The following is a 144,179-nucleotide window of genomic DNA, read 5'->3' as shown; positions in this document are numbered from 1 at the left end:
GACCCCTCTGCTGTCCAGTGCCTGAAAGCCCCGAGGACCTCACTCTAGATCTGTGGGCTGGCAGCCCTTTCGAGTGGTCAGTTTTCAAGCCATTCTGACTATAAAATATTTTGACTCTTACACTGCTTTGAGTACATATGAGTAAACCAGCCATGCGAATTATCATTAGATAAACTTTTTAAGCTCTCTTTAACTCACTTTTAACAAGGTGCAGCTGCCACTTCATCATCAGAATGATTCATTTCCCTTGGCTATGCTTTGCTATGTTTTTAAAAATAACTGCATTCTTTTGTGACTCAGTGGCATTTTCTATCGTACAGTTTCAAACAGCTATTTTCATTTATACCCACATTCTTCCCTGCTTCTTTGATAGGACCTCCTCCATCTGCCTCTCTTGGATCTTGAATATCCACAATTAACTTAGACCCTAATTCAATTTCTCTTTTTCTTTTGACTGTTTCCTAGGAACAAAGATGATTAAGAAAGAAAACTGCTGAATATGTTTCTGGATTAAACAAGGTTCTATTCTTGAGAGCAGAGGCAGGCAGACGGGGCCAAGAACTACTTCAGGTTAGGTCTCCACATGAGGGAGAGGAGCAGGGACGGTAGAAAGCAGGTGTGAGCTAGGAGATACCTTCATATTCTTTACAAAGCTTCAAATCATTGGCTGCCAATTCATTTAGACCTTGCTCATTTAGTGAAAACTACTGTGTACCTTTTACTGTATACTCTTGGGAAGATCAAAGAGATATGTGGACCAATAATTTGTCAACTTCTTTAAACTAATACTTGAAAAATATTTGTCCAAAATTTTAAGAATTTTTCTGAAAATATTCAATTGCCATATCAGGGAAGACTTAGAAATTAGAAGCTGGGCGATAGATTAGACGCTTCTTTGTTATCCTGAGAAGTTCAGCTCCGCCAGAAGTTTGCATACTCCTCTAAGTATAATCGGTGACCTACAGGGTCTGGAACTATCTGTCATAGAAGGCAGTTTGATGAGCATCTGTTGTTACCTAGTGGTGCTGACCTCCTGGAAGTCTCAGTTCCTACCCAAAGCAGACTTTCTCTAGATAGCTCTTCTAATCATACACAGTCCTCCCCTTGAGATAAATTTTCTCTACTTCTTTTACATTCCCAAAGATGTGCTAGTAATCAAGGTTTATCAAAGAGTCCTTTCAGATAAATATACAGGGATATTGGCTGCATTTGTTTCTAACACTGGAAATTCAGCCCCAAAATTTCATTAATTCACCTTCCTTTTTCTTCTACCCATATAGTATAAATAGTTTTACCTCTTTTATTCTTAGATTCTTGTCACATTCTTGCCTGAATTCATGGAATATTAAGGAGCAGGTCTTTTTCACCCCAATAAGCATTTGCAGAACAGAGTGAAGACACAGTTCGAGTGGAGATGTTTTATTAAGTTTATTATCTACAACCAAATCTCACTGAAGTGAAGTGAGATATTTGATATTCTGGAATCATATAAATGTGGGTTATTAATTCAATATATAGGTTTTAATTCATCAACAGATATTTATTGATGTCTTCTCTATGTTAAGTTTTGTATTAGGTTTGGGATGCAATGATGAATGAAACAGTCCCTGCCCTGGGGTTTTGGGAACAAATGAGATTCTATTAATATTTTACTGTGGAACTCACAGCATCTGCCACTGTCCATCGGCTTTGTTGCTACACATTAGCCCTCCCTTATACTAAAATGTGTCTCAGTCATTGCTGGAAATTTCTCAAGAGCATCCATTAAATGTACCTTCCAGATATTTCTAAAGATTCTCTTCACTGAACTGTGGCACTAGTTCAAACAGCATTCAATTTTACCAAAAGAATAGAATTTCAGAAAATAACTATTTAAAACAGGAAGTCATGTTCGTAATGCCGTCTAAATTGGCATGCCATTAAAATGCTTATAACATGGGATTCACGGATTCCTTCTGCCTTTGACCTCATCTCTCTCCTTCCCACTTTATTCTTTCCATTAATGTTGTAGTGGGCAGGGATCTCTCATTTTGAATGGAGGGTATGCAAAGGAGTGTTGACAGAAAGCAGGAATTAATAGAACAGAAAACAGTAGCAAAATTTATCTTGGTCATGGCTAGCACTTAAGAAATCTTGATGCAATCAATATTCAGGTCATGATATCTTTCTATAGCACTCACTAGAATTTTTATTTCCCCCCACAGTTTAATTACCAGTGCAGCCATCTGGGCAATTGTGGTTTTATTTGTGACAGTAGGTCTCAGTGTTGAATGGTGGAATATCAGGAAGACACGCGCAAAACATGCAATTCTATTTCTGGCAGAGGAAAAGAGGCTTTCTCCGTTGATGAGACTCCAAGAGCCCATACAATCTGCTTTCCACTTTCCTCAGGCTACACCTTATTTTGTCAACTCCTCTTTAGAATAATTCCTATTTCATCATCTGAATTGAAGCACAAACGCTTGTGTACCCTTAACTACCCACTTGATATTGCCGAGAATCTAAGACTCAAATCTATTCCATACCTAGTCACTCAACAAACTCCTTTTTTGTACTTTTTTTCTTTGAGGAAGATTAGCCCTGAGCTAACATCTGCCACCAATCTTCCTCTTTTTGCTGAGGAAGACTGGCTCTGAGCTAACATCCATGCCCATCTTCCTCCACTTTATACGTGGGATGCCTGCCACAGCATGGCTTGCCCTGTGGTGCCGTGTTTACACCTGGGATCCTCACCAGTGAACCCCGGGCTGCCGAAGCCGAACTTTTGCACTTAACTGCTGCGCCACTAGGCTGGCCCCTCTTTGTACTTTTTAATGGAAGATGAATGGGTAGGGAGAGTGGTCACTACTTCCGAGAGAAAACAGGAATTTAAGCTAAATATAAGATTGGATGGGGAGAAGGAGCACTGAGATCCGTGTATCTCCTTAGATATTTATACCAATTTTACCAAAACCCTTCAGATTAGGGAATAATTCTGCATTGACAATAGACTATGGCCAATCAGGAGACTTATTGTAACAGGTCCTTTTTCTCCCTTACTTACTTAAAAAGTACTATTATGGTGAAAATGGACTGGTTGAATGAGCTCCAATTGCATCTAGTCTTCAAGTCATTTTATAGCTGCTTTGAATCTGGCAATTTAAAAGTACAACCTCGAGATAAATTTTGTAATCCATCTCCATGAAAGAACTAGGCATTATTAATATTAAAGGAATAATTATTCCCAATGACTCTTTATCACACAGAATTATTAAATTATACCTCTCTCGGGTATTTAAGATATGTTGTGCACATTTCAATAATTATAAATATATCCTTGCCTTTTTCTTCATTTTGAGGAAAGTCTCTCCAGATAGCACTTACTCATTTCTTATAATCAAATATTCAAATAACATATTTAAGAAACATTAAAACAACTCTAATAGGGTGGAAATATATTTTCTTTTCAATATATATGATGACAACTTTAATAGAACCAATGAAAAAATGAATAAAGTAGAAAGGATGAAAGTCCATCCTTAATGAAATTCTAGAACCTAGCATTTCCTGTAAATTTTCTGAAGAATGAATGAGAGCAGAGTTCATGTAGCAAAGACACTTGGCAGTACTTTTACTGAGACTCTAGTGACTACTGTCTGCTCCTGGCCAGTTATTTTCTCCTCTCCTTCCTCCTCCTGTTCCTCCTGCTTCCCCTCCTCCTCCTCCTCTTCTTCCTTCTCCTCCCTCCCCCTTCCTTTTCTTTTTCCTCCTCCTCTTCTCTCTCCTCCATTTATGTTATCGTGACAGTAACCCATGCTTCATCTCTATATGTCAAATACCTTTTTTATTTTTTTAGCAAAGTAAGAAAGAGGCTCTATAATTATATATATATTTATCCAAGAGACCAAGGTATTGGAACTTTTATTTTGGAGAGGGCAAGATCATTTTGCCTTAGGGCATCAAGTCAAACCCCAAGGTCCTAGAGACTTGTATGCAGAGTAATAAATTATCTGAATCCTTGAGGCAATAGACTCAGATTGAGCTCTGTCTCAGTTGAATTCAATCTCTCAAAGTTGACAGCAACCAAAATAGTCCTAGCACCAAGAAAAGCGATACAGAGTTCTCTTCAATTTGGGGGAGACATTGTGGGCTGGTATACAACTGCACAATGAGCACAGGTCAAACTGGTACCAGGAACCATCTGTTGGGTAAGAGAAATACTGGCATCAAGGGAAAATGCAGCAAATTCTGACAAGGACTTCTGTTGAAAATGTAGTTTGCATATCTCCACTTCTAATCTCACTTGGACTATATTTTACATTGCGGAATGTTGTGGCTGATGAGCTTTTTAAACGAAAAACGCTAAATTAGAAAAGCATTCCACCCTCCATTAAAAAAAAACATCAAAACCCAGGTTCCTGCCTTGGTAATTAAACCCTAGAACAGAATATTCATTATCGTAACAATTCCATCACTACCTACGTCTATGAGTCTGTGAATGTCTGTTGATACCCAGAGATTGGCTTCAGGTTCATTATTGTGGTCTTATATTAAAATAACACCTATTCAAGGAATCACCAAGCATAGCATAAATATTAGCCCCATCACTATTCGTGCATCTCTAGAGCTGTATGTGAGATGCACCCTGAGATGAATTACCCTGTGTTTCATCTTATTGAGGATTTATTTTAATAATTATTCACTGAACAAATAAAGTAAAAGAAACAATGAAACAGTTATTATTGATGTAAGCCACACATGTCACTGCAGGTTATTATTCCCTCTGCTTGAAGAATTTTACACTCTGAATGGAAAAGTATGCTGGTAGAAAAAAGCTATATGGATAGCATAAAGGCCTAATTAATTGATCCACTTATGTATTCATTTTAGAGTTCCCTTATTTTAATTTATTGACAATAGTTTTGTAATTATCCTTCTATTGTTTAATGTGCGTGTGTCTAGCTCCACAAACATGTTGTGATCTCTATAAATGAAACCTTGGTGCTGTCTCAGTGTTTGAAAATCTCCTAGAGTGTACCAAACTTGATACAAGTGTAAAACTAGCTTCTCCACTAACGTAAGGCCAAAGGCAAAGTCAAAATTAATGTAAAAAAAGAGGTTGATGTAAGGTATACAGGAATAATAGATGGTGTTCACAGAGAGTTTGAAGTAACAGAAATGAATAAAAGTTAGTAGAAAGGAGGCAATATCGTGATTCATTGGTACATCTTGCAAACAGCTCATTGCGGTGTTTTGTATAAGTTCAGAATAGCATATGCTGCTATTTCTTAGGCCTGAGTAAGAGGTACATTTCAAAGACTTGTATCCATGCTTTTTCCACATAATTTTACTAAATTCCAGTTATGCCAAGATCCATAGCATTTCTTTAAGCATAATAAATGATGCGGAGCGAATAAACTACCAGCTGTTGCTTGGCACCAAATGTTGGTTTTTTCATTTACATCTAAGTACTTGTACTGACCATCCTTTAAAAGAAAAAGACAGTATTTCAATATCGTCTACTCTGTATGGCATATATCTAATTAAAAGCAGAGCTGTTATGGGAAAGTTGAAGGTTGGGTTAAAAAATTTGGTAATTTTTCATTTCTTGTGTTGATAAATGGCTTATGAAACTTGACATACATAAGGGCTATGATTAGGCATCTTGCCTACATGGCTTGAACCTGGTAACTTGGGAATGTGTTTATGTTTACCAGACAGTATGATGAGAAAAAAAAAAAATCTCTGAGATATTAGATTATCTCAAGTCTCTTCCTAATGATGACTTTCCAAGATTATACAAAAGCTATTGAAGAGTGAGAATATTCTGTGTTGTGGTTCCTTCTAATTGTCTGAATTGTCCCCGAAGCAGGCCAGCAGTAATGAGCATTTATGTATATGAAATGCTCATTGTTGCTAATAAGGTATGTAGATTCAGTTCTAGGACACAGACAGGATGAGCTCCTCTTCAATTGTGTTCACCTTTTCACTCTTGGACTTCATAGTTGTATGGCTCTGAAACTCATTAAATGAATCCCAGTCCTAGGACCTCACCAGAAGCTAGAGAGAATGTTAAAGTCAGAGGGTAGGGAAGCTTGTTGTGAATAAGAAGAAAGAAAGAAAAACTTCTTCATTTCTGTTCATCACCACCTCTCAAATAGCTATGGAGACTGGATCTTGTCCTACTGTTGTAATAGCAACTAATTTCTAGTAGTGTATTTCTGTTTACAATTGCTATCTCTAAGGCCTGCTCTGTGCTCATTTGGTTAATCCACCAGTGTTTACTGAGAGCCACCTAGGGGCCAAGAGTGACATTAGGTGTCAGGATTACATGTAAAATAATTTTGTTTAAATGATAAGAGTTTTTGAAGTCAACAAACTGAACATCATCTATGATGCTTACTAGCAGTGTGAATTGGATAAGTAATTTGATTCTGTGCCTGTTTCCTCATCTGTAAAACAGGAAAAAAATAATAAAACCTATCTTAAGAGTATGTGGTATTAAAAAAAAGATGCATATAAAGACAGCAGAATACTTAAATATTTGAGGGTTATTAACTGTTAGAATGATTTTTTCTTTTCTCGCTCTCTTTTTTTTTTTTTTTTTTTTTTTTGCTGTGGAAGATTAGCCCTGTGCTAACATTTGTTGCCAATCTTCCTCCACTTTATATGTGGGCCGCTGCTATAGCATGGCTGAGAAGTGGTGTAGGTCCACACCCAGGATCCAAACCTGTGAACCCAGGCTACCAAAGTGGAATGCACCAAACTTAACCACTATGTCATGGGGCTAGCCCCAATAATTATTTTAAATATCAGCTGTTATAGGCTCTTTGCTAAATGCTGTAGTGACAGCAATAAATAATATTATCTTTTCCCTTGAGCATTTAATTTCCTTTAAAATCAGGGAAATAGAAAAGAAAGGGAGAGAACAAGAGAGAGGAGAGAATGGGAGAGGGAAGGGAGAGAATGGGAGAGAAAGAGGGGACAAAGGGGGGGAAATACGAAAAGAGAGGGAAAGAGGGGACAGAGATAGAGAATGAGAGAGGAGAGAAGGAGAGGGAGAGAGAAAGAGCAGAGAGGAGAGAACTCCCTGTGACGTGTGGTAGAAGTACAGAGTAGGGGTGGGGGAAGTAAATAGATCTTACATGGATATGAGAAGACATGAATGGCTTCACCAAGAAAGTGATATTTGAGCTGTGTCTTGAAGAATGGTAGAAATCTGCCAGCGATGGAAGAGAGGTGTGTGAAAATGCAGAAGGAACAGCTCAGATAAGCATAGTTTAATTGGCCAGGAGTGAGGAATTATGGTGCCTCGGCACCTATCCCTGACTCAGGGAGCCAGGAATCTGATTAGACCAGAGTGAAAGCTTTGGGGACCAGAAGGACACAGGTAAAGAGTGAACTCACTTAGGGCCGTGGCAACTGCACAGAATCCAGGATCAGTGAGGAGCCTTTTGTGAATATGGCCCTTCAACCTAAATACCTCAGTCCACCATGCAGATCCCTATCCTGGCTTAGACCCCTCCAGTTCTTCAAGATCCTCACTGCTGAGATCATTTATGGGCATCTCAGAAATCACGTAGATTGTAAGTAGAGTGAGTTCTCCAACTGCTTTCCAAATACGCAAAATTATTTCAACTATTCTAGATCCTTTGCTTTTCCATATAAATTTTAGAAATGTCTTGTTCTTATCCACCAAAATCCTGCTGGGATTTTGGTCGGGATTGCATAGGGCCTATGGATCAGATTTAAGAGAATTGATGTCTTAATAATTTTGTTTTAAAATCCATGATCACAGAATATAGATTCATTTATTTAGGTCTTATTTTCTTACAAGTGTTTTTGGCATACAAATCTTACATATACTTGCTTAGATATATACCTAAGTATTTCAGGTTTATAGTAATATCATAAATGGTATTTTAACTTTTAGCTTCCAATTGTTACTACTAGTATATAGAAATATGATAGATTTGTTTCTGTTGAGCTTGTTCCCTTCAACCTTACTAAACTGATTTAGTAATTCTAATGATATTTGTTTAGATTCTTTGGAGTTTTCTAGACCATCATATCATCTATGAGAGAGTTATATTTCTTCCTTACCAATCTATTGACATGTTACTTATTTTTCTTACATTATTGATGTGATGAGCCTTCCTGGATGCTGTTGAATAGGAACAAGTAGACATCCTTTCCTGGTTTTTGATCTGAGGGGAAAAACATTAAGTCTTCCACAGTTCAATATGATGTTGGCTGTAGATATTCCATAGATGCTCTTTATTTATCAAGTGGAGGAAGTGCCCTGCTGTTCTCATTTGCTGAAACATTTTGCCATGAACATGGGTACTAACTTTTTTCAGATGTTCTACATCTTTTAAGATGGCCACGTGGATTTTGTTTTATATTGTGTTGGTATGGTGAATTATGTTGATTACTCTTTAGATGTTAAACCAACCTTGCACTTTCAGAATGAACACTACAAGGTTGTGATATGTTTTATGGTATGTTGCTGGATTTAATTGGCCACCATTTTGTTGAGGATTTTTGCTTCTATTTTTATGAGGGACATTGGTGTGTGGTTTTCTTGTAATATCTTTTGTTTGGTATAAAGGGGAGGCTTGCTTCATAAAATGAATTATAAAACTTTCTCTCCTTTTCCATCTTCTGGAAGAATTTGTATAGGATTGGTATTTGTAAGACAGGCCATGTAGGCCTGGGCTCTTCTTTGTTGGAAAGTTTTAACATAAATATTCATATTCATTTCATTTACTCTCTCTGTATATCTCTATATCTATCTGTCCTTGTGTCTGTCTGTCTGTCTGTCTATTGGACGTAAATGTGATACTCTTAAGATTTTCAATTACTTCTAGAGGAAATTTTAGTAGTTTGTAATATTCCCTCAATATCCTATTAGCATCTGTAGGGTCTGTAGTGATATCTTCTCTTTTACTCCTGATATTGGTAATTTTTGCATTTAATTTATTTTAATCAATATATATGGGTTATATCTACATCTTGCTATTTGTCCCATGTATTCTTAATTTTCCCCCTCTTTTACTGTTTTCTGTTATATTAATTAAAGCTATATAAACTAAAATTATTTAATGTCATTTCCACAATTGGTTTTCTTAGTCATACTATACAAACATACACACACACACTAAACACACTAGTAGTGACTCTATGTTATATACAATTACACCACATGATTTTAACTCATCATAGTCTATGGTCAAAAATATTACACATCTTCATTTATAATGTAAGAAATTTACAAGAACAGAACATTTACAATTATTCTTCCCATACTTTGTGACATTACCATACATTATATTACACATACTATAAATTTCATAACACATTGTTAGTACCTTTTCTTTAGTAGTGAGCTATCTTTTATTTATTTATTTTTGCTGAGGAAGATTTGCCCTAAGCTAACATCTGTGCCAACCTTCCTCTATTTTGTATGTGGGATACCATCACAGGATGGCTCAATGAACAGTGCGTAGGTCCATGCCGGGGATCCAAACCTGCGAACCCTGGGTCGCCAAAGTGGAACACATGAACACAACCACTATGCCACCAGGTCAGCCGCCATTTTTTTTTTTCTCATGTGAGCTGCCATCATAGCATAGCCACTGACAGATGAGTGCTGTGGTTCCACACCTGGGAATGGAATTGGGGCTGCTGGAGTGTAGCACACTGAACTTTAACCAGTAGGCCATCAGGGCCTGCCCAGTAGTCAACTGTCTTTTAAACGACTTGATAATAATATGAGAAAAGTATTTTATATTTATCCATGCATTTAGTGTTTTCAATTTTCTTTATTTGCTTATATGGATCCAAGTTTTATTTGTTATTTTTTTTTTCTGTGTCAAGAACTTCACTTAACATTTTTTGTAGTGCAGACATGCTGGCAATAAGTCCTCTCAGCTTTATTTTTCTTTAAAGCGTTTTACTTTTTCTTAATTTTTGAAAGAAATTTTCACTGGATGTAGAATGCTATGTTGGTGGTTTGACAGTTTTTGTTTAGCTTTTCCATCAGCAGTATATTAAAATATTTACCTTGTCTTGCACCACTTTCAAAAAGAATTCTGCTATCATTCTTTAGTCCCCTGTACATACTACTTCCTTTTTATCTGACTGTGTGAAGATTTTCTCTTGCATGTTGATTTTTTAATAATTTGATTATCAGTCTTCTTGCATGGTTTCTTTATGTTTATTTTGCTTGTGCTTCATTTTGTTCTTTGGTTGTAAATTTATTCCAGTGATTGACAAACTCTTTCTGTAAAAGATCAAATAGTAACTATTTTAGTTTTGTGGTCACACACCATCTCTGTCACATATCCTTTTTTTTCTCAACCTTTTAAAAATGTAAAAGTGATTTCTAGCTCAAGAGCTATATAAAGCAGGATACATGCTAGATTTGGTCTGCAGTTAATAGTTTGCCAACCCCTGGCTTATAATTTGCATTGCAAAATGATTTTTGTTTCTAAAAGTATTTTTCTGGTTTTCCAGTTTCATGTATATTTTACCACATGCCATTGTCTCACTAGTTACTGATGCTTTGTTCATTTCTTTTTTTTTTCTCTGTGCTTAATTTTTGTACTTTCCATTGTTTTATATCTTGAAGTTTTGTTGTTTTTAAATCTTTCTTCTACATTCTCTATCTTTTGTTATTCCAATCCAATATATGATTAATGTACTTTTTCATCACAAAGAGTTTCATTTTGGATTTCTTTTAAATTTTTTCTTTCTTTATCATGTTCATGGTTCCCTCTGCTCTCTTGACTATATGGAACATATTTATAATAGCATTTTATATCGCTCTTGTCACTTAATTCCATTATCTTTATCATTTTTATATCCATTTCCATTGAATAATTATTCCTTATAATAATAAATTATATTTTCCTGATTCTTTGCACAACTAGTAATTTTTGATTGGATGCTGGGTATCTTAAAATTTTGCAGTGAGTACTAGGTTCTGTTGCATTCCATCAAATAAAATTGACTTTTCTTGTGATGTGTAGCTAAGCTACTTGGAATCAGTTTTGTCCTTCCAAGACTTGCTTTTAATTTTGTTAAGGTTAGTCAAGACTGCTTTTAACTTAGGGCTAATTTTTCCCCACAATTAATTCAATACTTCTCTTATGATTTTACCTAATGTCCATGTGTCCTGAGATCTTATCACTCTGGTTGGTAAATACATAGACTATTTCCAGCCCCACTTGAGAGCTGAGAATAGTTCTCTGCACTCTGTTCTTGTGGTTATTTCCTCTCACAAATGTGAATTTCAATACTCATTCAAAGGTTCGAGGAGGAACCTCAGATCTCTAGAATGTTCTTTCCAAAAAGTTCCCCTCTCTACAGTAGTCTGTCCCACAAATTCTAGCTACTTTGGACTCTCTGAACTCCAATCTCTGCCTTCTAAACTGAAAAAGACTCCCTGGCTGTTTGGATGCCTCCTTCCTGTACTTCAGGTTGGAAACTTCCAGTAGGCAGGTATCTGGGCAATCCTAAGGCTGACCTCAGGTTTTATTTTCACTCAAGAACCACAATACTACACTGTCTGTTGTTCATTTTCTGAAGACCTTTGTTTTATATATTTTGTTTGGTTTTTATACTAGTTGTTTAAGATGGAAGGCCAGAAGTGGAAATGTATTTATTACAAACGTACAGTAGATAAACAACACATTTTGGGGCCTTTCCATCATGTTCTGCAGATAGTTCTACACCCATTAGTATTTGATATTTTTCTGCCAGCTCTGGGTACTATTGTAAGATGGAAACTTTTCCAGCTTGCTTATCTGAGCTTCCTGCTTGAATTGCCCAGTCTCTTTCAGGCCACCATTGCCACTGACCTCATCTACATAAGGACTGGTGGATCATCACCTCCGACACGTATCAAGTTCAATAGGCCCCACTACCCTCTTAAATAAAAACATAAATTAACTATTAAAAATTACAGGAGACTGCATAATGGAAAGCTATTAATTATCCATGCTCTAGATTACTGTAATTGACATGGTAAAACAAAACAGTGAGAGTATTTAATGGCATTATTAATAGGAAGGACAAAATTATCCCTCAGTTTTATGTAGCCACATCAGTATAATTCTCTTTCCATTAAAAATCACTATCTTTGAAAAGAAATTTTTCTGCTTGTAAAAATAATGAAAGTCAATATAAAGTCATTAAGAAAGTCCTCTTCCTCAACAGAAACTCTGTTTTGATTGTGAAGTTTTACACTCTGTCACACCTTCTGAAGTGAAGTTCTGTGATTAAAAGCCCATGGGTAAACCAAGCTAATTATATTGTTGGTTTTAGTCCAACAATGATGTATTCTTGTGATTTATTAGTGAGTTTATTGGGTTGCTCGATAAAGAATTTATTAAAACAAACTGTTTTTCTTTAGTTATGCCAAAACGTCAAGGCTATAAAGTCAGGTACTTTAGGTTAAATATGTTAAATAAAAGAATAGGCTTCAATTACTCTATAAAGCAAAGCTAAGTCGGTTTAAAATTAGGAAAACTTTGCTTTACACATTAAGACCTTAACAAACCAGCTATTACTTGTTTAGAAATGGTGCTGTGACATGAGAGGAAACTCATGTCTAGAGTTGGAAAAAAAGGTACAAAATGTGGACAAATCATCAACACCCGAATGGCATAGACAGAAAACTCTTATTTTATAGACCTTGACTCTTAAAGGACAAACAGCTTCAGAATTATTATTATTATTAGTTATTGTTTTCCGGCGAGGAGGATTGGCCCTGAGCTAACATCTGTTCCTCTTTATGCTTGAGGAAGATTGTCACTGAGCTAACATCTATGGCAATCTTCCTCGGTCTTGTATGTGGGATGCCGTCTCAGCATGGCTTGATGAGTGGTGCATAGGTCCATGCCCAGTATTTGAACCCATGAATGCTGGGCCACTGAAGCAGAACATGCAAACTTAACCACTATGCCACTGGGCCAGCCCCAATACTTTAGTTTTTTAAGTAAATAAAGCTAACATAATAATGTGTTGGGTTTTGTTTTGTTTTTACCTAGGAGATAAGCAATGATGAAAATGATAAACTTCCATGTAGGAAATGGTGATGTCAATAAAATGGGAAGTTTAGTCACACTTCTGACATGATTTTACTTTGGCTCAAACTCTCTGGAAAGCAATTGTCAATTCACTCCCAAAACCTTTAAAGAGTTTACAACCTTTAACATGTCTTTGCTCATGGAGGAATCTGTAGTCAAATATGAGAAAAATCTATTGCATACATACATGGAGTTTTGTTTTTGTTTCAAATAATTGGAAATAATCTAAATGTTCACATGTTAGGTAATAAATTTACCACACCAAAGAATAGAATATCGTGCAGCACTCACAATGTTCTTTTCAGATATATTGGAAGACAGAGGCAATATTTATGACAGCGTTAAATAAAAAAGAAATGCATATAGAATTTTACTTCACTGCCACAATTATAAATCACACATATGCACAAAGTCACAAAGTAAATATAATATCGTGTTGTTTTCTCTAAAGTAGGATTACCAGTTATATTATTTTTCCATTGTCTTTTCTTTCCAAAGGCTGTCCTGTTATGAGGATTACTATTTTAAAGTAAAAATGTATAAAACAATTGTGTGTTTATCTAGCTATTGCTGTCAGCACGTCATCATTGGAAAGTGACCTCAGGGAGAACTGAGGCAAAGGAGGTAAAATTACTTGCTCAAACAATTTGATACCTGAAGGTGGAGAGAGGACAGAGTATATCAGATGTTTCTTTTCTCTTCTCCTCTGTTCACACAAACTGTGCTGACACCAGACTCAACCTACAGACTCTCAATAGCAACTTATGCATTTCTCAGTCCCAGCTGAAGTCTCATTAGATAGTTTGGATGCTTGTACTACTTCTTGACACTCTTTTCAAGGTCAGACTGGGACAGGTGGCCCACCAGAGATTAACTATTACAGGAACCCCAGGGGAGTTTGCATTTTACATGTTTCTCCCTTTGGAAGATTTGGCAACATTGAGGTTTATTAAGGCTCCCTAGAAAAAGATCTTATCTATAATACCATTCATCCTACCAAGTCCTCAGTATTTGCTTATTTTAAAATGTAACCCTTCATTTATGTTTTTATGAGATAACTGATTTCGGAAATTGCAAGTTTTGTGCCTTTGTAAGATGAATTTTCTTAAACGAACAATTCACTGTTTTTTGTGTTTTATTGAGCCAAGTTCAGTTCCCAGAGCTGACATTTGATGGCTTAGAAGTCATAGGCAATTAATATAAACTCTCTCAGTTTTAATTCCAACAGCTTTAAAGCAGATGAACATAGATATTTTTATCAGACGGGATGTTTTTGGTTGCAAGATACAGAAAATCCAATTCAAAATAAATTAAACTGTTAAGGAAGCCTATTAGCTTATAAATCTGAATATAGGCATTAAATGGTTTTCAGGGTTATGCCTCCATTTTTATGCATTTTTCCTGCCTTTATCATATTCCACACTTCTGCAATATCCTCAGGCCAACTTCCCTAACAATTGCAAGATGGATGCTGCAACACTGTTTCTATAAACTTCTTTATTCAACTCAGGGGAGACAGTGTCTATAACTTTCTACAGCCATTAAACAAATGCGCTAAGAGCAACCAGTCTACCCTTGGGGCATAGGAAAAGTGGGGGTCAATCCTATTGAACCAAGTGGCTGATTTATCACGGAGGAAGAGTGGAATGAGTTTTGAGGAGGAAACCTCAATATTTCTCTCTTAATCTGTTGGGGCTACTGTAACAGAATAACATGGACTGGGTGGCTATTTCCCCCCCAGCATTATTGAGATATAGTTAACATAGAACATTGTGTAAGTTTAAAGTGTATGGTGTGTTGATTGATAGACTTATATGTTGCAAAATGATTACTGCCATAGCTAACATCTCCATCATGTCATATATTTACTTCTTTTCTGTGGTCACAACGGTTAAGATCTACTCTCTTAGCAAGTTTCAAATATATAATATAGTATTATTAACTATAAACACTATCTAGTACATTAGATCCCCAGAATTTATTCATCTTATAACCAGAAGTTTGTAATCTTTGAGCAACATCTCCCCATTTCCCCACCCTCCAGCTCCTGATAACTACCATTCTAGTCTCTGTTTCTATTAGTTCAGCTCTTTTAGAAGCCACATATGAATCACAGCATGCAGTATTTATCTTTCTGTCTGATTTATTTCGCTTAGCATAATGCCCTCACTGTCCATCCATGTTGTGCGAAGTGGCAAGATGTCTTTTCTCATGGTTGAATAATATTCCATTGTATACACATACATCTTTATCCACACATCCATTGATGGGCACTTAGGTTGTTTGCATATCTTGGCTGTTTTGAATAATGCTGCAAGGAACATGGGAGTGCAGATATCTCTTCGAGATTCTATTTTCATTTCCTCTGGACAAATACTCAGAAGTGGAATTCCTGGATCGTATGGTTGTTCTATTTTTAATTCTTTAAGGAACCTCCATACTGTTTTCCATAGTGGCTGCACCAATTTACATTCCCTCCAGCAATGCAAAAGTGTTCCCTTTTCTCTACACCTTTGCCAACACTTGTTATTTCTTGTCTTTTTAATAATAGCCATTCTAACAGGTACGAGGTGGTATCTCATTGTAGGTTTGATTTGCATTTTCTAGGTAATTAATGATGTTAAGCACCTTTTCATGTACCTGTTGGCCATTTGTATGTCTTCCTTGGAAAAATGTCTACTCAAGTCTGCTTTCAAACATGTCTTTTGCAAATACTTTTTACCAGTCTGTGGTTGGTCTTCTGATTTTCTTGGCTTTGTCTTTTGCAGAGCAGAAGTTTTTAAGTTTAATGAAGTCCAGCTTATCAATTCAATTATTTCTTTCATGGATCCTGTCTTTGGTGTTGATTATAAAAAGGCATCACTATACCCAAGATGACCTACGTTTTCTCTTATGTTATCTTCTAGGAATTTTAAAGTTTTGCAATTAACATTTAAGTCTGTGATCCACTTTGAGTTATTTTTTGTGAAAAATGTAATGTCTGTGTTTGGATCATTATTATTATTGTTATGTGCATGTGGATTTTCAGTTGTTCCAGCACCATTTGTTGAAAACATTATCTTTTCTCCACTGCACTACATTTATTCCTTTGTCAAAGATCAGTTGACTATACTTATTTGGTTCTATTTCTGGGCTCTCTATTGTGTTCCATTGATCTCTTTGCCTATTCTTTCACTAGTGCTACACTGTCTTGATTGCTATAACTTTATAGTAAGACTTGAAGTCAGGTAATGTCAGTCCTACAACATTGATATTCTCTTTCAATATTGCGTTGGCCATTCAGTGTCTTTTGCCTCTCCATATAAGCTTTAAAGTCATTTTATTGATATTCACAAAAGAACTTCCTGCGATTTTCATTGGGATTGCATTGAAACTATAGATTGTGTTCGCATTTTCTACACAATCATGTCAGTTTTTCTTCTTACTTCTTTACTCTTCTTACTTTTTCTTTCCACTTACTTCTGTATACCTTTTTCTATTTCCTTTTCTTGTCTTATTACATTAGCTAGGCCTTACAGTATAATATTGAAAAAGAGTGTTGTGATGGGACATCCTTGCCTTACTCCTCATGTTAGTGGGAAAGCTTTGAGTTTCTCACCATTAAGTATCATCTTAGGTAGAAGATTTTTACAGATAGACTTTATCAAGTTGAGGAACTTCCCCTCTATTTCTATATAACTCACGGTTTTATCATGAATGAGTGTTGAATTTTGTCAAATGCTTCCCCTGCATCTATTAATATGATCATGTGATTTTTCTTTTTAGCCTGTTGATGTGGTGGGTTACATTAATTGATTTTTGAATATTTATCCAGCCTAGGATGAATCCCACTTGGTCATAGTGAATAACTATTTTTATAGATTGTCGTTTGACTTGCTAATATTTTGTTGAGGATTTTTGAACCTATGTTAATGAGAGATATTGGTCAGTAGTTTTCTTTTCTTATAATGTCTTCCCTGGTTTTGGTATTAGGGTAATTATTGGCCTCATAGAATGAGTTAGGAAGTATTCCCTGTACTTCTGTCCTCTGAAAGAGATTGCAGAGAATTATTATAATTTCTTTTGTATACATTTGGTAGCATTCACCAGTGAATCCATCTGGGCCTAGTGTCTTCTCTTTTGGAAAGTGATTAATTATTGATTCAATTTCTTTAATAGATATAGGTTTATTTGAATTGTATATTTCTTCTTCTGTGAGTTTTGGCAATTTGTGTCTTTCAAGGACTTGGTTCATGTCATCTAGGTTATCAAATTTATGGGCATAGAGTTGTTTGTGGTATTCCTTTATTATCCTTTTAATGGCCATAGGATCTGTAGTGATGTTCTTGCTTTAATTTCTGATATTAGTAGTTTACTTCCTCTCTTTTTCTTAGTTATCCTGGCTAGAAGCCTATGGATTTTATTGATATTTTCTCAGGCCAGCTTTGGGTTTCACTGATTTTTTCCACTGATTTCCTATTTTCAATTCCATTGATTCCTGCTCTCATGCTTATTATTTCTTTTCTCTTGTTTATTTTGGATTGAATTTGCTCTTCTTTTTCTAGTTTACCAAGGTGGAAACTTAGATGATAGATTTTAAATCTTTCTTTTATAATATATGCATTCAATTGCTATTAGTTCCCCTCTAAGCACTGATGTCATTGTATCCCACAAATTTTGATACGTTTTGTTTTCATTTAGTTCAAAGTATTCTTTCATTTCTCTTGAGATTCCTCTTTTTGACCCACATATTCTTTAGAAGTATATTGTGTAACCTCCACATATTTGAGTTTCTCCACTTATCTTTCAGTTATTGATTTTTAATCTAATTCCATTGTTCTCTGAGATCAAAAATTTTATGATTTCTATTCTTTTAAATTTGTTAAAGTGTGCTTTATGGCCAAGAATGTGGTCCTTCTTCGTAAATGTTCCATGTGAGCTTGAGAAGAATTTGTACTGTCATACATCACTTAACAACAGGGATATGTTCTGAGAAATGCATCATTAGGTGATTTCTTCATTCTGTGAACATCATAGAGTGCACTTACACAAACCTAGATGGTTAAGCCTATTACACACCTAGGCTATATGGTACTAACCTTATAGGACTACTGTCATATATGCAGTCTGTCGTTGACCAAAATGTTGTTATGTAGTGCTTTACTGTATTCGGCTTTTGTTGGATGAAGTAGTGTCTAGATGTCAATTAAATGCAGTTGATTGATGGTGTTTTTAGCTCTACTATGTCATTACTGATTTTCTGCCTGCTGGATCTGTCTATTTCTGATAAAGGGGAGTTGAAGTCTCCAACTATGATAGTGGTTTCATCTATATCGCTTTGCAATTCTATCACTTTGTGCCTCACATAGTTTGATGCTCTATTGTAATGTGCATACACGTTAAGGATTGTTATGTCTTCTTGGAGAATTGACTCCTTTATCATTATGTAATGCTCCTCTTTACCCATGAAAACTTTCCTTGCTTTGAGTCTGCTTTGTCTGAAATTAAAATAGCTACTCTTGTTTCTTTTGATTAGTGTTAGTTGGCATATTTTCTTCCATTCATTTACTTATAATCTACATGCCTTTTTCTATTTCTTGTAGACAACACATAGCTGGGTCTTGTTTTTAGGTCCATTCTGACAGTCTCTGTCTTTTTATTGGTTCATTCAGCCCTTGGCACTCAAAATGATTTTTGATATAGATGGATTATCATCTACCACATCCATTACTATTTTCTATTGGTTGTCCTTGTTCTTTGTGCCTGTTTCGATCTTCCATTCTTTTTTTCCCCTTTGTAGTTTTAATTGAGCATTTCATATGATTCTATTTTCTCTCCCTTCTTAGCATATCAGTTATACTTCTATTTTTTTTCAGTCTTTGCAATCTAAACTTAAAGCTAATCCAAGTCCACTTTCAAATAATATTATACCTCTTCATAAGTACTGTGAGTACCTCATTATAACAAAATAATCCTAACCCATCCCTCTCATCTCTTATATCATTGCTGTCATTTGTCTCAATTATATATAAACATACACAATTGAATGCGTTGTTGGTATTATTACTTTGAATAAACTGTTATCTGTTAGATTAACTAATAAGAAGAAAAATGAAAGTTTTTATTTTACCTGAACTTATTCCTTTTTTGATGCTCTTCTTTTTATAAATCTGCGTTTCTGGCATATTATTTTCTTTTTCTCTAACGAAGTTATTTTAACATTTCTTGCAAGGTGAGTCTGTTGGCAACAAATTCTCTCAATGTTTCTCTGAAAAATACTTTCTATTTCCTTTAATTTGTTGTTGGTAAGACTTTTAAAGCAGTTTCGATTTCATCCCTTTCATTTCTGAAGCATAATTTCACAGGGTAGTGAATTCTAGGTTGGTGTGTTTTTTCTCTCAACACTTTAAATATTTTAATCCACTTTCTTATACTGCTTAAACAATCTCCAAGGAGAATTCAGATGTAATTCTCATCTTTATCCCTATCTAGTTCAGGTTTTTTTCTTCTGGCTTCTTTCAAGATTTTATTGGGGCCAGCCTGGTGGCACAGTGGTTAAGGTCATACATTCCACTTCTCAGCAGCCTGGGGTTCACTGGTTCAGATCCCGGGTGTAGACGTGACACCGCTTGGCAAAAGCCATGCTGTGGTAGGCATCCCATGTGTAAAGTAGAAGAAGATGGGCATGGATGTTAGCTCAGGGCCAGTCTTCCTCAGCAAAAAGAGGAGGATTGGCAGTAGTTAGCTCAGGGCTAATCTTCCACATACACACAAAAAAGATTTTCTTTCTTTATCTTTGATTTCCTGTAATTTGAAAATGATATGACTAGGTGTAGTTTTTTGGCATCTATCTTGGCTGGTGTTCTCTGAGCTTCCTAGATTTGTGGTTTGATGTCTGATATTAATCTGAGGAACTTCATAGTCATTATTGTTTCTAATATTTCTTCTGTTCCTCTCTCTCTCTTCTCCTTCTGGTATTCCTATTACTCACATGTTATATCTTTTGTAGTTGTCCCAAAGTTCTGGGTATTCTATTCTGGTTTTATTCAGTCTTTGTTCTCTTTGCCTTTGGGTTTCTGAGGATTCTGTTGATAAATCCTCTAGCTCAGAGAGTCTTTCCTTGGCTGTGTCCAGGCTACCAATATGCTCATCAAAGGCATTCTTTGTTTCTATTAGTGTTTTTTTATTTCTAGCATTTCTTTTTGGTTTACTCTTAGGATTCCCATCTGTCTGCTTACATTGCCCATCTGTAGAAGGCTAGATGAGCCTGGAGTTGGGTATTTCCCTTCCCCTGGGTCAGGTAGGATCTGACAGTACCCTAGCAGGTTAGGCTTTGGATAATTTCCTCTGAAGGCAGGCCTTGTTAAGAAGAACTAAGTACTTTGGCATATTTCAAAATTGTTCCTTTTCCATTCTCCCTGCTTAAAGCATGAGGGGATTTGTCTGTGATATTTACTATGAGAACCTAGTTGAACTCCTGGAGGTGTATCTCACAAAACTGTGAGGGCCTCGTATAACTGGGTCTTCCTGGAGTTTTTAACTCTCAGATTTGTCTACACTGAGCCTCTAAGAATTGACCAAAGTTCAGGTTTTCCTACCCTAACACCGGTTCCTGAGTTTTTTTCTGCTAAGGAGTCTCTGCTGTGGGAAGCTTCACCCCTCTGTATTAGCCTGTCTGTCATTTAAGTCTTGAGGGCAGTATTTTGCCCTGTGTTCTCCCTTCTCTTACATATCCAAGAAAAGTTTTTGATGTTTTAATCTGTTTAGCTTTTTACTTGTTGTTAGGATGGAGTGGCAACTTCCAAGCTACTTATATGTGGAACCACAATACTATCATTTTTGTTGTAGCATTTGGGAGAAAAAATATTTTTAGACATTAGTTTGTTATGTACAAATACTAATATTGCTGGCTGCCTCCCAAAAGGTGTCTCCTGATCTTAAGAATCTATAGATGTTCTCCTGTTTCCCACAAATCTATAATCTCAGCAATCTGCTGTCTTCAGTGTGCCTAAGAAGGCTGGGAACCAATTGTAAAACATGAATTTTCCTAAGAAATCTGAAATTCAAAGTGAGAGAAACCATCTGCATACAATGATCTCTCTGATTACACCATATAGTCCCTAGTATAGAGTATAGAGAAAGAGTGCTTTTTTTTCCTGTGCTCTTGAAATGCTTACATTCCCTGCACTATTGCTTAAATGAAAGACAAATTTTCTATAATGAAAATTGACCCCAGAATGAGATTAAAGTTGATGAAAATCTTCCAAACAGGAAATCGATGATAAACCCTGCAGTTTAACTTTCTACTTGCATAGGATTACCAAGGAAATAAACTTGTTTTTCTCTAAGACTAATGTATTTATATTTAATAAAAAAAATCCAGATAAGAGAGTTATTAGAAAATAAGGATTTTGCATAAAGCCCTTCTATATTTGAGGAAAAACACTAACTTCAGTAGTATTACCATCTAGTCATGAAAGGGCAATAGATGAGAGGAAAAACAGGCTTAAATTTTTGGTTGTGAGCTATAAAATATCCAATTAATTTGCGTGAAAGAAATAGACCAAACTCTTACCTAAGAATAATTTTCCTTATAGCTGTGGGCTTGTGTTAGCAAGTACTCACAGAAATTATCACCTATATACAGAAGAGTTCATCTACCGCACAACCTGATATAGCCATGGAACATAGAAGACGCTCAGTATCTCATTACTGTTCTTTTGGGGAATGACTCCTCTGAACATTATAGAGGATTTATTTCTGGTTTGTCCAAATGGGGCGTGAAACCTGTCTTGGCCCAAAAGATTATTCTATACACTAGTCACTGAGCTGATTTCAGATATGGGCATATGACTCAAGTCAATCTTGAGACTTATGCTAAAATAATTGGGAACGAGTTGCTTATGTTAATCAGGTTTGAGTAGCCTACACTTTGGTAACAAACCCTGAGATCTCAGGGGCTTTGCACATTAAAGATTTATTTCTCAATTATGCAAAGTCTAATATGGATTGGGTGACCCTCGTAAATCTTATAGCTGTGCTACCTGGAACATGTGCAAGGATAATCAAGGATACCACAGCAGTAGATGAGGAGCTGAATGATCCAGAAAGAAGCTCTTAAGACTAGGCTTGGATTTACATCCGTTCTGACTACATTTCAGTGGCCAGCACTTTGTTGTAACCCTAAATTTATTACTAGCCAGGCTGAGAAATTTAAGTGTCTTGTGTGCCCATGAAGAAGACAGGGTGGTAAATACATGACACTGACCCTGACTCAGTGCCGTTATACTGGGGTTGCTAGTCTCATAAAATATGAGCCCAGAGTAGTTGGTGATCTATTTTACATACCATGAAAGAGCCTACCTATGGAGCCAACATCATAGAAGCTGAACTCAGATTGGAAGAAAATGTTGCATTTATCTAAATGTTTGAGTCTTTAGATATGCATACCTGTGAGCTAATAAATTGTTCCTATCATTTTATTGTTGATTTAAGTCAGGTTGAGTTGGAATTCTGCCTGATAGTTATGTTTAGGGATGTTATATGTCTCCATCTATGTAGAAGCCTCTGTCAGGCTTTCACTCAGTGGAGATACTTTCTTTAACATTCATTCATTCATTCATTCATTCATTCATTCATTCATTGCTGAGGAAGATTTGTCCTGAGCTCACATCCACTACCAATCTTCCTCTTTTTGTTAAGTGACCTGCCGCCATAGTACGGCCACTGTGCATAGGTCTGCACCCGGGAACCAAATGTGAGCTGCCAACGCGGGGCATGCCAAACTTAACCACCAGGCCACTGGGGCTGGCCAGAGACACTTCCTTATGAATGGATTTGAGGTGAATAGTACAAGTAAAGCATGGTAGGCCCTGCATGTGTAGCCAGAGGAAAACACATAAAACAAACAAAAATAAACACAAGTAATCTTAAGAAAGATAAAACAAAAGCCCATTAACGTTACAATTCTGCTTGGGCTTTTAAGGCCATCTAGTCCAGGGTTTCCAAATATGCAGTGCCACCAGAATTACCTGTGGTTCTTGTTAAAGGAGGGGTGCTAGGGTCCCACTCTGTATCTACACAGTCGGAAACTTTGGAACCTGGATTATTGAAATTTCCACAAAACTCTTTAGGAGATTCTGAGGCTTAGCCAGAGTTGAGAAACAGTCATCTAATCCAATCCCCTTGTCTACGTGTAGCGCAAGTTCCTCAAGGCTAGGCTTGCTTAGGTATTTGAATGGAATCACAGACCCCAAAACAACAAACGTGACTGACTCTTATCCCTGCTTCTGAAACAAGACCTCATTTTGTTGAGAATACCTTTAAAATTTTTTAGAGTCCTTAATGTATGTCTTGGGGTCCCTAATGTATGTGCTCATAAACTGGTCAGAGCAGATGCTGAGAACATTGTTTGGAGGGCTTAGTGAAGATGCCATGAGTAGAAGCAAGGAGACCAGCCAGAAGCTGATGACATTCATCTCCAGAGAGACTGTGGGCAGTGCTGTGAGGAAACTCAGGCCAGAATTAGTGCCCAAATAACTCTGATCTCTTTGTCCCCTAGCCAGGCTCTTTAGATAGTAAGTCACACCTCAACCTACCATAACTGACTACTCCCTCTCTTGATTAGCTTTATGCTAATCTTGTCTGTGAAATTATTTCTTGGTCAAAGGATTTGAGTAGACGTTTCTAGAAAGCAGATATGAAAATAACCAGTAAGGACATAGAAAAATTAGTTATTAGAGAAATGCAAAACAAAACCAACAAAACCGTTTCATGTCTACTGGGATGGCTATAATCAAAAAGATGGAAAAGAAGAGTTAGCAAAGATGTGGAGAAATTGGAACCCTCACACATTGCTGATGAGAATGTAAAATGATGGGGCTACTCTAAAAACACTTTGGAGATTCTTCAAAAAGTTAAAAAATAAAATTACTATATGACTCAAGCATTCTACTCATATTTATAAACCCAAGAGAACTGAAAATTTATTCATACAAACACTTGTAAACAAATATTCATAGCAAAGCGTTATTCACAATAGCCATGAAGTTGAAACAACGCAAAGTGCCCATCAACTGATGAATGGATAAACAAAATGTGATATGTCCATACAATGGGATATTATCCTCCCAGAAATGTTAATCAAGTTCAGATACATTGTACATTATGAATAGGCATTGTAAATATTATGCTAAGTGGAAGAAGAAAGATATTGTATGATTCAATTTATATGAAGTGTACAGAACAAGAAAATCAATAGAAGAAGAAAGTAGATTAGCGATTACTATGGAAGGTGGGAGAGAGGGAGTGAAAGATGGCCAGTAATAGTTATAGGCTTTCTTTTGAAGCTAATGAAAATATTCAGGAGTTAGTGTTGACGGTTTAACCATCTTGTGAATATTTAAAAAGTTACTAAATTGTATGCCATCAAAGAGTAATTTGTGTCATATGTGAAATATATCTCAGTAAAAATAACCATAACATAATTACATGCATACATACCTATCTTTAAAAATGAAAGCAGTCCATCTACCTGTGCTTTGGGTCTTAATTCTCTTTCATCTTCTTAAAAGACTCAAGCTGTCTCGTGTCTTATACCTCTCTCATATCTTCAAACCTTCCTTCTTTATGCAACACAACACTTAAGCATTTTAAAACCGCTTTTGTCTGTAAAATAAGCAAACAAATGTTGTCTATTCGGATCTTATGCTCATCTCCAGCTGCTGCCTTTCCTCCTTCTCTCCACTGCTAAACCTTGCAAAAGAAGTTTTTGCCTCATCATGACCAGCACCTTACCTGCCATCATTACAAAGTATGCTTGGACAGGACTTCTACCCATTCCACTCCACCAAGAAAGCTTTCTGGTCAATAAGGAGCTTCTTAACTTGAAATCTAATGCACCTCTCTAAGTTCTCATTCCATCTGACATTTCAGCAGCATTTGGCAATTCCAATCTTCCTGAAACTTCCCCTTCCTTTGCCCCGTGTCTCTCTGGATCTGTCATCTACCATACCGGCTGCTCCTCCTCTACTTTGTTTTCTAGTTCTTTGTTTTCTATGTATTTGTGAAAGATGGATTTTTTTAATGCGCTTCCTTGAGAAAATGCATATACATACATATGTTTATGGATGTACACATGTGTGTATACCCTCAAATCATCTCAAGTACAGGGAATCTCAGGATTGTATTTTCAGCTTACTTTCCTTATGAGCTCTGGGTTGCTACATTCCATTTCCTATTCAGTATATGTAATTGGATGTTAAAAAATCACCTCGGGGGCCGGCCCGGTGGCACAGAGGTTAAGTGCGTGCATTCGCCAGACCTGGGTTTGGCAGTTCGGATCCCTGGTGCACACATGGCACTGCTTGGCAGGCCCTACTGTGGTGGGCATCCCAAATGTGAAGTAGAGGAGGATAGGCACGGATGTTGGCTTGGGGCCAGTCTACCTCAGTAGAAAGAGGAGGATCGGCAGCAGATGTTAGCTCAGGGCTGATCTTCCTCAAAAAAAAATTAAAATTAAATTAAATTTAAAAAGCACCACAAATGCAACCAATCCAGAACTACAATCTTGGTCAATAGTCCCCCAAACTGATTTGTTTTCAGTGTTACAAATTTGGTCTTCTAAATCTGCATTAAGTTGAAGAAACTTAGAAGCCATCCTTGAAACCTCTGTACCCCTTCTTCCCTATATCCAGTCCATCATCAATTCCTGGTGATTCTAAGCATCTCTTGATTGTGTTGCTTAGGTAAATAACTGCAAACTTTTGAAAAGTGATTCCAAACTCCAGATGAGGATTTTTTTTTAACCCTGATTAATGCTGTGGTGGTCGTGCCCTCTAACTCTAAGCTGACTGTGTAAGTAAGAAAGCACTTTGTGATATGGGGTTTAATAAGCTCAGTTAGCTCTAACAATGTATCTGCTTTCTTCAGCAATCAAAGATAATTTCCATGATTGTAGATTCAGGTAAATTTTATGTTACTTTATTGCTTTTGCTTTATTCTCTGTTGTTTGAGTCACACTGTCAATTTAACACAAACTCAATTTGTTCTTTACCTTCCTCATGAAAATGAACTATATTGTCTGCCACTCTACTCTCAGTCTGCTACAGAAGGACCAAATGTAAAACAGGCCTGATACCACACTGTTTTAGGGCCATTCCACATTATACCGATAAATCATGCAGGCACATGTCATGTGTCAAAAATACATTTACTTGAATCAAATTTGTTTTGCATACAGGGGGTGCTGGATTCATATCCAGCTTCCACTAAATAATTTATCAAACTCTAATTTGTTTGAAATATAATTACAGAAATCCATAATAAAGTTAAACAAAATTTTCTGTACCTGGGAATCAATCTTGGATGAAGTGTACAGCTCATCACAATATCACAACACCGTTATGCTGATTTCAATTGTTAAGAGGTTGGTGGTGCATTTCAGAGTAGATATAATAAATTCAATTTAATAAAACTTTATAAATCACTGTTGATTTCAAAGTTGTTGATATTCTTCACTTCTTTCTGCTGTTCCACCCACCCCCTGCCTGTTTTCTGCTATGGGATGAGGAGAAAAGAAAACTAATCAGGTGCCGAAGACAAGTTTAGGCTTTTCCTTTGATCTTAATGGACTTGAGAGCAAATAGCATGTCTAGTGCATCAACGAAACGCTTTGGTGAACAAAAGGAAAAGACAGTACTTACTGTTTACAAAATCCTAGACTCTTCGTGTTTTGAAAGAAAAAACTTATCGTGTTTTGAAATAATGGGTATTCAGAGGGGTGGCTATGACTTTAGGGCTAGTGACCTGGTGTGTTTCCCTGTCTGTAGCCAAAAGTGTCACAGTAAGTAGAGTCGTCACTAGAACACAGTGGCTAAAGGTGCAGGCTCTAGAATTTGGCAGTTCAGCGTTGAGTCATGTTTCTGTTGTAATCTTTGTTGTGTGACCTTGGATAGTTTACTTCTCTGTTTTTCAGTTTTCTTATTCAATATAGATCTTAATGGTGCCTATGACTTAATGTTAGTGGGAGAATTAAATTCCAGAATTATGTGCCTCACCCATAGTAGGCACTCAGTTAGGAGGGACTGAGGTCAGCTCCACCAACTTAATCCCCTTGATAGAAAGAACACCAAATGAACCAATCAGCCTCTGCTTCATTCAGCCCCTTTCAAGTGAAATTAATGAGGTTTTCTTCCTTCTCTCTGACCCTAACTAATTTCCGAGACATTCTTAAGCAACTGGAATTTAATTAGCACTTCTAGTGTTCCAGTTCACAGTGTCTCTAATGACTCTTGGTCTGGCATTAGTTGTTTCTTTTGTGTGATCTGGATATAAATGTATCCATAGTTTGACAGCCTTCTCAACTTCATCTTCGTGTTCCCATGGTTCTGCCCGTAAGACTGAGCATTTCCCTCTTGGCTTCTTTGCGTTAGACCTGAGTGCCCACGCTGAGTTTCTAATCCTGTCCTACTTGGTAAGGTCCTTGACATTCTATTTACCCTGATCTTGCCATCAACTTTTCCTGCAAAGATAAGTGTTCTTCCTACCTTATCAACTATAGTCTGGCTTCTTGTGGTAAATGGAGCAATTACCCAGAGCCATGGTATTTCCATGCCATCTACATTAGAGAAAGATCTTCTTCCTGGGGTGGAGCTGGCATTTCTGGAATAAATCTCTGTGAATATCAGAACATATCTGAAACTCTTCTGTTTGCCATACCTTTGGACTTATATTGTGTAATTCTAGCTATATCTGCAAGGGTCAGCCTTTCGGCTTGGTCATTTCCTACAAGTTCAGGCAAGGCTTCTTCCCACTTGCCATGGGCCAGAATAGTAATATTCTAGCTTGCTTTCAGCTAGCCTATGTGTAGTCATTAAATAAATAAAGGATGGTGAGTTTTCCTTTGGTTCCCAAGAAGGCTGTTTATCTTTAGACTTTGTTGGAATAAGTTAGATGATGGCATCTGTAAAACTCAACTCTTGGAGACACTTTTTTATTCTCCTTTTTCTCTGTGCCAAAAAATCCCACTATCAATAAGAATTTTGAATGTCATAGAATCTTTGTCCTACATGGATTAGATTCATCTTACTGTACTTCTTGTAGTTCTGCTGTTGATGAACACTTTCTGCATTTGTATTTATGAAAAGTTCTTTATTTCATCTTCATTTTTGTCAGCTTTATTGAGATATAAATGATATAAAATAACATGCGTATTTTTAAGGTGTGCAATTGGATAAGTTTTGATGAACTTCCATAACCAGAAACCGTCACTATAAATAAAAAAATGAACATATTCATCACCCTAAAAGTTTCAATGTTCCCATTATATTGTGATTCATAATGAGAAATACATATTTGGTCTTCTTCTCTTTTTCTGGTGCATAGTTCCTAAAACCCTTGGAGGAGATCTTGTCAAAATGGCGGTGTAAGCAGACTCTGAACTCATCTCCTCCCATGAACACAACTGGGTTACAACTATTTTTGGAAAAATTACCCTGGATAGAAAACTGAAAACTGGATAAAACACAACAAGGGACGGTCCTGACTAAGGTGGAAGGGGCAGAAATTCCTGCTGGAGAGAAAAAAGCTACCTTTGGGAGCAGCAGAGTTTCTCAGCTGGCCAGGCAGGAGCCACCCTAAGGTATGAAGCCCTCCCTGGAGGAGTGAGCTCCGGAGCAGGGGCCGATACTGCTATAAGCATCCTTCAGACACAGCCCAACTGAGACAAGGGTCTTACTCTCTGGTTTTGCTGGCTATTAACTGCAGCAAGGATACCCCCAGAAAAGCTATCGGACGAACGCCAAAAAGACCCAGGTCTCAAAGGGCCCATGCACAAACTCACCCATCTCATCAACCTAAAATCACCAGAGAGAAGGCTAACAGTCCTTTGGTGAAAAGAGACTCACCTGGGGAACTCTAGGGGTGTCTTGGTGAGAGGAGGGACCTCTCCAGAGACTGAGATGTTGGTGGGGTTCATTGTTCTGACCTGGTCCAGGCGTGCTGACACAGACCCTGGCAGATCCCATTGAGGTTCTTCCCCTGACCTGTTAGCCCAGGGGCCTGCCACACCCACTAGAGAGTAGATTTAATCCAGTTCAACCTGGGCAGATAGCCCGCCCTAGGGACCGGCCCCACGCAACAGCAAGCCCTCAGGCTACTTGTCGGCCTTCATTGACTGGGTGCCTTGATCCTCTACAGGCAGGCAAGTGTGTCTGCCTCTGTGGGGCAGGGCCTGTGTGAGGACCAGGTGAACTGCGGGGGGCACTGGTGGAGAGGTGGGGGCCTCTGCAGTGGGGCATTGGGGTACACTCCAGGGGGTTAGGAAGTGTGCAAGGACCAGGACTGTGTTGACAGTGTGTGTGGTCCTGTTGGGGGTGAGGCTTATCAGCAGCAGAAGACCGGTGCTTCACAAATGGCCATAAAAAGGATCAGCCCCACCTTCCAAAGCCTGAAAAAATTGAGTGCTCCCCTGCCTAGGGCCACCCTCACTCAGCTGCACTCCTAAGACAACTGACAATAGCCTTGTAGGCCTGAGGCCTATAGCAACTGTAAGCCCCTGAGCCTAGCAACCAGCTACACTGGCTACCTACCCAATTAACAGGAAAACTGCAACAGGAGTGTGCTGTTAGACTTTGTAGCCAACAGTGCTAAGACTCCCCTAACTGGATTTACAAACAGCTGGCCATGGAAGGAAAGACTAGACTCCCCGGGTACCTGCATTAAGAGCAACCCTGCCACAGCAGAAGGACACAAGTAGCCCACAAAGCGGTCACTCCTGGATATTTTGGACTGGTGATGACAGGGAAGCACACTGCTGGGCCTCATAAGGCATCTCTTACATAAGGCCACTTTCCAAGATCAGGAGACATAGCCATCTCACCTAATACATAGAAATAAGCACAGAGAAAAAGACATAACAAGGAGACAAAAGAATACATTCCAAACAAGGAAACAGGGCAAAACCCCAGAAAAAGGACTAAATGAAACAGAAATAAGTGACCTACCAGACAAAGAGTTCAAACAAAATCTCATAAGGATGCTCACAGATATTGGGAGGAGACTGGATGTATACAGTGAGCTCATCAACAAAGAACTGGAAAATATAAAAATGAACCAATCAGAAATGAAGAATACAATACTGGAAATGAAAAATTCACTAGAGGGGCTCAATAGCAGGGTAGAGGATAGAGAAGAATGAATCAGTGAGATAGATGAAAGACTAGAGGAAATCACCCAAGCTGAACAAAAAAAAGAAAAAAGAACTGGACAGAATGAAAAAAGTCTAAGGGAAGTCTGGGACAATATCAAGTATGCTAACATTCATATTATAGGTGTTACAGAAGGAGAAGAGAGAGACAAAGGGGCAGAAAATTTATTTGAAGAAACAATAGGTGAAAATTTTCCTAACCTAAAGAAGGAAACAGATGTCCAAGTACAGAGAGCTCCAAACAAGATAAGCCCAAACAGGCCCACGCCAAGACACATTATAATTAAAATCTCCAAAATTAAAGATAAAAAGAGAATCCTAAAAGCAGCAAGAGAAAGGCAACAAGTGCTATACAAAGGAAAGCCCATAAGGCTATCAGTGGACTTCTCAGCTGAAACCTTACAGGCGAGAGGAAAATGGCAGGACATATTTAAAGTGCTAAAAGGAAAAAACCTATAGCTAAGAGTACTCTATCCATCAAGGTTGTCATTCAGAATGGAAGGAGAGACAAAGAGCTTCCCAGACAAGCAAAAATTAAGAGTTTATCACCAAGAAACCAGTTCTACAAGAAATGCTGAAGGGACTTGTTTAAGTGGGAAAGCGATGACCACAAGTAGAGATAAAAAAAATACCAAAAAAAATAGCCCCCCAAAAACCAGGCAATAAAATAACAATAGGGAAAAATCCACCACAGTAAGTTAGAAGGGGATGATCTTTTAGTAAGGTAAAACAATCCCACTATGTCTGACACAGATTGATCAGATTGAAGGAAGAAAAGATGAGCTCTTCACAAATCTTTATTCTGAGTAACAGCAGCGTGATCAGGCAGTCTCCTAGAGAACTACGACTTTTATGCCTTCTGGCATTCATCATGTTGCATATTTATATTTTCTTTTTCTTTTCTTTCATTAATAGACTTGATATGGTTGCATACATATTATTGGTTTTTAATTTAAAAAGTTTTCAGATACATTTAAAACTTTTTCTATTTTCTAATTTAATACTTATGAATCGATTAGGTTTATTTTGCTGCAACTTTTCTACTTTCTGGAGTTGAATGTTCATTTAGTTTCATTATTTCTTATTTAGTGAAAAGTATAATTGAGTAAATAACTTTTTTTTTTAAGTCTCAACTACTCCTATAAGTGACTAAATAGCTACAATGAAATTACTCTGATACATAAAATCTTATTGTAGTTCATGTTAATAACATCATAGGAGTTTTGATTAAGGTTTGGATCCAAATATTATTTAGCAGAGGCTTTTGTTTTTATTTCCAAGTGATTAGGTTAATTGTGTTTAACATTTTGTACTAAATTTCTAGTTTTATTACATTGTGAATAGAGAATTTTTTATTAGAACTACGATGTTATGTTTGTAAATGTATTGGAACAAAGTTAGGAAATGCTTGTGCTATATAAGTGACACTCCTGGCTAACATTTTTTTATGATTAGTCTTTTTAATTTCCACCATTATAATAAGTGTTGAGTGGTATATAATATGGTAATAATGTGAATTTATCTAAGGAATAACAATACTTGCAAGTTTTCATGTGCTTATTTCCATCTAAATAACATCTTTAATGAAATGTGTCCCCAAGTTCTTTGCCCGTTTTTGTACTGAGTTGTTTGTTTGCCTATTTTTCAATTTTGAGAATTCTTTATAGATTCTGGATGCGAGTCCTTTCTCAGGTATATGCTCTGTAAATATTTTATCCAAGTCTGTAGCTTGTCTTTTCATTTTCTTAATAGTGTATTTTGAAGAGTAGAAGCTTTTAATTTGATGAGGCCCAATTTATCAACTTATTGTATTATGGAGAATTACTTTATCTCCTATCTAAAAAATATTTGCCTAATCCAAGATCACAAATATTGTATCTTCCATGTTCTTCTAAAGTTTTAGATCTACAGTCAATGTTCAGATAATTTTGGTATATACTATGGGGTATGGATTCACAGTCACATTTTGGCATGGATAGCTAGTCATTCCATTACCATTTGTTGACAAGACTATGCTTTTTTTTTCACTGAATTGCCTTTGCAGTTTTATAAAAATCAGTTTTCCATACATGTGTGTGAATCCACTTCTAGACACTGTTCTGTTCAATTGATCCATTTGCCTATCTTGACACCAATACTTTATTCTCTTGATTTCTGTAGCTGTATAATAATCCTTAGAGTCAAACAGGCTTAACCTTTAAACTTTTTTGTTTTTCAAAGTTATTTGGCTACACTAAGTCCTCTGTATTTCCATATGAATTTTTGAATCATCTTGTCAATTTCTAGGAAAAAAGCCAGATGGAATTCTGACTGAGATTGCATTGAATATGTAGGTAAATTTGGGAAAATGACATCATAACAGTATTGAGTCTTCTGAACCATTTACAAAGTATACATCTCTGTTTATCTAGGTCATCTTTATTTCATCTCATCAATGTTTTATAGATTTCAGTTTACAGGTCTTTCAAGTCTTTTGTCAGATTTATCCTAAAGTATTTCATATTTTTGAAGCTAATGTACACAGCATTCATTTTAATTTCAATTTCTGATTATTTCTTGCTTATGTATAAAATACAAGTTATTTTTTATATTAATCTTGTACGCTGAAACCGTGCTAACGTCAATTAATAGCTGTGATAGTAAGCCACAGACTGAGTGGCTTAACCCATAGACATTTCTTTTCTCATAGTTCTGGAGACTAGAATTGCAAGATCAAGGTATTGACAGAGTTAGTTTCTTTAGTGCCTCTCTCCTTGGCTTGTTGATGGCCACCTATATTCTCTGTAGGCATGTATCTCTACTGTCTCTTTGTGTGTCAAAATTTCCTCTTCTTATAAGGACACCAGTCATATGGGTTATAGTCCACCCTAAGGGCCCATCTTTTTAACTGTCACACTTTAAAGATCCTATTTCCAAGTACAGTCAAATTTGAGGTACTTGTGGTTAGGGCTTCAACACAAATTTGGAGGGAGACACAATTAATCCCATAAGAACAATTTTATTAGTTTTGAGGTAGATACCATCAGATCAACATAGACAATTATGCCATAAGCAAATGAGAAAAGTTTTAATTTTTTTCTTTCCAATTTTTATGCTTTTTTTTCCTGGTAGTTACAGACAGAGGGTAACCCTAGTCCCTGTTACTCTATAGTGATCGAGGTAAGAAATTATGTAAAACTGTCTTGCCCAGGACTCTGGGAGATGAGACCCAAAGTTGAGGGAGAGAAGCTATTTTAGACTGTGTCCCAGAGAGGAGGGAATAAAGAATATCAAAAGATAACAGAAATGAAGTCACCTTGGCTAGAAAGTAAATTCAGGACATTGTGTGATGGAAGTGTGAGAAGAATTGATGGCAAGAATGTACAGAGACTGCAAATGGATCATGCTGAACAAGAGGAAGGTACCAGCTTCTTACTAGATCTTATTATATGAGAAAAACATATTACCTGAAAAAAAAAATTGGAGGATTCTCTATGCCTCTGGTTTGGTTACCATGGAAAAACAGAAGAAATTTCCTTTTGCACAGAATGATAAAAGGCATATACAAAGTGTAGAATAAGAACAAAAATATCCACATTGTCATTCACTGAGAACTTGGTATATACTCGACCAATAGCTAAATATCCTGCAAGTCCTGTCTCATATTATCTTCACCATAACCCTAGGTTATAAGTATTATTTTCGCTTCGGTTATACAGATGAGGAAACTGTGCCTTGTCCCATGTTTTACGATTATAATATGGCAACTGTGAGATTCAAAACCAGGTCTATAGGAGTAGAAACCTCTTAATTCTTTCACTGTACATCTAAGATATTATTATATGAAGCAAATAAATAATTCTTGTGTCTGTAACTAATATTTTTTAGAAGAGGGGCAGGTTTTCCAATGCTGTATTTTGTTCAGTGAATGAATTGTGCCATTTGCTTGTCGCCTGGGGTGGGTATCCATAAAAGCAACTGGCAATAATAGAGTGAACCCTGGATTTGGATCTGTGAGGTATATGAGAAAAGCACTGAAGGGGTATCTCAAATACAAAGGCAATAGTTTTAAAATAGAAAAATTTAAAAATAAATTATATTCAAGCTATCGCCTTCCCCTTACTTAAGGTAAATTGAAAAATCAGCATACTAAAATAATGTAATATTACTAGTGAGCTTCAATAGTCATATGTTTTCTTTTATTGTGTTTATGCCTGAGGACTTTTGTTTGATTATTGTTTTATTAATGATCCTAAACCAGTGAATAAGCTGGTGAGAGGTGCAGAATTTGCAAATTTAAAAGGGCAGAGATAGATAAAGACAGATATGGTAGAGAGAGAGAGAAATAGACTGATTTTCAGTGTTATACTTTATAAAAGTCAATTTGGCAAGGATGGCATTGATTAATGGTTGAAGGCAAGGAAGTCTTTGGGGAAAGTAAGTGCAACCAAATCATTCATGGACGAATAAAAGAACAGGGAGGGAGAGGTCAGCGCAGGAACACCCCTCTCCAATATCTGTTTTGCTATTATGTTGTCACCAAGCTCTATTCTTAAGAGAAAGATACACAACACATTAATTTCCTGTCATTTATATCATATGCCATGGACTGTCCATTTAAGATCCAGCAAAGAAAATCTCATAATCATTCTATGCAGTAAATCAATAGTAGTTTACTGATAGATTACTAGATTTTGAGCAATATTGAAAGATGAATACTGTTGGACCAAAGGAGGTTATTAATTCCAGACAGGTATATAAAGGTATCTAACTAAATTTTAGAACCCTAAGCGTTGTCAAACGGAGAACAAGTGCCCAATAACTCTAAATGCATGAAGGAAGAAAGGGAAATAAAGGGGCGGAGGAGGAAATGGATAGTTTCAAGAGTCTGGCCTCATACCTTTAGAGCAGTCATTTTATATCTGGATTTTGATCTATAAAATTACTGTATTTCAGGTGACATAGTTTGGTACACCACATATCTAAATCACCAATTTTAATTCTGCAAAACATTTTTTGTGTTGTCCATATTTTGTGAAAGAGAAGATTAGGGTTCAGCAAAATTATTAATTACTTGAGATTTTGCCATTAGTTAACAGGAAAGCTGGGATTATAATTTAGATTTTCTGACAAAATATTCAGTAGATGGTCTGCTTTGCCATTAGTTAAAGCCCAGGTAATCAAGATCAACAAAATTCTGATTTTATTTCCTTTTTGTTTATAGCCCTATTCTTATCATGTCTTGTCTATTTTAATCCACTTTTCAAATATTTATTAAAAACCTACTGCATGCCACCAGAAAACAACCAAATAATTGAGTAAGAAAGACGTGTTCTCTGCCCTCATGGAGTTTATATGAGGCAGATATTGAATTAAAAAATGCTAATTTTAAAGAGTCCTTGAGAAGAGAAGTGTAGTAGGCTCTTTGGCCTACTACAGATGTTAATATTCCAGTTTTAATAGATTCAGATATTGAAAGTCCTCAGCGAGTTGTCACAGATGAGAATCTGAGACATTTTTATTTCAATTTTAGTATTTCTGCCATTCACAGCTATCTTCAGGGTTTTTACAGGACCATCGGTTTATATCAGGTCTTAACCATTTTAAAAGAAATTAGATCACAATGAAAATCTGATGAAAGCTATAGAGTCACTTCCCAGAAAAATACGTTTATGAATTATAGTGATTTCTAGTTTGGCCTGCACAATATCCATTCCCACTTCTGGTAAAAGCAGCTTGATTTTCCTTTCAGGAAATTCTCTCTCCACTAATCTGTCATTGTGATTTGGTTCAGAGATATTCTCAACTTTCTAGCCACAGTGATTGTTCGGAAATGATCTTTGATCCAAGTGGACACATTCTGGAGATACTGTGAAAGAGAAGCCTTTTCTTTCTGCTGAACTCAAAGAATGTCCTAAGGCTTGAGCCACTGGAGCTGTGACACGGAGAGACCCACCTATGTGAAGCCAACACACGGGGAAGCAGAAGCTTGAGAAGCAGTACATCGGGTATCTGATGACATCCCTTGAGCCTGTGGATCATGCCTGAACCTGGAATTCTACTCCTGAAGTTATCCTATGTGGAAGTCGTTGCGTTCCCACTTTTCCTCAAGCCAATGTCATTTGAGTTTTCTGACACTTGCAACACAGTGTCCTCTGTAGCTGCTATCTAAACTGTACAGTACAGTACCCATTACAGGAATCTCACCGAGCTCTCCTGGAAGGTACTTTCAAGGAAGAGGAAAATATAATGGAGCTGTCCAGACTTAGAGGCAACTACAAGTTTTTTGAAGGAGCTGTAGGGAGTGAGAAGCAGTCAGAAATCAACAGAAATAGCCACAGGAAATTACCGTGAGAAGAGCTGCTGTCACAGTTCCTCAGAGCAAAGAGGAGGGAAATCACAGAGAAGAGCTTTAGGGAGTTGACGAGAGTCATCACAAACATTTATAAACACTGATCATGTGCAAGGCTTTTTGCTAGTTTGATAGAAAGAGTCAGAAAGATAAGACATGGCTTTTGCTGCAGAAAACCTTCTGATCTGGAATGAAAGAGAAAATGTAGATGCAAAACCATGCAACAGAGGGTGGGGACCAAATGACTCGCGTGGATGAGGTTCCATGTAAGAGTTGAAAGTAAAGAGTAAAAAGGTATCTGGGAATGCTTCATGGAGAAGTAGCATTTGAGTATGACCTAGAAGGATAACCATGGTTTTAATGACTTAGATTTTGAAAGGGACATCTGAGGTAAATAGTATAAGAAGAGGACCAGAGACAGAATAGCAGAGGCCTAGCTGTAGACCAGCACAAAGTTGGGATTTGTATAAAGGAGCCATAGAAATAGCCATTAGAGTCATTAGTAAATGACCTAAATTTCAAACTATAGCCAGTGGAGATGCCTCAAACATGTCTGGGCAGAGAGACGTGAGATTCTGGGCAAATTAAGCCGGTAACAGGAGATTCTAAGTGCTAAGAAAAAATACAGCTGCATGCCTGAGTTTGGGGAAGGATCTTGAAAAAAAGATGTTATTTTATTTCCCATAAAATTAAGAGAGCACATGCACCCTCAACCCAAATTAACTTCTCATGGATCCGTTTTTGAAAAATTTTCTGTATTTCAAATTTTCAGCAATTAAAAAAAATCTTTTTAATTAGAAACACAACTAAGCTTTGTGCCAGCAGTTTCATTCCTGGGAATTCATCTTCTAGATTTACTTGCACCCTGTGAAATGACATATATACAAAGAGTTTCATGGCAGCCTTCCTTATAATAGCCACCGAATTAAATTACAACAAACTAAGTGTCCATTAACAGAGGACTAGTTAAATAAACCATGATAAATCTATTTGCTAAAGTAGCAGATATCTGTAAAATAAATGAAGAAGCTTTCCATGAACATAATAAAATTACTGTAAAACATATATCAAAATAAAACATATAGAATAAATGTGCATCATATGTAATGTTTGTTTAAAAGAACAGGTAGTAATAATTATTCTTCATATTTGTTTGCATTTGTGTAAACAGTAGAAAAAGACACCCAAGGGGCTGGCCCCATGGCCGAGTGGTTAAGTTCGCGCACTCCGCTGCAGGCGGCCCAGTGTTTTATTGGTTCGAATCCGGGGTGCGGACATGGTACTGCTCATCAAACCACGCTGAGGCAGCGTCCCGCATGCCACAACTAGAAGGACCCACAATGAAGAATATACAACTATGTACCGGGGGGCTTTGGAGAAAAAAAGGAAAAAATAAAAAAAGTCTTTAAAAAAAAAAAAAAGAAAAAGACACCCAAGAAATTAATAAAAGTGGTTATGTGTGAAGAGGAGGGGGTACATCGAGTAAGTCACGATCAAGGGAGATACTTTTCACTGTACAATTTTAGAATTTATATGTACATATTTTTCTAATATTTAAACCGTATAAATATATAGTCAAACATTAAATATAGAAAAATGCTAATGAGTGGACTACATTGAGCAGGGACCTGAATTGTACATGTGGTTTGGCTCCCATTCACAGCTCAACATTAAAGTTCTGAAGGAAAAGAGCTGGGGAGCAGGTTCATCCGTGCAGATTTGGTCTTACTTAACATCCCTAACCCGTTTAAGCATCTTTAGGAGAAATTGTCTCATTCCTGCTCTTTACTATCATCCAAAACTCATTTTTCTCCTGAAGGTTGCTGTGTGTCTCTTGTGAGGCTGAGACAGTGGTACATTGTGATATGCTCAATGACTAAGATGTAACTGTCATCATGGACCATTCCTAGTGTCCAGCTCTCCTGGCAGAACCAGGCAGTGCCCAAAGCTTAGTGTAACCCTGCATGCAGTGTCAGAGGTTCTCCCTTCATTGTGCTCTGGCCAGGGGTACCAAAAGAGGAGAGAGGAAAACAACATACGCAGCAGCATCAAAGATTATGAAGATATTTACAGCAATGCTCCCTGATGAATCATCAGTACCTATATCAATATCTCTTTTTAATGTGACATTCTCACTTCTCCATCAGTGTTGGAATGCATTTCTCCCTGCCCTTCAATCCTGGCCAGTCTTGTTGCTTGCTTTGATCATTAGGATGTGGTGAAAGTGATGTGTGAGTTCTGGAGCCTAGACCTTGAGAGGCTCTGTCTACAGGTTTTCTTCTTGCCTTTTGGATCCCCAAGGCCGCCCTACTGTAAACAGGCTCTAATTTACCTAGTGGAAGCTGAGAAGGAGAACTGAGATACTCCAGCTGACAGCCAGCGCAGACCACTGAACATGAAAGTGAAATCACTCGGACTGTTCAGGCCCGGTTGAGCCATCAACCACAAAGTTCACTTGAGCCACAAAAGTCAGTACAAGGTGAGCCCAGATTGTCAATCCACAGAATTATGATAAATAAGAAATCATTTTTGTTTAAGCCACTGTGTTGTTTTTTTATAGGGCAATAAATAATTGACATAGTTTTACGTTTTGTTCTAAGAGAATTATGCTTATTTACTCTAGCATCTTCTTCAAATATGACTGGGAACAAATATACGGTTAAGAGCCTTAGTTTCCTAGCTAACATTTCTCAAGCTGTGCACCAGGTATTATATTAAAAAGTTGATTTATTTCATGTATTCACAGAAACACAGAGAGGAGGGTGTGCTTATTAATCTATTTTCCAAATGAAGAGAGTAAGGCTCACTTCTGTGGTTATAGACAAAATCATTGGTAAAACTGGCATTGAGCCTCAGACTATCAGATTCAGAGCCCATGCCTCGTAACCACTGAATTTTGGGTGGCCTCAGTGGAAGGTTTTGAGGGCTTGTAGGCTCTAGCATTGCTCAGTCTATACCAAGGGGAAGGTTCTGAGCCCCTAGGCCTCTCCTGACTCTAGAGATAAAGACTTATGAGATTCCTTTTCCACGCCAAATGTTGATGTTCCCAACTCCTAAGGCTGGCATTGTGCAGGGCATGTGCCATTGCACTGTTTCCCAAAGTGTTGTCTGCGGAACATCTGGGTAAGAATCACGAGGGGAATTAGTTAAGACGCATATTCCTGGGACCCAAGCCCATTGATTCCATAGGTCTGATTGGGACTCAGCAGGAATCAGCTTTTGAAGTAAAGACCTCTGTTGATTTTGTTTGTGTTTAGGGTCAAACTGAGAATTATAAGTATATATAAAATAACTAACAAAAAAAAGAAACGAATTGGCTTCTTTCTTTTCCCACATAGGTAGGTGTGGTTGTGGATGACGAAGACATATGCATAGCCATATAGGTACAGATATAGAGAGAATATTACTCTGAAAAAGCACAAATCACCAAAGCAAGTAGCCATTTAAACATTCTTACTCCTTTTCTCCTTCTGGTCATGTTTTCCTTTGTAATGCCTAAGGCTTGTATGTTGACATATTTTATTCTTTACAAATCTTTTCTATGTTTCGTGTTTATTACTTGCCTCTAATAGATCCAAACGAGGAGAACAGGCCTACAGATGAGGAAATGAAGCCAAATCAGGTTAAATTACTTATCTATATGACTCAGTGTTGGTACCGTTGCTTTGTCTGAGCCCAGAGTCTTTTGTTTATGCCAGAGGACAGGGCCTTAAGTTGTCATCAAAATAGTCTCAAATGAACATAGACTTTCGAGTTCCACCTGGGCCATGTTTCTGCTCCCAGGCCAGAGGAGATTCAAACATCAGGACTGAAGGACAGGACACTCTCATAGGCAACGTGGGAACTGGGTCTCCCAGTGAGATGATCGTCAGAGAAATCCCTGTGTCATCAGCACTCCCTGTTCTCTGATGTCTGCAGCCAACTTGGGCCAGCCCAGCTTGGGGCAGGTTTATGTAACTTTCCTCATCCTTCCAACTGGGATCAAAATAGGATTTTGGTATGGAAAATCCCAAGGTTTCAGCCGTAATAGAGATTAGGAACCCTCAAGACTTTAGCACCACTTGAATGTGAGTTTCGTGAGAAAGACACAATTAGACAATTCCCAGCTTGTTAGCACTCCACCTGATAGATAGTAGATGTTTAGTAAACATTGATTAAAGGAATAAATAGATAATTTTGGACTTTACTTCCTGTCTTCTATTCTGGGTTCATCATTTCATGTAAGTTAGCTTTCCTACCCATGTGTCTCCATCTATAATGTAAACTCAGGAATTAATCAACAAACGTAGTAATAAGAGCAGTTCCCACTTATTAAGTACTTACTCTTGGTAACAGGCCTTGTGGGAGAGGTTTATCACATACAAATAGAGTCCCCTCCTCCTTCTGGCAGAGGAGGAAACAGGTTCAGAGAGGTTAAGTAACTTGCTGTGGTCACACAGCACATTCGTGGAGGAGCCTCCAAAGCCCACGTTGTTAACCACCATGCTACTCTGATACTCCTCGCGTATCTCTCACAATGCTCTGCATGACCTTAGGCCTCTGTGTAACAGGAAGTTGGTAGGTCTGCCTTCCTTAAAAATCTGACACTAGGGAAGCTGCTTTTCCTGCCCATTTCCGTTCTGAGTAGCCATGATGCCAACTGTAGGGCTGCCCCTGGCTCCCCATCACCAAACCCCATTCAGGCCTGTCCTGCCTGGGAAATAGCGCATCCCGGCACTTCCCCAGACCTCTTCTCTTCATGAAAACTTAGTGTCTTTTTTTCTGACATTTATTTGAATGATTTTGATAAGCCGAGCGATATGCTAAACTCTATAGTCTATCTCAGAATTCTAACAATAACTGTAAGAGAGAGATTCTATCATTATCTCCACTTCAAAGATGGAAATTGAGTCTCAGAAAGGTTGAGCAACTGGGCCAGGGTTATAGGAATGTGACCATTTACTTCGGGGCACTTATTTGGGCCAAGGTCCTGAATATACCTTCACCAATTTGGGTACTATTCTAACCATATCTTATATTTGCTGATTTCAAAGATTTTGTTTGTTTTCCAGACACATTGTGTCTCATGCATCTTCATACCAAACTTCTAAGGTGGACAGAGCCCTGAGGCTCAAACAGCTTAAGTGATAATTGGGAATCGGGTTGTTATCGTGAGCCTGGGGCTGGTGAGTAGGTCTCCTGACTCCGTGCCAAGTGCTCTTCCCACCACACAATGCCAGTCTTTCCAAGCAACACCACTGAGTTTTAGCAGAGCGTTTTTCTCAAATCAGCAGCTGAAAGTGGAAATTGCAGACCCCAGGGCAGGATTGTAAGGGAGATATCTCAGGGCAAGGGGACAATCTTTAGTATTTCTTCAGTCTAACCACCAAGGCTGCCTACTCCGTTGCAGCTGAAGCCCTACCTTCTCTTTCACCCGAGTTATCTTGCTGGGAGACTCGTCTCATAGCAGGTTAGAGCGTGCTGCAGCTAGAGATCTGGAGAGTTTGGGAATTGGGTTTTCTCTCTCTTGTGGTGAAAGAACATTTGTTTCACTTCAGTTTCCTTTCCCTATTATGTGAATTTAATACTTTTTTGTATAGACACTCCTAGAAAGACATTTGCCAGATATCTCTGCCACTCGGTATTGAGTAATTGAGGCATATTGAGTAAGGTACTTTTATTCTCTTTATTATATTACTCAAGAAGATGTCTAACCGATGGAAAGGACACACCTGCTTCTTTCTCATGTGGATTCCTGTGAAGAGAAAGCTCTACCTGCGTTCACTCTCTTCAGCTGCATGTCTTATCCTTAAGAACACCCACAGACGTTGTGTTCAGAGAACAGTCCAGGTGTCTGGAATTTCTCTTCTGGAGCAATTAGTGACAGTATCCTGTTTTATTTTCAAAAGTATCCTGGGGCCCCCCGATGATGTAGTGGTTCAGTTCGCTCACTCCGCTTCCGTGGCCCAGGGTTCACCGGTTCAGATCCTGGGCACGGACCTACCCACCACTCATCAAGCCATGCTGTGGCAGGCATGCCACATATAAAATAGAGGAAGATGGGCTTGGATGTTAGCTTAGGGCTAATCTTCCTCAAAAGAAAAAGTATCCTGAGAAGCATAAGAAATTATACAACAGCCTTATATATTTGCACCTTGTGGCTCCTGTTTTCTCTTACAATAGTAAGAGAAGAACTTATCTATTGTTTACTGTTTATGAGAAGTGTAAACACGATAACAAACTTTGGTCATTCCATATATTACAACCTTGACTCCAAACAGTGAAAGGAGCTGTCTTTAAAACTAAGAGGTTATTTCATTATGCTACCATGTAGGCATGAAACAGTGAGAGGAGCTACCCTTAAACCTAATTGCCTACAACCAGCGAGAAGTGATAACAGACCCAGACTGGGGCTGACTATTTCCCCTTATAGATCTGAGGAAATGTGCAGTCCCACTGGCTAATGATGGTCATTTAAGTTTCATTATTCCATGTTGCTACAGCCACACCTCTCCTGACAAAACCTTGCATAGTTATGTCTTTGATTGCCCCACACAGACAAGAGCATTCAGTTTCAAACTCTCCCAAATGCTCTGTATTTCCCTCTCTCTGGGAAGATTAGTTTTCTTTAAACACATGTACAAACACACACATGCACACAACTTATCAAAAAAGGATTGTCACTCCATTGATGGTCTCTGGGGTATGGGCTTCTAGAAGGAGGCTGCTGGGTTTTTCTTCAAATTTACATTATTCTTATGATATTTTCAAGTAAGTTCAGAGAACAGGAAATAGCTTCTTTAGTAAACATCCTTAACCACAAGAAAGAGTTATTCCAACTTGTCTTAGGACTTTTAAGTAAAGAACTGATTTCAGAGTTTTTTGTATCCTCCTCTTCTTTCTATGCTTCTTCTTTCCTTTAAAGGTAGTATTTAGTATGAACAATAAATTATCTCCCAAATAACTCTAAGAATAGCTACTACTGTTATCTCCATTTAGGAGAATGGGAGACTTAGGCAGAAAGATGTAATTTATCAGTTGTGGGTGGGCTGGGATCAGCAGGGCAGTTCCTACTTGGGGTGTCAGTTTTAGCAACTGCAGCTGGAATTATTTAACGACTATTGATATGAAGACTAAGACAGCTTGTTCGCTCACATGTCTGGCACCTCACTTGGAGCTGATGGAGCAATTGTTGACTGATTAGACATCTCTCCTTCTCCACACAGCATCTCTGTGTGATCAGCCTGAGCTTCCTCAAAGCATGGTGGTCTCAGGGTATTCCTATTTCTTTCCTATAGGCTATAGAAGAAGCATTTCAAAAAACCAAGACACCAGCTAAAAAAAGTCGTATGTCCTTGACTTGGAAGCCACAAGATGCCTCTTTCGCCATATATTATCGGCCAGAAGAAAGAGATAGGGCTGGCCAATTTCAAGCAAGGGGATTATACACGGATGTGGATAGTGGAAGGAGTGGTTCCTTGAAAGGCCATGTTTGGAGATTAGCTACTTTGAAAATATAGAGAAAAACAGCTTCTTTACCTTTAATTCTAATGCTTTTCCTTTGGTCCTAATTTGGACTCATTTTTCTTCCCCATTAATTGTGTAAATGGAATAAATGATAGTATGTCAATATAAAACATAAAATACCTAAGAAAGAGCATTGGCAAGATGACAGTTGTAAGGGTTAGAAGCGTTTAGCATTTTTACTGCGTTTTGCGTACTTTGAGGATTCTGAGAGTTTATCCAAGCACATATTCTTTTTTGTTTTTGTTTTGTTTTTTTTGTGAGGAAGGTTGTTGCTGAGCTAACATCTGTGCCAATCTTCCTCTAGTTTGCCTGTGATGTCACCACAGCTTGGCTTGATGAGCAGTGCTAGGTCCACACCCTGGATCTGAACCTGCGAACCCCGGGCTGATAAAGCAGAGTGTGCAAACTTAACCACTACGTCACCGGGCCAGCCCCCAGCACATATTCTAATCCTAATGGACATTGTGTGTACTTCTGTTTGTTCTATGTACACATTTTTGCTAGTATGAGAAAATCAATGCTCATGAAAGCTTGCAGTTGCCTCCTCTGTGTGGATCTGGTGCTTTGCATATTCGTGAAGCACTTGCCTCTCCAGCTGAGGAGACAAGTGTCAATGGCCAAGATAGGCCCTTTGGGTTCAGCAATGCTGGAATCACTGTCTTCCGATTCTGCGGAGTTTAATTTTTCCCTGAGCATTCTTAGGTTTGTTGAGGGGGCTTCTCCTTGGGCAGGTTTTTCCCTGGGAGGCCTTTGTTTGTGACTATATTATTTTTTCCTTAGTTTTATTTTCATAGCCTTTCAATGTTTCTGAGAAAGCTTAATCATTTTTTCTTCAAGTATCCAAGCCCTCTTGCCTAAATCTTGGCTGCAGGATGATTAGTCTAGAACAATGACAGTAGAATCTGTTTTTTATAGATGCTGATTTTTTGACCAATCTCTACTGTAAGGCCATGTCTGACATATTTTTTCCTATTTAAGGGATTCAATAATAATATTGATATTATTTATTGGGTACTATTTAGTGAGTACTTATCATACATCGAAATTTGATAAATAAATTTACCTGCATTCCCTCATTTACTTCTCACATAATCTTACACAGTCACTACTATTATTTTTATTCACATTTCAAAGATAAGGAAACTGAGGCTGAAAGAGTAAAAGAAGAGTTACACACATAGGCAGTTCTCAGTCTGGTACTCAAAACCAGGCGATTTTTGAGAAGTACATGAGCATGTACTTCTAGCCATACGCTCATTCCCATTCAAGTAAAATCTCTTGAAACTCCAGTCTGGGAAAATATTATAATTAGTGGGGTTTGTTGTTGTTGTTTTTGCTTTGTTTATTTGTTTTTATTGTTTCTTAATGGGCTATTTGGGAAACCTCAGAACACTCAAATTGTCTTAATAACCAAAGCTGAAAGACACAGAACTGCCGACTCTTTCCATTCATTTTTCTAGCTTTTCTTTCAAGAATGATGACTGACTCAGTTTTTATGATTTCTTTTGTCTGCTCAGTTCATAATGTTTTATTTCTTATTAGCAGGCTATAATCTTGAGATATTTTTATTTTAGCATAAATTTATGATAATAAAGTAGCAGTCATCACATGGACAGTTTTTCTCCTTTAGGAATAGGAAAATTTTGAGAACGGGAAATTCTGCAGCATTTAGCAAAGTTTGTCACAGGGCTTTACAAAGTGTGGTTTCGAATACAAAACAGAGTAACCACTTCCTCTGACTTCTAACCAGTGGTCTCCCCAGGTTCCTCCAACACATCTCTCATTTAGCAATCTGTTATAATGTTTTATAATTATCAATTGATAACTTATTATAACACACCCTCAAGGGTGTGTGGATTTCAAAGTAAGGGTGTGTAGAGAGGAAATGTTTACCTTAAAGAAATGCATTTCAAGAGAGAATATTTGTGTTAGAGTTCCCCAGAGAAACAACCATTGAGAGATATATGTTTATATGTATAATATAGAGAAAGAGATTTATTATAAGGGATTGGCTCACATAATACAAAGGCTGAGAAGTCCAGACACAGGAGAGCCAACGGTGTCAGTTCCAGTCCAAGTCAGAAGGCAGGAGAAGACCCAGGTTGGAGCTCAAGAACAGCCAGACAGAGAGAAAAAATTATTTGTTACTCCGCCTTTTATTCTATTCAGGCCGTCAGTAGATTGGATGAGGCCCCCCAGGTTGGGAAGGACACTCTGCTTTCCTCAGTCTACAAACGCTAATCTCTTCCAGAAACACCCTCACCAACACACCCAGAAATAATCTTTGACCAAATATCTGGCACCCTATGGCCCAGTCAACTTGACGCATAAAATTAACCATCACAATACTATAAGTCAAAGTATTAATGGTTATCATTTATTATGCATTTGCTGTGTGCCAGCATTTAATCCGCCCCTCAACCTTACCAAGCAAATATGCTGATTCTTATTTCACTTAAAAAAAATTTAAAACAACAAAAAAATACCAAACACTACAGCTCAGAGGGGCTAACTAGCTTGTCCTATATGCTAGGGCTGGTCAATAGGGTAAGAGGATCCACTCCGCCTAACCTCTACATTTAGTGCAAGGGAACATGCTGTGGAGAAGGAGAGCCTGTTGAGCGATGGTCATCTACAGGTGCCACCCACTCTGTGTACACATAAGGTTGACGGAAATTTAACTGCGATTCTCCCAGCTTCACTCCGCTATAATGTTTCCTCCCTATTTGGGATGGGTATTTAACTGATTATTAAGCAGAGGGTAAAGGTGTTTCCTGAACCTTGACTCCTGCTAAGAAAAGAAGTTTCCATCAGTGACTCAGAATCTTCAGATCCTGTTCTCCTTGGACATAATCAGCACCCTCTCTTCTATTGCTCTCAGGAGGGACATTTTAGAAGGAGGGAAACAAAGAGGCCTACATGAGAACAGACGGGAACCCTTTTATAGAACACTTGTTTAGTACTGAGGACCATGCTAGGAATTTTCAGTCAAATGTATTTCACAAAAAGCACAGTCCTTTTTGCCTTGGTCAGGTTTGATGTCTAATCACAGTTTTGGGGGATAAGATGGATGGGAAACAAACTCTTGATATTCAGTTTGTTAAAACATTACTGTTTGAGTTTTTATGATCTTAATCATGGAACAGAGGGTGTTAGAGGAGAGCTCTCCTGAACTGGAACACTTTGGTACTCTTCCATACCCCCAGATGGAAACTGCTCGCTCTAGGAATAAACATCTCTCTGCCTTGTTTCTGGGTTGATAGGTTTTAAACCAGTTTCCAGCGATTTCTCAAGGCAATCATCATAGCTGTCAGAATGATGGCCCCTTGCCCTGGAGACGCACAATCATGTGATTCTGAGTTCTTTTATTTTCACCCTCACAGAAAAGTGAGGTGAAAGAGGAACATTGTGTGCCTGCATCTTTGTCATTGTAGCCTGGGGTTTGTGTCACTTGGCTGTTTTAGAAGATCGACCCTTAAACAGGAGCAGGAACTACAAATGTTTCACTCATTTCTGATTGAATGGTGTGGACTGTACACCTATGAGGCCATCTAGTGTAAAATGCCACATGAGGGGTGGTGTGTCACCTTCAGTGCCACTGTGACTCAGAACCTCAGACTGCTACCATTTGAACACTGAGTCAAATTTAATACGTTTCTCCTGGACAGATTTAATGTCCATCAGGAGCTGGGGAAAGAGCATCTGACAAGCCTGAAGATTAACTGTGTTCTAAGGGAAACGAGTGAAAAAAAAACTCAGCAGAGGAGTGTTTAATAGGTTGAAACACATAAATTTGTCAGCAAACTTTACTCTTCATGTACATGAAATTAGGCAAGGCTTTTTATGCTGTTTTGAATTATGCACTCTGCAATATAGATATACTGACTGTTTCTTGTTTGTTAGCCAATCATTTGAAAGACAAGGATGGATTATATTTCCATGTCAATCTGTTTTAGAGATTCAGTAGTTAGGGTGACATATTGTCAGGCAGCAGATTAAAAAATGAGCTGTAAGAGTAAGTGCAAGCTATTTTCCATTATGCCCATTGAGATATAATTGGTCCTATTTACAACACTCGGGATGGCATTGATTTTTTTTTTTACCAATGGAAAACCTTTAGCATGCTTTTTTTTTCCCCATCTAGATTATCCTATTATCACTAACTAGTTGCTCTAAGGAACTCAAGGGTGGGTTTGGAAGCATTATCTGTTTTACCAAATTGTTTTTTCCCTTTTGTTATATTAAGGAGATGCAGTCACCAACCACCCAGAACCAGAACAAGCCTCAGCACAAGAGCTATGCCTATGACCTTTGCCTTATTTTTAATGCTCAGATCTCTCCAGGAGAAGCTTAGGCCTTATTATTGTAACCCGTAGTGGATGTGGAAGTATATTTTCCAAGTGAGCCTGTGCAAGCAAATATCCACCTCTCCCTTTTGAATATGCATTCTTCATCTGAAATGAAAGGTCCTTGTTTCCCTTTGTTTGGGGACACCATGACCTTGGAAATGATTCCTCATGGTCTCCCATTTGCTGTAAATATATTTTACTTTGTGAAACAACTTACTTCTGGTGGAGAGTCTGATTTAACTCGCCAGGAGGGAACATACTTTGGTTTCAGAAACCTTACGAGTTTTGAAATAATTCTAAGGAAAATCTATATCATTTACAATTTTCTTATGTGTATCTAAGTTATAATCTTGAATTAAACTTGCACGTAAATCCAAAATGACAACCTAAAAATTACCTGCATTATCTAATGATATCCTCACAACAGTCCTATGTAGTAACTAATCACACTATCCTTATTTTACAGATGATGAAATTAACCTTCAGAGGATTAAGTAATTTACACAGGAAGCATAGTTTATAAGCAGCCTCCATGGAATGCAAACCCACTGACTCTGCAGCCCGTATGCTATGCACCATGATATGCTTATTAGTGGCAAAGGACAGATCCTTACCTTCGAGCACTATTGTATTTCGTGACAAACCACCTGTCTTTTTCTCCAGTTGTTACAAACATCTGAGACTTTTCTCCTCTTCTAGATTGTATGTTTCTTATGTGCAGGAACCACAGCACATGAGTCCTGTAAAGCACTAGCCTCGTTGAAACACTAATTGAACTCTCAAGTACTTGAAGTCTAGCCAGACCTATGATTGATTTCAGCCTTCAACCCCACCAAAGACAAACTTTAGCTGTGGTGTTTGTTTTTTCTCATTTTAAGATTGGCCTTCCAAAGATAAAAGATTTGGCGTTCTTTTTCTGATCAGCTGTCAATGATGGGAACCATTATCTCTGTAACAAGTTTATTCTGAAGCAATTGCCGTCAGAAGCAGAAAATGTAATTATATGGCCACTGATTTGTTCTGGTAATTTGCATCACTTGTAGTGATTTGATAAGTAAGCCAAAAAAAGGTACCTCCCCACTGATATCTCATATTCTGCCCACCCTACTCCACCCCCAACAAGTACTGGCTAGCATGAAAAATGGGATCTGTCATTTGCACATACAAAGCCTAGTTTATTATATTGTCTCTACTAAAGGCAGGCTTTAAGACACCTCTTTATCATTAATGGTCAATCAAAACAAAGGAGCACCCTTTATTCTCCCCACTCACTCCACGTTTCCTCCCAACAAGGTGAGCAGAAAAACATTCAGATGACACTTTCATCTAAACGATGGAGAAAAGAAGAATGATTTGGAGCCAAATGCTAAATGTCCAACTCTCGTGGGTATTATTAGCAATGACCTGTGTCTGGGAAGAAGCTGCTAAGATTAACCACATACCCACCTTCTACACACGCACATCTGTGAATTCCTCTTGTTCCAAATCGTGAGATTGCCTGCATGCTGCAAGCAACCCAAAGAAAAGGGATCTAGTCTACAACTTTCTCCAGCTCTTTGCCCTCAGAGTCCCTTCTCTCTATTTGCCCCTGAGCAACACTGAAAGCAGAAAGCAGCATCTGGAGCTGCCAACACAAGAAACTTAGGTGGCTCAGCTAATTAAGAACTGTTTGAACTTAAGCAATTTATTTAGCTTCTCAGCCTCAATTCCTCAGTTCTAAAAGAGATTGATAATTTCCCTCTATAATTTCCAGTAAAGTGCTAAATAGATCATACTGTTTTTGTAATCGTAGTTTAATACTGTACCTGGTCAGTAAGAGCAACTGACTTGGGAATAATATCTTTATCCTTTAGTCTACTAAGACAAATTTTGTTTTTTACGTTGCTTTATTGACATCACATTGGTTTACAGCATTGTGTACATTTCAGGTGTGCATTATAATATTTCAGGTTCTGTATAGACTGCGTCATGTTCAGCACCACAAGTCTAGTTTCCAACCATCGCTATACATATGTGCCCCTTTACCCATTTTGCCTTCCCCACATCCCCTTCTCTAGCAACCACCAATCTGTTCTCCTTAGCTGTGTGTGTTTATTTCCCACATATGAGTGAAATCATACAGTATTTGTCTTTCTCTAACTTATTTCACTTAGCATAATACCCTCAAGGTTCATCCTTTTTGTTGCAAATGGCACAATTTTGTGTTTTCTCATGGCTGAGTAGTATTCCATTGTATGTGTATTTACCACATCTTCTTTATCCATTCATCCATTGATGGGCACTTGGGTTGCTTCCAAGTCTTGGCTATTGTGAATAATGCTGCAATGAACACAGGAGTGCATATATATTTTTGAATTAGTGTTTTCAAGTTCTTTGGATAAATACCCAGAAGTGGAATAGCTGGATTATATGATATTTCAATTTTTAACTTTTGGTAGAAATCTCCATACTGTTTTCCATAGTGGCTGCCTCAGTTTACATTCCTACCAGCAGTGTATGAGGGGTCCCTTTTCTCTACATCCTCTCCAACATTTATTATTTCTTGTCTTTTTAATAATAGTCATTCTGACAGGTGTAAGGTGATATCTCATTGAAGTTTTGGTTTGCATTTCCCTAATAATTAGCAATGTTGAACATCTTTTCATGTGCCTGTTGGCCATCTGTATATATTCTCTGGAAAAATGTTCAGGTCCTCTGCCTATTTTTTAATTGGGTTGTTTTTTTGTTGTTGTTGAGTTGTATGAGTTCTTTACATATTTTGGATATTAACCCCTTATCAGATGTATGATTTGCAAATATCTTCTCCCAGTTGTTAGGTTGTCTTTTCCTTTTCCTGATGATTTCCTTTGCTATGCAGAAGCTTTTTAGTTTGATTCAGACTCCTTTGTTTATTTTTTCTTTTGTTTTCCTTGCCTGGTGAGACCTGGTATTCAAAAAGATACTGCTAAGACCTACATTGAAGAGCACACTGCCTGTGTTTTCTTCTAGGAGTTTTGTGGTTTCAGGTCTTACATTCAACTCTTTAATTCATTTTGAGTTAATTGTTGTGTATGATGTAAGATAATGGTCTACTTTTATTCTTTTGCATGTGGCTGTCCAGTTTTCTGAAAACCGTTTATTGAAGAGAATTTGCTTTCTCCATTGTATATCTTGGCTCCTTTGTCGAAGATTAGCTGTCTGCAGATGTGTGAGTTTATTTCTGGGCTCTCAATTCTTTTCCATTGATCTGTGACAAATCTTGACTTTTTCTAAAGGAAAGTTTTTTTCTGCGAAGCAAAATAGCAAAATCTCCTGCGTTGCTTTGGCGCCCCATTAAATACCATGAAATCTGGACCTACGCTTCCTATATGCTGGTTTGTCTTATTTTCCAAGGTTCTACACAATATCTGAAAATAGTTCAAGCAACTGTTTTAAATGCGTTGGTGGTTCAGTCAGTCATTTCTCACCCTGCTCCATCTCCCTCTTACACATAACAATTTGAATTTCAACAAAAGCTTTCCGAGAGATCTTAGACCTCAAATATCACCGATGAATAGCTGTTGATTTGGCCTTTGTCTGTGATAGGTGGTCCTTCATAAAGGAACTCAGGCTGTCTAGCACAGGTTCCCCTGTACCTGATTAACTTGGGATTTTGGAATAAGTACTAATAGGATAGATCATGGTGAGTAAGACCATGAGCTTTTGAATCAGACAAATCCGGTCTTGAATCCTAGCACCAACCATAAATAGACTTGGACAGTCCTCCTAAATGGCAGACATTGTGATCCCATCACTGCTATGATTAGTGATAATAATGTTGACCAAAAATGGTTAAAATATTTGTTTATTCAGGATACCCAGTTAGTTCCCAAGTTTAGCTATCTCTATATGACCATGCCCTACTTTGGCTTCTCCTTGGATGTTGAAGTCAAGTGGAGATTTCCCCAGAGCCTTCCTAAAGGCCAGGATCTGTCCTCTAGAGAGCTGTCTTCATCAATCGGTCAGGCTCAAAACAACGGATCAGTAATTGAACTAGATTACGGCATGGATCAAGAAGGCCAGATACGATTGTCTGCTAACTCAGAAAGCCTGTAGCTGCAGACACAGCAGCCTGACTGGCTGATCTCTGGCTACAGAAGGCATATCTTATTATCTTCAAAAAGGAGGTCATTCATAATTTATAAGATCTGAGAACATCTCTATCATCTACCGCACTAATTTAATGAAATATCTCGTTAACTAAAACAGTGGTGCCTAAAATAGCTATTGATTTCCTCTTTGATTTGGGGCAAACTAATTTCCTATGGACAGGAGGTAGGATGGGCCTGGGGGATCACACTGACAACATGAGATGTACACTCAAGCATTGAGTATCATGATCCATCCAAAGCTTGGTGCCGCCATTCGTCAAAGCAGCTGGACGTTGACATCATAAGTACTCAAACCAAGAAAACAGACTCCATAAAACCTCTGCAAAGGGCAAACTGGGCAGCCCCCAAGGCTTGTGGTTGCTAGAACCCACCCCCTCCCATCCTCTAACAAAATTAATGGTTATGGCTGCTCATGAAAAAGGAGTGGCAGAGCGTATTTGCCCACCTTTGGGATTTTATTTTAAAACTATCTGACCTGAGGAGAAGCAGTGTGTTCACTCTTAAGTGGCATTTAGGCAAGCAACTTGGTGTAATGCTGCTATGGAGGTTCCAGGTCCTTGCTGCCATCCAAGCTGTGTTAGAATTCTCTGAGGAGTATCATCAGTGGAATTTTGCTGGTTGTTCCTGATGATTTTAATTTGGAGAATTTTTTAAATGAATTATTTTCAGCCTACTTGAGGAGTGTATTAGTTTTCTAGGGCTCCCTTAATAAAACCTCACAAACTGGGTAGCTTAACACAGCATAAATGTATTCTTTCACTTCTGGAGGCTGGAAGTCAGAAATCAAGGCGTAGGCAGGACTGAATTCTTCTGGTGGCTTTAAGGGAGAGCTTTGTTTCAGCTTTGTTGACAGCCGGTGATCGCTGGTGTGGCTTGGCCTATAAGTGCATTACTCCAGCCCCTTCCTCCATGTTCACATGGTGCTCTCCCTGTGTCTCTGCATCTTCTTCCCTCTGTGCGTGCCTGTCTCTGCACCAAGTTTCCCCTTCTTATAAAGATATCAGTCGTATTGGATTAGGGCCCACCCAAATGACCTCATCTTAATGTGATGACATCTGTAAAGACCCTGTTTCCAAATAATGTCACATTCTGAAGTAATGTCGTTCGGACTCCAAGGTAAATTTTGGGGGGACGTGATTCAACCCATAACAAGGAATCATTATGTACTTAGTACACTGAACATGCTCATTAGGCTTTCTGACAACCCAAAGAGGCCAAGAAATATTTCCTCCTAAGCATATTCTAGTTCCTTGGGAACTAGAGTGTAAACTGAATTATAACTTAGGGGACAATGATTGGCAGTAGGATATGGTGTCAGTTCTCATAGAATCGACTCTAACAAATACTCTAAGAATCCTTAAGGTGAGGTTGGTTGGCAATATTAAAAATACAGATTTATCATAATCACCTCAGAATTTCTTCAGAAAATAACAGTTAACTGACATGTCTGTGTTTCCTTCAATCTATCTTCTTCCACCCTATTCAATATGGTTAGAGTGACAACTGTTGAGTTTCCTGACAGGTTTTTTGTTTGGTTTTTACAGTGACATAGGACAAACTGGCATTTTTCTCTCATTTCTCAGTAGGGTGATAATTACTCTTTCTTTGTCAATTCTCCCACTATCTATCAAACCTCCTAAAAAATTCTTTATCCCTCTACAATTGTCAGGGTTGATTTATGTATTTACTTATTTTCTAGCATAGACAAGCCCACTTGTTCTTCAAACAGGGACATAGTCTCTGTCTTTATTGGCTCCTAATTTATTAATGTAAAGGACATGACTGTGAGCCTCACCCACCAGCCATACAGGAGACTCCCCAGCTACTTGGACTCAGGGAATGGACATTGTGGAGCAGAGAGGGCTCTTCTAAGGCCCAGGGAAAGAAGTGCCACCTTCGTGGAGCTTTCCCCTTCCCTTTTGCCAGCCAAATAATGTTTCCTCAAGTCATCCTCCATATTTTGTTACTTTTGTCTTTTTGGACAATAATTTTCTTCTGCCTTAAGTGTGCAATTGTATTTTTTTTCACAAAATTGTGAGATCCTTCAAAACAGGAATCATAGGTTATATTTTTGCTTTGTATCATGCACTAGATTCTAGTGAAATGCCAGACAGTGTGTGTTTGGTAAGTGTGTATGCTGAAGTGAATTGCATTGAGATAATTTTGCTTAATAATACAAAAAATGCCTACCATTGTAGAAAATTCTAGAAATATGACAGTCTAATAAGACAAAAAACAAAACAAAACAATACTACCACCATAAAGCAACCTAATTTATTCTTATTTTAAAAATTCTTTTGAAATAAACATGATTGGCTATCAAGTTCTATGTGTAACTTAATGCTTTTTATAATGCTAATATTATACAAACACTTCCCCCATGGAATTACAAACATAAAATGAAACATGTGTAACAACTGCATTATTATACACTACATGATGCAAAAACAATTACCTTATTGTTTCCAATATCATTTTAATATAAATAATTAAATATAGTATAATAATAAATATGCAAAAGGAAATATTAAATTAAATAATAATTAAATATATTTGTTATAACTATATTTATAAATATATAAATGAATAATGTAAATAAAGTATTGAGGTGAACATCTTTGTGTACAACTTTCTGAAGTTGATTTTTAAAATTCCTGAGAACATATTTCTATAAATAGAATTACTGAGTTAAGGATTACTTTATAACACATAATTGTTTTACTAAGCATTAATAGCTACTTATTTTCCCAGACACAGACTGAGAGTTTTTATATTTGGCTTTAAATATATGTATATGTGTAAATAATATTTGTAATTAAATAAATATTTGAAAATTAGAGGAAATAAATAAAAACATTCTCATTGTGATCAACTCTGCTGCACACAGTTTTGGGTAAACTGGGAACTACCTGACGGCCTGGTGAAGGGGTGAGTGGGCACTGGAATCCAATAGAGGTTCCACCAGCAAAGCTGGGCATCTGAGGCTGTATCTGCTTAGGAACTATCTTTATCTAACTAGTACAAAGATGCCATCTGCTCACCAAGCTGTGCTCCCATCTGGAGAGAGTGCCTTTTTCTGATTAGTACAAAGCTTGACTACCGGCCTGTTGTGGCCCTTATTGGATTCTTCATGGAAAGAAGGAGAGAGTGCCATTGGAGTCCTTCATTCCTCTGCAAATGTTGCTTTCTTGAAGACGCAGTATCATCCGGTGGAGCTAAGATGTAGAGAGACCTGGGGGGTGGAAGTCTCTGTCTGGGATGTGTGAAAGATAAATGCAGGCAGACCTTGGTTAGAGCAGTGAAAACAGATTTATTCAGTAACTACTAATGGTAGGAGATAGCGCTGAGCTCCATTCTGATTGGTGCACAGGTGATGCGGGTGCTTGGAAGGAGGAAGGAGGGGGAATGTGGGGCTTGAGCAGAGCCAAGGAAGTGAAAAATTACAAAAAGCAGCAAGGGAGTTCTGTCCATGTGAAGCCCATCTGGATTTGCTGACTGATGCTTATCAAAGTTAGTCTCCTCCCTTCCCAGAGACTAGGAGACAGGGTCTCTGTCCTCTGATGTTAAGTGGAACAAACAGAAATTCTTCATGCTGTCTTGAGTTTTCTTAGGCATACACTTTAAGGGGGCTGAGGGTCATCCCCGGGCTATGGCCTTGAGCTGTTAGAAACTATGTTAGTGTTGGTTCAAGTCTTTCTAGGCCAAAGATGAGGCCTAGTTGAGAAGAGGGCTCAGAGGAGCCTGACTAGAGTTTGGTCAAGGAGAGAATCTTTGTCAGGTGCTTCAGGGGCAAGATCTCTGAAGGTATAAATTGGCAGTCCAAGCTTTCCACAATTTTCTCTCTCCTATCTCTCACTGCATTTCACCTGAGGCCTCTCCTCCTGCCTCCCCATGTCTGCTCACACATGCATGCTGATTTTTCTCACTCTGCTCCCCTCATTGCCTCCTCTTTGCCCATATAAATTTTCCCAATCTTTGAAGGCTTAGCTCACCATCTATCTGTCCTATGAAACTTCCTCTGGTCTAATTCTTGATTCTCAGTGAATTTCCCTCCTTTGAATTCATAGCATTTATTTTTTGACAGTTATACCCTGAGGCTGTTATACGCATAAGCTTTGGAGCCATTTGGTCTAGATAAACCTAGGTCAGCACTTGCCTGCAGAGAGGTGGTAGTAATGTTTCCTAATCTGCTTCTCAGTTTCCTGATGAATAAAATGAGATGATAGTAGTACATTATCTCTTAGGGCTCTGGTAAGGAATAACATCTTAATATTCAATGCAGCACTTAGAAAATAGTGTTTTTGTTGGTTGGTTGATTTAATATTGCATTCCTCTTTTTTTACCTAGTGATTCTTTAATTTTTTTGAAAGAAGAAATTATATCTTACATATTCAGTTTTTATTCTTAGAGATTATTGTGCAAGGCAGATACTACATATTTGTTGATTAAGTGAATAAATACACTAACTTTTAGTGATTTGCGTAAGCAATAGATTTGATGTCATTCTTCCTTTCCTTTTTCTTAGCCAATCAATATTTCTAGAGCACCTATGATATTCCAGGTATGGGAATGCAAAGAGGATCATGGTCCTGGCCTCAGGAACCCACACGAACAGGCACATGCATAAATGTGGTGAGAAATGCACTACAAGGGGGCTGCATATACATAGGAAGGCTCGGAGCCCAAAGGCAGGAAGCCTGCCCCTAAATAAACCTGGCAGAGGTTTACACAAAGCCAGAACCAAGCTCACAGATGTGGCATTCTGACCAGGAAGGCATCTATCTAGGACCAAGGAAAAGATGAAAGATAAAACTGGATGACCTGAACGTTTCCTTAAAGCTTTAGCAACAATCCCCATCCCAGGGAGAGGACCACGTCAGAACTGATGATGTTTCCTACAGTGTAGGAGGGGCTCAGGTTTACCCACCTCATGAAAAGTGCTTGTTTTCTCTTGTACATGCACAAACAAAAACCAAACAAAGCATCAACAACAAAAACAATCCTTTTGTATATAATTAGTATGTGCAGCAACTATCGTCCTACAAAAAGAAAAGCATGAGGCTATATTCATGATCATTTTAGCTAAGTCAACTACTTGTTTTTCTATTTTTTGCTGAGGAAGATTCACCCTTAGCTAACATTGGTGCCAGTCTTCCTCTATTTTGTATGTGGGTTGCCACCACAGCATGGGTGCCAACAAGTGGCATAGGTCCACACCCAGGAACCGAGCCTGGGTCGCTCAAGTGGAGCACGCAGAACTTAACCACTAGGTCATGGGACCAGCCCCTAAGTCAGCTACTTTTGTTTGATGCCAGTGTAGGGAAGAGAAAGCTTTGAATAAAGTATTATGTAATTACTGGATCTTACTAAAGAAAGGCAAGTTAATTGGGATTAGCATTATAATTATTTATTTATGAAATGCCAAGATATGCATTTATCTTCTATCATTCATTTACTTCCAATCTGGTACTGTGCATGGCCAATTGGTTCTAAAATATAAGGTTATTAACCTGCAATTCTAGTTGCATTCCAGTTACTAGGTTGCATTCTGTTCCTGTTTGGTATAGTCTCATTAAGCCCTTCAGGCCATTTATCTGTAGCTACTTAATTCCTCTGTGATCATCTAAAGATTCTTATCACTGTCAATTAAGCAGGCGTGACCTGTGCTGAAAGCAGTTAGCTTTCCTTGAACATCTGGTGACAATCCAAAATTGAGTCAGATCCCTTCAGTTCTCACTAGTTCTTCACATTTGCCTTTTGTAGTGGTTCAGGGTGCTTAACACATGTTCTAGACTATCAAAATTTTGAGGGTATTTGAAGACAGCACTGGAACAAAGTATACCATAGGTAGACTTTGAAAACAAATCTGTGAAAGTGAGATACTCCTTAGCATTGATGAGTTGGTTAAAAAAGCGGCTAGTTCAATAGAAACCATCTTCAATGCTGGTCAAATGAGTAAGTGGTATCAGGGTAGAGGGGCAACACCATTTATTGAGTTCCTTTCACTGATGGGGTGGGAAATATTGAGCTGAGGTTTTCATATCCATGGTCCCAGTCAAAGTTTCCAACTGCACTGCATTTTACAACAAATTAGCTGAGGAACTGAGAGAGCTTCCTCAAGGTAGCTGAGCTGGGATGTAAACCCAGGCCTATTGGACTGCAAAGCTCTTTGGAATAATCCACACTCCAGGTGTTGCTGTAGCATCACTATATGCAGAGTGGACTCTTGATTTTACAGAAACTGATTATCCTATCTGAGGATTGTGTCTTGCCTTTATTCTCCTCCTCCCACTTAAAGGTCTATTATTAACTACTTATTGGTTGCAAAAATCATCTACACAGACGATGATCAGGAACTAGAGGATGAAATAAGAAATACATTATAAATAAAATTTCGATCATTGGTAGCTCTTGGGGAGTGTGTGTGTGTTCTGAAGAGTGAAGTTGTCGTCATGGATAGACCGGTGTGCTGACATTTATGTATTTGGATTCCATGTGGCTTTTGCTGCCCAGGTTGCCATCTCCCTTGTCTCTCTTATTTAAACAACTTGGTTAGGACCAGACATGGTGCACATTTTTCCAGCAGTTATTTGGTCTCACTGTGATGCTTCTTCTGACATGACACTTCCGGTTTTTAAATGCACTCCATGGGGAAAAGTTCTGCTGTGTATGTATTGGGTCAAATGATGAGGTGAGGAGACTCACCCCGTCATTTGGCCAATTATTGGTTTGTTAGTCTTCAACAAGACAGCATCCATGTGCCAGAAATGAGAGTTTATTGCCCACTGTAGACATTAGAAATAGATGATTCATTACCCAATTCCATTAGTGCGCTATTGAATTGTTTTTTGGTTAAGAATAAAGGGAAACATGTTTTTGTCATTCCTTAAACTGGCAGTTTGGGGCAGTTTAAAGAGTACATTGTGATAGTAATGCAGTTGGATATAAAAATATTCAAGGAACAAATAAAATAGCTTTTCATGTTCTACATACACTTTTGCCTGCACAGCTCCACCCCTCAAAGGTGGAGAGCACACAGCAGCACTGGGTTTATTCAACCAACGTTTACTTAGAGCTTCCTTATGTACCAAAACAAAAGATGTTGTAAAGATGTATGCTATCTGTGCACACTGATGCCCTGGGACAAAATTGGCTCTTTAAAGAAAAGGTCACTGTTAGAGGCTCAGAGATGACCAGGTGATACGGTGCCTGAACCCTCTCTACACAGCCATAGCTACCTTCTTATTCAGAACTTTATTGACCTGAAACCCTCTCACCCTCATTCTGTTACTCTTTTCCTGTAGCACTCATTCAAATATTAGAGAATTGTATTATGTGGCTGTACATCTTCCTATTGTCTTTTTCCACTGGCTTGTGAGGAGGACACTCAAGCCCAGAGTTGTGTTGTGTCTTCCTTATCTGCATCTGCCCAGTGCCCAGCACAGTTGAGTACGTAGTAGCAGCAAACACATGATGTAGTTTACAAAAGAAAATGTGTGTGGCTTACAGTCAGAGAGCAGGTTGACTTAGAAGTCCAAACTGAGACTCAACTTCCTTATTTGGAAATGGGCATAATCCTCACCTTTTTCAAAGACATAGAATGAGGATTAGATATGTGTCTTAAGTACATTTTGATTATTGAAAATATGCAAATTGCTGTGTAAATGTGGACTAGTCATATAGTTGTAAAATTGGTTATCTAAAGTCTTCCAGGGTCAAATATGTTTATATATTTTCTATTATTACTACTGCTGCTACCACTTACACAAAGTACACACGCCTCAAGTAGGAAGACAGAGAGCAGAGCCTTAATAATGGGAGGCTGAGTGATGCTGCATTGGTTCTCTGTCAGTTTTGTGTCTATATGTGTTATTTTTGCTTTGTTAAGTTTTACTTGTAGGAAAAATAGTCAATTTCATGCAAAAGTGTCATAGTACCATTACCCTTCCCTTCCTGCATTATCTCTGTTGCATTTCCTAAGGTCACCCTAGCAGCACAAGTGGCGTCTGAGAGCCCAGAATCTAGAACTGAGTGGTCTTCCAGTCCTGATTCCATCCCTTCCTGGCTATGTGGCTTAGAGAAACTATTGAATATCTCTTTGCTGTGACTTCTCATCTACAACATGGATGATGGGATAATATCATCTACCTTATAGGGTTGGTGTGGCTTGAATGTACGTAAAGCCTTTGCAACAATGACTGGCATGTAGTAAGTGCTGTATGGATGGACTATTGTCACTATTGGCAGTAGTAATGCCTGAGTTATCCTTCCCCTTCTGCACGGCGCTTTCGTACCGCTATGCTGCAGACGTGTGAAGACGAGCTGATCATCAGTCTGCTCATCATGTGCAGAACTTTGTGGGGTAGAGCCATGACACTTTTGTCGTTATTCTCGTAGTAAATAAAATAGTTCCACTCACGATAATAGTAAAAACAGTAGTTCCATTTGCAAATCACTGAATATGTGCACTGAAGAGTTTCCATGTGTTAGTCTATAACCTATATGCAAATTTTCAAGGACAATGCTGTTATCCTTATTTTACACTGAGGAACTTAGGTTCTGATAGGTTAAGCCAATTGCATGAGGTCCCCAGGACACTGTAAGAGCTCGCATTCAAACTCAGTTGTTTCTAGTTCCAGCGATTATGTTTTTCCTTGCACATCAAATTTCTCATCCTAGGAAGAATTCCTCACGGCCAAGTAATATACACAAATGTCCTCTCTCTTCAAGATGTTATAGGAGAGAAGTTAAATGCCCAGGCTTGGGGGACAGGCCTTGGTTCAAATTCTTTTCTGTTATTTCCTCAAAGTTCAGGAATGGGCCAATTACAGAACCTCTGAAAGTCTCCATTTTCTCAACTCCATATATGGATCTTGCCTCACATTATTCTTATAAGCATAAAATAAGGGAAATAAAAATGTGTCATTATCATGAAATTAAATCAACACAAAGTTTTAAGTAACAGTTATTATTATTATTATTATTATTATTTTGAGGAAGATTAGCCCTGAGCTAACATCTACCCCCAATCCTCCTCTTTTTGCTGAGGAAGATTGGTCCTGTGCTAAAATTTGTGCCCATCTTCCTCTACTTTATATGTGGGATGCCTGCCACAGCATGACTTGATAAGCAATGTGTAGGTCTGCGCCTCGGATCTGAACCAGCGAACCCTGGGCTGCCAAAGCAGAGTATGCAAACCTAACTGCTACACCACTGGGCCTGCCGCAACAATTATTATTTTGAGGCAATTTTATGGAGGAACAAAGTCTCTCCTTTTGCAATTAGAAATATGGAAGCGGCCTTATAAGACGTAAAATATGTGTCATTTTAATTTATACAAAATTGATTTGATCAAAATAGTCAATTTTTTTAGGCTAAAATTCTGGCTAGTAAAATGTCCTCATTTGGTATTAACTGAAGTCTTGAATATTTTAGTGGATTTTATATCTATTGACCATCCAGTCTCTTCAATCTCTTCTTCCTCAGGATTGCCTTTCCATCCTCTTCCTTGGGAAAGGAACTGGGAGAAAGGATTGTTGCGTTTTTACACCAATTTTGAAGATGGAAAAATTAGGCTCAAAGACATTTGCAGTTTGACCAGTGTCATATAACTTGTTAGTAGTAGAGTCAAATGTCAGACCCAAGTCTGCAGATCCTAAGCCACAGTTGTGTCACTCTGGTCTCCTTGGGAACTCAGCTTCCCTCCTTCCATCTCAGCAGCAGAAGGATTTTATCCTAGTGCATGGGTGAACCGTGTTGATTTGTGTTTTATTTTTAAATTTCATTTATTTATTATTTGAATATTTTATGGGACTCTTATGCTGAGATTATGTTCTTTTTCTTTTCTGTTCTTCAAATTCATTTTCTATTATGAAATACAATGGTTGGTAGATTGCAGGATATTTTGTTTTTAGGGTTTTTTTCAGCTTCATGAGATATAATCGGCATAACGTTTTGCAAATGTAATGTGTATGCTGTAGTGATTTTATATATGAAGATATTGCAAAATGATTGTCACAATAAGGTTCGTTAACACGTCCATCACCTTACATAGTTACAATGTTTCGTGTGTGGGCAGAACTTTTGAAATTTGCTATTAGCAACTTTCAAATATACAATACAGTATTGTTAATTATAGTCTCTATGCTGTGCATTACATTCCCAGAACTTATTCATCTTATAATTGGAAGTTTGTACTTTTTGATGACCTTCACCCATGTCCCCCACCCCCACATCTGTCACCTACCAATCTGTTGTCTGTTTCTATGAGCTGGTTGTTTTTAGATTCCACATATAAGTGAGATACAGTGTTTGTCTTTCTCTCTCTGACTTGTTTTAAATAATAGTGATTCCCTATTCCTGTCTCAGGCAGTCAGATACAGGTTTCCATTAACATGGGGAGGAAATTATTTTGCTTTTTGTCCAAGGTGGGAAATAATAGTTTGTGTCTATACAGTTAAGAATCCCAGGTCTAACACATTTAAGAACTTTGCAAACATCAGCTCCTTAATTTTCATCACCTCTGGGAGTAAGTTATATCAAGTATTGCATGAAACAGTATTGAAATAATATTATGAAAATATTTATGTACAGTTTTGCTCCAGGAATATAGTTATACTTTTAATGTGATAACAGCCCTGCTGGGACTCCTGTCTGAAAACATTTCCCTGACAAATCAGCTTGTGCCAGTGGTGAAGGGAGATCTAACCTACTCAGAACGGGGCAACTTCTTTTCTTCATCGTTGCATACAGTGGAGGGATGCTCGAAAGAGATACTGATATTTAATATCTTCCCTCTTTATTTAGGCTGTTTACTTATTTTTGTTTTAATTTCACAAATATTGTTTTATAAATATTAAAAGAAATATAAGATGAAAAAAATACACCTAAAATCCCACATTAGTATTTTGACTACTTTTGATTTTCTGTATGTTGTTTTCCCTTTTGCATCTAGAAACATTTCTAATTTTCTGTTTGGCTTTTTTTTTAAGTTATTAATCTTGCATCATAGACATTTATCCACTCTGTGGAGAGCTTACTGAAAGCTAGACTCTCTGTTTTGGTTTGGGGAATGTAGAGTAGATTTAGACACTGTCTCAGTATTTGAAAGGCTCCCATTCCTTGGCTCAACTTGAAGATAAAAATGCATAATATTGCAACACAGCCTGGGCCTTCTCAGCAGGGCTGGGCACACATCATTCAGAAGTGGGGGAAGTATGGGGCAGCTTTCCTGTATGGTCGGAATATATGTGAGAAATCGTGCCAGCAGATAGGTTTGAAGATGTCATCAAGGATCAGTCATGAAGGACGTTTTATATGAAAGAAGTTCACCATCATATAGACAATAGGAATTCTTTCAGGTCCTTTAATCCTTTTTGCTTCATATTACCTAATAATAATTTTTTTAAGCTACATTTTCACACTGTCCCATTTTGACATTTGGAGCAACAATATTTGATTTGCCCTGGGGACCATAGGGCATTTCACTAGATGTTTAAGGATATGATGATGATGTTTGTAAGCCAAAATTGTAACTACTGACTGAGCACAAGCCAGCAAGCATATTCAAAGTTACATTAGTTGATGGCTATTTAGGAAAAATGTTTGCTTTGTTGCTGAAAGTGTGTTAGGCAGGAGCAGTTGGTGATGGCAAAAAGAACCTGAAAGGCTGAGAGTAGTTAATTATCAATTAAACAATAGGCTTGAATGCCAGAAGGCCTCTTTGACAAGATTTAAAGTGACTCCAATATCCCGTGGCCAGAGATTAGAAAAAACTGACCCTGATCCAATGAACCCTCTGGACTGGTAAAAATGGCTGTTCCTTCTCCTCTGTCCTTGCTTGAAGATGATCCAAAGGCCACGCCCCTGCAAGAAGATATTACCTCCTCCCATTTTCCAAGACGTGAGCCTATTTCTCCTCCTTGTTACCAGACCAATAACTAGAATTCAGTCACAACATAATCTGCTGGAGAGATACTGAGCCTCCTAAAGAATAAAAGTTGCCATACCCTGAAGTAACCTTCAAACCTAGACATTATTTGCCAACATGAACCAGAAGAGTACTTATAGGACTGGATTCTGAGGATTCAGGGTAGAGGAGGAAGAAGAGGTTGGAATATAAAGTTTGATAAGATGATAGTTGACGATTTAGTAGAACTCATAGGAGATACCATATTAAACACCCGGGAAAGGACCAGGAGAGGTGGTGCTAACATGCTGATGGGTGGGTCCTTTATAAGCTACTTGAAAGTGATAGTCAATACTAAGTGAAGCGGAAATGCTAGAACTGCTGTGGGAGATAGAAGAAGAGTGGATCAAAAGATTTAGGGGAGGATTTATGCTAGAGTGGATGTAATATGCGAGGCCAGAAAACCACCAGATGGTTGTGTTCTTCAGTAGCACTTGAAAGACACTATGTTGCCAAGGCAATAACGAATGGGCCGGTGAGAGGGGCACCGGGACATGTAGGTTTGCAACTGACCTCACAGATAGCAATGGGGTGATAGCTCTCTGAAATAATGGGGATGAGGTAATGGCATTCAACGGTCGGAAAAAAAGTAGACAATTATTATAATGAGGAGTTAGACTGGAGTTGCAGTCAGTGGAGTTGGAGCTGCAGAGAGCATGAAAGTAGTTAATAGAATTCTATACCTCTAGGGAAAGGCCAATTGTCAGTCAACAATAGTATTGTGTATTCCATACAAGTAAAATTAAACAACAATGAATAATTAGGAGACTGCAGGAAACTTCCCCAATGAAAAGGCATATTTCCTTGCTCGCTTTCTAGACCAAAGCCAGTTTCCTCATCCTGAACTCAAGGGGTATTATCACTATATACACATGCAATGGTATATCTGGGAACTCTCTCCACGGAGACCTAGCCTTTCCTTCATTTGAAGAGTTCCCAGATATACATTGCATGTGTATATAGTGATAATACCCCTAGAATTAGTGCAAAGGGACATACTGCCATTTACCCTGGTAACCACACACTAGGGAAGTGGGTAGACCCAAACATATAGAAACCTGTCGAATTCAGCTCAACTGCCACATTTGTTCCTTGTACTGTAAGATAAGAACTATCGTAGAGAGAAATCCTAGCGATGGCCTCTAAAACTAATCCTCACCCCCCGTCAAAATAGAAAATGCAAACAAAATGGGAGTAGGTGGCAGAAATAAGAGCCATCATTAACAATTTAAAGGGTTCAGCTGTGGTCCTTCCCATTGTATCTCCTTTTATCTGCTAGTCTGGCCCCTATAAAAGCCAGATGTATTCTGGAAAAAAATTTAGTGGACTATCACAAACTCAACCAAGTACTAGCTTCAATTCTATTTGCAGTGGTAATATAGAGCTTTGCTAGAGCAGACTAACATGATCTCAGTATACATGCATTAAAGCAATCAATCTGGAGAGTGCATCCTTTTCCATACCTGTCAGAAATGAAACTTTGAAACTGTTCTCAGTCATGTGAAATGAACAGTAGCATTAATTTCTAGTCTTCCCCAAGGGCTTTGCTAACTTTATTGCTCTCTCTCATAGTACAGGTCATCTGGTCATACTCAGAACATTACACTGGGTGCACTCTATTGATGACATCATGTTATCAGATTGGTTGTTCAAGAAAAGACAATATATTAGAGAATTTAGTAAGACACATGTGCTCCAGCGGTGGGGAATAAACGCTGCAAAGATTTAAGGTCATTCCACATCAGTGACAGTTTTAGGAGCTCAATAATTTGTGGTATGCTAGGGTGTTGCTTCTAAATAAAGGACACATTATTACATCTCCCATCTCCTTTCCCAACAAAGGAGGCAAAACACCTCATAGGGCTCTTCAGGTTTTAGAAGCAGCAAATTTCACTCCTAAGGAAACTGTAGCACCTCATATACCAGATGAGCCCAAAGGCTGCAAACTCTGAGGGAGGCTCAGAGACAGAAAGCTGTGAAGCCAGGCTAGGCAGCAGTCCATGCGGCCCTGCCACTTGCACTATACAACCTAGCAGAGTCTACATTACTGAAGGTGTCTAGGTGTCATGTGGAATTTATGAAAAGCCCCGAATGGAGACTTACAATGTGGATGCCCAGAGTTCTAGAGTAAGGCCATGCCAAATGCTGTGCAGGCTGCACATTTTTCTGAGAAGACTGTGCTACTAGGCCTTGGCAAAACATGGAGCATTATGAGATAGATTCTGTCGTACCTTCTGAACCATATGGGAAGAAAGATGTAGCAGCAATTTATTGTGAGATGGAAGTGGCACATCCAGGATGAGGCCAGAGTAAGTTGTACAACTAGATGCTCCCAACCCCACGTCACCCAGCAAAGTTGCACCAGCGCCTCTCCTTCAGTTCGCATCTATGGCTACACTAGAGGTGATGCTCTTTATGACCAACTGAGCAAGAAAAACTGTGCTTCCCCCAAATTAGAATGAACTAAGGCATATATAGTGTTTAACACAGAAACAGGCAAACAACAAAAGCTCCGTAAATGCTGCCCATTCATTGCTGCTGTTTATCGTCTCAGCCTATAAAGCTGGATCTCTCCTTCCACTTTCACAGTAAATTATTTTCTTCTTCCATTGTTTTCCTGAGTTAATTGCTTTAGTTTCTTCTCCCTGTTGTATCAGAATGCACTACCCAGGGCAGAAAGTCTATAAGTGGCTCTCTGTAGCTGGTGAGCGGCTAGGGTTATCTTGGGCTATAGTATAGACCAGTGTCACACATTACTCAGAGGTCTCAGGCGTTCAACGTCCCTCTCTTACTTTCCTGACATGGGTTAGAGTTGGTCGAACTTTACTTTCATGGAGAAGTTTCCTTGCTTTCTTTAGATTATTTATTTTAAAAAATGAAAGCATACATTAGAGTTGTAATTAGTATTATATTTCCCTTTCAAAGCAATAAAAATCCATTTTTGCATGAAAATATGTTACCTTTATATTCCAATTTGATTTTCTTGTTCTTATCTTACAACAACTGGCTTTTAATGAGGTTTTACTTCCCTCTGAGAGCCTACGGCCCACGTTGGATTCCTGTTGTGGTTTGCTTAACATTGATTGGCCCACAAAGACTTACAGACAACTCTTGAATTGTGTGATTGTTGAACCCAATGTAGAAAGGTATGCTGAGAGATTTCCATCTTTACCATTGAGTTAGAGAGCCGTGTGGTTTAGATGCTGGCATTGAGCAGCACTTTCCATTTTCTACACAGAAACTTTTTCAGACTAGCCAAAGTTCAAGGACTGAGAGATGCTTCAGCTACATTCCCAGAGAGCTTTAGTATTTACATTTATAAACCCATGCCTTCAACAGCTGATTCATTCATTTGCATTCATGTGGAACTGGGGGCTCAAATACGATTTCTATTTGTACATCTCCAAAGATCCTTGATGGATGTGTTGGTTTCACTGACAATAATATAAGAAATTCTTCCAGGAACTGGAAAGGCTGGAAGGCTAAGGGGTCTCTGTCTTTAGAAAAAAAGAATGGAACACACAGCAGTTGCACTTGTCACAGATCATCTTTCTCAGGACAGAACGGTCCCTGGGGTAATAGGTGCACAGTTCCATCGGAGAATTCTGCTGATTCCCTCCTAGTCAGTCAGGAAATAGTTGGCCCCACACATATGTTCTGTGCTACTATATTTAGAGAAATGGATTAGTTCAGTCTTTTATCCTATTCTGAATTCTCCTGTATTTTTTTGGTTTGTTTTGCTTTTGGTAAGCCCTAATAATCTTTATGCCTTTAGTTTTAATAGGACTTTCAATGACTTTAACAGTTGAAAATCAATTTTGGCAAAAACTTTTGTGCAATCAGAAATTACAATGAACTGGAGTAAGAAGCTCTCTAATTTACTCCTTCAACACGTGCATTATGTACTTACTACATTTCCAGCACTGTGCTAAGCAAAGAATACATATGTAACATACATATGTTACAGATACAGACATGTAACAGATGTTACACTGTACAAGTACGTATACTGTAATGTATGTATGTACACTGCAATACAGATATGTAATACTGTATTATGTCTTCAAAGAGTTCCTCATCTAGAAACAGAAACAATTAAACATTTATAGTAGAGGTAAGAATTCTGAGAGAGAAATTACAGAGAATGTCTCTAGGGGAATCTGGGAAGCTTTCTGAAAGAAATAACTTTGGAGCTAAGCCAAGAATTATTAAGAATGAAACAATAAAGGGGGAGGGGAAGAGTGTTCTGAGTAGAGGCAGGAAACCCAGAAGTGAGAGAGATTTTGACAGAGTGAGGGGAGCGTTAGGTAGTTCTCTGAACAGGATAGGATCGTGGAGTTGATGGTCTGAAGAGAGAGCCAGATGACACAGGCACCAAGAATGTTGCTTTATGCTTTTCATTTAGAGAGCAGCAGTGTCCCCCAATCCCATGGAGTTGCAAAAATATGTATTATCACACAGATAATGTCATCAATAAAAAGTGACGGCAAAGGTGCCCATAGTCCACTTTCTTGCCATCGTGAGGACCCAGCCAGTCTCCCCATCCTTGTCTATCCTCCTGACAAGGAGACTTCCAGACATAAATTAGGGAGAGTTTGGAGGTTGCTGCAGTGTGTCACACTAATGTGTAGGGGTAAGAGTCAGAGAAATAGTTTTGTTTGTTTGTTTTGCTCATTTTGAAGCACTAGGCAGGTGTGACCAGGTAAAAACAATCTATGTTCATATCAAAACTATTCAATTCCTAAGACATCGTGGCAAGGAAAAGAACATAGTCGTGTCCATGGTCCCAAGGTAGGCTTTATAATACAAAAAAAGTGTCTCTAACTTTTTGAAAGGGATGATCATGCTCTTGAAGGGCATGCAGCTTGCATTTCAAAGATGGACATATAGTCACATTCATTACTAAATGTACAAAATGTATGTAAGAGAAGAAATTTGATGCAGGATTAGTGTGTATGCTATCTGTTTCAAGACATTAGAGGCACTTCAGTAACCACTTAGGAAGTATGCTAATTCCTGAAAGAATCAAATATTTCTTTCTGAATATAGAGTACACTCAACCAGAGGGAACTACTTATTAGAAAAAAAAAATCCTTTAATTCTAAAGAAGACCAACCCACTCCCCATGATGAGACAGTATCTGTTGTGGCACGGTCAGACTTTAGATACCCTTACCAGAACTTCCTCTATTTTATCCTATTCGTGAATCAGTAAAGATCTAATAGATCACTGTCTTGGAGTGGCACAGGGGATCTAAGCCCCAATATTCACTCTAATCTTATAGCCAACCACATGCACACAGTAGTTGAAAATTTGAGTTTCATTTGTGTATTGTAAGCCGTAAAGCTTTGTAAAATTGGGAATGGCTACTCTTCCCTGCTTTACTTCAGTTTCCCACACTAATGTTGAGCCCTCAATTCTAGATCCTCAAGGAAGCTATAGGACTACCTCTTCCACTCACCAAAGGAAAATTCTCTGTATCTCCTATTTTTCCAAGCCATTCTCAATCAAGACTCCTTAAACCTTAAATCCCCTTTGGCTTTCCATCATTAGAAATCTTGCTTTTGTACTGCAGTAGTCTCCAGCTCCTTTCTAGATGGAACCAGGGTATCAATTTTTATTATTGAGATGCTTAAAAGAGGAAAGAAAGAGAGAGAATGGTAAGGACTCCAGTGAGGGCACTGACAAACCCTTCGAATATAAACTGAATGAGATGAGGTGAATTGTGAATATGGTTAGCTCTTGATTAACTGGACAAATGGATTGTACAGGATAGGATATAATGGGAAGAGCAGAATTTGTGGTCTAAAGACTCGCAGTCAACTTTTGGCTATACCACTCACTGAGAATTCAGTGCACCTTTTATAGCTCTAGCTGTCTTATTTATGAAGTGGTGGTATTGATCATAGCTATCTTCCAGGATTATAGTTGAGACTAAATAGGAAAATTGAAAGAACTATGTAAATAGTGGCTATCTTTCCTATTGAGATGCTAGGAACTGTTATTTGAAGTTTGATAGAATTATTTTAAAAATAGACCTTCCTGTGCCATCCTGCCCTCTTTGCATAAGTTAATTTACCTTTGATCGCGAAAAAAAATGACTGGAGAAAGGGCTAGAACCAAAGAAATTTGATTGTAAAAATTCAGGGCTGTGATCTAATCAATGAGAAAGGGTAGTAATATCCATCATGCAAGAGAGGGTTGAGCGGTTGCTCTTGGAAATACTAACAAGGAAACTTGGAATATGTAATATTTTGCTGCTATTATGCATTTAGCCTTATGGAATGGTGAATGGGGTGGTTGTATGTAAGGAGATGCCAAAATTAGTATTGTAGTAGAAGCAGTAGTAATGATAGCAACACCAGTAGCAATAATAATGGTAGTGATAGTATTTGAGTTCCTTCTATATGCCGGGTACTGTAGTAAGCTTTTTATATGCATGTGGTCCTTTAATCTTCAAAAAAATAATAAAGCAAGCACTATTGTTATCCTCATTTTTTTACATTAGAAAACTAAGGATCAGAAAGGAAATACACTGTGTAAGCTCACACAACTGATTCATGTTTGATGGAATCTGAACCCGGGACACTCGAACCGCAAACCTTATGCTATTATCCAACTTATTACTGCTTCTTAAATATTTACTTTAGAGAAACTGAGGCTGCTTGTTTGACTTAATAATATTATTCTTAATAAATAGAATGAATTAATTTAATAGGAATAAACCAATAGTCTGGATAATTTCAAAACTTTTAGCATATCATACAATTTTAAGACTAGATGCGATTTTCAGTGTTGTTCAGTGGATCCATCTTTGTTTTCTACCTGATTCTGGGACACATGTGATGTCATAGCTTCCTTTTTTTTTTAGGATGAGACTTTTATTTTTCATTTGAATAGGCTAATACTGATTTCTCTGAGCAATGAGAAGGATAAGAAGAGAAAATGATTCATATCAATATTGTTTCAGCTTGTGGCTCCAGCTGTGTCTGATGACCTAACTCCAGGAAGTTTTTCTTGACTTGCCCTTTGTGAGCCATTAATTCCCTCTTTTTTGCATAAACTCATTTGAGTTGAGGTCTGTCGCTTACAATAGAAAGTACAAGGACACACATAATCCACAAGCACAACATATACTCTGCCTTTCAGCTCTGTGTCTATGAGTTCCCTAAGGCCATTCAGTGAATTATCCTACAGCTGGGAATAGAACTTCCTCTTCCTTAAGATCCCAATCTGAAATTGATGTCATACTGCTTCCTGAATTTACCTTTTCTTTTAAATATTTATATTTTTATTTTAATCCTGCACAATTTACCTTTTACTCATGTTCATACCAAGGATCATAACAAATGTTCTCTGATGATAAAAAACCTTAGTAATCAAAACAAACAAGTACACTAAGCAAATACCTCTAAGGGGCCTTGGAAATGTGTATGGGTTTTCATAACCAGCACTCTGACCTGCCAGAAATGGGCCTAGACCTTGACTGTCTCATGAGGTGCTTAGACAAATTCTCCATCACTGCAAATGCCTGAGGTCTCAGCATCTTCCACCTCTTTAGTTGAACATGACGAGAAAAAACACAGTCATGGGTTCATTCAATAGCTGTCTAACATGGTGATATATACTCATTTATTTGTCCTACAGACACTTCCTGCGGTTCTTGGCCTAAGTCTGTCAGCCCTGATGAAGCATATTATATATCCTTCTGGTGGATTTTAATATTTTTTTTTATAGGAGGATATTACACCATCTGAAAACACTTACGTTTGAAACCTCATTTTAAACCTCACTTTGTAAGATTTGGGATTTTGCTGAGCCCAAGTTTTTCTTTATCTATCTTCAGCAGATCTATTTTATTTTCCTGATTAATTATAATAGCTTTATTTTATGATTCAGTGTATTTATAATAACATTTCGCATTCATGATCATTCATCACTCAAGTGAGAAGAGGCTGCTTTCTTTGTCTAGTTTGTACTTTATCAATTTAATATAAACAATAACCTGTGACTCTTTCATTTCAGATGCATCTGGATGAGAAGTTGGACTCACAAACTTCTCCCTCCTAATTTCTACTGAGATGTAAGTAGGAAGACTATATTTATACATTAAATATTAGGATTCTTTGTGGGCTAAGCCTTCTCTTTCTGATTGGCAAATATATTTGTATAAAACTTTTAAAAATAACAACTTATTTAACTTAATATTTAACACAACCTTTTACAGAAACTCATGAAATAACTCAGGTTGTGGCAAGTCACAGATGTTTATTTAATCTGGCTTATTTTCTGGTATATTTCCTTCCAGTGTTTGTTTCTGTGTATATTTTCTGTAAACATTAATGAAACGTTGTGGTTGGAAAGACTAGAGCAAAATGCAAGATGAATATAAGACAATTAAATTGAATTCTATGCAAACTACCAAAATGAATGGCCCAAACACCATTTGTGCTGAGTCTTGGGGTACATTACCCTTTGCAAATTTCATAATCTGAGGACACGGGCTTTAGCAGGTCTCTAAGCCCCCTGAGGTTTAATATGTATATATGTTTTCTTCTAATGAGTTTATAGATTCATCAGATTCTCAATGGAGTCCATGACCAAAAATCTTAAGTATCACTGATGTATTAGTCTCCTCATCTGTAAAATGGAAGGAATTTGATTTTATTTTCTCTGATGGCTATTCTAACGTTGGATTTCTGATCCTTCCTCCTGTGTGATAGCACATCTTGTTTGCTGTTTCTTTAAAAAATAAACCATAGATGGAAAATGATCCTGACAAAGTCATGCAGCTAGATGATCCAGGGTGGGGAAAAGAATTTGTGCAAACACCCCTCCTTGATTTAGAGGGTACTAGATTTTAAGGTGTGTGAAGGTCCTCCCTTTCTAAGGAGCTCTATCATCTTAAACTATAAGGATAATGGGGCAAGAGTTTGAACACACACATATGAAATCAAGGTAGTCTACAAGAGTTTAGTTGGAACCCTGAATTGAGTAAGCTAGTCAGGTAGAGCTGGCTTTTGTTTGTGAATAATAAAGGGCTGGGAGGAATAATAGCAGACCACGAAGTGAAGTCAGAAATCTTAGAGTCATAGAAAAGAGAAAGAGTAATGGAACAAAGCACAGTACAGTTCTCTAGAAGAAGTGATGTGGTCTCTTGTACCAGTTCTCTCATGTGTTGGCCATGTTAAGTTACATGGAGAGCTTGCTACATCTCAGGGACACATCAACTGAATCAAGGTCTCTTGCTTCTGTCATTATCTCTACTATCCTATTTCTTACATACACAGGAAACTCTTCCTAAAACAGCAAATTCAGAAACCATTCAGAAGTTAGGGCTGCTAAAATGAATTGGATTAAGTAGAAATAATTTTTTGAATAGACTAAAGCAGGGAAATTGTGGGCTTTAGCAATGAGGTCAATACAGCTGGGCATCTGCCACATCAAATGGAGAGAAAGGAATGCATCACAAGTTACCAAGTAAGAGCACAAAACATTATTCACTCAGTATAAGGCCAAATCCTGGTCCCTCTTTACCCATAGCAAGAAGTGGAGCCTACGTTTGAGTGGTGTGGTCTCTTCTCCACTATGACGTGTCTCTTTTATAGAAGAAACTACACTATAAAGCAAGGACCATTCTTAGCATGAGCACATGGAATATTGAGATTTAAGGCTTCTGAATGCTTTCTTTAGATTTCAGCTACCACGACTGAGTAATTACCCAAGATCATTAAATGAGAGGCAGATAGGCATGGAGCATTGAAAGCAGAAGGATAAATTTCAAAGTCTTGTCTCTACCATTCAAGAGCTACATGGTTAAGTCGAGGTTTCTTCACATGAAAAACGGGCAACCTCAAGTAGCAACTATTGAGGTGTGCTTAAGATTTAATGAGATGGCAAGTAAAGCAGAACTTCATAAACTCTTTAAAAATGTTTAATATTATATTTATTCAAAAGTAAACAATCTGCTCCTGGGATTTGCAGGGTGCAGGGACCATTTAGAGTCTGAGTTTGCATCCAGAAATCATATCCATGCTTAAATGGGACACAGTGGTGCTCTCTCCCATGGCCGTTCACCCAAAAGAATAACTGGAGGCAGCCAAATCTCCAGGTCCCACTGTGAGGCCCATCAGGAAACTGCCAGGGCCTGACCCTTGCCCAGAGTGAGGATTCTTTCACTAGTGTTCCTGTTACAGCCTCTCTGGACCAAAGGGACTGAGAATAGGTGGCAGGAAATCACGATTTCTGAGATGCTGCAGCAGCTCCCAGAGCCTGGATATGGAGCAACCATCCATCCTCATTATCTACTGTCTTGTGTGAAGGAGGCAATTTAACTTATTTAGGGAAAAAAGTCACTAATGTCAAAATAAATGGAGCTCCCTCTCCTCCTATTTCTGAAGAGTTGGTTATGGTAGAAAGTACTCTGGCCCTGGAGGCAGGATGTCTGGTTTCCAGGCTGATTCCACACTAGTTCCTCTCATGAGCTATTAAGACACAAGCCTTCTCTATCTGTTTGCAAAAGTACAAAAAATTGTGGAAACAGGTTTTCCAGATATTAGTAATATCGTCAGGAGAAATCCACCTTTCTCCATTTTTCCATTTATGAGACGAGAGTTGATATCATCTTTTCAAAATGTTCATCAAATGAGAATCACAAGAGTTAACATTACAGAAAGAGAGAATTTTTTCCTTGGGGTAACGTGGTGGAAATAAAAGAACATGAACTTTAGAAACAGGGAGACCTGTGTTTAAATCCAGCTTCATTGCTTACACGCTAGGTTATCTTGAAAGTTTTCATTAAGCTCTCTGTTTTTCTGTCTCTGAGAAAATAAGGGTCTCAGTTTCATCATCTGTATAATGGACATCTGTCTCTTTACAATGCTACAATCACCTGCAAAGGAAAGTTCTTTTCCAGCATTAATTGTGTAAAAGCTCAGGTATCATGACTCAGTTTCACAGTGCATTCTCTGGACTTTTGAGATGAACAAAACATAGGAAGGGTGTGGTACATATGGATTTTAAAGGAAACCTACAACATTTGTATATTTATGTCAAGATAGGAGATTTTCAGTTAGGTCTAATTTCTCTTCGGATTTAAGGAAATATCAAATGAGTTAAATTTAGAAATGAGCAAGTTTCCAATAGGAAAGGTAAAAGTGAGATCAAAAATGGAGATCTGCTTTGTTTAGTTTTTTCTTCAGAGCAATGTGAACTTTGACCAAACATATGATGACATTGGGCCTCAATTCCCTTCCTCATCAATTCGTTCCAAGGTGTCATTTCCAAATCTTTGGCTTGAATGATAAAATTACCCCTTAAAGAGGGTACAGATTGGATGCTAAATCCAGTGGGCAGCATGAATTTATTGACCATTGGTCCAGACTCTTTTCTCACTGAAATACACACTGGCTAATGTCTAGTTCCTCAGGACTCTGCTGAATGGGTCCTTGAAGGAGCACCTTACACCTCAGCAAACAGCCAATGCTGGTTCCCACTGGCTCCTTCTGTTCAGAAGGGGTGCTTGTTTATGGTTTTCTCTCGGTTGGAAATAATCATCTGTAAACTCATGTAATCCTAGTGACCAGGAACAGTGAACAAGAAAAAAATAAAAAAAAAAAAACTTCTCTATCACTCAGAACATCAGACTAAATTTAACCTGCAGCAGGAACCATTCTCTAGAGTACTGGCTCAAAAATAGCAAGACAGGAGTTCTTACGAATAAAGAATTTCTTTCCTGTTTTTGGTAGTCCTTGCTCAGGTGGAAAATGAGCCTCATTTCTCCAGGAGAGAACAGCTGGGGGCATGGATGGTGGAGGGAGAAGAGAAATCGACACCTTTCTGGGCCACGGGGGAATTTGAGTTCACCACTGTGATGGATCATGGTAACCATGCTTTTTAATACCAGTTTGCTTCCTGATGCCACCATGTGGAAAGAGTCCTTCTAGGGTAGGAGAGAATGGAGCCACCATGCAAAGAGGTGCTGAGTGACTTAAGCCAAGTAACAAAGATGGACGCGTAGCTAGATAAATGCATGAAAAAATAGTGAGAGAGAGAGGCAGTCCTGGTGTCATCATTTGATGACCTGTATTACACTAGACCTGAACTGTGAAGATAATAAGCTATTTAAAATTGAATTTCTGTCACTTGAAAGAAACAAACAAAAAAGAGTCCTAAAACAACCACACATTATAATGGACCATTTCTTAGAGTAGTAGCCACTATGTAAATATGTTCAGCCCTTTTACTGACCAAGATAGCTTTAAAGTTCCCATCAGGCTGAGTAAATTTTAGACAGGTATCTTCCTGACTCTAGGCCCCTGACCTCCCTTTTCCTAGAGCATTTACTTTAGAAAACTTGTAGTCTTGTAAATTCTTTCTCTGCCCTTTCAAGATAGAAATCATCTATAACAGGAATGTCTTTCTCCAGGACGGAGGAGCCATTTCTTTGAAATGTAATCATCCCAGAAGAGAGCAACCCTATTTCCTAGTCTCTGTGGGGAGGTAGGAACCTAACTTTGATAAGCCTCAATTAGGAAACCCAACTGGCCTATCACATTGGCCAACCTCCCCTGTAAGATCCTCCAGTGCTTTTCCACTGGCTCTCTCCAGGAAAAACATTCCTGCCTTTTGTTTCAGTGTAGATGCATTCAAATCTCTTCCCTCTTGGAATATTCTTTTCTTCTTTCAGATTTTTAAATTTTTCCTTCTTCTCTCCAAAGCTCCCTAGTACATAGTTGTGTATTTTAGTTGTGGGTCCTTCTAGTTGTGACATGTGGGACACTGCCTCAGCATGGCTTGATGAGTGGTGCTAGGTCCGTGTCCAGGATCTGAACCGGAGAAACCCTGGGCCACAGAAGCAGAAGTGCGCAAACTTAACCACTCAGCCACAGGACTGGCCCCCTATTGCAATATTCTTGAATAAAGTGTTTCTTGCCTGTCCAACTAGTGGGGTACAATTTTTCTTTTACCAAATTTCATGACATTTGTAGTCAGGGGAGACAATAGGGTATAGAGAGTCAGAAGACTTGGATTTCTACCTAAGTACTTAGAATCTACTTAAACAATTCAGTTCAATTCAGCATACCTTTATTCCTGAGCTGTAACGTGGAAGCCTCAAAGATTCTTGAGGAGTTACATAGGGTGAGGGATACAGACAGCAATGTAAATTAAGTAACTACATCTAAATAAAGACATAAAGGAAGGATTTGCAGATATGACTATAAACTAAAAATCATTCTATATCTCAAAGACAACATATAAAAATAAAGGGTGATGGGAAGATTATCCAGAATATACAGTAAATTACTTTAGATCAATACAACTTAAAAAACAAAAAGTAGGGGTAAGGATATGACCAGTCAATTTATGGAAATAGAAATGAACAATGAACACATGAAAAATTTTCAACCACATTGAGAATCAGGGTAATTCGCAATCAAAATGTCAAGTCATTGTCTACAGCAACGTGGCATCCTATATATATTTAATTTAATGCTGACTTTAGAACCCAGCATAAATAACTTCCACTCCTACCCAATCACCCTAAATATCACTTGAAAGGTCTTGAGATCAGTGCCAAAATACATGGGTAATAGTCATTATTAGTATAACAAGAGAAGGTACCAACTTTGAAAGCAAAAAATGTTGGTGTACTTTGCAAAGAACATTGGAAATGTAGGTCTTATAGAACAAAACTTAGATTTAAAATCTGAAAAATTTTTGAGTGCTTCTAAGTGTCACAACTATGCTAGGGACTTTCACATATTGTTAATTACCTCAATAATAAACAAATCTGTTGGTAAAGGCTTAACATAAAGCTGTTAAACCATGGTATTAATGGTTAATCTTATAGGCAAACATGAAGATTTTATTAAAATTCCCCATCCATCCCTTTCTCACACTAGGTATTTGATAATTATCATAAAAATAGAATAATTTCTTACACATCAATGTCTTAGTCTGTTTGGGCTACATTAACCAAATGCCATAGACTAGGTGGCTTATAAAGAACAGAAATTTGTTTCTCATGGTTCTGGTGGCTGGGAAGTCCAAGATCAAGGCTCTGGCAGATTTGATGTCTGACGGTGGTCCACTGCCTGGTTCACAGACGGCCTCTTGTCACTGTGTCCTCATGTGGCAGAAGGGGCGATCAAGGGAACTCTCTGAGGCCTGTTTTATAAGTGTGGTAATCTCATTCGTGAGGTCTTCACCCTAGTGACCTAATCACTTTTGAAAGGCTCCACCTCCAGATACCAACACATTGGGGATTAGGTTTTAACATGAATTTTGGGGCACACAAACATTCTGTCTATAGTAATCGGCATACAGAATTTCCTTCTGTTTTTTTTTTTTTTCCTTCCTTCCAGGTCAGTGGTTCTCATACTTCAGGGTGCATAAGAATTAGCCTCAAAGATTGACCACCTCCAAATAAGGTATAACATATTTAATGGTTTTGTAAGGTAATTTTAACTACATTTAATTTGCATATTGTATACTGACTTTGGAAACTAATCTCACTTAAAATGCAACCGCATGGTATTAACATTTAACAATACAATTAGCAATTCTTAAAAATAATATTGAGTGGGTCAGATGAGGACATAGGCTTTCTCATACAATATTACTGGTAGTGAAGCATGTATTTTAGGGCATTTTACCAATATAAATCAACATGTTAACAGGGAAAAATTTTCAAACTAATTTTACTTCTATCCATTTATCATTCAGAAATATTTACAATATGTGCAGCAAGGTGCATGTACAAGATGTTCAAAACAACAATGATGCAATAGAAAAATCTAGTGTTGGTGGGCATACTGCTTAAATCCTTTACATATCTCTAGACTTCACTTTGAATAAAATCATAATTCCTGACTTTGACCTGCAAAGCCCTGAACTATCTTCTTTTTCCCTGTCTCTCTAGGCTTATGTTCTTCTAATCCCTGGGCTCACCACATTCCATCCCATGGCCTTTTTCTAGCACCTTAGATATCTATCAATCAGAATAGTGAAAAAAAAATAGTACATCCAAACAGTTTAATACTACAGAGCAATTAATAAGTTTCATCCAGATCTATATATTCAATACAGAAAGATGTCCAAGACAATATTTACGATGGTATTCCATTTGTCTGTGTGCATGTATGAGTCTGTTTACTTATTCACAGGACTCTCCACCAAGTATGTGGTTTTATTATGGTCATGCTCCTTCTACAGATGAATATGAAAAAAAACAGATGAAATTAATCAAATTATCCCCTTTCCGAAGATTGCCTCCAATTCTTCTCAAAAAATAAAAAAATAAAAATAACGCCAATTTATTTCTCCCTTCTCTGCTCCTAGAAAATACCCTGATGCCCTCTGAATTACATCCAAAGTATTTTTTAAATTATTAATACTAAGAAGAATAATAAGCAGTTGGAAAGTGATTATTTTGGAAGGCACAGTGCTAAATAGTTTAGACACATTATCTTATTTCATTCTCTCTGCAATGAGAAAGTAATGTTTTTATCACCATTTTACTGTGAGGATCACAGTGGTAAGTAGCTTTTCCAAAGCCATGTCACTTGTAAGTGGCAATATCAGGCTCCAAACCTTATTAGGATGACCATAGTGCTCACTTTCATTCTCAAAGTTGTCCTGATTTCGGTGATAAAATATATAGTCATGCTAACAATGAAGAGAATACATACCTCAAAGGGTTAATATGAAGAGTAAATAATGCAGCATTTTGTCGAGATTAACAGCCCAGACTCTGGACTCAGAGCACTGAGGTGTGGAAACTGGATCTAGTGCTTAATCGCTGTGCAGCTACTAACGGGTTACTTAAACTCGTAGACATGAGACATAGTAAGTGGAGCTGCCTCCTCCAGGGGCTGTAAGGTCAGGAAGGAATATAAATGACTAACACACTATACCTGCCTGGGATGGTCTATGTCTAAACATCCCTCAAGTATCTGTAGGTCTGATAGATCTGGAGCCAAATTTGGGGGGACTTTGAATCAGAAATAACAAACGTAATTTGGAGCCTGAGAAAAGATCATTTATTAAACACTTATAATTTGAGGTTTAGAAAAAAAAAAAAGCTAAGGTCTGTCTCAAAAAGGAAGAAAATCTAACACAATTTTTTCCAAATTTTGTTAATACAAAACCAATAAAATTAATATATGTTTTATTTTTTTAAATTTTTATTAACATTGATATATAACAGTGTGAGTTTGAGATGTACAATGTGTTGATTTGTTACGTTTGTATATTGCAATATGATTATCACCATAGAATTAATATTTGATTCTTTTTTTCTAATGAGGCGGATGTGCTCTGATTCATCCATGCTTTCTGGCATAGTCCTCTCTGACTGTGTGAGGCCTGAGAGCAGTTGGATACTGTCTGAGCACAGGAGGGAGGCTAAGTGGTCCACACAGGGATCACATTCAGAATACTGGCTGTGTAAGCATCTTCATTTTTCCCAGCAGAGGAGCTAATAGGGCTCATGGACTAATAAAGTCACAAATGAAAGAACTTCCAGCAAAGAGTCTCTAGCTTTGTTATAGTTTCCTAAAAATGTCACTAACTAGACCCACTTGACTCTATTTATCTCCACAGCTGGCCCTGGGTACAGGCATTTTCCGAGCTGTTTAGTTAAAGCAGTTTGACGTTTGATGGTGAATTGGTGAATATCTCCTTATTAGTTTCATCTCTGCGAGGGGCAAGGTAGGACTTCCTTTGGTCTGGTGAACTGGTTAGTGGATTTATGGTTAATAATGGGGTAGAGACCATACTTACCTTTGTCCTTACCTAGCCTCTAAATTTCCCAGCACACACCAACAGCTGTTCAAATGGCTGGCATTCCAAGCTGGTCAGTGACCCCTTTGTACAGTTCTACCTTCTCCCACTGCCAGGTGGGAACAGAGGGAGCCCAACTGTCACTTGTTCTTGTGTCCATCTGTTTTATGATGGCTTGAAGGAGTTGACTGGTCTTCTCTTCTTTATAAGCTAGTGAGCTAGTGAGCCATATAAGAAAATGGACAGTGGGCCAAATAAGAAAATGGGTAGTTGTTAAACATAGGCAAGTCGCAAAGATAACAGCTATCTGAGTTTTATAAAAGGAATGATTGACTTCTTAGTTTAGGCTGAGGCAGTGTGGAAAAAAATAGGCTTTGTACCTATTTTTTAGGTGGAATCTGGCTCAAATTCTCTCCTTTTAACATACTAGCTGTGTGGTCTTAGGCAATTTATTCAATCTCTTTAAACCTCAGTTTCCTCCCCTTATAAGTGGAGATTATCATAGCAATCCAGAAGTGTTGTTAGCAGGATTTTCTATTTCCATTATTGTGTAACGACTGAACTGTGGCTACAGCTACTAAGAGTGAATGATTGGAAGCCAAGAGCTGAGGTATTTGATTTTGTTAATTTCAGCATCACTCGCTCATTTGGCCTTTGGCACAAAGCTTTGATTTTCGTAAAGATCCCCTGTGATCATCCACCTCATCACTGTGGCAATTTTCCTTTTCAGCTTAAGATCATGGGCTTTTACTTATTTATGTTTACAAAATATTTATAGGTGCAGAGGGAGAGGGTTGACTGTGTATCTTCAGCACAATTAAAGTGAGGTTTGGTTAACTAGAATTCTATGTAGAAACACATCCTTGGAAAGAATCATGTTGTATAGAGCAAGGCTTCTTGTATTATAGTTTAAAATAATTTCAGAATAATTCCTTATTACTCCATCTCTATCATATGTACTTTACAAATTATGATCTTCAAAGCACACAGTGTTTATTACCTATTTGATCTTTAACAGGATTATTATTTCTACTTTTAAGACGAGGAAAAGTAGGTTTAGAGAGGTTGTGACTTACCAAGCACAGAGTTCACATAAGGACGTGTCGATTCTGATTGCTAACGTTGTATTCAACTTTACCAGGTTGAGCTCCATTAATGATATCACTTATGATTTGGTGGTAGTAAGGTTGAAAATGACAGTAATGAGGTGCCTTCAAAGTTCTTCATGCCCAAGATTTTCCTAGTATTTTCAAAATAACAATAATAAAAATAAAGAAAAAATCTCTTCATCTCAAAATAAATGATGGATCATATGTTATGTTTCCTCCTCTAAGATAAAGGAATCAATCTTTCAATTGTCTCTAAGAGATCTCCTCACCATTCCATGTAGTTTTTAGATACATTGTCTTAACTTTGAATATGTTTACAAGAAGGAGCATTCCACCAAATCAACTCTAATTATCTACCAACATAATCCAATAACCTCATTTCACTTCTATTGTTAGAGCAGTTAATTGGACCTGCACAGCTACCAGCTAAATATATTGGTTTATGCAAACAGTAAATCCAATTTCTTCTATAAATATATCTCTGCAGGAGGAGTATAGACAGAGAATACTAGATATAACCTCAAAATATCAAGTCAAATTATCTGCTCTTATTAGATAGAAAATTAAGAAAGTATCATTAATTTATTTAAAGATAAATTATTCTGTATATATGGTACAAATATACATTATTTATATGGCAATTGTACATAATATGTAATATACTTATATATGAATTATATGTGCATGCAAATATGTATGTTTTTTCAATTTTGACCTATATATCACTACTTGCCAATTGTAATATGTCATAAAAAAACAGACATGATAAGATTTACAGCACACTTGAGTTCAGCCAAAATCAGCAGGATGGACTTCATTTCTTCCTGGCCCATAATGCCTCCTACACATTATCCCTAGGAACTTAAGGAATTAGTCTAGAGTGAAGAGAGTTTTGTGCTTGTTTGATACGTTTTTTTTTTACTTCTGTAGTTTTCTTATGGATACGTGTATCTTTAAAGTATCTTTAAAGTATAAGGTAACATGTTCAGATGTCAAAGCCTTAATATTGATACAATTCAGATCAATGTTTACTTGGTGTATTAGACTGAATTTGAGTCTATTGATTTCTGATCCCCTCTCATGACTCACTCATCTTAGCTCTTGGAAAAGTCATGAAACGTTTTGAAGTCTCACATTTTTGTTGTGGAAAGCTAACAATTCTGGTTTACTTATCTGATGGTGCAAAGTTTAAATGAGAACAGGTTTTTGAACTGCAAAGTATTACACGCAAAGAAGAAACCACTTTGAGGTTAAATTAAATAAAAATAATGTAACAAGTATAAAAGAATATGTTAATTTACTTCAAAGAAAAGACTGTTTTCCATCATTCTGAGAACATTGCACCCTAACAATAAATATGCTAATGACAAACCTTCATGAGGAGTTCATTAAACAAGGTGCTCTCAGTGGAATATTTTCTGATGACATTTTGTTAATCAGATTCTAGTTATTGTGCCTTTTAAATATGCCTCAAAAATTTGTCTTTCCACCAATTCAAATTGATTGTCACTTTAATTAATCTAAATTACTGAGCTAATATTCTAATCACTTCAGTGCCTGACTTCACAAGCTTCAAATCTGAAAATCTATGTTGAAACACAAACTCCTCTGCCTTCTAGAAACAACAGAAAATTATTCCTGCAAGTTTTCTGAAGTTCTTTTTTTCTCTAAGAAATTAGTTTAAGTAGAAAGTTAAAGAGATGGAATAATGGTCTTTGCACTTCGTGCTCATTTACAGCAATTTATGGGGGACAAATCTCTGTCACTTATATTACAAATACTTGTGTCTGAGCTTTCAGCTTGAGATCATTCCTTCGCACATATTAAGCAAAGAGTGCGTTACCCTCACACTCACCTGGTCAGCTTGCTGTGGAGCTATTCAGTGTTCTTCGCATAAGCAGTGCTCAATCTCATCTTCCCAAGATCCATGCCCAAACGTGTTTCCCGAAAGTGCATCCAGCACTGTGGCTCAACCTGCAGGAAATAGAAGGAAGATGATTGTTAATTAATAGTCCTGAACATCATAATTATTATGGAGGTTTCAAGAATTTTAAAATCCAGTTAAAAAACACTTTAAAACAATGTGTGATCAGAGGAGATAATGTGCGAATAAAATTGCCAGTGCCTTGGAAGTGGACACGAGAGAATTTAGTGAAGAATACGATGCTGGGAAAGGCTTATTATAGAAAGAGGCATATATTGAGCTCTGGGGGTTAGTGGGATTTAAACAGGATAAAATATAAGAGAACTATTCAACTTGGAAATTGAACAGCAGGACTGTTGATGGCTTTCACTGAGTATGTATATTTTTCTTCCCCTCTTTGTTATGCTCTGCTTTGTAGAAAGTTAAACCCAAATCTGCGATGAACTCAGGGCTTTACATCTTTTATGTGGTTGACCGTGACCTCCATAATAACTCTCAAACAGGAGAATTTTGGGTGAGAGCAATGGATAGGGCTGAAATGAGTAAGCTAAGGAGAACAGGGTTTATTTACCTTTAGTCTTGCTACTTGAGTCTTCTGAGTAGAAAAATTGTAAGTTGATTCCTGGTTCATTAATACTTTTTTACATTTATACTGTGCTTGGGAACCAAATAATGTTCCCAGGGAAAGTATTAATTGGTATGTGCAAATTATATTGCAGAAGTAAATGAAGCCATATACAAAGAAAATGCTCACAGTAAGGAGAGCTATGCTTTGGACAGCTCTGGTTTTGCTTTATGACCTGAAAAATCATAACTATACATATGGAGGGAGCCCTTCCTTAGATCAGGTCTGGAATTCTGGGAACACCAGATCAGATTGCGGCAGCTCTCAGTGAAAGCTGTCCAGAAATTCTCTAAAACAAAGAGCTGATTTCCTGTAAGTCTTAAGAAACCAGCCTTTTCTCCATGGGGCAAGGATCCTTCAGCATAAATATATAAGCATCTTTGTGTAAGTTTCCTTAAAGAAGAATACAATTAAGGTTGTTCACTCAGAGAAGGAAGAGTACTTTTAATGATTAGAGTTTACTCAGGACTGAGAGGTTTCCCAGGACAAGGAATTTTCAGGGCTAAAACCAGAAAAGTCTCAGGCAAAACAGAAGGAGTTGGTCACCCTGCCTAAGGAAGGATTTCCTGGCACACTGAAGATATAGCTAAGATGGGGAGGGTGAGCTTACTTTAGATATGAACATTTCCCAAGCCACAGATTTTTATAGCTCTACTCCTCAAATTCAAAGTTACAGAAAACAGTCCATATGGGAAGCAGGAAGCTTGTAATTTAGGGTGTTAATCAATCAATAAAGCAATGCTTATGAGCTAAACAGCAGTGTAGTTAGACACAATCCTGCCCTCAAGCTGGGTAATCTCTTTCCACCCCATAGCCCTTTTCTGAACTTTGTTGTTTGTTTTCAAATAAAAACAAGACATAAGAGGCATCATAACATTCAGGGCAGAGCTTGGGCTCCAGAGTCAACAACTGCCTGGGTTCAAATCTTGGCTGGGTAGTTTTCTTGTATGTGACCTTGGTCAAGTTACTTAACCTCTCTGTGCTTTGGTTTTCTCATCTTTAAAATGAGGTTAATAATAGCAATTTTTTTACAGATTTTGATGAGTCACTTTACTGGGATATGTAAAAATCAGGTACATATTTAGTATGTATTTGCCAGTTACCCTTTTTCCCTAAGCTTTCATGCCACTTTGTATATACCATTATAACAGCATTTATTAAACTGTATACTTATATGATAATAGTTCTGTTTCTTCAATTGATTAGAAGTTGCATGATGCAGAGGATCATGTTTTATTAGTTCCTGTTGCCTTAATGCATAGCACAGTTACTAAAGAGAGAATATGCTTAATGTGTGTTCAGTGAAAGAATAAATGACAATGAAAGAAAGTAGACACACTCTAAATCATTAAGATAATTATTTATAATAAATACTGTGGTAGATTTATATTGTGCCAACTTAGCTAAGCTTGACCTACATTTCCCAGAATTCTCTCCCCTGTATAGTTCTTGTACATGAAGCCACGAGAGACATTTTGTACTCAATCTGAAAGACAAAGAGAATGAGCAGCTATCTTTTTTGTTCACACTCTGAAGGTCAGGAGCAGTGCGTAGCTGCTTTTGCAGCTCATGCACGTTGTCTGTCATTTCTTGGCTCACTTGTTTGGTATGGAGCCACAGACCCTCAACTTGTCCAGCTGCTGTTGGATCTCTACCTTCAACTTTTCAATTCCTGCACCAGGTACATAATTTCCTTTGTGGTGAAGGGGGCCAGCTTCTCTTGCAGTAAACCGATGTCACAGAAAGTGGAAACTCAGAGGCACTGAGAGACTGACATAGGTTCTTGTTTACCATGGGTACCGGCTCAGCCTTGCAGGTTCCTATTTGTCCTTATTCGCCCTGTTCAAGTTGTACTCGCCACTGTAGATTTCAATTTCTAACACCTGACACAGAAATAGCCACCTCATAAAGACTGTTAAAATAGCTCCCGCCATTTGAGGTCAATATCCAATCACGAACCCTGTATGAGTGTGTGTACATATATATGTGTGTGTGTGTGTGTATGTTTGTGTTCCATGTTTCCTAATGATTCTGCTTCTCTGTTCTACTCCTGTCATGATACAGCTAACAATCAATGGAAAGGTAGGATAAAGGCTTAATGATACAGAATTTCTCAATGATATAGAATTTCACAGAAGGGGAAAAACTGTATATCAGAGTAGTAGAGAAAGATTCCTGACGGAGACATCTGGAATTGGGCCTTGAAATATGGGAAAGAATTATCTAGGTATAGAAAAGAACCAATGGCACAATGTGACAGAGATACAGTGATATATTTAAGCAATTCTTAAGAATACTAATTGCTATCAGCTAATTTGTTCACCCCTCCCAAAAAGATATGTTGTAGGGCCAGCCTCGTGGTGTAGTGGTTAAGTTCAGTGCATTCTACTTTGACGGCCTGGGTTTGCGGGTTCAGATACCAGACATGGACCTACACCACTCATCAGCCACACTGTGGTGGCAACCCACATATAAAAAAAACAGTAGAGGAAGATTGGCACAGATGTTAGCTCAGGGCTACTCTTCCAGAGGGAAAAAAGATATGTTGAAGTCTAACTCACAGTACCTCAGAATGTGACCTTTTTTTGGAAATAGGGTTGTTGTAGATGTAATGAGGTAAGGTGATACATTATTGGAGCACAGAGCCCCTAATATGATTGGTATCCTTATAAGAAGATGGCCATGTGAGGTCAGAGACAGACACAGGGCATGAGAAGAACACCATGTGATGAGGAAGACAGAGATTGGATTTATGAAGCTACAAGCCAAGGGACGCCAAAGATGGCCAATAAAACACCAGAAGCCAGGAAGAGTCAAGGAAGGATTTCCTTACAGCTTTCAGAGAGGGAATGTCCCCACTAATACCTTGGTTTGAAATTCTAGCTTCCAGAACTGAGAAATAATTAATGTTGTTATAAATCTCTCTGGTTGTGGCACTTTGTTACAGCAGCCCTAGGAAACTAAAACATTAAGAGAGAGGCTGTTCTTAATTATTTAAGAAACGAGGCAGGGTGGAATGTCCTGGATAAATGCATGCAATGGTCAGGACAAAATTGGTCAAACTGTTGTACAAAAGGGGTTAGGTGTAAATGTATTTAGTTAAGGTTGTACCAAACAGGTATTATGCATCCTTTTGTTTCTGACCAGCCTCTGTATGCTTTCTTGCCAGTCTACTGGGTGGTCCAGTGGTCAAGCACAGCACCAGACTCTCTTAGTTAGTGCAGGCCAACAGCAGCAAACAGAGACTTCGTATTGGAAAACGGCACAAAGAATAGAAGAGTATTTTTTGCTTAGATGGTAGTCCAAGGTCTGTGTTTCTGGTCAGCTGATGGCTTTCCTCCCTATGATAATTCAGGAATCCAGAACCTTCCATCATACCATTTCACTATCCCTTGGGGTCTAATTTTCATATACATCTGGTGGCTGGATGAGGAAAGAACATGGTGATCATCATGGGAGGATTTCTGTCAATCATATCTAAAGGTGGGGCACATGATTTCTGCTCACGGTCATTGTCTAGAATTCAGTTGCATGGTCAGACTTAATGCAAAGGAGTCTGGGAAGTGGAGTCTAGCTTCGTATCTAGGAAAAAAGAAAAATGGGTTTTGCTGAGCAGCTAGCAGCCTCTGCCACTCATGATATTTTATTTTCATTAGAGATTACCTCCCTCTCATTCTAATAGTCATTTTCTTCCTCTACTCCTAATGCCTACACAAAGTTGTCATCATTATTCAAGGTCTAGAACCCTACATTTTATACATCACAATCAAAACAGCAACTATGTTATTTTCATGGACATATTTTTCCCCAAGAGTAAAACTGGCTACATGACTTAATATAGTTATCTGATGATCTGAGACTGAATTTTGTCATATTTCAAAGAAGCGTGGTCATCTGATCCAGGAGTAGTTTAACTACAATATTTTTTGTGTCTTTCTGAAAATGCAATGCCTATTATTACTATTAGTTGTTGCATTTAACCTCTGTTAACATGTCCCTGAATAACCATGATTTGACTATAATCCCATTATTTATTAATTGCATACCTGGCACTTCAATGTCACTTTATTTTACTTATAAATCTTAAAACAAACCTATGAGAATGTGTTATTATTATACTGTTTTAATGCTTCAGTGGCCCAGAGAGTTTAAGTAACTTGCTCTAGAGATTTGGATTCATGGCTTTCTAGCTTTAGAACTCACACTATTTATTAGCCAATAATTGATTCTTTTCATACCTTAGTGAAGAGTTTAAAAAACAGTCATATTGTAATTACGAGACTTCTTGGGTCATGTTGGATGTACAATTTGCATATTTTTGCCTAACAGAATAGCCATTGAGTTGAGGGTCAGGATTCATATATGTCAATATCATAGAAGGACAGTGAAATATTATGGTTACGCCTTCTAACAATGAAAGTACGTTTTTTTGCATAATTATTCCACCTGCTTTAATAGTGAGAGATGAATGATTTATAATAGGCATATGATGTCAGTATCAAGAAAAAGAGGAAGCTAATGATTTGCCTGGATAAATTGAGTTAGAGTTTTGCTGTTGGGGGCCCAAAGATGAGTTGGGATATTGTTCTTTGAAGTAATAATGGAAGTTATTTTAAGGAGTCAGAAAGTATGTCCATGGCTTTTCACGAAAGTAGGCTGGCATCTGATGTATCTCAAATTATTTCTGGATTATTTTAAACCCAAACAAGACTATATATTAAGTTGAAGAGATTTTTTATTTGAATTGATAGAAAATGTTCATCAATCATCTCTAAACTCGAATGCCATTACTAAAGCACACTGTGCTGCATGATAAAATAATATTTTGTATTAGGCTTGAAATTATCTTTTCAATAGGACAATAACACTGTAGTTTGGGGGGTGTATGTGTGTAAAATGTATTATTTATAAAATGCAAATATCTAAATCATGCCAAAATTTTGTAAGCCCATCTGGACCACCAATTAATTAATTTCCATATCTATTGGCATTCACAAAAAACAGAGATAGGCTGAGTATACTTTGACCACTGAGAAGCCTTGGTTTTATTTCCAGATACTTGGAGGTTCTGAAAGGTTTTTCAGGATGTGACTTTTTGTCAAATGCAGGTGTTATCTGGGTGCCCAGGAAACAGCACAGCTGCAAGACTGTCCCTAGGCTTAGCCAGCTGTTAGCTGGGGCTACTGGGGTACAACCTATATCCTCAGAGCATCTGGGCTCTGAGAGCAGGTGACACTGTGTCACACTCTAAGGGCCACACAACATTGTAAGGGGAAAGAAATGGGACTCTGAAGATGAAGTGAAAAAAGCTGTAGTATATCATTTGAAATTACTTGTCTACTCTAATAGCTAATCTGCTTTGGAAGATATTCTCATATACTCCGTTAAGATGAACTCTTTTTAAAGGAACTACAATAAACATTCATCTATTTTTACTGACATTTCCTGGGATTTCATCCCAGAGGAATCTCAGGACCACAGTAAATATTTGAATTTCCAAATGACTAAATATATGTGGAGGCCATCATTGTCACTCCTGCATGAAGATGTCACAGTGGTGCAGTAGGTAGCTCTCCCAGTGAACTCCTTCCACTCTTAAAATTGTGATTAATACGTCTAACTATCCTTCGGGCAGAAGTAAAGTCCTACCATGCCCTGAACATCAAGATCAATAGCTCTCCAATAAAATATTAAACTTCTAAGATCCTACCAAAGAAGATCTCCTGCAAGTCTTGCTTGAGGGCAGGAGTTATCCATCTTTCTGGAGTGAATCTGAGATCTTCACCACTGTTATTTATTACTATTATCTGAAAGCATCTTGGACCTCTTTAGTATGAAGATCTCAGGACCTGACACAGGCATAAATTAACTTCTCCTTGTGCCCTATTGAGAGTAGGGCCCATTATTGGCTATTAATCTTCATTAATGCCCATTAATACACAGAAGGGATTTTCTCTAGTAAATTGGTCATCAAAAAATCAGGACTTTGGGGTCAGCCCCATGGCCAAGTGGCTAAAGTTCCACGTGCTCAACTTCAGTGGCCTGGGTTCACGGGTTTGGATCCTACATGGGGACCTACTCCACTCATCAGCCATGCTGTGGAGGCATCCCACATACAAAATAGAGGAAGATTGGCACAGATGTTAGCTCAGGGCTAATCTTCCTCAAGCAAAAATAAAAAGAGGAAAATTGGCAGTGTATGTGAGCTCAGGCTGAATCTTCCTCACCAAATAAAAAAAAAAAAATCAGGACTTTTCACAGCAAATCAGGGCCAAGGTTGAGAAGGAGAGGCAGGATTCTATTGGCTGAGATCTGTGCTAAAATAATCAAGAATCATTGCTACATTTCAGTGCTTCTTTTTGTTTCTTTTCAGCAACGAGTTTTCATTACAGGGGATGGTAACATTTGTGTCATGCTTATGTTTCAGTTGTTGTATTTGTTCTATATGTGTCGGTTGCCTTATATACTTCCCATTAGTCTCAGAGTAATCATCAAATCTAGGTAATATTATTCTAATTTTGAGAAAATGTATAACTGAAAGTTCAAATCACATCTCAAAGGTCATCCTTATTCAAATAGCAGAGTCAGGATTCAAAGCAAAACTGAAGTTCCAAAGCTGCCATGTTGCCTTTTGGCCCAGTTATGATGAGTGATTGCCCACTTGATGTGAAAATCTGAATTCATATTAGGATAGCAAGAATGGCTGAGAGGGAGGGAAATAGTGGGTCTGAGGAAGAAATAAAATGACACATATCCAGGTGGAGGTTGTGGGCAGGATAGAGGGGCAGGATGCAATAGGGATGGAAATAAGAGTGAAGGACAGTATAAGGGCTACTATTCTTGTTTACGTAAGGCTGCCTCCAGCAATGCCCCAGGAAGGAAAACTCGGTCCAGTGCAATACTGCTTGTTCCAGACACTCCTGTGCACCCCTGTATTCTCTCTTCCTCTGTATTCAGAGGCTTACGTTATCACAAGAAAATGGGGTTGGATGACGTCAAAGAAAAATTGCTCTGGACAGAGTTAAATAGACAAGGAAGATTTTATTCATGCCTACTGCAGCAGGCACAAACGACTGAACTCAACTTCAGTGAAACAAAAGGCCGAAGGGATTTGAAGCGCTTTGGTGACCTAGTGGAAAATTACTGGAGGACGTTAGCAGGGAGGTTGATCAATATGATTAGCCCATCTGTGTTTGTAAATTGGTGCTTATCAAAGTTAGGCTCCTATCCTCCCCCGGACACTAGGAGACAAGGACCCAATCTTTCTGGATGAGTACATTTCAAAGGGATGACTACCAGGTCCTTGAGAAAGACAGGACTAGGTTGTAAAACTGGTCAGAGTCTGGGAAATTTAAATCTCAAAGGGGCAAAGAAAGAATTTACAATTCCAAGTTTTCTAAAGTAAATTCTCTAAGGAAAGAGAGATCGGGGCCTATGGTCAGGAATAAACATGCCTAAAGTTTCATCAAGCTGAAGAGAATGTTAAAGCTGGCATGGTCAATGTCTTCCAGCACAACATTGTTCCTGTCTTGAAGACTGGAGGGACACATGATATCAAAGAAAAATTCTATTTTAGATAGTTATGTGAAAAAACAGCTTATTGAGTTGAAAGTGGCTGTCTCTAGAGAACCAAAGTGTGGGCGGGAGAGACATGGAAAAGGAAATGGCTGAGTTTGCTGTTGTTGTTAATACAATTGAAATAATTTACCATTTTAAAATAAGTACTTGAAATAATTTAATAAAAGAATAGTAATGATAAAAAGAATAACAACTGTGAGACAGTTATCAAATGAGTATAGAACACTGTCACAGGGAAGAGACAGCTAGCTGCTCCTGTCTCAAGAGATGTGAGCCCCTGTATCTTGGCCAAAGTCCCAGTATGCGCTGACCACTCCAGGATGCACGCACAGGAAGGACTCAGCTCTTGGCACATAGTGGGTTCTCAAGGTGTGACTATTGGGCTTATCTTGTTCCCCTATAGCAATGTGCAATCGCCAGGCTAGTTTGGCCAACCACCTAACATGTTTTTGGTCAAATTTCAACTGTATCAGTCACATGTGGATGTCTGGGAGTAAGAATTGATTTCACATTAGCTAGAATGAAATCTAATTAGTAAAGTAAATCTTTTATAAATAAAGTAGTCCAAAATCAAATAAAAAGATGTCCTTGATCTTAACAATTCCCACCAAGTAAATGTACAGCCGTAGCGCCAGGCTTTGAAGTTGGGGAGTCAGGAGACCCCTTCCAACTCATTAAAGGAAAGTGGCCCAGGAGAATGTAAGCATGGAGATTGATGAACTACACAAAGGGCACAGCAACTTGGAGCTGATTATCTGAGTTTGTTTACCATATATATCTTAGTTGGGTCACTCAGAAGCATGTCTAGACAAGAACTTCAGTGCAAGGAATTTATTGGGAAGATTAAAGAAACACTGACAGGAGATTTTGTAAATGAGGTAGGGAATAGAAGACATCCAACAAAGGGTTATTGTCTCTGGGTGGGTATTAAGAAGCAAACCCTGAAATGAGGGTGCTTGTGAGAGTGTTTTATTATAAAGTATTTGCAGGGACAGAACTAAACAATCCACAGCAACAAAAATCCCCTAGGATACAGGGAAGTGGGACAAGGAAGGGTCTAACTCCAAGGCTGTGTGTGATACTCATCTGTCTGTACTTGTCCGTGGGTGTGCCTGGCCTCTTACTCTTATGTCCCATCGTTGTCTTCATTATCTCATCCCTATGTGACAAGTCTTTCACTTATTTGTATTTCTGCAAATATGCACGTCATGTTAGAAAAATGCAGAATAATATTGGGTCATTAAGATGTTTAGGACTATGTAAACCTCTAAAATAAAATTGCCCATCACTGGGAGGCACCTTCAATTGCCTTTGCTTTACTTTAATTGAAAGGTATTTCTCGAAGCCCGGACTTCATACACTCCCCACCTCTTTACATTCCTTATATTGAAAGATATTAAAAAATAAGAGCCCTGAGATGAGCTGTCGCTTCTGAGCTGTGAGTTGGGGTGAGGGTGAGAAGGGGAAGATTCTGGAAACAGAAAGGAGCTGCATTTCACTGAGATGTTAAGTTCTAAAGGCACTACTTGGGGATCAATTTAAAATTGCTCCTGAAAACTGCTCAGAAAGCTGCCCCAATGCAGACAAAGGTACCATCCCTCATGGAGATAACCTTAACCCGGGTTCCCAACAGAGTAATGATGGTTCTTTTGCTTTTAGCAGTGACGATTGTTTTGCTTGTGTTTGGAGGCCATGATGAATGGATGATTAATATCCTTAAACAGTAGGATGATACCCAGAGCAGCAACATGCTCACAATATAAGGGGCACTTGCGAAGCACTCTAAGAAAGTGAACAGCAGAGACAGGTCTTATTTTCTTCTAGAGTGAGAGAAAGTAATAATAAGAGGCTGTACCGTGCAGTGTTTCAGTGTTCGAATAGTTTCTCTCCTTCTCTCTCCATCCCTACCTGTCCCTTTACCCCCTCTCTCTTTCTGTCTTCCTCCACACTTGCCCCAAAACAGATTTTGTTGGAAATACTCATAGGCATTGCATATATTCCACTTACACATAACTGGTAAAATAATACTAACTGCATTTTAACTCATGTTCCTTGACTTCTTGCACTGTCCCCTTAGGCAAGCTCCTTAGCCTCCTCAAGCCTCAGTTTCCACTCTACTACGTTGTTGGAAAATTGAATATGATAGATTACATAGCACTTTGCATAGTCCATCCAGTTCAGTAAGTGCTCAGTAAATATCTGCCCTACTGTTATAATCGGCCTCTGGTGGTCCATTTGTAAGGACTTTTGTGTTCACTGGGGTCTTGAATCCAAGAGCGTCTTCAGATTTTACTTGTCCTCAAACTGTGTGTTTCAGTGAATCCTCATATCTGCCATGGCCTGGCACTTAGCTTAGATTGTCTAAAGAATGGGTTCTTTCACTGAGCTTGACATTTACTTCTGTTGGGATTTTGAACATGTCTACTCAGTGTTCACAGGGATAGATTTTATGAAAGTCATCTGTGGTCTGGACTGGGGTCTCTGCTCATGTTTAAGGTGGGTTTCTTCCTTTCTGAACTGGCTTGTTGTGGTAAAAACAAAGTAGTGGCTGGAGAACTAAGAGTCTTAAAGATGTCCCCGAGGGCTTTCACATTGCCGGCTGATATTATTTCATTTTCTTGATATTTTGAATTCCTGGCCCTTTCCTCTGCACTTCCTCAACTCTTGGTGAATGGGCAGTGGGGCCAGCACTACAAGCTGGAAAGCTGGAGGGCACTGAATCGAGTATGTGCCGTGGTTGCGATGTCCTACTGCCCACTAATCAAATAACTCCTCTGGGTAAATGCTGTTACCTTGAAAATATTATGTTGGAAGAGAGATATTTGAAAAATGAGCACACTATAAGGATATGAGCAGTGAAAATGAACTTTAGGTATTATAGAAAAATTAAAGGAGAGAGCAAACATTCTAGCAACGGGGGAGCCAATATTGGTATCTATCAAGAAGCAGTGCTATCCATCTTAGTATATTAAGCAGAAGTGTAAATACTGAAATATTTATGAAGGGGAATGAAAGCGGGCAAGCTGAGTTATAACTTAGGGCTCTGGTTTGTATGTATACTATGCTGACAGGATAAAAGGGGAAGTAGAAAATGATACACACAAGGACAGTTTTCCATGTTCAAGTTTGTTTTCTGTGTTTATAAAATTTCTTGTATAATATGACAATACCAAAAAATAGAAATACATATCCTTTTACGTAGTCCATCAGGAAACTTCTGAGGACAGGCGCTGGCTTGACCAGCTCTTCCTGGGGTTTCTGTCTCCCAGGAATGTTGCTATGTGATATGTACCTGCACATCAGTGGGAGTCCCGTTGGTGGTGGACTCAGCAAGGGATCGAGGAGAGTAAACCTGAGGCTAATGGTTGAAGTCTCAGTAGAGTCCCCAGCCTAATGATTTTTATTTCTCTTTTCCATGTCAGAAAGCTAGAATTCAGTTAGCTCTGCACTTAGATGATGTTACCCTGATGGAAATGAAGGTAGATGTGAAATTTCACTCAAAAGTTGTGTAAGCAATGCCAGTGGGGAAAACCTGGTAAAGGACCAATCTATGGGGTCCTCAGGAAGGAGGCTTTTTGCTTGTCAAGATCTCCGTGGCTCTCTAAAATTTACTTTTGCTAGGATTAAACTGAAATAACTTGCTTTTTCTCCATTACATGAAAAGAAATGCCTTTATAGAAAGAGAAATAAGGCAAAGGAGGACGGCGTAGGAGACTATGAATCCATTTATCAAGTCAGCCAATAATGCAGTTGTAAACCTTGCTCATGAAGATGTACAAAGAAAGATAACAAATTGTCCTCAGGCATGTAAAATTACCTGGAAGGCTAAGAATGCTAGCAACATTTATTTAGTAATCATATAGAAGCAGCATGAGCTGCTCTCCACTAGAAGTAGTTTAATTTTACATTCTACCATTGGAAAATTCGAATTACCTTCAACAACTTTGATTTAAGGAAAGACTGTCCACTTTGCCATTTAAATAGGGGTTGCAAAATTTTGTTAAGATGATACCCTAGATAGTGCCTACAAGAGAGAAGAACATGTAATAAATTGATAAATTAAGGATCAAAAGGATATTAGCAAGTTGAACTGTGGGATTACTTCCATTTCAGTTGTGAACAGTAACTAATTTAAATGGAAAATAACCTAAGTGGATTCTTGAGGTAAAACAATAAAATGTATGAAATTAAAACACAAGTGTGGAAATAGAAACGTGTTTTACTTTACAAGTGACACTAGGGTCTTTAGTTAAAGCAGATCTTTCCCCTAAAAAGTTCTGATTGACCTTGACTGATAGAAGTGTGACTACTGAATTTGCTCATTGTTTTACTTTGCTCAGGATTTGAGATGGGTCCCTGATTGTGGCACACATTTATGAAGCATGTGTCCCGGGTCTGTGTATTTAAGAATCATGCTGTTACTTACCATCTATGTGAATGGATACAGGGCCCAGTCAAAATTCTCCTGCTCTTCCCATACTGTCCCCATTGACTGTTCCAGGAAGAGCTACTGCTTTAGAGACTGTGGTTGTAGACAACTTTGACGCTTTGGTTTCTGTTTGAACCAAAGCACTTGCTCAGACTCAGCACACTACACCTCTTGCGGTAATTTCACATTACCAGGTTATCTCTGTGCTTTCCCCGATGTCTTCAGCTATGCCTCCATATTGGTACAAGGGCATCAAGATACCTTTAAGCTATTCGTAATGATTTTCCTGTAGCCCACACCCTAGCCATTTGGGCATGGATACAATGAAACTTACAATTTTAGCCCATGTTAATACTGCAAATTTTGTAACTACCTAAGTTTTCCTTTTTGCACTGGCTTCCAAGGGGACTGAGAATTGGAATTGTGACCCACCTAACACAACAGCATCATACTCCTGGCTGTCCTTTCTGGATTGGGGGGGAGGGGGGTGTTAAATAAATAAATAATGTCATAATACAATGAGCTTTATTTTTGTATCTTTTATGGACTTTTTTTTTGGTCGTTGCAGAATTCATTAGCAATATCCCTTTTCCTCTGCCCCGCAGCCAGTTTAACAACCACCTGAGAAGGCAAATATGGGTGAGGCTAGCTGCTGTGAGCTGTCTGCTCTGATGGTTATGTAAGTTCCTAGCTACTCTACTACTCAGTTAGGCTGTTTGAATAAGAAAGCCACAAGTTGACTGAAAGCTTGTAACTGGCTTAGTGTCAAAGATTCTGGCAACCATTTCCTTTCCTCCAAATAATTTGAATTTGTTGTGACCTGCTTCTAATATACACTTTAAGTAGAAGAACAACCAGCTTCCTAGGAAGAATATCTTTGTTCCCCTGTAGGAATTTTTTCTTCTAGCACTTTTTCTGGCTTCTTTCCAAATAACTTAGACAAGAAAAGATTCAAGGCTAAAGAGAAACTTCAATACTGGCATCTGCTAAAGCAGCTGAATTTCCATATTGGGCTTTGATGTCGACTATGGGAATACATTAGATCAGGGTGCAAATCCTGTCTAGGGTGGTGGTACCCACGGGTTGACATGGGTGCCTTTATAGGCAACTGCGCAGATCCTTCTGGAAGTTTCTATATGACAGCTGTGTCCTGGGGCAGTGTGATCAAATGGGGTGGAGGTGGAGAATGACCTGGAGTGGGCCCAGGATTGTCAAAACCTGATCCATATGTCATTTACAAGTCAGTGCAAACTCATTTGATTCCACTGCAAAACTCTGATGATCTGAAATGCAGGGATCTTCAGAAAAGCAGCTTCCAATTAGAAGAGATCGATAACTCACTCTGCCTCAGGAGAACAGAGCCCATGCCAAGAACTGTGGGCATAGCTTTCTTGATTGAATTGGTCTTAGACAGGCTCATGTAAGTGTAATTTCTTCGTATATTACCTGTAGCTTTCTCTTCTCCATTCCTTTGCCTCCTCTTGATTTTTTTCTGCCATGACATTTCCTCATCTCACTTAACGAGACATGCTTCCCTTTCTTATTCTTGCCTTTAAGCACATACTGTTGTGACTTGGGAGGAACAAAAGATTCCAAAAGGACATCTCCCTTTGGTGTTGTTAACACCTGCAGCTGAGGCTAAAGGTCCTGCTAGCTAGTCTGATTTAACTTTTCTGCACTAAACTGTGCCCCTCCCTGGGTGTCACTAAACCACATCAGTATCTCTGTAGCCATTCAAGCCAGGCATCTTCCTCCCAGTCCCCTAACTTCTCCAACCCTACAGCTAATTGATCAGCGATGCATATAATTTTTTATAAACTTTGAATATGTTTCGTCCCAATTTGTCTATGCTGTGCATCGTAGGGGTTCCCAGCCTCTTTGTTTCTTGCCTGGGTTCCCACCACAGCTTCCTAGCTATCTCCCTGCTGCCAGCCTTGCCCCTTCCCCATCCATCCTCCACCATGACATCAGTGTGATTTTGCCAAAATGCAGAGGTGGCCATGCATATACCTTGCTTAAAATCTTTCAGTGGCTTTTTGACTCTCCTGGGATAAAGCTGAAAATCTTTAACATTGCTGAGAGGACTCCTCACGAGCCGACCCTTGTCCGCTTTTCTGACCCCATACTCTACCATTTCTCATGTGCATCCTTAGCTTTAGCTAGACAGAGTCACTTACAGATCCCATAAAGCAGCACACTTTCACACCCCTCCATGCCTAGTATGCCTGAAATGAATTTCTCTTACTTCTTTACCTCAAAGATGTATTATGTGACCTCAAGGCTAAGATCAAGCACCATATATTCTTGGCACTGTTTCCTCCTCGCTTCCTTATCCACCCTCTTCCATCTCTGATAGGTTAACTGCTCTACCTTTATGCTTTAACTTTGTACTCCATGTCATGTGATTTTACATTGTGTATTTTTATGATGTTTTCACACAACTGTGAACTTATTGAGGGTGGCATTAGGATTAGTTTCTCATCTTCAGGACAGTCATAGTGTTTGTTGTCTGGTACAGGCTAACTATGTGTTTGTTGAATGAATAATTAAATTATTGAATGCAAAAATAAATTTTAGATTGGTGTTTGAATGTGTACTATTGAATTGATGGTTTCTCTTTTTTTTTCCTGTATATAACTGTGTATGGAGCCACTTTCTGATGTTTAACATGTAAATATTCAGAGAAGAGAGATTTTTTTTCCCCCATCGGAAGCACATCATATTTAAGGAACCAATGATTCTCTTAGAGAAACAGGAATAGAATCAGAGATCCGAGGGTTCTACTCTAGTTCAAGATTTTGTTAGGGTGGTTATTTGTTTTGCCTTTTTGTTTCCTTTTGTTTTTACTCATTCTTCCCTGTCACTGAATCATCAGCAAAACCCACGCTTCGTAAAGAGATGTAGCAAGTTGGGAACCAAGAGCCTCTAAAATGCATCTTCTCCCACTGGCAAGATGTTGGAATCTGATCAGAGTCATTTTTCTAGAGTTGATTTCCCCAAGCACCTTGAGGTGGAGCAGCTGGCCAAGCACATGGCTGAAGAGTGTTCCTCACTCAGTCAGCGAGCTTCCGAATCCTCCCCTACAAGGCCAGCTGCTCTTGCTCAGTCTGTGTCCCAACATTTTAAATTTGTCTTGACTCTAAATTGGAGCATTCTTCAATGCATGACCTGGATGTGATCCGTTTTCATTTTTCCTAAGCCTGACCACCTTTGAGAGGAGTCACTTGGCTGTGGCTTGTGAAGCCCTGGGGAAACCTTACTGAATATCAGCCATATGTGTGGCCAGTGACTTGAATTACCTCTCCTCTCTTTCCCAAGGAGGTTTTGCCTTGGTGAGTCTGGTATTTCTCCTTAGCCTTGCCACAAGGACTTACAGAGGTAGCACTCTCTTGGTAGTCCTTAGAGAAGGCTTTTAGTCTTGTTTTTTTAGATTTTTTAGAACTCAGAAATCAAAAGCTCAAAGTTGTAATCCAACCTCTGCCACTCATTTCTGCATGACTTTGACATTGTCTTCTTAATCTGAGATTTTCTTCTTTATATAAAATATAGATACAGATAGAAGGACATATCTGCTTACTTGTAGAATTTATTTGAAAACTAGTTTAGATAATACATATAAATTTCTCTTTGCAAAATAGCTGAATCTACTTGAAGAGGTGTAGTGAGTACTAAATATGTTATTAGAATAAAATGCATGAAACAGTGCCTGGACTATAGGGAGTACTATGAAATTTTGTCTTTTATTATCATTACTAGGTAGGGATCCTTGGTAGGGATATTACGACATTCATACTTCTACACAGATGAGTGATATTACTATTTGTTAGAGACATTGTAGTACTTTCCACTGAGTGCAAACCCTGGCTCCACCTCTTATTTGCTGTGCAGTTGTATCACTCATTCTATTACTTAAAAGAGAGTAAGGCAATAATACCACCTATTCTTCCAAGTATCACTAATTCTCACTTACAGTATCTCAATTAACATTCAGGAAAATGAACCTTATTATAATCACCAATCTCTTCTTATCAATTATAAGAGAGAAAGAGGCGAAGAGAGAAGGAGAAAGGTATTGAAATGTTTCCACACTATTAATTAAGAACAGGCCCCTTTGACAATTTTATTTTCACATAGTGAAATTTGCGTTTTACATCTCACTCAAAAAGAAACGTTATGTGGAGCCAGCCCTGATGGTCTAGAGGTTAAATGTTTGATGTTCTCAACACTGACGGGCCCGGTTTGTTTCCTGGTTGTGGAACCATATCACCCATCTGTCAGTAGCTGTGCTGTGGCAGCAGCTCACATAGAAGAGCTAGAAGGAAATTACAACTAGGATATACAACCATGCACTGGGGCTTTGGGAAGGAAAAAAAGGAGGAAGATTGGCAACAGATGTTAGCTTAGAGTGAGTCCGTCCCTGCAAAAAAAGAAGAAATATGATCTGCCTCTTATTAGAGCAAGTGTCCAGTGGCCCTCCCAGATCCTAGTGCTGTAGTCTTGCTTCTTTTGATCATTGCTTTAGAGACAATGGTTCATTTGCTAAAATTGCTTGTCTCTATGCACAGGTCACTTGAGTTTCTTTCACCTCAGCTCCTCCAAGGCACTGCTGCTGATTCATAAGCCTTGAAGGAACAATTCTCCCTCCAGAATGGTAAAACCAAGGCTGAGCTAAAGGAGATGAAAATGAAGATTTGAGGCAAGGGTAAGATTTGGCAGCCTCAGGGTTGGGTAATAATTTTGAGTAGCCCAATGTATCAGGTGGGGTTCTTTGGTTACAAGCCGTGAAAACTGACTCTTGCTGACTTAAAGGAAAAAATTAAATTATTGAATGAAGTGAAGGAATGACAAGTGCAGAAGGAAGGACGCAGAGCCACATTTTAAATATCCAAGGGTGGATAAACAGAGACTGGCTGCGTCCCCTTCAGGAGCCATTTGACGCCACTCACATCCACCCTGACACACTGGAAGGTGGCACCACACTTTCTACATGATCTGTCTTCTCCTGACCATTCAGATGTGTCCTCAGCTCTCTAAGTTCCCCAATATCCTACACACCTGTCACTAATGGCTATTGATTGCCTTTACTAAAGGATTTGAACTGATGTTTAAACTAAGCAAAGTAACCATTTATCTCATCAAACTTCCTGAACCATCGAAATAGCATTATTGCCATTCTTACAAATGGATAAAACAGCTGTTCACAGGCAATAAGTTATTTGTTCCAAATAGTATAATTAGTAAGTGGCCACTCTAGGATTCAAACAGATGTCAGTTTGATTTTAAAGCTCATATTTTGCAATTTATTGAGTTTCAGAGAGGTTGAAATCCCTTTATTAGAGTTTATTCTAATAAGGATCACGAGCAAGCAAAAAATTTTGAGAATTGGAGAGATGACCAGGACTCGTTTATTCATTTAGATGAGTATTTATTTTTATTTTTTTAAAGTAATCCAAGTAACATATGACCATTGTGGAAAATAGTGGAACACTGATGAGTAAAGAATAGACAAAAAAGACAAAAACTAAGTCAGAATACCTATCCTAAAACACACAACTCAAAAATAGCCCACTGTTATTATATTATTATATATTTAAATTCATTTATTAATTCAGTACTTCAATAAATATTTATCGCACACTACATGTGTACTAAACATTGTTCTAGGAGCCAGGAATGCAAGGCATAAAAAAACATTATCCCTTTACCATGCTTCCTACCATACTTGGATGAGCTTTGGTTTTATTTGGCTAGAGAGGAAGAAATGGACAACAGACAAAGGAATAAAATTATTATATATTATGTAAATTTTATGTAGGAAATAGACTAGGCACCACAGTAAAGACCAGCTGCAGGGGTTAAAGTTAATTCAGAAGGAGTGGCCTGTGCTCTAAGGAGATGCAATTTAAACAGAGATTGGCAAAATAAGAAGGAATCAGTTACAGGAAAAGCAGAAGAGCACTTCCAGGAGCAAGTGAAATGCCCTGAGGAAAAATATACTTCGGTGGGTGGGAGGATCCAACTCAGGCCAATGGCTGGAGTTATGTGAAATCAGGGAAGAATGTCTGTGTTATAGTCAGAGGTTAGGCCACATAGGGCTTTGCAAGGCATGGTTAGAAGTTTAAAGTTTAAATTTAATTGAAAACCATTGAAGGATTTTAAGTAAGAGAATGACACAAATGGATTCATGTTTCTAAAAAATCGCTTGGCTATTTGTACAAAATTGTTAAATGGGAAAGGAGGAAGTTGAGAGAACAGTTGTGCAAATAAATAAAGAAGCAAACAAATATATATCTTTGGCTAGGGTTAAATGCTATGAAGGAAAATAAAGTTGTAGTAGAGGTAGAAAGTGATGGTAGATGAAGCAGGATGCTATTTTTCATAGGCAGGTCAGGGACGGCTCCACTATGCAGGTGACATGGAAGCTGAAACCTCAATGCAGTGAAAGAGAGCACCGTGGGAAAACATGGAGGAAGAGAAGGAAGGAATAAAGAAAGGCCTTGGAGTCAAAGGATCAAGAAAAGACTTTAACTCACTTTGTAGTTGTGATAACCTTTACTGTATTGAAAGCCACTTTTATATTAAAGCATCTGGAGAAGTGTTTCTCAACATTAAAAAAAAACATAATGGAATTTTCTTAATATCATTTGAAGTTTTCAAAATGCAAATTGAGAACAAATAAAAATTAAAGGGATGCAAAAAATCTGTCTTTTTTCAAGTAATACTTAACCTCAGTCCCCGTACCTCCTTTTTTGTGTTCCCCTAAGAGGATTCATTTAATGGCCAACTAAATCTTCTAGGTGGTTAGGAATTACTCTATAAACCCAGAACTAGTTAACCATATGCAATTGTATTTTGTAATAAATTCTTTAGTATTAGAATTTTGGAAGAAAATAGGCAACTATCTAGTCCAACTTCTCCATTTTACAAATGAAGAAACTGAGGCCCAGAGAGAGGCACTTGTATTTTCAAGGTAAAATGGCTAATCAATAACAACAGGCCCAGACAAGTTTTCCTGGGTGCTTAACTCCTAGCGACCTCCTAATTTTTCTTCATGGAAAATAAATATTAAATTTAAATAAACTTTATCTACTTTATAAATCAGAAAACCTTGAAGCAATCCCAGTGGTCAAACTGGAATAATTTTAACAAAATAATGATAGTATTGAATTAAAACCCAAAGAATAAGAGAGATATCATTGAATCTGTACATATAAATGAGTGAATAGAAGAGAAGAGACAATGTGTTCTTGCAGAAAAATTCAATTAATAACTGTAGAAGGAGTAAAGGAAATAGAAAAGTCACCATTAGAAAACCACAGTAAGAATTGCCACAGACAAGTTCTACCAATGAATGCGTAATCTAGTGGGCAAAAGTTTAAGGAAAAACAGGATATTTGCATAATTTCACAGTATTATCCCTCAAATAAATATACACTAATAACAAAAGGAAAAGTATTAACTTTACAGTGAAGGAACCTGACAGACTCCACCCAGCCAAGCAATCCAGGTTTATTGTCTCTAGTAATTAGACATGTTGACACTACAGACACCTACACATAACGCACTAAGAGGAGCACATCATCTTTGTGATATTCTGCCTCAAAATAAATAATATCAATCTAATCATGAGAAAACATTACATAGACCCAATTTGAGAGGCATTCTACAAAATATTTGCCTTCAATACTCTTGAGAAGGAAAGAGTGAGAAATTGTCACAGATTGGAGGAGACTAAGAAGACATGACAACTAAATGCAAGATGGGATCCCAGATTAGATGAAATCGATCCTGGAAAAGAAAAAGAACATAAGTGAAAAAACTTGGGAAATTCAAACAAAGTCTGTAGTTTATCTAATAGTATTGCACTAGCATCAATTTCTTAGTCTAGATAATTGTCCTCTGATTATATAAGACGGTAACATTAGAGGAAGCTGGGCAAAGAGCTTACAGGAACTCTCTGTACTATTTTAGCATCACTTTGGAAATTCTAAAGTGATCTCAAAATAAAAAATTAAAGATAGATTAAATATGTGACTTTATTTAATAAACTGTTATGGGAAATGGTCTAGTCTCTATTAAAGTTAAGTTAAGATGACAGCTCAGGTGCAATGAAGGGCATGCATGACAAGAGAAATGTGAAAAGGGAGGGAAGAGAAAGTTAAAGAAACAAGACCAAGTAGACTCCAAGTTTAAAACTGAGGACAGCGCTCTCTTGAGAAAGTGATGAGGACTAACATTGTGAGACCTCTAATTGGTGCTCTTTAATCCCAGCTCGCCAACGTGTGATAGAGGACAGTGGTTAACATCATGGGCTACTGCATTAGTTCACTGTGGGCTTAAATATTAGCTCCCTGACTTACTAGCTGGGTCAGCTTAGGCAAGTGACTGTTTCCTCGGATGTAAAATGGGAAAATGGTTGGGTGAGGCTTAAATGCACCCAGCATTGTGTTAGATACACAAAGAAAACTAAATATATGGCAGTTCTTACAATAAGTATGTAATCTACTCAATGGCCAAGGGATACTTCGTTTTAATTTTCCTTTTTGGGGCCTTAGAATGGCCTTCTGAAGGGGATGATTAGAAGCCAGGACAATTCCTTCTATAGCAGAAAGCAATCCTTTGGGTGGTAGAAGCACTAGTCCAGCAATGTGCCCTGAAGTCAAGGGAAAGTCAGAGGCTCCAAAATGGGAACATGCACTAGTTCTTTCTGTTTTATTGCCCAGCAAAGACTTGGTGTACTGTACCCAACAGGGAGTGTATTTTACTGAATAATCTGGGAATCAGCATGGAAGTCAAGGCCCTTAGCTCATTCATACATTTATTCAGTGATCAGTTTTTAGGAGTCTACTATGTTCCAGGCGTTGTTCTAGCTTCTGATGATCAAGCTATGAGCAAGGCAGAGAATGCAGCTTTTCTTAGAGAGTTTATGCTCTTGATTGTGTGTGTGCAGGAGTGTTGGTGTAAGGTGGTATTAGATGATAAACATGCTAATGACACAATTTAACACAATAAAGTCTAAGGAAGTTTAAGACAGTGTGGTGATAGGGAGGGAATATGTGTTAGGGATGTTAGGTAGGCTGGTCAGGGAAAGCCCTGTGAGGTGGGGCTATTTGAGGTGACACCTGATTGACATGAAGGAGTTACCCATGGGAAGTTCTGGAAAAATATATTTCAGAAAAAGAGAAAAGTGCAAGGTCCTTAAATATGATTGATCTTGGTGATATATACCTTGATTATTTTATAAAATAGACTTGTGATTTGCAAAATGTAACTATGAAATAACAAGGTTCTATTTTATTTGATGTATATATTTTAATGTTTATCAAGTACTTAGATGTTTAACAATAACCTAGAAAAAAAATGTTAAATTTTTGATGTGAATAACTCCTGAGAGCCTTGAGATCAACCTTGAGGAGGGAGAGGTTAACATATGAGTATAGATACAGACATGGATACCTATGCTATCAACATAGAGACGAGGATTTGGATCCCATACTGAATTTGTGTGCAGACTAGGCCCCAATCTCTTATGGTGCATAGTCTGAGATAGCATAAATTTCATGGAAAAGTCATTTTGATCTTGGCAACTAACAGTTATGCCTGTGTACTGCTGGGATTTCTCCTCTTTTCAATCTATATTGATGTTTCACCTGGGCACGTCTCCCTCCCCGTCTTCCCTTACTGTCACCAATGTGATGAGCTTGTAGAATTGAAGTTCAAACAGAAGTCAATATTGCTTTTGTAGCCTCTCCTGTGTCTGAAGTTTCTGCTCTATGAACTGAGAAAGTGAAGAAACGATGGTGGAGTCAGGAGGGGAAAGTAGGGAAAAAGGGAAGTTTAATCTCCCTTCTTAAGAGCCAAAAGCATTTGAGCTGCCTGAGATCACAGTAAATTTACCTCAATTAACTTCTTCTGATCTGTTGAATATCTCAGTAAGAAGCTGAAGCTCCCCTAGGGCTCTGTGCACAAAAAAGCAGATGCTGGGGCTGGAAGAGGAATCCTTGGGTCATAGTGCTCAGTCTTTGATGACATTCAATCATGGGGCTGCCTGGGTTGTGGGGCTACTGGGTCTCCAATCCTCTGAGTATGAATGTGTGTCCTGCCAGAAGGAAATGTGGCCTTGGGTAAAAGGGAATTCTGACATCTGAAGAGGAAATTAAGGAATACCTTGATTCAGGAGGATCATGATACATGTCAGTATCAATTTAATGTAAAGTGGAAATAATTTTAGAAATAGTGTAAGTGGCAAGCATTACTCTTATACCAAATCATGCAAAGACATAACAAGAAAAGAAAACTACAGATCAATATCCTTCATTACCACATATATGCAAAAGTTCTTTTAATGACCTATTAGCAAATCATTTCCAGAATCAAATAAAAAGAATAATAAATTATAACCAATTGGAGTATATTCCAGGACTTCAAACTTAGTTTAAAAATTGAAAATCAATCAATATAATTCATCATATTAACAAATAAAAAATACATATGACCAGCTCAATTAATTCAAAAAGAATATTTGGTAATATTCAGCACCTCTTGACAATAAAAACTCTCTGCAAACTAGAGATTGAAGGGACTTCTTGAACCTGATAAAGGGTATCTATAAAAAGTCTGCAGCTAATATGTTACTTAGTAATGAAACGAAATGCTTTCCCAACAGGATTGAAAGCAAAACAAAGATGTTTGTTCTCACTACTCCTATTCCATATTTTCGTTGATGACACATACAAGTGCAATAAAGCAAGAAAAAAAAAAAGCACTAAATTAAAAAGAAAGTAAGACTTTTATTCATAGATGACATGATCATGTATTTAGAAAATCCTGTGAAATCTCCAAAACAGCTGCTAGAAATATTGTTAGTTTAAGAAAGTCACAGAAGGTCAATAATCAATTGTATTCCTACATACTAGGAAGGAAAATTGGAAAATGTTTTTAAGATACTATTTACAATACCTCACCAATATGAAATTCTTAGGTATAAGTTTAACAAAATTTGTGCAGAATCTATATACTGAAAAATCACAAACTTTAAAAGGAATTAGAGGATGAAAAGAAAGAAGAACTAAGTAAAAGGCTTGTGTTAGTCCAGGGTCTCGAGAGAAACAGAACTAATAGGATGTTTATATATATATTAAGGAATTGGCTTACACAGTTATGGAGGCTGACAAGTCCCAAGATCTGCAGTCAGCAAGCTGGAGACCCAGGAGACAATGTGGTAGTGCTAGACTGAGTCCAAAGGCCTGAGAAACAGGAGAGCCCGTGGCATAGTTTCAGTCTGAAGGCCAGCAGGCTCAAGACCCAGGAAGAGACAATATTTCATTTTGAGTCTCAAGGGAAATACTGATGTTATAGCTCAAAGGCAGTCAAGCAGGAAGACTTTCCTCTTACTCAATGATTTCATTCTCTTCAGGCCTCCAACTCATTGGATAAAGCCCACCCACATTAGGGGAAACAATCTGCTTTACTCAGTCTACCAATTCCAATGTTAATTTCATTCAACAAATCCGTCAGACACACCCAGAATAATGTTTGACCAAATGTCTATGCACCCCATGGCCCAGCCAAGTTAACAAATAAAATTAACCATCATATGGATGCATAACCATCCTCATGCACGGGACAACTCAATATTGTTAAGATGTCCATTTTCCCCAATCTGATCTATAAATTCAACAAAATCACAATCAAAATCCCAGCAGGAATTATAGTAGGCATTATCAAGCTGTTTCAAAATTTATATGGTGATATGAATACCTAATATAGTCAAATTGATTTGAAAAAGAACAAAGTTGGAGGAATTAAACTACCTGATTTCAAAACTTACTATAAAGTTACAGTAATGAAAGCTGTATGGTACTGGTGTAATGATAGACATACAGATAATGGAACAGAATATTCATCCTAAAATTGGCCAATAATTGATTTTGAGAAAATGTGTCAAGTGAATGAGGGGAAAGGATAGACTTTCCCATAAATTGTGCTAGAACAAATGGATATCCATATTAAAACAGAAAAAAAAAAGGAAATCTCACACTAGCTCATGCTACACACAAAAATTAGTTCAAAATGGATAATAGGTCATAGATCTAAATTTAAGAGCTAAAACTAAAATATCTCGAAGAAAATATGGGAGCATATTTTAGTGACGACGGTTTGAGCAAAGATACAAAATATGTTATGACTACTTCATGCAATTACTCTTCAAAAACTACTTAAGGAAATGAAAAAGAGAGACACAGACTGGAAGAAATTATGCCAGAAATACATATTTGATAAAGGAATTAAACCCACATATATAATGAACCCTTACAACTCAATAATAAGAAAACAACATCAATTTATACATGGGCAAATACTTGAAAAATGTATGAGAAATAATCTGATGAAGAGAGACCCAACATCATTATTAATTATAGAAACATGAATTAAAATGACAGAGAGCTACCTCTACACACCCACTAGAATGGCTAAACTTAAGAAAAGTGGTCATATCAGGTGTTGAGGAGGATGTGGAAGAGTTGAAACTCTCCAACTTTGATGAGGGGAATGCAAGATGAAAACTCCACTTTGGAAAAAATTTTGACCATTTCTTATAATGCTAAGTGTTCACGTACTATGTGATCTAGTAATTCCAGCCCAAAGTATTTTCCAAAGAGGAATTAAAACATATTGACAAAATGATATGAAAATATTTATAGCAGATATTACTAATAACTAAAAAACTGGAAATGGAAAATTTCATCAACTGGTGAATAGATAAACAAAGAGTGATATATCTTTACAACGAATTTCAATTGAGCTTAGAAGGAAGAAAACTACTAATACAATAATATGGGAGAAATCCTAAAAGCATTAGCCTACATAAAAAAAAATCATACACCAAAAATGCATTATGCATGATTATGATTCAATGTATATGAAATTCTAGAAAAGAAAAGAATGCAATGACAGAACGTAGATTGCTGGTTGCTAAGAAGTGGATTTAGAAAAGAGTGAATAGACCACCAAAGGGCATAAGAGAACTTTTTCAGGGAATAGAAATATGCTATATTATGTTTGTGACTACAGTTACACAAACGGATACATTTGCCGAGACTCATCACATTTTATACTTAAAATTGATTGATTTTAATGTATCACAATTACACCATAATAAAATAATAAAACAATGAAATAGTATACTTGTGAAGAAAGGGAAGAGGCAGACAAAGCCTAATGTTTGGGAAGAAATACATGGTTATTGAGGGGATGATTGGAACAATATTAGGAGTCTTCCTGTTACTACAATTCTTCTTTATTCATTAGGCCTTGTTTCCTGAATTCAACTATTAAAATTTGTTGCTTTATTAAATCTATAAAGGAACTATTTTAAACTATTATATTGGGTATTATTTATATATGTATATATTTATCAATTGTATATCTATATAGATAAATATAGAAGTAAATATAGACAATATCTTCTATTTTCCTGATGGCCAGACTGTGGGAGAAAAGCACTCTTATTATATATTGCTGGCAGGAAGAAAGATTTGTACAGTGCTATGAGAGGGAGATTTGGTGATACCACACAAAACTACATATATATCTACATATTGACCCACTGATTCCATTTCTAGGAATTTACCCTGAAGATACACCGCAAACAATACTACACACACACACACAAAACTATTCATTGCAGCATTGCTTGTAAATAGTGGAAACATACTGAATATTCATATATAGGAGAGTAGTTCAATAAACTATAGTATACAAACCCAGTGGAGTACTATGCAGCTTTATAAAAGAGGAGGAAAGTCTCGATGAACTGATGAGGAGTTATTCCCTGGGTATATTTCTGATTGCAAAAAGCAAAGTGCAAAGGCATGTCTATGTATATTTCTTTTGTGTAAAAAATATGGAGAAAAATAATATATATGTATATCTACTCATATGTGCAAAAAGAAATGCAGGAAGGACAAATTAGAAATTCCTGAAATTGGCTACCTACAGGGGGTGTGTGAGAAGTGAGTGGAAAGGATGGGGGGATGCGAACATGGTGGAGTGGATAAGGGGGAGAACTGAGATAGAAGGGAATTGAGTGGTAACACTTTTCTAAGTACAACATTTTAAAAAATAGCTTTAGCTTTTAGAACCATGTTCTATTTCACATACTTGAAAAAGTAAATAAGAAAATCAGCAAGGATTTGGGGGAAAGGGAATATGAACAAAAACACCTGCATCCAAATGTATTTCAAATGAGTCATATAAACAAGTTGGGGTTGGGGGATCATTCTTGAACACAGGATTTTGACTATATGTCCTGAAGTTAAAGACAAAAATAATTTAAAAAAAAAAATGACTCCAGTTAATAGGCTTGTTTTCCACAATAGTATGCATTAGTCATTTTGAAATGACTTGAAGTATATTTTAGAATTGAGCACAGAAATGAATTTATCGTGAATAATGAGAGTTAGTCTCTGTCTGTCAGAGAAGAAAGTTCAAATTGTGGAAAGCCAGAAGTTAGAATAAACACCTCAGTGTTAAGACTGGAATGAGAGGTATTAGTGTGAATAAGTGTTTTTAAATATCTAGATACAGATATGGATGTACACATGAATATAGAGGTAGATTGAAATTTATGAATAAAAGTGGACAGATACAGAAATAAATATAGAAGTATATATAATTTAATACTTATCTGATTTAATGCTTTTCAATCTTACTAAAAATATTATTGCACAAAACCCAAATGTTTAAAATAAGATTTCTAAGATCTCTGTTCCTTCACTCGCTTCCTTCTATCAACTACTTTGTTTCATTTTTTTTCTCTTGAGTCCCCCTTAATTTCTCCCAACTGCAAATTTAACATTTCTTACAGCAGCCTTAGCATTCTGAAGATGCACGGTAAAAATTTATAAACTCACAGTAAACCAATAGGTAAGGCAGAATGAAACAAAGGAAACTTTTGGTGCATGAATTGTTTCTACATGACCCTAATCAATAGGTTTCTTAATGTTATGTGGCTGCAGGGCAGCGGCAAGGGAAGAATGAGAGAGAGAGTTGATAGTATTTGAAGTATTTGCTGGACTATGGGATGCACAGTGAAAGGGGAGTTTACGAGCTGAGTATGTGTTTGGCCTGTGGAGGAGCACACCCTGCTCCCTTAACGAAGCCTCATTAATTTTCATTCTGAAGGTCACATGCAAGATTATAATCATCCAAGAGTGGTTTTCTCATTTTTTTTCTGTAAATGCTTGACAAGTCTACATGTGCGAAAACCATTTAGCAAAATGCCAACATAGGCCTCACAGTTTGTAATTTTAAAAAGCAATGACAAAGATCTGCTGCAACTTGTAAAATATTCAATACAGGTTTTGAACAAGATTGAAAAATTGGAGGAAAATTGGTGCTCCCAGCAGGCAAAATCTCACTGACATTTTTATTAATAATGAAACATAAGACCTAGGTAGGGCAAAACAAAAATGCATTTTGCATGTCAAAGCCTTGTTTGCAACAAATTTGTTTAGGTTACTTTGTTAGATTTTGTGACTCAAGCAGAATAAGTTCAGGGCTAAAAAAAGTAAAATAAATGTCTAAATGATTATGTGGAGGCTAAGTTTTCCAATAAGGTTCTCGAAGATGAGAAATCTTTGTGAGAGAAATGACTTCTTTATCTTTGCTTCATGGATGCGGTTTTGTTTCACTTTCAAGCCAAAAAGGAAATCAAAGCATCTGCCAACCTGGCTTTACATAATCTATGTTCTCCTGGCTGTGAGGAAATTTAAGGGTTTAGGCCCTGTTTCTTGTTGTATCTGTTGAGATTTTTCCTACTCGTCACATTTTTCAACATTCCTGAAGAAAAATGCAATAATTCAAGTGCTCTAAAATTTAAATATAGAGTAGTTTATTAGCACATTATTGAATCCTTCTACTGTGGAAAGAGGTAAGGGGAAGTTTAGCATGAAATAGGCTTCCTAGTTCTGGGATTATAGTTGAAGAAACACATTAATGGAACTTCAGTAGGCCTGAAATAATGCAATTTAAAGGCATTTTTTAAAACCCTTAAGGTATGAATAAAAGATTACTCTTCATGTGTTTATGACTAGTTTGTGTCAGTTACCAGTCAAGTGCCTTTTGATGATTAAATGATTGATATGAGGGGAAAAAATTCTTCCATTGACTTTCATTTCCGATTACTTCTAGAGTGTTTTTTATTTAAAGAAAATATTTGCGAGAATGTGATTGATGCTTAAAACTTTCTATCTACTTAATAAGAAAGCAGGAAGTCCTTTGGGAAAATGATTCAGTTGGTTGTGATAGACTGAACAAGAGAAAACAGAATTTTTCAAGAGCCTATACCTCATGGACAAATAGCTTCCAAAAATTGATCTTGGGTTCCATGGAAACAACCGTGTTGATTTTCCAAACTGTGTTGTCATTGACTCAGGCTGATTCAAGTTATGTTCAAGACTGCTGGCCTCGTGGATAGGAATCCGTGGCTTGTTTATATGCTCAAGCTCCAAGATTTCAACATAGATTTTCACTGATTGATGACTTAATTACTTTAAAATGGGAGCACAAATGTCAATTGCCTGGCTGTGAAGTTTGGTGAAATCTCTTTTAATATTTTCTTCGATACATTCACGGCTTAATGCCTTCCTTATAGCTTTCATGGATCTCCACTATGACATTTTTCTAGTCCTCGTCTCGTGTCTCCTACCTGGGCTCTTGTTCTGGTTTTACTTCCCACTTGTGTCAAGAAAAGTATCTAACCTCCCCTATTGACATAAAAGAGGTAGACATTCCTGTCCTCAGATTTGCAAAAATTAAATAAAGTATGCATGCCTAGTACTTGTCATAGAGCCAGGTACTTAGAAACCTTTCAGAACATGTTTGCTGTTATCAATATTGCTATTGTTATCAACAAGTAGGAGGAATATTTCCTTAAAACCTTGCTACCTCAAGTGGGAATTATGGGTCAGTGGATAAACTGATCTGAACAATGAATTATTCTTCTCAGGGGCTGAAATGCCTTAATCATGGAACATCTATTTTTTTTTAATAAAAATTTTTAAGAGTTATTTTGTAGTGTTTGCTTTTACTTGTGTGTAATGAGGTTATAGTAGAATGTTGTGATACTGGGAAGCAGGACATATTACTATAAATGTGTCTAAATAGCCCTAAAAAATTCAGAAACACTGAATGTGATGTAAAAAATTTTGCTAAATAATATTTGCTGGGGAAAAATAAAAGATCTTACTCCATCTCTAAACTTCTCCCAATTATAGAAGACTTCCTTTTAAAAAAACAATTCTTACAGAATTTTGATGGAATTATTTTATATGCTGAAAATGGTCAATTTTTATCTTAGAACTAGAATAATTTCAGTATCAGTTTTTGTCCCTCAACTTCATTATAAAGGAGATTTATTATATTAAATATGAGATCTACAGTTTTTGAAAGTACTGAAAAGTGGGTAGAAACTACAGTGAGGATTTCCTGGAATTTTGAACTGCAGGGGTGATATTATGGCTCAAATACCCTCTACCTGCCTTCCCTGCCTTCCGTCCCCCGAGGATCTAATATACACACAAACAAATATTAGAAATAGTAGAGCAACACAGGTTTGCAGACTCCATATTTTCAGAAAGAAAATATGATAAGATGATGAGCGGTTAAATCTAGTAAGTAATTGAAAGTAAATGATCACTTTCAATTATTTTCAGTGAAAATGAGAAATTTAGGGTACAAGTGCACCTTGAGAATGAAGACATTGCCTAGAATGATTGATACAACATAAGCCATTGTAAAGGAAAAAAATCCTGGTTTAACATATTTAATAACTTGAAAATCTGTTTACTCATCAAGTGGTTATTCTCTGCTGACTTTGTGCCAGGTGAGAGTGCTTTAGAAAATGAGACAAGTAGGGCAGAGCTTCTGCTTGTCTAAAGCTCACATTTTAGGTAGGGTTGGGGGAATGGGTGGGAGTTTAGGGGATACAGATAATAAACAATTAAATAGATGGATATGATGATTTTGAGTAACAAAATAAGCAATGAAGTAAGTAAAACAAGGTCTGTGTGAGAGAGCGACTGGGATGCTGTTTTAATCTGGGTAGTCAGGGAAGGCCTCTCTGAAAAGATAACAGAATGTACGAGCTTTGTTTGCAAAATGATGCCTCATCTCCCTCCCATTATCAAACTTCCCCCACCCTGCAGAGATGAGGATTCACCTTGGGAGAGACTCGGAAGATGGTCACATCAAACTATCGAATAACCTGTTTTATAGAGAGAAGAAAAGCGTGGAGGACTTAATGGATCCAGAGCCCTTCAGTATGCTCATGGGGAACAGGGTAAACACAGGGACTCAGTTCAAGCAAAAAAGGCATATATCTGATAAGGGGTTAATGTTCAAAATGTATAAGGAACTCACACAACTCAATAGCACAAAAACAAATAACCCAATTAAAAAATGGGCAAAGGACCTGAATAGATATTTTTTCCAAAGAAGATATACAAATACAAAACAGGTATATGAAAAGGTGCTCAACATCACTAATCATCAGGGAAATGCAAATCCAAACCACAATGAGATATCACCTCACATCTGTCCGGATGACTGTTATCAAAAAGGCAAGAGATAGCAAGTGTTGACAAGGATGTGGAGAGAAGGGAACCCTTGTACACTGTTGGTGGGAAAGTAAGTTGGGAGAACCATCATGGAAACAAGATGGAGGTTCCTCAAAAACTTGAAAATAGAACTACTACCATGTTATTCAGCAATCCCACTTCTGGGTATATATCCAAAGGAAATGAGATAGTATCTTGAAGAGATATCTGCACCCCTATGTTCATCGCTCCCGGAGGACATTATGCTAAGTGAAATAAACCAAACACAGTAGGCCAAGTATTGTATGATTTCACTTACATGTGGAAACTAAAAAAGTTGAACTCATAGAAACAGAGAGTAGAATGGTGCTTGCCAGGGACTGGGGCCAGCAGGAGAGAGAACGGCAGATACTGTCAAAAGGTGTGAACTTTCAGTTATAAGATGAATAAGTTCTGGGGATCTAATATACAGCATGGTGACAATAGTTGATAATACTGTATTTTATACTTAAAATCTGCTGAGAGATCTTAAGTGTTCTCACCACACACATTAAAAAATGATAACTGTATGCGGTGATGGATGTGTTAATTAGCTTGATTGTGGTAATCATTTCACAATGCGTACATGTATTAAATCATCACTTTGTAGACCTCAAATATATACAATCATAATTTGTCAATTATTCCTCAATAAAGCTAGAAGAAAAAGAATATTGAGAGGCCTCGCATAAGAGAAAAGAACAGTGAAGGTCTCAGAAACCAGCCCAAGAACAGAATAAATTATCAGTTATTGTGAATTCGATAAATGGGCTTTTCATGTCTCATAGGAATTTTCAGTGTCAATGTCTAGACTGTACGTTAGAAATTAAACATTTGATAAATTCTGTATACTACATTGTATGGTAATTTTCATCCTCAAGATATTAGTCTATACTGTGGATATATTTCGTAACTCTGAGAAAGGAGGGCGTACCAGCCAGATATATTCCTTTTATTTTTTGCCTGCATGTAACAATGTCTCTTTACAGAGTTGTTACGGAAATTTTTCTCCTCCAAACTACAAGGCATTCTGCAAAGAAGAAATTCCTTGTTCACTGGTGAAGTGAGGTCTTCTTTCTTGGAGTCATGGGGAGAAACTTAGGTTTTGGAGAAACCAAGTGGTCTTCTATTCCTTTCATTTTCCAAATCAACTTTATTTTCACTTCTCCCTCTGTTACTTGAATTGGAGGTACAGTTTGCTTAGGTCTGTGGTAGAAGCTTCTCTCTGCATAAGGACAGAAAAATGAAATATTTTTCTTCAATGATAGAAAATTATAAAGCTTCTTTGGAGAATTCATCTGGGAACCCAGGATATAATTAATAGAGGTTATGTTGTTAAATGATCTGTAAAAGTAGCTTACAAGTGTCATCCAAAAGGTGAATGTTGTCCTAAGGCATCGTGTGTGCTATATCCCATGGATAGATAGGTTGAGTCAGGAGAGAGCAGAAATGGCAGCGTCATAGAGCCTACTGGGTCCATAAAGACCTTTGAAAATAGCACACTATACCGGGAATATTTTTTTTTTCTGTGTGGAAGTATTTTGGTATTTGGTATTTTGAAGATATCTCAAGAACAGCTCCATAGTGTTACTGAACCAAGTTTGTTTTCACCCATCGCTGGGAAAGCCAAACACCAAGACAACAAGATTGCAGCAGAGAGAGGGTTTTAATCACAAAGAAGCCAAGTGAGGAAATGAGAGAACGAGTCTCAAATCCGCCTCCCTGAAAATGGAGACTCGGGGATATTTATGGGGTAGAGCGGCAAGGTGGTCTGAAATGTGGAGATAGATGATTGGAGGTGAGGAGAGGTGATGTAATTGATTTGTGCAAGTGTACGCAGACTTCATGCCTCTTCATAGGATGCATGTTCACAAAATGGCAGCATTAGCATGATCGCAAGGTGGAGGTTTTAGCCTCTTGACGTCAAAAGGGCTCAGTTGATGGGTTGGTGGTCTCAACTGGCCTGAAGTGGACAAGAGTTTCTCATTTCTTGAAATCAGTTCAAACACCTATTACCATGGTGACCCAGGTCCCAGAGCAATGTTATCTATAGGAACCTAGTGGGAGTCAGACAGCATTTTCCTCAAACAGAACAGTTAACAATCGATGGGTGAAAAACTAAAAGCTATAATCAGTAATTGCAAAAAAGAAAAAAGCGCTTTAGTTGCTAGCTATCTAATCATCAATGGCTGAGTGTGTACTGGTTTCAATAACATTGTCTTCATATAGGAGCTGCTCTGATTTAGAAATAGCCTTCTGAGGTTAGTTAATCTGCCAGGAAGTAGGCATTTTCCTATTCACTTCATCTCTTACATAGAAATGCCAAATTTATTGGTTCCATTTATTTATTCTTAACTTAATAAGTTTATTGGTGTTCGAGAGCAAATAGAAATAAAAATTTGCAGGAAACAGTCATGGCAGAATATCAACATATCTGCAAAAACGTGAAGTGTAGAAAGCATTCAAGCAGAGATTTAAATGACACAAGATAAAGATGCACCCCAAAGAACCATCAAACACAGTAGGTAAAATCTCAGACTCTCCCAGAAGGGAAACAGGGAATGAAGAAACAGTAATACTCCCCTCTATATAGCATTTATCACATTTAATCTTCACCTCTCTGAAGGTGAATCAGGCAGTCAATGTAACAGTCCCATTTAACGGAGAAGTCAGTTGAGGCACAGTTAGTGACTGAGCCCCACACAGCGATTCTGTGTTTGTTTCTAAGCTACATAGAGTAAAATATACAGATGTTAAAAGTATAATTTGATGAGAATTAAGAAATGTGCAAACTTGTATAGACAACATCTCAACCCAGATCAAGAACATTTCCATTAGCCCAGAAACTTTCTGTACTCAGTTGTTGCAGGTAACTGCCATTATGACAGCCATCATCATTAGATTAGTTTTGCCTGTTATTGAAGTTCATTTAAAAACAAAATGAAATGTACGCTTTTGTGCCTGGCATTTTCCCTTTACCATAATGATTTGAAATGTATTAATATTACCGTGTTTGTTAGTAGTTGAATGTTTTTTATTACTGAATAACATTTCTTTATATGCATATAATAAAATGTTTACTTATTCATTAGTTGATAAACATTATAAAATATATTATAAAATATATTATAAAATTATAAAAGAAATACAAAAATACTGGTTTTTAACATTTTAATATATTTTATAACCAAAAAATCTGCCGTTTTAAAATGATAAATAAAAATTTCATTTGCAGTACGTACTACCCAAACAAACAAATTGCATTCCAAGGCAAGGTAATTTTATTCTTTGACTAAGCTGCTGACTCCAAAATTCAAGCTTTGATGCCCACTTACCCTTTCTTCCAAAAACATTAACAATATTATAAAAAGGCACTAGATTAATAATTTATAAAAAGAAGCTCAGCGTTTTCTTCCACTATTTTATCAGCTAGGCAGTAACACTGCTTTACTTTAGAATCAGGCTTAACCTTATTTTCTATTATCTGCTTTCTGTGTTTCCAAAATAAGACTAATTTTATTTCAGGTAAACCACTGAGTAGTAGCCACTGAAGTAAGGTTGTTTCTCAGTTCTCTCAAGCAAAGACTTCTTTTGCTCTTTATCAGTGTTAATAAAATCACAGTGTCTTGCAAAATTGAATTTATCATTTTTTTAGAGAGATTTAGGCTCCTAAAAAAACCCCGTTAATGTTGGAACATGTTAATAAGGTTTTAGAAAATAGATATTCTAAAAACAATTCAAGGAGAGAGAAACATTACTCTGCCCTCCATAAATCCTCCTTGGGGAATAGATGCTAATGGTTATTACTGCTGTGTTTCCATTGAGAATAATGTCAGTGTTCATTGGTGAAAAGGATTTTAGTGAAAGACTCAAATGCAAGAATATTTTCACTCCATTCTAACCAGAATAAAACATCTTAACAAATAATGCGTTTAAATAAAATTTTATGACCTTGATATTGACATTCATGTTTTGCCTATGCCCATTGAACTTTTGAACATTAATAAGTATTCTATACACTTTATAAAGATAGGTCAATATACTGACATTGGCATTCATTAGCTATTTCAACAAATATTAAGCAACTGCTAAGTACCAGACACTTTTCTAGATACTGTTTAGATCAGTGGTCATACGACTTTTATAATTGTCCTTTTCAAATCAAAAACAATTTATTTTCTCAAACAATGTGAAAATGTCTCTAATTAATTCTTCAGGATAAAATGTTTGAGTTTTGAAAATCAAATATTGAGCATACTGTAGTCCTAAATTGGCTATGGAAATAAATAACTACACAAATTATGAAAAATCATGACCAATGGATATGAAAAGTGCTTCTTAAAATTATCGGCTAAATGCATATTCTGTAACCAAATTTTAATAGGAGCCAAGTTCAGGGCCTGTTCTTACTAGATTTTTTCAGTTTGTTTCTTAATACATCTTTATCCACCCACAGGAAATTTATCATAATATGCATTGCATCCCAAACTGGAGCTCGCATGCCTGACTCAGAATTGTCCTTTCCGAGAGTTAACAGATGCTTTGCAAGATTTGGTTTGAAAAAGATATTTACACCATAGACTTCTGCCTTCATCAGTTTCTATACATGTAGCTCATTTCTTTTTCCTTCCTTCCTCCGTGCACTTAGTTTGAGGATGACAAAAATTTTCTTTGCGTATCTGAGTTCTCATGTGTGGGCATGAATACATATGTGTATGTGTGTCCAGTAGCATAGAGAGGTTAGGCGCATAGTGTTTAATAAGAAAACCATGGGGTTATTCCCAGTTTGCCATCACCTCCAGATGGCACTGTTTATCAAGTTACTTCACCTCTCTGGACTTTGTTTTCGCAACTGTAAAATGGAGATAACAACAGCTATTCTAAGAGTTTCTTGTGAGAATTAGTGATAATACATTCGAAGCACCTGTCACATAGTGGACCCTTAGTAAATGGTGGCTGTTTATTTTCTGTAAATGATATGGTTATTTTTAAAATTTTATTTTATTTTAAATTTTCCAGATTTATCGAGATATAATTGGCATATAATATTGTGTAAGTTTAAGGTGTACAATGTGATGATCTGATACACATATATATTGCCAAATGATCACCAAAATAAGGTTAGTTAACAAATCCATCCCCTCACATAACTACAAATTTTTTTTGTGGTGAAAATATTTAAGATCTGTTCTCTTAGCAACTTTCAAGTATATAATACAGTATTGTTAACTATAGTCATCTTGTTGAATATTAGATCCCCACAATTTACTCATCTTATAACCAGAAGTTTATGTCCATTCTCCCCTCTGCCCCTAGCAATCACCGTTCTACACTCTGTTTCTATGAGTTTGACTTATATTAGATCCCACATATAAGAGAGATCACACAGTATTTGTCTTTCTCTGTCTGACTTAACTGCACTTAGCATAATGCCCTCAAAGTCCATCCATATTGTAACAAATGGCAGAGCATGGATCCTGTCTGGTCCTAGGTGAATGGTACTGGGTCCAGTACCTTGTTCACTAGGGTGGTGCTGGAACAAGGGTCCAGGATTGGGTCCTCAGGAAGTGGGCTTATTACCACTTGTGCAAATGGTGTGGCTCCTGCCAGATCCCTGAGAGGGCTGCTGTCTGGCCACTGGATGGGTCCCTGGATGGGTAGGACTGGCCCTGGACCATGGCTCCAGAATCAAGCCACAGGGTTATTTCAGGTTCCACAGCCAAGATTGAAGTCTGAAGACATAGTTTTGGAGCCACATATGGGCATGTCTCCTGTCAGGTCCCTGGTCCGGTTGGACTGCTCCTTGACCATGGCAGGAGGGGTTGGAGACAAGTATGGGGCCTTTTGTGGATCTCCTGAGATACACTTGAGTGTCTCCCACTGGGTCCCTTTGCTGGCAGGACTACTCATGTGCTGTGGCTGGGAGGGGCTGGAACTGAGTATAGGAACTTTTCAGGATCTCCTGGAGCACAAACAAATGTGTCTTCTGCTGGGTCCCTAGGCTGGTATGTCTCCTGGTAGACTCTGGTTGTGATGGGGCTGGAACCCATTATAAGGTCCTTCAGGATTTCCAGGGTTGCAGAGATGGGATTGTCTCCCTCAGGGTCCTTGGACTCACAGGAATGCCAGCCGACTGTGGCTGTGAGGAAGCTGGAGCCCCTGTATAGGGCCTTTTCAGGATCTTTGTGGGGTGCAGACAGGAGTCTCTCTTGCTGGGTCCCTGTGCTAGCAGGCCTATTTGTGGACTGCAGCTAGGACAGGCTGGAGCCCGGTTACAGTCCATCCCAGAATCTACAGTAGATTAGAATCTATAGTCTATCCCAATTTATTGGGCTTACCTTCAGGGGCTCCCAGACATGGCCAAGAAGGGATGGAGCCACTTCATGGGCCACTTTAGGGTCCACAGCAAGGACTCAATTCTGTATTCCTATTACCCAATTACAGTGGGCATGAGTGCTTCCAGGTCTCTTGGCATGTGGTGCTGGGGACAGGACCAAGCCAAAGAGAGCTGTAGCTAAGTCCTCAGGAGTGTAGAGCTGCGTTTCTGGGTCTGTAGTCATAGTCTGTGAGTCAGCCGCCTGGATGCAAACTTGCCTTTTTAAAATGGCTTTTCTGGGTCTTGAACTTCATTAAGCTTTCAGAATCCCCTGCCTGAATCCCAAGGCTCCCACAAAGGCACTTTGTCCATCAATGGATGTCAAATTGTTGTTGTCGGTGGGGAGATGTGAGAGATGTCTGGCTGACGTCCCTCTCTATATGGTCTTAAACCTGAGCTTTGTTGCTAGTCTTTTGGATAGGTAGGGAAGGGTGGTAGCTCACATGAACAGTAATAACTCCTAAAGATGTGTTGAAGTGAATGCTTTAGCTTAAGTTTCTGTAAAAGGAACCCTTCAGCACTGGCAATCTCAGAGATAGCAACACCATCTACGCCAAAATGCAGGTGACAACATAAAATACGTCACTATCTGAATCATCCTGTCAAGCATGTCCTGAAATTCAATATCCCGTACAATAAATACTCCAACTCTCGGAATAACTTTGGAAAAGGGTCAAATAATTTTAGCATGGAGCTTTAATTTTCCCCAGCAAGTTAATGAAAGTATGAAAACATCACTTTAAAAATTACTTAAAATACTGTTAGCAATATGATTTTGAAAACTGCATATTTTATTTTAAAACATTTGCTACATACAGACATTTATCCCATGTTTCTAAAGTATGTATTCTTATTTTTTTTAAGAAGAAGGTATTGTCTAGTTTTGTTACATCTTAACGTATAAAGCAAGTCAATCTAAGAGGAGAGATTTATTGAAACATTTTGATTGTTTGGCATTTTAAGTCTTGTATATCTAAGAAGGCAATTAAGCAATAAAAGATGAGCATAAGATGAGCATCTTAAGCAAGTAGAGTCGAGCATCCCAGCAAATGGGAAGGGAGGTACCTGGGTAAAAAATTTATTAGCTATTCTTTAGCTTTCCCTGTCACTGCACATTTTTTTTTTTTCAGGAAAAAAGTATTTTATTCTTTTCTGACTAAAGGAAATTGCTCAGTGGTTTCAAAAAGTTATTAACCTGAATATCCTCACCAATGAATCCTATATAGTGGCCCACAGCTCTTAGAAGGGCCCTGAGAAAGATTTCAAATAGGTCATAGATGTGGGAGGCCACTGAAAACAAATGATTTCTTATGAGTTAATTAATCTCTTTTTAGAAAGAAGTGCTAAACTCTCATTGTATTTGTACAATCCTAAAGTTTTCAAATAACAACGTATCCCACACATCAACTCATTTGAAGGAATATTTTTTTAATCAAAGAACCTTATTGAAAGCAGTGATAAATTCATATTTAGGTTCCTGCATTAAAAAAAAAAGAAAAAATAGGTACAGTATTCTAGTTAATTATTGAGATATATAATACTGTTTACAGAAAAGAGGTAAATAAAGAAAAAGATTTTTGAAAATCAAGATGACACAATTTAGATACATAGTTAAAAGTGTTTTCATAAATTTTCCCTAGACCACTCTGCATTGGTGAATAGGATCAGGTAGAAAAGTTGTGCTTCCCAGGTCTTGGCGTGTCTAAATTACTCACATCCCATCTGGATGACTATCCACACTCCAGGCATTGTGACGTACTGCACTCAAAATTCAGGTAGACAGAGGATATGATATGTGGGTCTCTAGTTGTGCCTCTGAAACGTCATATTGTAATCGGCCATGTTGTTGGCCCACGAGTCTAGGACCCGGTAGTTTATTGTCCAATCTTACCCAGTGCTCAAAATTTCCTTGCTTTCTATGTTATTTTTGTGATTTTTACTCAGAGAATATATAAAACTTTAATTTATGTTTTCCTTTGTTGTTTTTTTGTGTGTGAAGAACATTGGCCCTGAGCTAACATCTGTTGCCAAACTTCCTCTTTTTGCTTGAGGAAGATTGTCACTGAGCTAACATCTGTACCAATCTTCCTCTATTTTATGTGGGACGCCACCACAGCATGGCTTGATGAGCAGTGTCAGGCCCACACCTGGGATCCTAACCTGTGAACCCCAGGCTACTGAAGCAGAGCATGTAAACTTAACCACCGCACCACAGGGCTGGCTCCTAATTTGTATTTTCAATATAGTAAAACACGTAATATATGTTTGATGGCTCAATTATGTTTTCTACATCTAAAAGGTCATCCTTTTCCCAAGACACTAAGAATCTTACATCTCCATCCTGTAGCCAAATGACATCAATCTTCTTTCATTATAACAAACTAAAATACAGCAAGTTGGGGAAAGGTGAAGACTTAGAAGGCCTCTGATGAATATAACTAGAAAGATTCTGCCTCAATTAACAGAATAACCAAACTAAAATCAACTGAAAGTAAATGCACTTATTATCTTACCCAGCAAGTGCAGAGGGCTTCAGGGAGTGTCCATTAACCAGAAATGTGACATCATCAGTGGCCAGGGGCTTCTGTCTATTTAGCCATCTTTAGCATGTTGTCTTCCATCCTAAATGTATCTCACAAGAGGGCTACCACTATATCACATTATTCAACAACCGTGTCAAAGACAGAAAGTAGAATATCCTACTATTCGCTTATTTACTAGAAGCCTTCCATTAGTCTTCTCTTAGGTCCATTTGCCATTGATCAAGTTACTTCTTTTTTTGCGCCCTCAACTTAAGAATATCTAGAAGAGTAGGTACAGAAAATACATTCTCAGTCTCTATAGGAGATAGATCTTGCCAAAACTGAAGGATACAGTGTCTATGACAGTGCTTGTCATAATCAATTAACACAAAGAAAATGGAGACAAATGACTCTAATTCTGTAGTGCTAAATGACAAATTCTATCAACCTTAATCCTTTAAATTTCATAAATAAATAGGGAGAAGCCTGGACACGTGCATCAGGAGTTGGGGAAGAAGTCAAAATGGAGGAGAGGGTACAGAATAGAATACACATGAGGGGACCCACAAAGACAAGATTTCCTTAGAACTAAACTTTACCAAAGCCCAGGTATCCTAAAGATTCTTGGTGGGCACCCACCAGAGTGTATGAAGCAGCAGAAATCCTGGGAAACACAATGTATATAGCACAAAGCTTCTCATCCCAGCTTTTATTAATATATTTGTCTGTCTTGATAAAGTTGATGAGAAACTACATAGAAATCTACCTTTCAAATACAGTTCAGAATTTGTAAGAAAGTTTGTCAGGAAAGCGTCCTGAAAACCTGTGCATTTTATATGTGAGGTGTCCAAAAAGGACTCTTTGGGTACTGATTTGTAGATGTCCAGAGTTTGAAAAAGAAAAATGACAGGGAGGCATCTTTTGAGATTTGAGAATAATTCTCCACTGGAAGTTTCTCGTGGATGTTTTTATAAAAGAAGGCACAGAATCATAGGCGATCATCCTGAAAGAATTAGGAATAATCGAGTCCAATCCTTTTATTCCATTGATGGGAAAATTGAGATCTAAGAAAATAAATCACAGGTAGGTATCCTGATAGGCCGAAATCGAGCATTTGCATCTCACTGATTTTCCCAGGCTAGTGTTCATCCTAACATTCTAATTCTGAAAATAAGGCTTAACTTGCAATGTGATTGGAGATATAAAATATGAAGTTCATAGTATAACATTTCAAACACACGTGGTAGGTACTCACAAAGGTAAGTTACTACCTGTGACATCACTTCATTTCAAAGGGTCTGTCCATCTCTATGGTGTTAATGCTAGAGTAACAGAGTAGTTGTAGCAGAGGCTGGCTGATGGCCTAAAGTCAATACTTTATGATGCTCTACTTGCTATAGGATCCAGCCTGTATTAGACTTACTGGTGTTTGGGGCCTTCTTAGGAGAAGACCTAAGGTGGGCTTAGATCAGCCAAGTGCCAATCTCCTAGAGGATCTACATATCAACCTTGGGTAATGCAATTCACTCACAACAAAAAGAATGCAGGTAATCCCCAGATGTTCATTTTCAACAGACAAGGAAAAGTCAAAGAAAGGCTGCAACCCAGCCCTAAAGATGGGGCTTAACCCTAAAGAAGACATGGATTTAAAAGTCCTGATAATTTAAATGGCAAGCCTGACTACTCCGCTAGATATTATGTGAGCCATGATGTCAGCGCTGCTTATGCCATCGTCTTCCTGTGCCGCACCCTATTTAGAACCAGGTTAACATTCATTCTGACCTGCTCATCACTCAGTGTTGCAGAGTAAGGCTCTAGACAGTGTGCCTTCTCCAAGCTCAGCTTGTCCTGAGAGTCAGCCTTGCTAGCAGCTGAAATACATGAGTCCAGAATCAGGCCTGGAAGCCACAAACACATGATTGCCACCAGGCTAAATCCAAAAGTCCTTTTTCTGAAGATATTGGCGTTTCTCATCAAGTTGTAGAATGTCCATGCCAAAGTCAATTTGCAGTGAGAGTTTATTTCCTTCAAACTTTCAAAATTTTGAACAGGAAGCAGGCTCTGTTATCTTTTCTTCTTAGACTGGTTACAGCTTGAACTAGGTAGGGGACGATACATGTTCTTTGAACTAGAAATTTCAATTCTAAGAGAATATTCTAAACAAATAATTAGACAAGTGCACAAAGTGTGGAAAATATATGCACAGAGATGTTCATTGCAATGTTCACAATAGTGAAAAAAAAAATAAAAAGGAAAACACCACATAAACATTCATCAATAAAAAATTTTGGGCCTCTATACGGAGTCAGCAAAACTTTTTCTCTAAAGGGTCAGATAGAAAATATTTTAGACTTTGAATGTTACACAATCTCTATCACAATTACTCATCTGCTGTTGTACTGTGAAAGCAGCCACAGACACTATGCAAACAAATGGGCATAGCTTAATTCCAAAACAACACCTTTATTTACAAAAGTAGGTAATTTTGCCCATGGCTGTAGTTTGTCCCTGGCAGATACACACAATAGAAAAATACAAATTCAAAAAAGCATGAGGTAATTCTACTTACATAGACACAGAAAGGTATTTATGATAATGATAATAAAAATGACAGCCTTTATTGTGTGCCTACTATGTGCCACGTTCTGTGCTGGCACTTTACATGTTAACTCATTTTATCTTCAAAACAGGCCTACGGACTATTATTATGCTCAAGTACAAATGAAGATATTAAGGTTTAAAAAGATTATAGAACTTGCTTTAGGGCAAGAAATCCAAAGTGGTAGAGCCATGATTTGAATCCTTTTCTGCCCAATGCCAGAAACACAGCTATTAACAATTATTCTATACTTTGATTCTATAAGAGCCACTGGCCACTTCAAAATGTTCTCTGTGTAGAAACAACTGCAATAAATGCAGTTGCTGATAAAAAGTTCTTTTTAAAGAACTAAATGTTAGAATCACTCTAGTGTAACTCATAGTTGAGGGAATCCTGGGGCAGTATGGAGGATGGGAAGAAAATTCCCTGAGGGTCACGAACGTAAAATCACTTTGGAACTACTGATCCAGACAAATAATACAGGCAGCAATGACACTGGCTAATAAAGTATTTGGTATCCATTTTGGAAAATGCTAGGGATTTGAGCTTGAGAAAACGTGGGTCGTAGGTTGAGTTCAGTGGAAGCAGATAGTGAGGTTTTTGGAGTACACAATGTTTGTTAAGGAAGGATATCTGAGAAAGGAAGAAGGAATAAGGAACTTTGAAGCCAGGAAGGAAGTTGAATTGGGATTCAAGGCTGAAAAAGACTCAGTTATCTGCCAGCGAGTGCTGGAGTGAAATTTCCCATCAGATCATCCAGCGTGAGGCCAAATAGGCTGGACCTCGACAGCAACTTTATAGTTACTACATTCAGGCTGCTCCAGGAAGGATAACGCCTTGGATGAGGTAGCTGACTGGCTCTGAGGTAATCTCTAAAGGTGCTATCTGCTAAACGCCAACCCTGACAGTACTTCCAGTAGCTGGGGTGACAATTCTGTCATTTAATGGGGGATCTAGATTGTGTATCTGAATGGCCACTCATTGCACCTTTTGGATCAACTTCACCATACAGGCTTGGGAAGCAGATCCTTTAGGATGCTGGTGGCTCTCTCCCCCTGGAGGAAACCTAAAAGAAAGTTAGTAGGATTGAAGCAGAGACCCTGCCAGGGCAGCTGATCTCAGGAATACAATTAGTACTCTTTTTTCTCCCTCTGTTGTGCATTCTAGGTTCTCCTCATATTCACATAGCACTTCTGCTGGTATTGGTGGCTTTACCTGGTAGTGTTGATGCGGGGACAGCAAGCCAAAGAGTCGAAAGAAAGATTTCTTGGACTCCCAAGGTCTGGCAGTAGTGTTCTTTTATTTAGAGAATAGTGTCGAATAACATGGGGACGAGACCCATGGGCAGTAAAGAGTTGCTGCCTGGGGACAAGACCCATGGGCAGTGAAGAGCTACTGCATGGGGACAGGACCCATGGGTAGTCAGAGCTGCTGCTGCAGTGTGTTGAGGGTTAGGGCTAAATTTATAAGGCATGGGTACGTGACTTATTTTTATTGCAAAAGGAAAAGATGATGTAAAAAGTCATTAAATGCTTTCAGTGCAGATGGGGTCTGGTTATTGTGTGGTCGTATAACTTTAGATGTGAATCTGCTCATATAGATCGGCATGTAGGCTAGGATGCCCTGGGCTTCTCTCCCTGGGGCAGCCTTAATCCTGACCATAAAATCCATCGGGTCATATAGATCGGCATGTAGGCCAGGTCACCTTGGGCTTCTCTACCTGGGGCAACCTTGATCCACATCAGTGTGATCCAGACCTTTATTTCTGAGGGACATGAATCCCCAGTCCTCATGTTCTTTTAAGTCTTGAGTTGCTGCACTTGTCTATTTGCATCTTGATTGGGTAAGGGAGTGCCAACAGATACTAAAATGGATCACCTGGGTCTCAAATATATCTGTCCCTAAATTCGCTGTGTAACAGTAGCTCTGTTTTCTCCTGATGATTAAGGTCAATTACCCTTATTGATATGGTCAATCCTTTCCTTGATTCTTAATTCCAAGTCGTAAAGAGCCCAAAGTGTGCAAGCAACTAATAATGGGACAAAAATATCTTCTCTTGGGGCCCACAGTAACCTCACTGTGGGTTGCTGGATCTTGACCAGGATGTCATTTATCGCCTAGACCCCAGGTTTCCCCACTCTAACAAGGTGGGCATGTGGATGTTTCAGGTCTCTGGGTATCAAATCACATCCTTTGTGTAACAGCCCACAAAATGTTGTGGAGAGGACTTAAAATTTCAGCCCCGACACTTACATAGCTTTGAAGTCCTCCGTCCTGTGGTTGTAACAAGAAAAAATTGAACAAACTAAAATCCAATAACTTTTCTTGAACCCATCAAAGAATAGAGATTGCAGGGAAAACCACCACCCTGAAACACTAGAGACAGGCAAAACCAGGTTGTCACAGCTGAGATCTGCTTTCTGCTAATCTGGGAGCAGAAACCAATGGAGCTGTAACACCGTCTGGACACTTCAATGGTAATTTTGATGAATTCCTGGAGGTTAGATGTAAACTAGGTTGAAAGTAAGAAACTCCTGGGGGCTGCATACTTAGAGGGGCTCCCACATTTTTGTAAGTGTTACCTATAGGAATCCCATCAACTTCTCATGGTGAAGATCTAGGAAAGATCCTTCGTGGTTCTGCAAGGGGTAGCAATCATTCTGAAATATGCCAAAAACACTCTCCACAATAAAGGTCTACTTTCCAGAGTAAAGGACATTCCAGAGCCTTATTCCATCTGGAGGAAGGACTTTCATCTCATTCAAACAACTTTCAGCTTTCCTGTCTCCCCTAAAGGGGAAAAACTATGCCAATGGAAAAACATATGTGTCATAGATCAGAGACACAGGCACAATAGAGAATGAGATTTAATCATAAAATTATAGAATACTTTCCCTACGCTACACCTTAACACTGCTTCAAGAAGGCTCCAGTATAATGACAGTAGATCACAACTGAAAGAAATGCAAGATGCAGACTCTCTGAGTAGGATTACTTAGAAAAGCCCAAAGTCAAGAGGGGGGACAAACACAGAGACATAGGAGGATTTTGAAGTCTCTGGCATCCACTACTATAGCAAATATTAAGTGCAGCCCAACTCCTAGCCAAGTTAGCATAAATCCTCATACTAAAAACTTATTTACTTCAAAGCCTATTACAAATAGAGCATGTTTGGCTTTCAACAACAAAATAGTTACAAAGCACAACAAAACTATGGAGAAACGCAGTCTAAAGAGGTGAAGCAAGCATTAGAATCAGACTCAGATATGATATGTGTTGGAATTATCAGAGAAGAAATTTAAAATAACTATGATTAATATGTTTAGAGCTCTAAATTAGTTTTATAGGCCTACTGTAACAAATTACCAGAAACTGCATAGCTTAAAACAACAAAAATATATTTTCTCATGGTTTTGGAGGCCAGAAGTCCAAAATAAAGGTGTTGGCAGGTTGATTCCCTCTTAGGGGCTCAGAGAATCTGTTGCATGCGTCTCTCCTAGTTTCTGGTGGTTTTGAGCAATCTTTGATGCTCCTTGGTTTGTGGCAGCCTAACTCAGATCTCTGCCTCTATTATCACATGGTATTCTTCCTGTGTGGCTGAGTCTCTGTGTCCAAATTTCTCTCTTCTTATAAGGACATCAGTCATATTGAATTCAAGGCCTACTCTAATCCAGTATGACCTTGTCTTAACTTGGTTATATCAGCAAAGATCCTAGTTCCGAATATGGTCACCTTCATAGGTCTCAAGTAGATATGAGTTTTGGTGGGACACTAAACAACTCAGCACAAAGCCTCATGGAAAAGTAGACAACATGCCGAAACATATGTGTAATATAAGCAGAGAAATAGAAATTCTAAAAATAATCAAGAGGAAATGCTAGAAATTTTTTTAAAAAACTAACAAAAATGAAGTATGTCCTCGATGGGCAAGAGAAGACTGGACACAGTCGAGAAAATAATCATCGATGTTAAATGTAGTTCCATAGACATTTCCAAACTGAAATTCAAAAAGAGAGCGAAGAAGGAAAATAGAACAGGACGTTCAAAAACTATGGAACATTTGCAAAAGGTTTAATACACATGCAATTGAATATCAGAAGGAGAGAAAAGAAAGAACAGAGAAGGAACCTTTGAAGTAATAATGACGGAGGACATTCCAAAATTAACAACAAATACCAAAGAAGAGGGGAAAAAAAAGAAAGAAATACAAATAAAAAACTATACCTGAGTATATCAAGTTCAAATTACAGAAAAACAAAGACAAAGAGAAAATCTTGAAAGAAACCAGATAAGGGGTCAGGTGCCTTTGGAAAAAGTGGAGTGACATATTTGAAGTATTGAAAGAAAAAAATCACCAGCTTAAAATTCTATATCCAGTGAAATTGTGTTTCAAAACTGAAGGAGAAATAGACTTTCTCAGACAAATAGCATCTAAGGGAATTCATTACAAGAAGCCCTGCCCTACAAAACATATTTTAAATAGTTTTTCAGGGTGAAGGAAGAGATATATGCTGGAAACTTGGATCTGCATAGAGAAAGGAAGTGTTGGAGAAGGAATAAATGAGAGAACGACTACTAATACATGCAAATTTGAGATAATTTAGAGGTTTGGGGACTTCTAGAATGAAATGCAGAAGATGATAAAACAATCCATCTGGATTACTAATGCATGAAACAACCTCACTGAAGGGTGTGAGGGAGAAGGGTGCTGATCCAGGTAGTTTTTTAAATGACCGAAGTCTGTAAAAGCAAAATGAACTGCACATAAGCGCTGTACTCTAGTTGATAAAGGTGTTTCCCACAGGAGTATGGATTAACAATTCTGAAGCCACTATACACATACATGCGTGTGTGCACAAACACTGGAATTGGACAGTTAAATAAATGGATAACAGATGCTGGGAGCCAGGTTTCTCACTACTGGAATAGCAAGTTACAGATAAGCAAGAGGAGAGGGCTAGAACTATCCACAAGGTAATTAATTAGAGCTAGAGACATCAGTATAAATTATGTATTAGTTTTATACCGATATAGATATTTACCTAAAGAAATATTTATAGATATGTGTATTTACATAGCTTAGTATATATATATTTCCTTTTCCTGTTAGTTGAGAGGGTCTAGAAGCAATGATACTCCATTACAAATGAGCACAACTAGGACCTAGATCTTGAATTTTAATTCCTTTCCAACAAAAGGAACCAGGGATCCTTGGAGAAATAGCTGAAGAGCTCATTCTAAGACTGGAGCGGGGTATAGACAAAATGAGCCTGGAGCTCCTTGTAACATCAGAAATTAAGGCAGTGCTCAAAGTACAGACATGTGCATAAACTGATGGAGATATAACAAAGGAACACAGAAGTCAACTGAAAGAGTTTCCGATAGACAAAGGTGGAACAATTTGAACAAGAAAATACATGAAGTAATAGTGGATTGCAACCCAAAATATAAAATGAATGTCCATAGTAACGTAAATAAATGTTGAAGAACATACATATTTTCCATGGAGAAGAATTCTAAATTATTTATGTGGGTGAGGAAGGATAATTTCAGTGGAGAAACCTGACAAATACTACTTTAGCCAGGTGGTCAAGTTTAAAATTATCAGTCATAAATAATGTTGATAGTATGTACCCTTGATATGATGTGATAAAAATGACACTTTATCTCTGTAGTTTTCTCCAAAACCCATAACATCAACTATGAGAAAAACATAAAACAAGTCCCAACTGAAGAACATTCTGCAAGATAACTGACCAATGCTCCTCAAAATTTTAAGATCATCAAAAACAAGGTAAGGCTGAGAATCTGTCACAGTCAATAGCAACCTAAAAAGATAAGATGGCTAAATGTAATTTGGAATCTTGGATGGAGTCCTGAAACAGAAGAAGGATATTGAGGGAAAACCAAGGGAATTTGAATAAACTTTAGTTAATAATAATGTATAAATATTGATTCATTTTTAACAAATGCACCACATAATATAAAAAAATAATAATAAGGGAAACTGGGTGTGCAGTATATAGGAGCTCTCTGTACTATCTCTCCAATATTTCTGAAAATTTAAAGGTTTTGTAAAATAGAAAGTTTATTATTTTTAATGTTTGGGAATCTTCTTTTCTCAGCAAGTGGTTATCAAGTAAATGGCCTAAGGAGGGCACCTGGTTTTTTGAGGAGTATAGTTCTCTGCAATGTCTTATAAAACCTGGCTACTGCTAGCTCTTGTTTATGGGACAGTCTACTTCTGGATGTCTAAAGGTTCAGAGGAGGCTGGCTATGTAACATGTTGGGAACACCCATGCATAAGTCACCATCCCACGTGTCAGGGTTCTAGTGTTTCCCAACCAAGGTCCTGGTTTTGTCATTACAGATCTCTCTTGATGGGGCTTTTAACCTTCTTCAGTGAGGATGTCCCCACTCAGACTATTAGATATGAGACCTAATCCTTGACTTTCCTTAGCTTGCTTCGCAGGACGGGAGCTTGGTACACAAATAAAAGAGGCCATCTTATTTTCACCAACCCATTTCATTCCAGCTGTTTGTTTCCTTTCTTTAGATCATCAATGACGCTTAGCAGTAACCATCCAATCTTGTTACCCTTATAGCTACTTTTCCTCTATAGCCTTAAATGCCTCAGTGTTCCACCTGTGAGTGCATTTCCCCCACCAGTGCGACCTCCCGATTCATCATCAGTGAAAGTTTAACAATTGAACCATCACCTGTGCTCCACCTACCACCATTGAAGGGGTCCTCACTGCCAGCAGAGAAGTGAATGACTCACTTCCCAAACTCCATCGTATTACCTGCTTTCTCAGACCACTGCACTTCCATTGCTGAAAGAAGCAGTTTGAGTCATCCAGACCAAAAAGCAACAAAAGCTGAGACAATGTCTGAAGTGTAAGACGTTAGTCAGGGATTAGCACTTTGAAAGGAAGAGAAGAGAAAAGAAGCAGGGTTGGGCAGAGGAAAAAGTGAAACGTGATGCAAGCCCCAAAAAGCCTCAGCCAAGCTGGTAGGGAGCCCTGGACTGTATATTCCCCATCAGAGTATCCTGGTCAGCCAGAACTCTGTAACCCTACCCTGCGAAGTGGCTGCATGCAGCTGCCCTGGCAAGGCAGGATCACTGGTGATGTTGTTCTCTGTAGCTTGTGCAGACCCTGAAAGAGCTGACAGCTAAAGGCTGCCTAAAGATGTCACTCCTAGCAGCTAGGAAGCAAGCCCTTCCTCAGAGGAGGATTTGAGAATACACTCTGTCCACCACAAGGAGGAGTGTATTTCACTGGGAGTAGAACTGAATCATTAAGAACAAAGATCCATGGGGGCTGTACCGTTGGTGTGGTGGTTAAGTTCGCACGCTCAGCTTCGGAGTCCAGTGTCCACGGTGTTAGTTCAGGGCCAATCTTCCTTACCAAAAAAGAAGAACAAAGGTCCACCCTTATAAAAACCACATATTACAGATAAGTTGACTGAATTTTCCAAGATACTTATGATTTTGTGAGATTTATTCTTCTCAACAAGGAAAATTCAATAGAAACTCAACTAAATTTACTTTTTATCTTTAATGTTTAGTAAGCCTTTAGTTTTCAGCAAAATTACTTAAGAAATGTTATCAGACCATATGTTCCACTTTTTGATTGGAAAACTACAACCTCTTTAATCACATAATTTCTTTTGGTGGTCCTCTAACTGGGAAGAATAAACAAACGTGAGGGTACTCTTGATTGAAAGTCTACAAGATGAGCCAAGATTTACAGTCACAATTCTCTTAATACTCCAAAAGGACCTTATGATAGAAACCCCAAGAATCCCTGATGATGATGGAGATGGAGACGATAACTCACATTCATTTTGCACCTACTCTTTTCTCAGTTCCATGCTGAGCACTTTGTATGCATTCTGTCTACCCAGGCTCACTTAGGCTTTGGAAGTGGCTACTGTTATTAGTATTTTACAAAGCAGGAATTAGTTGGGAGAGTTTAACAATCTTGCCCAAAGTAACACAGCTGATAAGACTGAGCAAGGACTCTCATACTGTTCTCTCGAAACATCCTGTCCTCTCCTTGACCAGACTGCCAAAGGAAAAGATGTGCAATCTACAGATACTTTATACTAACTTGGAACGAGTGCCAGAGAAAAGCTGAGTGATCACTTATTCATTCTGGGATTGTGTCTCATATAATTGGGAGATCAATTACAGTCACTGTTGAGTTATGATTTTTGACTGGGAAGCAGTACATAGGGGTTAAGAGGGGCTCTGTCAATAGACTGCTTAGATTGAAGTTATGTCTATGACATTTTCCAGCTTTATGCCTTGAGCAAGTTATTTAAACTTGTTGTGCCTTAGTTTTCTTATTAATATTTGAGAATAACAATGACTGCTTCTTATGATTAAATGTAATACCACAAGTATATCACTTAACACAGTGTATGGTATGGTAAGCACTAAGTGAGTGCAAATATATTTATTGTTGGTGTTAATGATATCATCATTGTTGTTTGGTAGTCTCTAGTCATGCCTTATATCCACTATTTTATTCAAACTCAATTAATGCCAATATTTAAACTTGAAACTTGAGGAACTCATCCTTAGTGATAAGGGCTTAAGAATTGTAACACTTCCTATTGAATAAGCCAATGATCCACACATGTCGAGTGATTACTATATGCAGACATTCTCTTAGGTATTTGGAATCCAGTAATAAAATACAAACTGATGTCCTGCTCTTATTGACATTTCAGTCACCTTTGTTGTGCAGTGTGCTTTGGGATGTGAGGGAAAAGAGTGTGACCCACGGTACTTATCCTCAGGTGCTTCTGATGGCACATAGGAAGGACTCAGTGTGACTTTAAACATAATAATACAGAGAAAGACCACAGTCCAAGGGAGCGAGAGTATCTGCCTCTGAGTGGGCTCCCTGGAAGAGGAAGAGCTCAAGAAATACATTCTGTTTGAGAACTATAGATATTAGCAGGTTTTCTCTGACTTCAATTTATAAAATATTTTTTCAAGTATGCAAAGATGCAAAAAAGAATAACACAACGATCATGTATGTGTATATTTACCTCTCAACTAAAAAAATAAAGTGTTATCAGTACAAGTCCTCTGTCAACTCCTCCTTGATAATCCATGTGATTGTTCCCAATACATCGGTATCCCTACCTACTGCTGGAAATCAACCGTTCTACTACAGTGATAAGCAGAATTTTTCAGTTATTTGAAGGGCATTTAATCACTCAAAAAAGTCCATTCCATGAATGCAAAATGATCTCAATTGAGCTAAAAGTGTGGCCTGTTGTTGTACCTATTAGATATCTCTAGAGTTCAGAACCAAGCAAAATTTCCTAATAGGCCCAATGCTCTCATTGACATTAATTAATAACACAAGGACATAAATTTCTCATAAGGAATAATTTTCCCCTTTTCACATATAAGGAAATCACACTTAAAAGAGATTGGTTAGAGTCACATTGACAAACGGGAGAACTGGGGTTTATACTCAGTCCTCCTAAATCCAAGTCTAAAAAGATTTCCCACCCACTATCAGCCTTTCCATAGGTGTGTTGCAAGCTTAGGTGCCATGGGTATGATCAGCTAGTTTCAAATATTTATTTTGCCAAACCCTACCTGAGAGACCTTGGGAAAGTTAACTAGTCTCTAAAAACTCCAATATCTTAATATACATACTAGAGTAATAATAATATCTATGTTATAGGATTCCTATAAAATTGAATACAATAACACATAGAAAGTACTTAGTACAGTGCCGCATACAAAGTAAATTCTCAATAAATAGCTGTTATTGTTCTTTCTCTGGAAGAAAATGATTTAAAACCTCAAAGCAGATTATATTAAGAGGTGACGCTTGGAATTTGCAAGAGACATATGTGACTTGGCCTTGGGAGGTGAAAATCATGCATGCTGGGTATGGGTAGTTGCTGGGGAGGAAAGTTGCCTGTGGGAAAAGGGCTGAGATGATTGTAACTGCATTCTTGTCTCCTGAGATGAGACTAACCAAATCCTGGAAGGCTTCTCTACTTTCCAACACCAACACCACAGCACAGCATGTCTTCCTCTTTCCTTCAAGGGTTACACTACACTCAACCTTGAAATGACTTTTGAAAGTCTGGAGAAAACTTTGAACTTTCTGCAAAAATTTGAATGAAGCTATTGCAGTGAATTCATTGATGGGATCTTTTCCAGATTGAGGACTAAATTAACAGCCCAGGGCTTCCTTCACCTGTGGTCAGGGCAACAACCCCTTATCTGAACTAGAAACAGCTAATTGCATCATTAATGAAAGCAAACAGCAAATGTAAGTTCTCATTTATTTCCAAGAAGGAATACCATCAATGCTGTCATCAGAACAAGCCCAGGCTCGTTCAGGGAATAGATCCCTCCGAAGCAAAAGCACTCCCACCACAGAACCTATGAACTGTAGTTGGAAAAAAAGGATTGTAAAGGTAACTCAAGAAGATTGTTTGCAGGCAAAACTTGTCACTCCTAGGCAGGAAAGGCCAATTGAGGTGCTTTCAGGGTTCTCAAAGAATAATGGGTTGTTTGCAAAGAGCTCCAGGAGGAAAGTTCTCCAGACTACATATGCTGACACTTCTATTTGGTCTTCCCTGGAAGGGGTGGGGGTTGCTGGACAATAATAAATTAGCCCATGCAAAGCCCTTTTCCTACTTGTGAGCCCTCATGCCCAGAAACAGTAAGTTTGAATCAACTCACTGACAGTTTACATGAGGCTTGAAAAATTGAATATCGCAAAAACCGACTTCTGTAACCCCCAAGGGCCTCTCTTTCACCAAGAATAATATTGCCCTGAACAAGAGAATTTGAAGGGAAATGGTTTGAAATATTCTTTCATGTGGGAAGTTCAGGAAGATTTATAAGCACATACCTGACCTTCTCTGAGAAACATTTTGATTTAATCTCTTTCATGTTCTGCAATTGCAAGAGGCTTCTTTGAAATTTTCTCAGGATGGATGGAATATAACTCCTGAATGAAATTTGCCTGGCTCACAGGCTACTGCTGAGCTCTGACTTGTTTCAAGGGAAAACAATTTAATTCCTTCATCCCCAGGGTGAGAGTCAGTCAAGCTTCTCCAACCTCATGATATTAGGGATACCATTCAATATAGCATGAAATCTCAAACCCTAGTTTGTCCACAAAATCCCGTGCATATTACCCCAGCCTTCTTTTGCTTCCCTGATGCACATTCCTTCTCCTTCTCTCCCTCTGTCTTCCCTGATCCTTCCTTCTCTCTCTAACCAGCCATATTGCTCTTCTTTCTGTTATTTGAATGCAACAAACATATTTTCACCTCAGTTCTTATGCACAAGATATTCCTTCTCCCTAGAAAGCTCTTCTTACCTCTCGTTTCAAAACCACGCTTTTCCCCCTTCATCAAACAGATCCCTTCACATCCTTTGCATTAAACTTCATTCCTTCTGTTAATACATCCATGATCCTAAAATGAATTAGATCCTTGTGCTACCTCTTTCTTAGGAGCTTACATTTTGCTTCATAACAATTGCTTAATTGTTCACTGTATGCATTTTTGCTTGTGTGTTTACTGTTTGTCTATCTCAGGTGATTGGAACTTTCAAAAGGTCAGGCACCAGATGTGTTTTTTGCATTAATACATCTGTTTCACCTATTTTGCATTGAATCCAGAGAAATGTGACTGTTTAATTAATGTTTGTTTAAGTACTTCATGAACAGGCTTCCTACTCTCTACAGGATTTCTACTCTACACTCCATAGAACTTACTTACTTCTGAATGCCTTAGGAGGGACTGATGGAGGATGCTTTAAATTATTAGTTATTTTCTTCCCATGACCCATTTTCCTTTGTAGACCGTTAGTGACATGAGGGAAGAATCCATCTTATTGACTCCTTCTGTGACTAACTCTCTGTTTTGTATAGAGGAGACACAATCAATATTTATTGGTTAAAATCCTATTTCATAGTCAAACTCCAAATATCTAAAAGATCTGAAGGCTTGAGAACCAGGAGAGCCAACGGTGTAGACTCCAGTCTGAGTCCAAGTCCAAAGGCAGGAGAAGACCGATGCCGTCCCAGCTCAAAGATGGTCAGGCAGAGACAATGAATTCTCCCTTACTCTTTCTGTTCTATTCAGGCCTCCAGTGCATTTGGGGGCACATAAGAGGATTCTTATTTTGTTTTCCCAAACTGTTTGTTTCCAGAAAGTGTTGACATTCTTAACCATATTCTTATTTTGACCTTAATTCTAGTCTTTTGATTTAATTCTATGTCCTGAATTCAGGTACCTCCTGCCTTCCAGTTCCAGTTCTTACCCAGAGTTCTGACTTGTGCCCCTCAGCTTCTGTCCAAACTGAATAATGCAGATCTCTAAATGTCCAAAATGGCATGAGAGCTGTGTAAGCCAAGGAAACAGGAGTTTCAATGCCTGAGTGACCCCTTACCATGGGAAGATTCCCCTAGGCTGTGGCAATATGAATGGTCTCTTTTATCCCAATCAAGGTTTTCTGAAAACTGGTGTTTCACCCTGGTCTCTTATGAGTAAGAACCTATTAACAGTAAAGCCTGTATAATTATATTGCAAAATGCCTCCCAGTGATCAGACTTAAAGGAGTTCACCATGAGTATAATCTGTCTTCAATATTCTCCATCCCATTTAATAGGGTCATTATTAACCTCTCCATCAGGTTTGAGAGACTGAACTCATTTTCAAATCCTTACTCCCCATGCTAGTATTTACACAGACAAGGTCCTTTGACCAACACAGTCTCGTCACTCTAATTACTGTGTTCAGTTATTCACTCAATAAATATTTGAGGAGCCAGGTACTGGTTTAGTCAATAATTATATAGTTGTGGAATAAAACACATAGTCTCTGACCTCAGGAAATCAGGGTTAATTGGGGTGGTTAGCATTAAATAATTATTATAAAAGTTTACAATTATGCAATAATGATAATACATGTGGAAAAAATTTAACAGGGATACACAAGATATTATCACAAAGGGCTCTGATTTAGAACAGTGGATCAGAAAAGACTTCTTGATTGATTATCAGCATCATAGTGTAAAGAGCTCTGCTGATCCATACCCCTATGAAACTAGTGAAAACTATTATTTAAAAAAGCCTGAGGACAAAGAACAAATGAAAACATTTATTTAAGAATATCTATGAAAATTCAGTAAGAAGGGAAAGAGTCTATGGTATTGAAACAAAGACTACTTTCTCCTCATCCCACCTATAGCTAAGCAAGACAGAGACCATTCCAGATCACCAGAAACAAGGACCTACAGCACCCTTTTCCCCCAGCTGAAGTCAGAGAGTTTTCTTTCTAGGAGGAGCAAGATTTCACCATTTCCTATCCTGTCCCCGATTACCTGTCCCTGAGGCTAAGTCTTGGGTGAGTGTGTTTAAGAGGTAGGAACCCCCTTCTTTGATCCAGTCCCACTAATGGAATGGAGGTTCTACCTTGGGCTTGACAATTTGAGAATTCTGGGGACTCTATAACCTTTGCCCCCTGGCTTATGAGGAAGTGGCTCCACACCAGAAAGGCAAGCTGAAAGGACCTCAGGCTTTTGCCCTCTCTCCACTGAGTTCTCAGCTACTGAAGTGGGGGGGAAGGGGGGTGTCTGGGAGGAAGAAGTAGATGGCAAAAGAGATATCTCCTGGTCCCTTCCCAAAAATACTGACTTCATTTGAAAAGGAATTTGGAGAAATTCAAGCCTAAAATTTCTTCCAAGAACACGGAGATTGCAATGAAAGGCAAATAGGAGGAGATTTGTGGATTTGATAAAGATACATCTTAGATGATAGGCCAGCTAGTTTGTAGGAAAGAATTGGGGAATAAGAAAGTTGGGAAATGCCCTTCTGGGGTTAGAATAAATATCTAGCATGAACCTGTAGGGGAGGAAGGCATTTCCTCTACCTGCTCCAGGTCCTTCTGGCCAGACAACAAATTAAATTCACATGAGACAGAATAACAGGAGAAAATTAAACAAAGCTTTATAACATGAATACATGGGAGAAGCTCAGGCAAACTGAGCAGCTTGCCAAAATGGAGGACGCTTTCCCCTTAAATACCACCCTCAGCTAAAGACAAACAAGGATGTCAGGGGTGGGGGAGTCAGTTATGGGAGGTTACCAGAAAAGCACAGTAAACAAGAGTAAGGTTATTATACAGATTTAAGTCCTTGCCTTCTGCATTGATAAGAGTTTCTAGAGATAAGGTCATCCCCCCTTCTTCCTGGTACAGAGTGGGAGGCACCTTTACAAATAGAGATTTCCTTTACAAATGTAAACGTCTCTTAACAAAGGGTAAGTAAATTCTACTTTTCAGAGTTTCTTTCCTGCCTGCAGTTTTTAAAAGTAACCAGCCCAAAATAATCCTCATGCCAAAGAGACATATCTTGGGGTGGCCAATTCCAGTCCCCCACAAACCTCAGAAACTATTCCTTCTAAAGAGCCACAATTTGATTAGATTCATTTGGAGAGAGATTTAAGCTCTAAGGCATTGTTGAAATAGTACAGCAATCAAACGGAAATTAATAGAGTTTAAAATTTGGGTGTAGTTAGGATAGAGGAAAATCGCCACAAATGCCAACGTCATCCCAGTGTGACTGTAGGCATACTCAAAGCTGTGCCTTTCTAAGGAGAAATATCAAAAGCTTAACTTTATGGAGGGGGGAATAGAATTCACTGGAAAAATTCAGTTAATTACTAAAAAATAAATAAGCAAATAACAATAGCCATCATTTGTGGGGAGGGGAGAGTTCCACATTACAATATATTATTTAAAGTTATTATTTTGTTTTCAACAAAAAATTATGAGCAAGGAAAGAAACAAGAAGGTGCAATCTACACTGGAAAAGAAGCACACAATACAAATTGTTTGTGAGAGAAAACAGATGTCAGATTTAACAGAAACAGAGCTCCAAATAGCCATTATAAATATGTTCATTGAACTCAAAGGAAGCATGATCAAAGAAGTAAAGGAAGATATGACAGCAATGTCGCATCAAATAGAGAATATCAACAAACAGATAGAAATGATTTAAAAATGAAAATTCTGCAGTTGAAAAGTAAAATAACTGAAACTTTAAAAAAAAACACTACAAAGGCTTAACAGTAGATTTGAATTGGCAGAAGAATTAGTGAAGTTAAAGGTGGACTAATAGATATTATTCAAGCTAAAAAGCAGAGAGGAAAAAGAATGAAGAAAATTAAAGAGAGCCTCAGAGAAATGTGCAATACTGTCAAGAGCACCAACACGTGTGTCACAGGTGTACAAGAAGGAGAGACAAAAGAGAGAGGAGAATTTAAAAAATATTAATAAAAAGAAGTGATAATGGCAGTAAACTCCCCAAATTTATTGATAAAGAATTAACTGCTTTTCCAGGAAGCTCAAAACAGTCCAAGAAAGATAAACACAAAGAGATCCACAAATAGACACATTATAGTAAAAATGCTGAAAGTCAAATACAAGGAGAAAATCTTGAAAGTAGCAAGTGAAAAGGACTCCTCACTTACAAGGGAACCCCAGTAAGAATAACAGCTGACTTCTCAGCAGAAAGAGTGACAGCCAAAATGCAGTGGCTAGCTTGGGCCACTTCTTGTTATGCATGGTAGTGATGCTCTGTAAAGTCGTCGTGAACATTGAACTAACAAATACTGAACTGTAGTTCCTAGAGGAAATAAAAATTTAGGTTTCTATGAGCCTCTGGTCACAACATTTTTGTCAAGACTTTTTGTATTATATAGGTTTGTTTCCCAGTCTCTTGACAAAACAAGCCAGTTTCAGCAGGGTTGAAAATCCACTCTTTCACGTAACCTTATTCCCGTATAATGCTAAGTAGGTATTTTTTAAATTCCTCTGCAGCTTCCTGACTTTTGATTTGGTAAGTATTAGGTGTAACACCAAAAGCACAAGCAAACAAAGGAAAAGAATAGATAAATTGAACTACATTAACATAAAAAAAATGTTGTGATTCAAAACATACCATAAAGGAAGTGACAACACAACCCATAGAATGGGAGAAAATGTTTGCAAGTCATATATATGATAAGGGACTTGTATCTAGAATATATAAAGAACTCTTAAAACTACATAACAAAAAGACAAGTTGATTTCAAAATGGGCAAAGAATCTAAAGAGACATTTCTCCAGGGAAGATACACAATGGTCAATTTAAATACTTCTAGGTATATATTCAAGAGAAATGAAAACATATGTGCACACAAAAAACTTGCAAATGAATATTTACAGCAGCATGATTCATAATAGCCAAAAGGTAGAAACATACCAAATATCCATCAATGGACAAATAGGTAAACAAAATGTGGTGTATCAATACAATGGACTATTATTCAGTCATAAAAATGAATGAAGTATTGATACATGCCACAATATGGAAACTTTATGGTAAGTGAAGTAAGCTGACCACAAAGGCCCACATATTGTATGATTCTATTGATATGAAAGTCCAGAATAGGGAAATCTATAGAGACAGAAGGTAGATTAGTGGTTGCTTAAGGCTGAGGGTGGAGATGGGAAAATAGGAATTGCACATACATGTGAATATGCTAAAAAATATTGAAATGTATCTTATGTGAATTATATCTCAATAAAGCTATTTTTCACAAAGAAGAAAAGATATCGCTAAGGAAGAGACCCAGGTGCTAAGACCTCAGTGATGAGTCTTGGTGGAGTGTGAAAAGAAGGGGAAGAACATTCCAGGAAAAGGAATAGCTAATCCAAAGGCTGTGAGGTCTGAAAGAGCTCATTACACTAGTAGAACTGGATAAAACCAATGTTGGTGGAAGTGGCAGAAAACGAGAAAAATAGGCATGCATTTTATAGAAAATAGGAATTTGATGACTACATGAAGAATTTTAGGCTCATTCCTAAGTCAAATGAGTGGATATTGAAAAACTCTGAGCAGGAAAGAAACATGATATAATAGGGCTTTTCAAAAACATTCTGGGTCAGGTTTGTGGACACTGGATTGGAGGAGTTGAGCGGAGGTAGGCACATGGGTTAGAAATCTCT

The sequence above is a fragment of the Equus quagga genome, chromosome 2, assembly GCF_021613505.1.
Source record: "Equus quagga isolate Etosha38 chromosome 2, UCLA_HA_Equagga_1.0, whole genome shotgun sequence".
In the NCBI taxonomy this organism is placed as follows: domain Eukaryota; kingdom Metazoa; phylum Chordata; class Mammalia; order Perissodactyla; family Equidae; genus Equus; species Equus quagga.
Note: the sequence above shows the minus strand (reverse complement) of the source record.